The 119,896-nt window shown below is 36.9% G+C and overlaps 7 protein-coding genes across 10 annotated transcripts; 3 read left to right on the plus strand and 4 right to left on the minus strand.

The window, feature by feature from the left end:
- Nucleotides 1-375: 375 nt before the first annotated feature.
- LOC306879357 (protein Wiz-like) lies at nucleotides 376-14,066 on the minus strand. Of its 2 annotated transcripts, none has more exons than XM_079432215.1 (10): nucleotides 13,946-14,066; nucleotides 11,760-11,890; nucleotides 10,840-11,379; nucleotides 10,119-10,691; nucleotides 9,257-9,727; nucleotides 7,537-7,848; nucleotides 6,927-7,141; nucleotides 4,174-4,435; nucleotides 3,903-4,068; nucleotides 376-1,557 (listed from the first exon to the last, which is right to left on the minus strand). In XM_079432215.1, exons 2-10 carry the CDS (start codon nucleotides 11,860-11,862, stop codon nucleotides 1,389-1,391), a joined length of 2,811 nt encoding a protein of 936 aa, XP_079288341.1. In that variant the 5' UTR covers nucleotides 11,863-11,890; nucleotides 13,946-14,066; the 3' UTR covers nucleotides 376-1,388. The 2 variants fall into 2 exon arrangements, with proteins under 2 accessions (XP_079288341.1, XP_079288342.1); XM_079432216.1 differs by having other exon boundaries at nucleotides 11,760-11,884; nucleotides 13,946-14,019.
- Nucleotides 14,067-15,926: 1,860 nt separating this feature from the next.
- On the minus strand, nucleotides 15,927-24,079 carry LOC306879356 (disabled homolog 2-interacting protein-like). 2 transcript variants are annotated; one of them, XM_079432213.1, is made up of 18 exons: nucleotides 23,248-24,079; nucleotides 22,734-22,861; nucleotides 22,478-22,556; nucleotides 20,651-20,718; nucleotides 20,455-20,540; nucleotides 20,192-20,318; nucleotides 19,973-20,071; nucleotides 19,200-19,871; nucleotides 18,981-19,125; nucleotides 18,745-18,889; nucleotides 18,289-18,525; nucleotides 17,922-18,123; nucleotides 17,738-17,829; nucleotides 17,345-17,624; nucleotides 17,149-17,262; nucleotides 16,846-17,036; nucleotides 16,651-16,735; nucleotides 15,927-16,546 (listed from the first exon to the last, which is right to left on the minus strand). In XM_079432213.1, the coding sequence occupies exons 1-18, from the start codon at nucleotides 23,792-23,794 to the stop codon at nucleotides 16,457-16,459; spliced, it is 3,387 nt and encodes a 1,128-aa protein (XP_079288339.1). In that variant the 5' UTR covers nucleotides 23,795-24,079; the 3' UTR covers nucleotides 15,927-16,456. The 2 variants fall into 2 exon arrangements, with proteins under 2 accessions (XP_079288339.1, XP_079288340.1); XM_079432214.1 differs by lacking the exons at nucleotides 22,478-22,556; nucleotides 22,734-22,861; nucleotides 23,248-24,079 and adding an exon at nucleotides 21,895-22,098 and having other exon boundaries at nucleotides 16,215-16,546.
- Nucleotides 24,080-24,551: 472 nt separating this feature from the next.
- Nucleotides 24,552-28,927, minus strand: LOC306879366 (N-acetylmuramoyl-L-alanine amidase-like). The gene is made up of 5 exons (XM_079432231.1): nucleotides 28,726-28,927; nucleotides 27,051-27,896; nucleotides 26,749-26,959; nucleotides 24,974-25,271; nucleotides 24,552-24,873 (listed from the first exon to the last, which is right to left on the minus strand). The coding sequence occupies exons 1-5, from the start codon at nucleotides 28,787-28,789 to the stop codon at nucleotides 24,853-24,855; spliced, it is 1,440 nt and encodes a 479-aa protein (XP_079288357.1). The 5' UTR covers nucleotides 28,790-28,927; the 3' UTR covers nucleotides 24,552-24,852.
- Nucleotides 28,928-29,501: 574 nt separating this feature from the next.
- On the minus strand, nucleotides 29,502-64,483 carry LOC306879353 (myosin-11-like). Of its 2 annotated transcripts, XM_079432210.1 has the most exons (42): nucleotides 64,345-64,483; nucleotides 59,840-60,202; nucleotides 58,552-58,708; nucleotides 53,815-53,842; nucleotides 48,324-48,423; nucleotides 45,691-45,783; nucleotides 45,541-45,604; nucleotides 45,309-45,407; nucleotides 44,996-45,139; nucleotides 44,791-44,886; nucleotides 44,581-44,699; nucleotides 44,277-44,429; nucleotides 44,014-44,187; nucleotides 43,603-43,776; nucleotides 43,205-43,319; nucleotides 42,116-42,309; nucleotides 41,872-41,993; nucleotides 40,751-40,820; nucleotides 40,130-40,290; nucleotides 39,941-40,049; nucleotides 39,644-39,775; nucleotides 39,351-39,557; nucleotides 39,087-39,224; nucleotides 38,869-38,992; nucleotides 38,606-38,777; nucleotides 38,234-38,446; nucleotides 37,982-38,126; nucleotides 37,669-37,875; nucleotides 37,438-37,542; nucleotides 37,172-37,324; nucleotides 36,836-37,084; nucleotides 36,542-36,754; nucleotides 36,230-36,442; nucleotides 35,976-36,137; nucleotides 35,752-35,880; nucleotides 34,224-34,312; nucleotides 33,809-33,932; nucleotides 33,111-33,319; nucleotides 32,507-32,615; nucleotides 32,186-32,358; nucleotides 31,976-32,008; nucleotides 29,696-30,964 (listed from the first exon to the last, which is right to left on the minus strand). In XM_079432210.1, the coding sequence occupies exons 2-41, from the start codon at nucleotides 60,179-60,181 to the stop codon at nucleotides 31,984-31,986; spliced, it is 5,805 nt and encodes a 1,934-aa protein (XP_079288336.1). In that variant the 5' UTR covers nucleotides 60,182-60,202; nucleotides 64,345-64,483; the 3' UTR covers nucleotides 29,696-30,964; nucleotides 31,976-31,983. The 2 variants fall into 2 exon arrangements, with proteins under 2 accessions (XP_079288335.1, XP_079288336.1); XM_079432209.1 differs by lacking the exon at nucleotides 31,976-32,008 and having other exon boundaries at nucleotides 29,502-30,964.
- Nucleotides 64,484-75,086: 10,603 nt separating this feature from the next.
- On the plus strand, nucleotides 75,087-82,099 carry LOC306879039 (ubiquitin-conjugating enzyme E2 G2-like). The gene is made up of 6 exons (XM_079431724.1): nucleotides 75,087-75,258; nucleotides 75,588-75,623; nucleotides 75,746-75,791; nucleotides 78,045-78,163; nucleotides 79,721-79,861; nucleotides 81,163-82,099. The coding sequence occupies exons 1-6, from the start codon at nucleotides 75,216-75,218 to the stop codon at nucleotides 81,273-81,275; spliced, it is 498 nt and encodes a 165-aa protein (XP_079287850.1). The 5' UTR covers nucleotides 75,087-75,215; the 3' UTR covers nucleotides 81,276-82,099.
- A 4,616-nt stretch (nucleotides 82,100-86,715) lies between these two features.
- LOC306878998 (thrombospondin-type laminin G domain and EAR repeat-containing protein-like) lies at nucleotides 86,716-101,889 on the plus strand (the record flags this gene model as incomplete). Its single annotated transcript, XM_079431648.1, has 12 exons — nucleotides 86,716-86,830; nucleotides 89,845-90,065; nucleotides 92,408-92,634; nucleotides 92,935-93,025; nucleotides 93,134-93,290; nucleotides 95,103-95,234; nucleotides 95,773-96,005; nucleotides 97,310-97,499; nucleotides 97,935-98,167; nucleotides 99,676-99,854; nucleotides 99,939-100,040; nucleotides 101,736-101,889. 12 exons carry the CDS (start codon nucleotides 86,716-86,718, stop codon nucleotides 101,887-101,889), a joined length of 2,034 nt encoding a protein of 677 aa, XP_079287774.1.
- Nucleotides 101,890-102,668: 779 nt separating this feature from the next.
- Nucleotides 102,669-117,350, plus strand: LOC306878760 (ubiquitin carboxyl-terminal hydrolase 40-like). The gene is made up of 31 exons (XM_079431276.1): nucleotides 102,669-103,413; nucleotides 104,269-104,336; nucleotides 104,429-104,542; nucleotides 104,992-105,156; nucleotides 105,430-105,576; nucleotides 106,180-106,323; nucleotides 106,598-106,726; nucleotides 106,846-106,974; nucleotides 107,250-107,357; nucleotides 107,781-108,096; nucleotides 108,294-108,375; nucleotides 108,458-108,629; nucleotides 108,847-108,931; nucleotides 109,434-109,504; nucleotides 109,887-110,248; nucleotides 110,910-111,066; nucleotides 111,456-111,516; nucleotides 111,697-111,750; nucleotides 111,834-111,922; nucleotides 112,014-112,100; nucleotides 112,191-112,227; nucleotides 112,318-112,382; nucleotides 112,487-112,561; nucleotides 112,647-112,755; nucleotides 112,877-112,956; nucleotides 114,171-114,289; nucleotides 114,425-114,490; nucleotides 114,594-114,804; nucleotides 114,892-114,987; nucleotides 115,223-115,317; nucleotides 115,705-117,350. Exons 1-31 carry the CDS (start codon nucleotides 103,221-103,223, stop codon nucleotides 115,817-115,819), a joined length of 3,801 nt encoding a protein of 1,266 aa, XP_079287402.1. The 5' UTR covers nucleotides 102,669-103,220; the 3' UTR covers nucleotides 115,820-117,350.
- Nucleotides 117,351-119,896: the final 2,546 nt, after the last annotated feature.

Raw genomic sequence — 119,896 nt, forward strand, 5'->3', positions numbered from 1 at the left:
CCTCTTTTGCTCTCTGAAAGGACCCTTTATTCATCGAAGAGCTCCATAAAGGTGTCGGTCAAGTCTATATGTCCTGTAATTAACATCTCTCAGCACAGCTGTTTTACACAGACTCCCCAGTGAGGGAAGCAGACCTTACTCTTGAAACAAGAGGGTTTCATTTACACAGGAACATAGCATTAGCAGACCTCGAGTGAAAAACAGCCATGAAAGCGGAAAGGGAGAGCAGCTCTGGGAATATCACGGTCTTATTATGTCTCTGAGACACAAATCATATGCTGAATTGATTGTGTTGAGGATTCAACAGTGCTTTTTAGGATGAGGGACATGAAAATGTACTGCATTCTAGCCTATAAATGACCAACAAAGCAGAAAATAGATTCAAAGTCTTTATTTATTGGTTATCAAATGCAGGTATAAAAAGTTCTCTCAATACTGCATTTAATTATTTTGCAAGGACTACAGCTTGTCATTGACAGTTTGATCCAACTGAATTTGATTTAAAGCCCCGCAAAGCCTGAGACCAAGAGCATGGTGAAAAAAACCACATATCACATGAGAAATAATGTATATGGAAATATATATGATTTCCATATGCGTTCTGGAAAGTATTTAATATCTGCTGTTGGAGTATAACCCAGCCTTTACTCCAACCAGACACTGGCACAGTGTTTTACAAAGACAAATACATGTAATAGAATCACACTGTTGACTACTTTAACTTGTACGGTTGAAAATATAGGAAAAAAAATGCTCTTCAAAAATGTGTTCATAAAAACAAGACATATTAAAGTCTCATTTAATGCTGGAATCAATTGACAAGGCCTGCGGATAAGTAGTGCTGGTTTCTGCTTCCGCTGGAAAAATCCTGAAAATACATATTAATGCAAATCTGTAGAAATCCCTTTTATTGGATTTTTGGCATTGAAAAATCAGGTCATTCACTCAGGTGAGAAGCACTGTTTTCAAAATTCTAAGTACTATATTAAAAAGTAAGAACGATAACTTCATTTCAACGACCAAACACTGGTCTACACAATTTTGTTCATAAAACAATAAAACCGTATTTAAAACTAAACACTTCAAGTACTATTTCGATATAAAACAACTGGTTTGAAACCTTGTTAAGAAAAGAACATATTATAAACAGTGAAATACAATACAAAAGTAAAATACATTCAACTCATCCCAATCAAACCACTGGACAACACTTGACAGGAAAGAAATGCTGTGGTCAAACTCTTTCAGTAGTGTCTTATGAAAACTCATCTAAAAGTAGAAAATTTAATTTACGACAAAATCCACATCACAGTTGACAGTCAAGGTCCAGGTAATAAAGCTATAAAGTCAGTGTAGTGTAATTGCGTGATTTTGAAAAGAAAGAGCATCTAGACAGCCTGAGGGCCAATAAGCAGCGGCGCTTCGCTGTGACTGAGAGGAGGCTGCGGTGAGGGGCTTGAAGCTGAATCAGTCTTCAGCTTGAGGATGTGCTGCTGTAGATGCATGACCCAATCCTCCTGTACGGAGAGCGGCCCTTGGAAAACCTCCTCACAAAACCTATCAAAGCACACAGAGATGATCATCAACAGATCTTGTCTTTTAGTGGATATTTTTATTTATTTATGGACATTTCATTACAAAGAATGCATTTTGACAACTACTAGGGGGACATAATGCAGGACAGATTCAACATCTTTAAATGCCATGAGCATATGTGCTGCTGTAAGCTTTGTAAAAGGATATCAATTGCTTTGTTTAAAGGGGTCATGAATGGAGAAATCAAAATTCTCTAGATCATTTGATACAAGTCATTGTGCTATAAAAAACATTCTGTAAGTTTCAGAACTCAAAACTTTTTCGTCAGTCTATAAACAACTTATATTAAAGCCAAAGCGACAGGTAATAGTGTGGCTAAAAATCGCCTAAGGAGAAGATCATCAACGCCTGCTTCTACATCACTGTCTTTAGCCCTGCCTACTGATTCGCACACATGGTAGGTAAATGACAAGTGCGGCAAACGCAGGTCTACACAGAAACCAACGATTAACTTTATTTGATGAATTTTATTTTTAATGAAGAGCCAGACCGCATCAATAAGAACTTGGTCTTTTGTTCACTTCATTTTACCACTGATTTGTTTACAAACAAGGCACAATTCAACACAGGATTATCATAAAGATTAAAACTAAAAGACGATGCTATGTTGACTATATTGGATCTGACAGTAATGTCGCAAAATACAAGTGTGAGTAACCGTTTTTATTATGTGATCACTATTGCTTTGTCTGTTACTACAGATCATTTGATATGTGCTTAATATCTATGCATTTTTCATCTAAAACACAGCAGCGACCATTAATGAAGGATGTAGGCTGTCAAACATACACAACTATTAGCCAATCCAATGGGCATTTACTTTAGTTTACAATATGCCATACCTGTTCAAACAGAAAGTTCTGATGAGAGGGGTAAAAACAGGACAAAACATTTTTTTTTTTCATGTAAAAAAACTTGATAACATAAGTGGACCTCAAGAGAACAGCACAAAATAAAAAATAAAGGCAGTTCATTACCCCTTTAAAGATTTAAAGTTTTTTAGTACTAGTACTGCCCTTCAGAAGCAAAATAAGATACTTGATAGGCGTTTCCTACAAGACAAAAATATAGGTATTTAAAAAGTTGCCTTTTTGAGTCCCTCAATTGTCCTCTGTGTAAAACGATGCATCTCAAAATCATACAGTCGCTGATGAATAGGGTCCAAATATGTAAAAGATGCTGGAAAAGCAAAGAATGTGCAGAATCTGAAGGATTTTTCTGAAGAAAAGTGGGCAGTTAAACTACTCAGGTCAAACAAAGGACTCAAAAAAAAATAAATCATCCAGGTTTGGACACACAGTATATAAAGAATTAAATTATGTATACTTTTGAACATGTTTATTATACTTCTTTTAAATTGAGCTATTTTGTCTAAAGGCACAAATATAAACTGTATGATAATTTCAGCCACTGTGTAAAAAATAAAAAAAGGTAATGGCATGTTTATATCTCACAATTACGACCTTTCTTGCATTTGCAAGTTTACATATTGCAATTCTAAATTTTTCTCAGAATTGGATGTTTTAACTCACAATTCTGACTTTTTTCCTCAGAATTGTGACAAACTCGCAATTCAGACTTTTTCCTCGAAATTCTGACTTTATAACACACAGCTGCAAGTTTATATCTCACAATTCTGAGAATAATTCAGAATTGTGAAATAAAGTCACAATTAACATTTTTTTTATTCAGTGGGCTTACAAAAATGGCATATTCAGGGCAGCACAAAATAAAAATATGAAGCAATTTAAAGCTGTAAAATTTTTACAAAATGTACATAAGCATGAACACCATGAATCCATTTTCCAAAACGTGTTTTTGGCTTGTCCTGAATCACTACGGTACAGCTATAAGAAGTGTTTATATTCAGACTATTTTAGACTGGTTCGGGTAGGTACCACTATCAGGTAATCTGATAGTGTGCATGAACATAGGCAGTCGACACATTCACACTAGAAAGATTCATCCTTGTCCAGTGTCTGTGCTTTTTCTCTCAAAATGTTTTTAGTGATTAACGTGTCTGTACTCGTTTAAACTACAGTGGCAGGTATCTTTTAACCCCCTCACACAAGTACTCGTCCAAAATCAAGCGTGTACAGTGCTGATGATATACGACATGTACACTGTATGCATAAAAGTATACTTTAGGCCAAAACATTTGCAGACCCCTGACCTAGAACCATCTGAGGTGTAGATAGCAAAGTGGAAGGAGAACTGGACACGATTCAGGCTGTTTCTCACACAATTTTCAGACAGCAACACCATCAGGTTCATTGAACATAAACTGATTAGTGGTTTGAACTCACCTGCACTTAAGGGAGTACACCTTCCCTACCAGCTTTACTAGGCTGGTCTCTGGTGGTCTAGGCACCAAAGATGGAATGTTTCCAGCCCGAGAAGGCTTTGAAGGTTCTGTTTCCCCTGATACACTCTCAGAGTGAGATAAATGCTTTGGAGGACGCCGTTCACAGCCTAAAAAAAGGACAGTGATTCTCACCATGCATATTAATGTTCTTTATTGGTGAAAACTAAATTTGCAGCCTTTGCTTAAACAACATATACATATATGTCCCTTACCTCGAGGTGAACGAACGTTTAGTTCTCTGCGGGCTGTGGGGATATGGATCAGGCTGTTTGAGGATAGTTCGTATGATGAAGACCGTTTTTTGTGCGATGAGGAGTGGCTCATCCCTGCTTTGCCTTCTCTAGTCGCTTTGGAGAACTGGGATACCTGCAGCAGACCTGCAGTGTCTCGAGCTGCTGATGAAGCTTTGTGAGAACCAAGACGGACGGACTCAGAGTCTGAGGAAGGGTATGGAGTGGAGGTTCTTCTGGAGGCCTACAACAGAGGGAGACAAAGAGACACTTTGTGAACACCAATGACAATGCTGAAAATTTTGTGTACATGCAAATTTTGAAAAGCAAATACTGCAAAATAAAACAAATTAATCAGTATTTTCCACAAAAAAAAAAAAAAAAAAAATTATTTAATGTTTAGGTCACTTTGGACCCAGGGATGTATGGAGCATGATTAGTTGTCAAAAATACTTTTAGTAGAATTATTAATACTAGTTTATACTCACACACACTTTTGGGACAAAATTTTGTTGATCAATATATGTATGCCTACTGACAAATCATTGCAGCATGAAAACTTGATCTTTTTTTCATCTGCAAGTGAAAGTTTATTCAAGTAAAATAAATATGTTTAAAATAGGGCTGTGAATCGATTTTTTTTTTTTAAATCGCATGATTGTCATGAGTTAACTCATGATTAATCGCAACTTAATCGCACATATTTATTTGTTCTAAATGTACCTTAAATTAATACTTTTCATGTTTTTGATACTCTAATCAACATGGGTATGGACAAATATGGATGCTTTATGCAAATGTATGATTATTATTATTATTATTGAAACAATAGTCAACAGAGCATGAAGAGTAGACATGTTTCAAAGGTCATAGATGTTATTTCAACGAACTTGTTCATGTCTATTAGACGCATGAAAAAAAGAAATTGCAGGTTCCCATTACTTCTCTTTCTTTGCACGGAACAATTTACTGACACAAACCTGTTTACATTTTGCATGACAGGGCAGCTCACTTCTTCTGAAAATGCAAAATGTAAATTTATTATTTATTATTATTTGTTTTCCTCTGTGCCCGCATACTGTATTTTGATGAAGCTAAATTCTCAATAAAACTGTTTTCACAGATATATTTGACTGTTTCTGTTGTCAGACAACGGGATGAATATGAAATAGTGACTGAAACGTGACCCATTAAGACTAGGCTACATAACCAGCTCTCCTTTCCAAGATGTTAATCTGTACAAAAATCCTGATAATCGAGTCGTCGCCTGATAAAATCAAATAGGCCTACACATAAGATAATGACAATAGCTGTGCTGTGATTTCGGCTATACTTGCATGTAAAATTAGAGAAGCAACATAATATCTGTGCTTAACTGAAAGCGCTGTTCCTCTCCGCCCCTCGTTGAACAGAGCAGACGCACAGAGAAAGAGAGAGGTGTGTGCGCGTGCCCCCGTCCCTTGACTCCACCCCCATGTCAAAACAGTGCCACAAAGTTAGATGCGCAGAAACATGAAGCGCAAAGGGGAAAACGGTATCACAAGCTCAAACTTGACTGAAACGCAAAATAAAAGCAGCGTTGCAAATAAATTAGTAGATATGGTCACGGAAAATATGTATTGCAAAATCATTGCTTTTGCTCTGTTTCATTTATATTTTGCAATTCTTTATTTTTATTTGCAAAGAGCACATTATTTTTTCCTCAATACTTTCATTTTCTTTTGCAATACTTAAATTCTCTTGCAAATATATGCGGCATTGTTTTGACTCCGTATACCAGCGAGTCTCAGGTTTGGGCAAGCCCTAAAGATTTGTTGCTAGGCGATTTTTTTGAAGAGGGGGAAAAAAAAAAAATCGCTAAAGGGGGAAGTGGTGTGTGGCCAAGTATGGTGACCCACACTCGGAATTTGTGTTCTGCATTTAACCCATCCAAGTGTACACACAGTAGTGAACATACACCCGGAGCAGTGGGCAGCCCGGAGCAGTTGGGGGTTCGATGCCTTGCTCAAGGGTCTCACCTCAGTCGTGGTATTGAGGGTGGAGAGAGTGTTGGTTATTCACTCCCCCACCTACAATCCCTGCCGGACCTGAGACTCGAACCCACGACCTTCAGGTTACAAGTCCAACACTCTATCCATTAGGCCACGACTGCCCTAAAGGGGTCTGCAAAGTCGCTAAGTTGGCAACACTGTGCATCTCCATTTCTCCAACTATGGGCTAGGCCACGGGTCAAACAGAAAATGCGCGCTGCGTTAATCGCGCGTTAATAAAATTAGTGCCGTTAAAATTAATTTGCGGTAACGCGTTTTTAACGCATTAACTTTGACAGCACTAATTTAAAAATAACATGGCATTATCATTGAAAACACTGACTTTACACTCATAGAATTTCTTCATTTTTCAGCTGCTGATCATATACAATATGGTTTTAGTTGAAAAATATCACGCTATGACTTTTACAAAATAACCATTCTTCAGACCTGGAATGTGAAAATGGTGCACAAGTTTTAAATGCATCTATGAGGGTTAAAGTTTACATTTACCTGAGAAATAAAATTGCCTAAGATATTAAAATTAGTTTTAAGATAATATATCTAACCCTTTTTTCATGTTTTAAATGTAAATCTAACAAACTTTACTGTGGTTTATGCTTATAACAATTCAAAGCACTTTCCTAAAAAGATAAGTAAAACAAACTAGAATGATATTAAGTCAACAATTTCACCTGGACTCACCTTCTTAACAAAAGGCAAGTCCCCCCTCATGTAGCTTTTATGGAGCTCTGCTACCTTCCCCGGCTCCCTCTTCATCCAGGCCGTCAGGGTCTCAATAGGAGAGCCGATGACCTTCCAATCCACTCCCTGCTGCCTCAGGTGGGCTCTTGCATGGCTGGCTAGTGCCTTTCGATTCTCAAAATCAAAACCGCAAAGTTCACAGGTGGCATCACAGCCTATGGCAGAAATGGTAGAGATTGGAGAACACAAGATATGAAATAGACATTGCACCAACCTTCAGAATAATGTCTGGATGGAGTCAGCTTTGGTCAGTTTGCCCTTTGTGACTTAATTTGACTACGTGTAAAATAATGAGATGAACAAATAATGTTCCTCTAAAGCCTGATGTATCATATTTGCTTTTTCTGAAAAATGTATGGACAACGAAGTTGTTTCAGACCATCAAGTGTTTATCTTGACATCTTACAGTTATTTTTTTACATGTACTTTATACAATTCATTAAATTTCACAGCAAAACAACAACCCTAACCCTTGTCTTTGTGCATTTTAGGAGGTTTACTGAGAGACAATAATGCAATTAAAAAAACTAAAAATCTTGATTCAGTGTACCTGTAGACATGCTGTCTGAGGCAAGTTTTGCTTTTTCCCCTGGTGACAGAGTTAACGTCTCAGGTGAGGATGCAGTTTTTTTCCACTGCTCTGATGCAGGTTCTGATTTGATTTGGGATGCCCGTTCAGTGCCCTCCCGCCTCATGAGCTCATATAGGGCCTCTATGGGTGGGACTTTCAGGGACCACCTTGCTCCCAGCTGTCGTAAGTGACCACGTGCGTGACAGGATAGGGCTTTACGAGTATCAAACATCTCGCCGCAGTAGTCACAGCATACAAACCTTTTGGGCTCCTGCTTCTCAGGCTTAGGGGCTGTGGAAAGCAGACAGAAATCATCATAAACGGAACAAAATAAAACATTACACTTGCTGTTGAGAGTTACAGGGTTTATGCAGGTTTTATGAAGGTAAATTTAAGATGTTTTAGACCTTTTTCAGACTAAGTTAAAACAAAAAAAAGATAAAATTGAGTGGAGCACTGTGTAAAAATGGTCTTTAATTATAAATGTCTTGTATTAGAAGTATTAAACTTTAAAAATGGAACTTCTAACAGACCTAAATTACGTAAAAAAAAAAAAACTTAGGATACAAGGTCTCTGGCATGCAAGGTATCTGCTGGTGTGGTGGTTTCCCTTCTTTCTGAAGAATCACTCTCAGAGCCTTGTGGGGTTTTGATGCCAGAAAATAGACTTTATTATAACAAGACAATAAAGCCGAGGAATTCTTCTGCAGAACAACCCTCTCGATGTTTTCTGAGTTTCTCTTTATATAGTCTAGTTTCTAGGCGTGTTCAGAACATTTCATACATGTGCATATTTCCTTTTTTGGCAATATTTATACATATGTTCTTTCCCTAGAGAGAAGGGGCTCCTAGACGTGTTTAAGGAAAGAAGCCTTCTTTGTATTTCCACATATGTTTTCCATCATAAGGGTCTGAACATTTCATCCATGCGAGCCCTTAACACACAGGCATATGCTTATATTGGAAATATAGCTTAATACACAAGTGGTTAGATTCACATTAATTATACTTGGTTAATTCATATTTTGACTAATAAAAATCTTCTACACTGGCAGACTTATAACAAAGGGAAAACAGGTATCACCTGCCAACATATATCTAATATCAAAGAGAAAACTGGTTTTCCAATCCCACTGACAGATATTTGTTCTTGTTTTAATCATAAATTCACTTAATTTTATTTAGTTTCTCAGAAAAACTAAACAAGACTTAATTTCTTCATTTTGCATCTCAAGTAAATGTATCTTGATTTAAGCATGTTTAGATATTTGTTCTGAACATTTGTTTTTTGGAGTGGATGTCATGACCATATTTATGTATTGTCAAATGCCATTAAAGTTTGACACACAATGGAAAATACTGCTTTCTTGCGATCTATCTATGCTAAAATGTTGCATCTCACACATTGAGTGTCACATTAATCTATAAATAATTAAATAGATGCAAAAAGTGAACCCAAAAGTAACCAGGCAAATAGATGTAAGAAAAATGACCAATAAGAATTCTTATGCATATAGTACAATTATGTAATTATTGTAGGTTTTCACACCTTAATTTCTTTAAAAAAAATAGATAAAAAAATAAAAAATGGAGTGAAATTGAAATGTATAATCTGCAAGTTAACTGATGTTGGCTGAATTAATTGCAGGAATTTGTGTAGGAAAAAACAGAATAACAGAAGTAACAAATTTTTACGCACCGATCACAGTTGATTTAACTGTGTTGGAATCAGACTGAGGTGTTAAAGGGCTGGTGGGAGTGCTTTGTGGCTTAGGAGACTCTATGATAGAGATATCAAATTCCATAGGCTCGTCCTTTGGTTTTGGGATCACAGTCCTGGAGCCTTTCTTGGCCCTTGGAACTTTGTGAGGAACGGGAGGAGAGGAAGGCTGGGTTACGGGTTTAGGGGATGGGAGGAGAGGGGGTACAGCAGGAGCTACAGAGGGGGATACAGGTGGGGTCAGTGAGGGCGGCCCCAGGAGACTGAGAGATCCCACAGAACTACCACGTTGGGCCATGACCTCTCGCAGAGTGGCCATGGGAGACCCGTTGACGGACCACTCAGTGATGCCCAGCTGACGCAGGTGATAGCGAGCATGACTGGCCAGGCTCTGCCTCTTCTTAAACTTCTCGTGACAGAATTCACAGTTGACATCTTTAGATGACTCGCCTTTGGTATAAGAAAGAAGAAAGTATGTCAGGACACTTTTTTGTTACAGAACTGGTATATTTGATAGTTAAAGACTGACCAAAACCAAAGTTTGTTAGATTTTGGATGTAAATCATTAATTCCCCCTGTGAAGATGTTTTAGGTTAATGGCATATTAGATACCCTACTGTTCAAAAATTTGGGGTCGGTAATTTTTAAATAAAATTGTATTCATTTCATGTGTTTTCCAGGTCAGGACGTGACACTTTTAAAGTTCGCTGATGTCCTGGTTTTCCATAACCATGTTTTGCTATATATTATCATGCACACAGAGTCAACACGGTCTTTAAACATTCTTCTTCTTCATCAAAAAAAATAAAATACAAAAAAATAAACAAATTAAAATTTTCACCTGGAGAGAGTGCTTTTTTGCCAAGGGGCGAGACTCCTGAAACATCTGGCGAAATCTTCTTTTTCTTTGAGGTAGGTGCTTTCAATTCTACTTGGCCACTGAGTGGCACGTTCCCTGAAAAATCAAGTGAAATCTTCTGCTTTTTGGCTGAAGGAGAGGATTTAAACTCTACTTTGTCACTGAAGGGCAAGTTTCCTGAAATGTCCAGAGAAATCTTCTTCTTTTTGATTGGAGGGGGTGTTTGACGAATGGATGTCAGTCCTTTAAATGACAGAGGAGCAAGAGGGGGATTTTTGCTAATGGCTGATGAGGTGGAAGGAGTGGAGGAGGATGACGTGTAATCCTCAAAATCCGACCCTTCCATCCGCCCGTCACTGGCCTTTTCCTTAAAGTCCTTACTCTGTATATATTTATGGAGCATGTCTATTGGACCACATTTAGAGTTCAAATTCACACCAAACTGCCGCAGGTGGGCCCGTGCGTGGCTGGAGAGACCTTTACGGGTCTCATACCACGCTCCACATAACTCACATACATGGACATCACCCCTCACTGAGGAATTCATCATCGTTTCTGGTAACAAAATCACAAAACTCATTTGTAATTGATTGGAATGTTACAAGCAAGGATTGCTTCATCATTTTAACTAGCTTGCTTTATAGAGTACTAACAATGTGCTAGTCCAAGCACATACCAAAACATTTTTAATACTGTTACTTACCTAAATTGAGAGGGGCATCTGTTTCCTGAGGGGCCCAGAGGGGCTTGGTTGAGGCCAGTGAGAGGGAGGTAGAAGGACTGCATTCACTGAGCCTGTATTCCACATCCTTATGAAGAGGCAAGGCTGAAGATGGAGTGGACACTACAATCTTCTTTGAAGATGCTTTATGAGGCTTCCCTATAGCGAAAGGTGAAGAAGAGCGACCAGATGCTGCCGATCCTTTTACAGCAACAGGGGAAGATGAGGAAAGGGCATATTTTTTCTTTACAAGGTTGGATATTTTAATCTTCAGTTTGGGCCCAGCGTCCTTTTTGAGGTTGGGGGACTTTGTTTTGTATTTTTTAACAAGGCTGACCTGTTTTTTAAGCTTGGGTAGAGTTCCACCTCTTTCTTTCATTAGCTGGTACAGGAGGTCTATAGGAGCTCCACTACAGTCGGACACAGCCACTCCCAGCTGCCTGAGATGATACCGGGCATGACTGGAGAGACCTCGTCTGGATTCAAAACTGGTCCCACAAAAATCACAACTATGGACGCCTACTGTAAGAATGTGAGAGAAAATGCATAATATGATGACTCTTGTTTTTCCTAAAGAGAATGCATTCTGTTTTTTAGACTATAAAATGAAGGAATCACTACTCATTAAAAAAAAAAGGGTCAGTGATTTTAAAGGAATAATAAAAAGTCAGCTCCTCATGGTTTTAGAATGACATGAGGTTAAATACAGACAGCATTTTATTTTTAGGTTAAAACTTTTTTGTTTATTAGAGTTGAGGCTGGAATACACAACTTTCAAACAGATTTTAAAACACTAGGCATCACACACTTGCCAACTTTGCAAATGGTTACAGAACAAAATTGGCATCATACACTAAATGGCCGACAATCACAAGTTTATCATCTGTCTTCGGTGTACTTACAATCAGAGTCATCCATGTCTTTATCCAAGTCTGTCTCCAGACACTCTTTGGAAACGGTGGCAGTGCTTGTCTTCTTTGCTGAGTCTGGTGCGGTCTTCTCCATGGCTGGAATCTCCTCCTGGCACCTGGCACTTAGAAAAACAGCTGATAACTTTAGACAAATTTCTTCTAAGAATACCGATGAAAACTTATTTATACATTTTTATTTAAAAAAATAAATAAATATATATATATATAAAAAATGTAACTCAAATACAATATTTTTTGCATAGAGCTGTAAAATTTTAAATGTAGTGATGTCTGAAAAACATAAGTCACAAAAACAACAGTAACTAAAGATATTACTACAATAAACAGTATTATATTAGTAACATTACATTAGTAAACATCAGTGTTGGGCAGTAACTTGTTACAGTAACACTTTATTTTAAGGTGTCCATAATACAGAGTAATTACCTAGTTAAGGACTTAGTAGTAGCCGTTGTATTTACATGAAACAAAATGTACTTAATACCATGTAACTAAGTTATGCAACAGTCTGTAATTACAGTTTGTAATTATGTAGATGTAACAGGCAGCTACTGTTACACATACGTAACAGACAGAGTCTGTTATACAGCTACTTATGTAACCAAAAGATTGTTACATGTGTGTTGCAGACTTTATACAACGTAATTATAAAAGTACACAGACATAAGCAACTTAAAATAAAGTGTATCAAGATTGTACTTAAGTGTACTAGCAGCTGTGTAACAGACTCGGTTTGTTACGTATGTGTAACAGTAGCTGCCTGTTACATCTAGATAATCACAAACTGTAATTACAGGCTGTTCCATAACTTCGTTACATGGTATTAAGTACATTTTGTTTCATGTAAATACAACGGCTACTACTAAGTACTTAATTAGGTAATTACTCTGTATTATGACACCTTAAAATAAAGTGTTACCCTTGTTACTAGTAACTATAATAATATTACTTTATGCAGTAACTAGTAGTGTAACTAAGATTTCAGTAATATTACAGTTACCATCAATAAAACAGCTTAGTTAGTTATTTTTGATGCCTCAACCCCGCTGATTTAAAATCCAACAATCAAATAATTTCTAGATTTCTTCTCTTAATTTTGTGATGTCCCCAGTGCAGCAGGAACGCTTGGGATATGGAAAAGCTTACATTCAGCAGATGGAAATATTGCATTATATTGATTTTGTCAGGAAAAAAGATGATCTGAACACTGTTGTGTACGTTGTGGCTTTACTTTACTCTGGCATTGCCACCCACATCCCTCTGATCAGCATGTGGTACACTATATTACTATAATTAAAAATCTTTTTGGAAAATTAAACTGTTTCTTTCAAACTTGTATGATTTGATAAAATACATAATGAAATATAATTGTATATGGGTAAGGGAAAATTACAATTAGCTTCAAGCTACACATGACACTTAATGAGATTAATACAACACTTCTACTTGAATCAGTCACTATTGAGTGTTTGTAATAACCTCTGACTGTGATCCAATGTGGATTTTGGCCAAACAATGAAGCAGAAATATGTCGTTAGTAACATTTTAGAAGAATTTTACGTGGAAGATACAAAGTTACTTCTGTGGGACGTGAAGAAAAAATAGTAGTGTAACTAATTACTGTTGAAGCAAAGTAACAATATTACTTTTAAAACGAGTAACTTAACTGAGTAATATATTACATTCTTTGAGTAACTAGCCCAAATGTATTAGTCATCACTGTTAGTAACAATACTAAATACAAAGCTCCTCATGTTGTTTGAAAAGAATACATATTTACCTTGATTTATTAGCAACTATGTTTATTTCGGGAAATATGGCGATGTAAAGGTAATGTTTACATCTTACAAGCCATTCGTTTCTATCTCTCTGTAACATTACCTGGCTGAATTTGTACATAATTGTTTATTTTTACGAGTATCACTACTGGACGGTGATGAGAAACCAAGAACGACTTCCTATCTCGTTCCAGCCATATATTTATTACACAATGGACGCACACATGCAGCTAGCACCAGCTAATTATTTATCGCGCACTGCAAGTCGATTAAACAGGTTTGGTAGTGTGCAAAGGCATAGCACATCTGGCCTGTTCGGCTACATGTAGCTAACTACATCGAAAACAATATGTTGAAGCACAGAATGCTCAAAATTACCTTTAGGTTGAGAGGTTTCTCTTACAGCAGGGAAGGCAGGCACTTCTATCAAAACAGCACAGTCGAGCTGCAACAACCAGTCAAAATCAATCGATAGCTGATTTAGAAAACGCCACACGATGGCGAATCACAGGGGCGTGGCTGTTAGTAACTAGATTGATGTAACTGCACTTTTAACTGGAGCTTTAACATCCTTATGTTAAATTTGAAGATAAAATGTCACATAAAGAGAAAAAAAGTGTCTATGAAGGTACAGGTGAGCCCTTCCACCTCCACAGTACTTGGTAAGCAAGATTTTCTTGTATTTTTTAGTTTAGAATTTGTCATAGATGTAATATAATAAATGTAGTGATTTTTTATATATATTTTAAACAATATATTTAGCTCTGTTTGAGACACTTTTTGTGTTAATACTGTTACAATAATGTAATGTCTTTGCCCTCTGTAATGATTTACCTTTTGGGTGGCATTTCTTAGCAAACACTGAGAAATGCAATGATGCAATGATATCATATCTTGCATTTAATTTTAATTTTTTATTTTTTATTGGTATGGCCAAAAATATTATACAGATGGTAGGGTTGTTGTAAATGAGAACTGGATTAAAAAAAGGGAAAACTGGATACATTCAATGTGATTTATATTGCTGAATAGCAAAACAACCATTTTAAACCAATATTTTCTAAAAATAGAATAAATAAAATAAATAAAAATGTGTATAGTGCTCCTGTTTTCCAGAAGTGGGTTGTGTGTTTTCCAGTTTACTGTCAGTGACTTTGTGACTGCATGTTGCCATTATCTAAACCAATTTGCCACTCGTATGTGTTTGCAGTCATTAAAGCATCACGATTGTAGTTGTAGCATCATTGTAGTTTCATAAAGCGTCATGCTTGCTCGCAAAATGTCTAAATCCCTGGTATCCCTTCGGGCAGGTACTCTTCAGATTTTGGTAGCCTGAAAATTAATTTACCTAGCCCAAATAAAATAAAACTATTCAAAAGTTTGGGCTCAGAATTTTTTTTCTTTCTTTTTTAAAGATACTTTAAAAAAGTTTCAATAATACAATAAACTTTATTCAGCAAGGATGTGTTAAATGGATAAAATTGATAGTAAAGACTTCTATTGTTAGAAAATATTTCTATTTTGAATAAATGCTGTTCTTTTAAGCTTTTTATTAATCAAAGAATCAAAGAAAAAAGTAACACAGATTCCAAAAAAAATATTAAGCAGCACAACAGTTTCAACACTGATAATAAATCAGCATATTAGAAAGATTTCTGAAGGATCATGGGACACTGAAGACTGGAGTAATGATGCTGAAAATTCAGCTGTGATCACAGGAATAAATGCTATTTTATAGTATAGGTATTAAAATAGGAAACCAATATTAGAAACTGCAATAATATTTCACTATATCAATGTTTTTTCTGTATTTTTGAAATTAATACAGCCTTGATGAGCAAGAGACTCAAAGTCAAAGACTCAAAAACAAGGTCAATTATTTATCAGGTTTATAATATAGCCCTAACATAATATATTATCCAAACAAACTATTTAAACTGATAGAATAGAATAGAAACTGAAGCGAAACTTAAGCTGAGTTAAATATAAAAAACGTGAACATGAATTCTTCTATAGCTGTCTAAACATCGTTATGAAGTACAGTTTGTACAATACTCTTGTGTGTGACTGTACATGTTTCAGAGTTTTGTTACCGTTCTTTGCCCATCCTCCGCTATTTCCAGCACTTAATCAAGCCACTCTTCTTTAATACATGAGGACGTTTTATTTCACATGTCATTGCGTTTGTGTTGTCTCTCGTGTTGAGCGCACCGCAACCATTGAAGTATTCAGTTTCTACAGCGACTCATTTGGTGCACATCGTTCTCTTTTTCCTGAAAAATATATTTAAAACTTTTTTTGAAAACCATGATTTTGTATGTACTCACATGTATTAATTAGTAAGGAAGAGGTTAGTGATAGTTACTCCACATTATATTTTTAGAGTCATCAGAATAATTTTTTGTTGAAAATGTCTGGTATAAAAGTTCACAAACATACTGTAAGAAACCAACATGAATACAAAGATTACATTGTAAAGAACTACGTGCATGCATTTTAAAACACATTTGTCCTTTTCTTTATCTTTGACACACATTGTCATGGACTCTACTACTTTATTTTTTAGGTTATCCAGTGTTTTGAGTTGGCCTAGTTGCATTTACAACAATTATTACAGTTAAAATAAATAGATGATGAAGCTTGGTTTGTTTAATGCACATTTTATTTGTGAAAGTCAACAAAACGGTGATAAAAAAGTCTTATGCAGATCCATTCATTTTTAAATTCTTAATTATGTTTTTTTTTACTACAGTAATTTGGTTTTAATTGTGACGGCTAGGTAGCTATAAGCACAGTTTTATTGATGAATACAAGAAATCTGACAAAAGCTAATAGCAATGCAAAATGGCACTATGTAACACACCACACCAGTTTACTTCCTGTTTTGCATCAGGTATTGATATAAGTCTTTCTCATGCCATCAGCATTAACTGCATAGAGTTGGTGCACATCTTTCAACAATCCAGCAAACTGCTCCTCCTGTTATCAGAAACACAATGCAAGTGTTAACTTAGTCATATTGTATGTACAAGCCTGAATTAATGATGTACGTCTAAAAAAAATAGACAGAAGTGAAAACTTGCCAAAACATTCATGCGTTCTACTGCAGCCACAGCGACATTAAGCTTTCTTTCATCTTCCTCTCTCTCTTCTTCTATGACGCCCAGTCTGCACAAACAGGAAGGAGAAAGAGAAATGTTCCAAGTAGTCTTATGAGTATTTACAAGTAAACACATTTTGACTTCTTTTAATCAAAAAATTATATATATATTTTTTACCTGAAAGTTGTGCTTGCCAGCTGTTCTTCGCGGATGGCTAACAGATTACGGAGTTCCTGAACCTCTGCCTTTAGCTGTGTATTCTGTTCTTGGGTCAGGACTATGAAGTCTTCCAACCGCTTGGCCATCTCCAGCTCGCGCTCGGTTACCTGCTCCACGCCCAAACGCAGCTCTCCCAACTCTTGCGCATGCTATGAGACACCCAAATTTTGTCAACATATTTTCAAATCATACTATTGTGCTTTATTATACACTCGATGGTTCTGAAGCCAGATGCATTTAGAGTATGCAAAATTGACCGACCCTGTCTAATGTGCTTGCCTCCTCTTGCTCTTGCCCTATTTTTTGATAGGGCTCGTTGCTGTTGTTTTGTTTGATCCAGAGTACTTTTGCTCCTGGGGCTTTGGATTTTATGGCCTATGACAAACAGGAAATAAGTATTTGAAAGCACATCACTGGCAAAATGTCTAGTAAATTTTAACCAGGCTTAGTTACTCACGTTGCTTGGTGATGAAATTTCCAAACAGGGATCCTGATCTTGATTGTAGTCCTGGCACTGTGTTGGTAGCTCTTCTTTGCTTGTCTGCCTCTTTATTGGTTGCCGTTGATGCCGTGGTCTGTTGGGGACACTAAAAGCCCGCTGCACCTGCTTCCGCTGACGTTCTTTGCCTTGGTTGGATTTTGAGTCTATGGGAAGCTGCTGCATGGAGTTTTGTAATGGACTGTACTTGGGGAGATCCTTTGGAAGTAAATATATAGGCTTTGGTGTTCCATGAATGCTGTTTCCGCAAGAATGGAGACACAGGTGAGAGGAGTGTAAGTACTTTGAACAAACATTGATTTTAAAACTTGATACAGCTTCTCTTGGAGTCCACCTGGCAATTAACCTTACCTGCCAACAGGGATCCGTTGAGCTTCCTGGCCAAGGAACTCTGTGATCTGGTTTAGGATTGAAGGCAAGGGATGTAGATTGTCTATTTGGCCCTACAAAAAAAGATGCAATTTTGCCCATGAGCACATTGTTTAATTAATGAGAATCTCATAGTGGTCAGATGAGCCCTGATGTTTTATGTTACCTGTTTCATTACAGAGATAATATCGACCAGGAGATTGTGAAGGACTGCTAGACGAAGGGGCAGGTCTACATAGCCATCAAATCGAGCCATGGCAATTTCACTGTCTGGATCAGATACATTCTGTAAGAATCCTCTCATAGGCTCCCAGTGTTGTTCTAGAAACTCATTCATAAACAACATGTACTCTTCTTTTTCGCCAAACCTGGTGGATATTGAGATAAAATGGTTGTTGCTGAGAACAAACCTTACAAAACCCTAATTGCATTGGGATTTATAATCAATACACAAAACATTTTGTAGACCTGATGTAAGTTAACTGAAAGATGGAATGGTAATCAAAAAATGAAGGACTATAGACTGGACTTACAAGGTGAAGTTTGCAAGGTTTTGAATGACCTTGGCTGTCAGAGTGAGAGTACGAAGGGTGTTTGGCTCTGGATAGGCTTGGGTGAGGCCAAAGAGTGATGGACTGAGGATCGCTGGGCATAAGAATCGAAGAAACAGAGATGCTGATATGAGACGGTGTCCGATGTCTGTTTGACCTCTGTCCTCACAATCTGATACCCAGCTGGAAAAAATCTCATTCAGCTCCGCAGGGAATGAGCTGTTCATAGAAGGGAAAGAATTGATCATTTAAAAGTAATTTTCCATAGGAAAACTAATCACACCCATTAGGAGTTAAGTGGACATAGTATATCTAGTTACTATTATGGATAGTATATTACAATAATTTGTTAATATTAGATGTGTTTTCTACAGAAAATATTTGCTCTTTGTTTTCAAATATATTTTTTGGGAGTGTGTTCATTTAGGTTTATCTTACTCTTGCATGTCACTTATTCTCTTTACAACATCTGCACACGTCTCCTTCAGATGTCTCTGGTTGATTGGTAGATCAGAGGCAGAGCATTTCTGCTGGTCTACCTCACAGCTCTCTCCTCCACTATACAGTCTGGCTATGAAGTCACCTGTGGACAAAGAGGGTTAAACAGGAGGTTAGAGGTAAATATGATGACACATGCAGTTTTATAACAAGGGATGCAGTAGAATATTCCTTACCAAGTGTGTCAATGAGATACTTCTGGCCCACCAATTTCATATATTCGTCAATAGCCTTTGTGACCAGTGTATTCTCCCTGAAAATCAAAGCCTCATTTTCTCCCAAGCGCTGAACTTCTGCACTACCAAGATCAATCAAGAACTCCTGCACAATCAAAAACCATTCAGAAATCTGAAGAGCTTATGTCTTTTCCTACAGTTATTGTTGTTGCCACTCACCTTAGCTTTCCCAATGCTCTGGAGCACATGAACAAGTGCTCCTGCAAGTTCTTCTTTCTCCCGTACATTGAGAAGGGGTTCCAGGCTGCTGCACATGTCCACATAATTCACTGTGATATACTCTGCAAATTCCTTGTACCTCTCAATTGGCAGAATTTTCAGGATCTTGAATTTGGACTTGACTCGAAGTGAAGCTTGTGGGCCAACTTGGTCCTTTGCTGTACTTGTTCCTGGGGGCTTGTAGGGAACGATGGGATACCACTTCTCCTGATAGGCACGTCCTTTTATCTCTGCCAGATTAAGAGCCACACTTCCTAGAGGATGCAAAATAGAGTCATCCTTGGAATGGCGCTTCTTTTTGGGGTCTTCGTCTTTAAAGAGGTGCAGGGTGATCTGGTTGACAGGGGGCAAATTGTCAAGTTCAAAAAATTCGCCCCAGAATAGCTGGCAACCTCCTGAACCACCACCACCATGGCCTGTGCCAGCTGCTCCAGATCCTCCATCAACTGCTTGGCTGGAACGTTGGACGGACTTCCCCACTGCCCGGCTACTGGTGCGAGCAAACAACGTTCCATCAAGGTGGACCTCACAATAATATCGCTTCTTTGGGGGAAGGTCTTTTACTTCATTAACCCAAAGGCTCAGTGAGTACTCAGTGCGCTCACAGTTGTCCTGAAGGTAGATAGTATAAAACATTATCATTATTTGTAACAAGTGCACAATTAATTAAATATTTTGATTGACCTTACAGTAAGTTGAGGAATATTCAGTACCTTATTTGGATGAGCAGCACGACGCAAGTCTTCAATCCAGCGGTCTCTTTCTGCAGCTGAGCTGCACCCAAAGCAATGGTTATTCTCTGAGTTGATGACCTTTTATGAGTCAGATAAGGAATGGTCAGAAAAGAAGAGATTGGTTTGGATTATGGATTGACTTAAAGATCAGAAAATTTAAACATAGTTTGTACTTTAATATGCAAAAGCAAGGTCTACCTGAAAACAGTACTTTTCCCCTAGAATCGAGCTGTGGACTGGCCTGATGACGGTAGTCTGGTCTGTGCTAAGATCCAGGCTTTTTGCCGCACCGATTGGAATGGATAAAGATTCTTTGGAACCATACCTTGATGGAAAGTGTGAAAGACTGGTAAATGGCATATCATTTCAAGCCATCAGATGATATGTTTGTTCCAACTGACATTATTCTGTACTACAGAGTCAGATCAGTCTTTTTCTACATTATAAAAATGATCCTCCACCTTCCAGCAACACTTAGTCCTGCAGTATTGAGCTGTGTGCTGCTTTTCCGTTTATCATCATCCTTAAAGCGTCGCTTGATTAAATTCTATCATGAGAATGAGAGAAAATGATTGTTATGGGAAAATACATATATTTATGCATGCATTTTATTCAGCAACAGTTTCAGATTTCTTAGAAATACTAATGTATACGCACTTTGACACCGCCATCTTGCCCTTTTATTTTGGTACCACTCTGGGAGACCACAGGATCTGGGTTTAGCTCTAAAGAGAGAATGAGAACAGTTTCTATATTTGATGATCACTTTGATGCCACAGTATTCCTCTTTTGTCTGTAGTGAGCACTGAAGGTGGTTCATCCCATTCTTTTTTAAAACGTTCCATAATACAGTTATTGATAATTAATGCTTAAATGATCAAATGTATGTGTGCATGTATGTCTTTCTGTTTATTTCATTCTGGTGGGATAAAATACAGCAAAAAGACAACTAATCTCAATGCAATCGCAGATTCTGAAACCAAGGCAGGAAGCATAGTCATTTCCTTCTATGTGCATCAGTTCAATAATTACCAGTTTAACAGAAAATGTAACTGTGTTACTGCAGTTGAATTCTGTTAATACAGAACAGAACCGAAATCTAGGGGCTTATTTAATTTTTTATGTCAAAAATTAGCTTTTACTTGATCATCCGTGTCCCTTTATGAAGCTGGGGAGCAGACAAGCAGTACCATGCAAAGCATGTGGTTCCAATTTTTGGACTTACATGATTATGGGGTCAGACTTAGGGGTGCTTAAATAAATCACTGTACTGTAGACAAGCAGCTGTAAAAAATAGTCAAATTTGCTTGGCAGCCTTTTAATGTTCTGTTTCTGATGAAGTCTGACACTTTGCACTTTGTCATGAAGCACATGAAGTAACTAACTTGCAAAGAATGCAAAAGTGCAACATAAAAAAATTACAACGATTTGAATTGTACCAGCAAGTACTGCAACCAGAAATGAAGTAAGCATTTATTGCAAATCTGCCAAGGCCGTTGGATTTAGAATTTTATGAAAAATTACTGTCATGTTCACACTGCCCCAATAGACACTGACAAGCTGAACATGTTCACTTAGGTGAAACAAACCCTGTCAACAGATGCTGACAGGGGTAACGCACTTATGGCATTAGTCTGTGCGGTGTAAATTGGCCTGAAACTTTCCATCACAATGTACATACTGTCAAACTTCAGAAAATAGATATCTTATATGATCTTCTAAATTACCAGATCAAAAAGTGATTTTATATATATATATGGAAGCACAGAAATTGGTAAGCAATTCAGCCAACAAATAAGCTCCAGCAAATTACATTGTATTTGAAAGCATGCATTAAACTCTCCAGCAAAATGATTAGATTGAATCATTTAAGTAGGCAAAGTTAAAATTATTTTGCTTACCTAGTGCCCCTCCACATACAATCCAACGCCTGAAACCCATTATTTTGAGTAGCTCAGAAAAAGTTTATTTTTTCCCTTTCAGAACATTAGACTCACAAATGCCCTTTTTGGTTTTTTTACTTTTAATATAAGGGTCTCGCATGCTTATTTTGAGTGAACTAGACAGCACACCCCTTCAGTCTCAGTCATCCTCTGGTATGGAACACCCAGTTACGATGGTATCTTCAGACATTAAAAGGAAGCAATTTTACAAGCACACACATACATAACCACGTCAACCATTTCCTCTGTGGATATGTTATCTAGCTTCTCTTTAGTTACTGACAGGCCGTCATTGGCTAGATTGAGACAGATGATATCTCTCATCTCTTGAAGTCATCAAGTCAGGACACAGCGAGCATTAGGCCGTCACTTCATTCAGTGTACTGCAATCCCCCCAGTGAGTTAACAATAAAAGTGGATCAGAAAGTTCTGAGCACAGCTCTAGTGTCATTTGTTTGCAGATGGCGCTTGGTTAGATTTCTTGCATCTAATGCAATGATATTTTTGGCTTCAATGTAAATTCAAACTTTGTGATACTGACCAGTGTGACTTCCACTTATGTTCTGAAGGCTGAGACTGGAGAGACAACTGCTGGCCCGGTTCCGTACCCTCGTCAAAGGCTGAAATAAATTCCAAAGATAATGATATATTGGCAGCATAAGTTGACCTAAAATCAAATAGCATTTCCAAACTAAATGCACTGATGCTTCAAAGTCAATTTAATGGCATAATATCTTAATCTGCTAAGTGTAATGTCTAATTTGTTGGCATCGTTTAATGTGTGTGTTGTTCATTACCTCCTCCTCACGTGGGATAAGGATCTGTCCATCTTGAAGAAAGCAGTTGCTAATGTCCCAAACGGGAACGTCTTGTGGAGGGGCCCAGGAGAGGCGAACAGGTTCCACATTCTCAGGATCACACTTTTCTTTTCATAAAATGTGAAAGAGTTTACATGCAAAGTTTTAATTTAAAAGTCCAGAAGCTTCCAATACAAAACATATTACATGCTAGAATGATTTTGGAATCCAGTTCCAATATCATAAGGGCTTCATTAGTTAGCAGTCCCATCAACATCCAATTACATGTTTAAAAAAATCTTTCTGTGGATTCTTTACTTTGTTTATTGTTCCATCTCGCACATCCTGTAGTTGTACCCTAATTCTTTAGCGCCATTTTGTGGCATCTGCATGTACAATCTTTTGTAGGGTTAGAAAGCAAGTCTACACTCTCCAACAGTAGAGATCTTTCTAAAGGAACCTTCATAATGGTTTTAATTTATGTGTTGTAGAACATTGAATATAAAGTTCTTACCATGCTTTTCAATGGCAGTACTCTGTAGACGTTGTCTCTTGAACTTCTGTGAAACCGTTTGCAGGTACTTCCTTATTTTACCCCTCTGCGTTGTGTCCTGGACAGTGGACCCAGATGCCTGTGCACTGGAGGACCCAGATGCAGAAGAGGAGGACAGGACCGAAGATAGGAGGGACCCTGGTGGCTCTGAAAGAGCTCTGCGGAAAGGGTTTTTTCTTGAAGTTGCTGGCTTGTCTGGTTTGGATGGGCTTTCGCTCCCTCGAGTTGCAGTCGAGCACTTTTCCCCTGTGTCTTCACTCAGAGCTTTGCGCCAACTCTGCATTTTACTCCATTTGTTTGAAGACCCTTTCTCAAGCTTCTCAATAGCCCCTTGTGCCACCGTCTCAGGCTTGGCCCCTGTGTGCCACTTGTATGTGTTGAGTAACTTGCCTTCCTCTGGTTGCCGTGGGTCTTGATCAACCGGACTGTTCTGCTCAGTAGACAGATCCATGTCTTCCTCAATCTGTGGTGCTGATTGCTCAGCACTCGGATCATTGTTTGTACCCATCTTGATTCCTACTCCGTGACCCAAATTAGCACGTTTTCTGGGCGCAGTATGTATTGATGCAATGCAAAGTTTGTAGTATCTCAAAGAGTATGGATTCCTCAGCACTTACCAGTTCTAGAGGTCTTTAAATGTCTTATATTTTCAATTTCAGATGCTTCAGATTTCATCATCTGCCCTCTTCAGCTATTGGCTTGTTTGAAATGATGCAACCTTTGTGGTCCTCAGCTCTTGTAGGTATGAGGCGTTTTTTTTTTTTTTCGGTGCGTACATGTCGTCCAGTATTCAGGAAGCCAGTCAGTTTGTGGGTGGGGAAATCAGGTTAGGTATACAAGTTGAAGGAAGACTGAGAGATGACAACTAGTGCTAAATTATAGTGCTATGTTCTTTACTTTGTTATCGCTATTTATGGAAAATCTAGAGTGCATCATGTTTCATTTGATCATGTTTTGTTCTCACAGATTGTATTTGAGTTTGAACTGAATTGGTATGGTTGTGATTGGAAAAATTATTATGAGCATCGTAGCGTAACGATCAAGATTTAATTAAAAAAAAAATGAAATATGAATAGGGTTGACAGTTTAACCTAAATACCTGCTTGTTTTGTTCAGTGACGGTTAAATTTCCTGTCACAACAGCAGCACTTCCTGTCTCACTCTGGGGCATTCTACGAAAACCACTTCCTGTTGTGGTAAAGACTAAAGTAATCTTGTCAACCGTTCCTTCAAACTGTCACATACAAAACTCAACATGTAAGATTAGAGATCACCTTGTTTATTTTTGCACATGTAATTCTCATTTACACACAGTACAGTAACTTTTCAAGGTTTCATACAGACTCCTAATCAATGTACAAAGTAATGCTAATTGCCTGTTTTATGCTAATAACTTTACATTTTAAGTGGCAAACTTTTAACTTCTAAATTATATTTAAAATTAAATGTATATTTAAAATTAAGGACTTGTCATACTAATTAGTGGGTTTCATTGTTGTGGCTGCTGAAGCAGTCAAGCACCTTAAGTCATGTCATGTCAGTGACAGCAGATGTCCTCTGTGTTTCTTAAAAGGAAGAAACCGTTTCCTGTGAACAACATGGTGCATTCACAAATTAATGTGTTGGTTAGGATGACAAGTATTTCCAGCATTAAACTTTGAAATTTCTAAGTATAGCATCTACATACTTTGTAGTGTTCCCAGGTTGTTATCTCAGAATACAGTGAATCCCCTGGACATACTGTGCCTGCCACTACTTGTCTATGACCCAGAATGGTAAAATTCTCATGCAGAAATCCGTTGCTCACTCCGCATTTGACCAGATGATGGTGCACCAGCTCCATGTCTAATTGGGTGGGTAAATGAGCAGTGTAGTCCCCGATGAAAGCAACACCATACCCAACACTATTAGATCCTTTAGTATGAGCCCCTAATGACATCCAACCTCGTCCTTCGTAGATGTAGCCATCAGACCCAACAACAAAGCTTGGAGAAACAGTCAGATACACAAAATACTTACAAAGGATACTCACTGTGATCATTTGCATGCACTCTACTCAAAGAAAAAAGAAAAATATTGACAAATATGGTTGTATATGCTCTGATCAGTTCGTAGAAAAAACAGTCAATTCAACTTTTAAACATTTGACATTTTTATGCATGTAAACATTATAGCTGTTCTAAAAACAGATACTGGTTTCTAAGGCAGGAACTTAAGTAAAATGCAACCTCATAAGGGACTCTTTTAAAATCCTCTACATAAGAAGCAACTTTGTCGTCATGCTAAAAATGCTCCTCACTTAAAAAACTGGAGACTTGACTCACAATTGATTTCCTATAGAGTTTGGCATTAGCACGTTGCTATGCTAATAGTTATACACAGAAATAAGCAAAGTATTACATAGTACACAAATAGTGTAGCCTATAAAATAATCAATTTTTAATTTAGCTATTTAGCTATTACCTCAGCTGCCATTTTGTGTTTATTTTTCCACTGAGATAAAGCAAAGCTGCATCTGAGAATACATACTTCCCTACTATATAGTAGGTTAAAATGGTATGTAAAAGAGCAGTATGTCTAAATTCACAGTATTCAGAAAACATTAAGCAAAAAGTACCTGGATGAAGTGCACATCCTATTGAAATTTTACTATCACATGCAAGAGGATTTGTAAATAGCAGTGAGGCAACATACATTACATTCATGCTAAACATTAATTAAACATATTGTTTAAATGTCTACTCAGAAAGAGAAGTACCTACTCAATGAGTGTGCAGTTTGCCAGAAGTCTCAGTTTTGATTACTCATTTAAAATGAGACAATTTGCTATTATTTATTATTATTATTGCTATTATTTGCTATTTATTATTATTGCTATTATACAGTTTAGATGATTTTTTTTAATGCTGCAATAATTAAGCTGTCATATGGTCATGTTACAATGTGCCCCTCAGATGTTACAATGTATGGGGCATGTTGTCACATTTCACTTCCAGATTTTGAGGGTAAATAAAGAAAAATGTATACACTGTAATTATGACACAAAGTGTACAAGTGTGAGATTACTGTGGATAAAAAAGTATACTCTGAACCCCATGTGGAGTTACACAATTTGAGAAAGTCAAAAAGTGTTACTTTGTGCCCCACTCTCCCCTACAGTGTCCTACCTACAAGTTTACATGTAGTATATGATTTCTTTGTATACTCTGACTTTAAAAATACATTATCATGGTTAAAATATTATTTCTCAATATTGTTAAATGCTTATTTAGTTGTGTAAATAATGTTTTTCCCGCATGAAGTAACTTCATTGCAATGCATTCTGGGGCTGCTTTCTCCACTGGGAACACCTACCATTTGGAACAGCTTTCACATCAGGTTGTCCACCTTTGTAGGCAGCAAACTATAGGTTTAGGGACAGAACGTATATTTGTGACAGAATCATGCTGAAGCACATGTTACCTGTAGCCGATGTCGTACCAGCCCCGCTCCTTCTGGTGGAAATGTTGCATTTCCCTCATATTTTGGGAACACATCTGAAGGTTTCGACAGGGTTTGCTGGGAATCGCTGTGTGGTGAATATACAGAAATGGCAGGGGTGGAGACAGAGGTTTGAGAGGAACCACGGGTGGCGCTGCTTCCCACATACATCTTGGAATGATGGCAGGACACTCTGAAGGAGGGTAAGCACAGAGATTATTGGTTTAACACCAGCGTTTGAACGGACGAGTTTTATTTGACCAACTGGAAGTACCTTCACTTACCCATATAACGTAGCATAAACTCTTTAATTCCTTTTTCTATAAGACTCTCAACCCCAACGTCAGCTTTTTGTGGATGGCTATGTAGTGCATCTGTTACTTTCTCTCGAAGCAGTGATGAATTTGTGATCTTTTTAAAATTCTGTCTGCGATAGCGGCCTCTCAGATGAGTACTCAAGTCATGATCCAACTCTTCCATAGTCCCTAAGTAGTAGCTCCTCAGTAGTGTGCTTAAATTTACTTCAGAGCAGTTAACAACAGAAAGATGCTTCCCAAGTATGGCTCCATCCATTCCACCCTGGACCAGAGCATCAGTGGCCAAGGATGGCACGTCTGAAAGAGTAAAAACCATAGGAGCAGATACATTGTCCCAACAACCATCCGGGCCAAGTCGCTCAGGTGGAGTTGCATTCCCAAACTGCAGAAATGACATGCCTAAGTACTTGGCCAGCGGGAGTAGGTAGAGACCATGAGGCTGGTTCGTGGCCTCGTTAGCCCATAGCCCATATTCAAGACCTAAAAGGAGAGGAGCAAGGGCAACCGTCGTGCCATCGGGAGTCAGAACAACTCCCCTCTCTTCATGATCATCTGTTATGAAATGATGAGTGACTTTGTCCAAGAAATTTGAGAGATTGATGTTTATATTCATCTGCTCTGTGAAAAAGCTGTTATTTTCATAGTGAATATCACCTCGATTGTCAGATGATCCCACAAAGTCATGTGTGACATTGTCAGCAATTTTGCGTAGACTTGTCACTAAAGCCAGTGGACTTAGTCTTGGGTTTAAATCTTCTAACTGTGTAACAGCAGTTATAAAGTGCTCCATGTTCCTCAGATGAACTTCTGTAACTAAAATATATAATTACTCAAGACACTATAATTATGCATGTGCAATTATAATCAAGCTAAAGAGGATTTTTGGGGTAATTGAGGTACGGTCTTCATCTCTTTGATGTGACAAAAGTATATGTGACACAATAAATTTAAGTATTAAACGTATAGCATGTCTCCGCTGTCTTTTGAAATTGACATATCACATATTGGTAAGGTTGAGATGGTAGTCCAATTAAACTGTATGCATACTGGATGAAGCCGAGCAGCAATCGCAATATGTAGGTTTGTTAGTCTGACTAAAGGCTGGAATATACTACATGACTGTTTTCCAAATTTTTGCCCCAATTTACCATCTGGACATATCAGTGAGAGTTCCTGGGAGTCAGAGCCAGAATGCATATTTTGGGCAGTCAGAGTTCACAGATTTCATGGAAATATATTTGATATTTAGGAGTTGATTTTAGTATATTGTGTGCATGTTTCTGCATGAGTTCGTTCACTTCAGATTGACTTGAAATTCAGGTAGTGTGTAATTGTCAGTCACTTAATGCATCCCAGTTTTGCTCTCTAACCTTTTACAAAGTAGGCAAGTATTTGAAGCCTGTTATATTAAAAATGTGTTCAGATTTTAAAGGTTGTGTAGTATATTCCAGCCTATACCAAAAAATGTGACTTTCATTTGAACTAAAGCACTCACATGACAATAAAAAACTACATGTACATACTGTATGTTTAGGGTTATTTGCATGAAATTATACATAATTTATTGTTATTATAATAGCAAGTACATGTAAAGTGTAACAAGAACACCTTAAAATAAAGTGTTACCAACATTTGTAAATACCTGAACTCTGAATGACTATCCATATCCCAGACATGGTAATAATCCACAATGGTCTTGGTGTCATTATCAGTACTAAATGCTACGATTCAGTACTAAGTACTTAATTTGAATGCAGTTTAAGAGTATTTGTATATATGCTGAAACACTGAAGGCAGGACACTTCAGATTCTGCAATTTAGTGTCAGGTGGCATATTTCATCATGAAAAACATGTTTTTGTGTTGCATCAATGGGATTGCATGTTTTTCGAGTGTGTATGTTTGTACTCTGATGTGAGTAAAGGTCTTCCACATTATCTGAATTTAACTACAAATATTGATTTTTGGATGGCAGTGACCGACAGATCTGCCATTCTGTTTGTTATTGAAGGAAGAGTTACTGGAAATAAAGGAGGTAAAGGTCATAGTTAGAGTGGTATATAATGTACTTGTACAAAAGTTAGTTGTTGCACATGTGCATGCAGTTACCTGAAGAATGACTACAACTATCTGTATAAATAACAGCCTGCGGAGAAACACATTTTCACTGGATTTGTTGATTAGAAGAAATTCTTCCCTCTTGCGACCATGAAAAGCAAGAGCATTGAAATTAAAGTAGCAGCAAATTTTTAGATGAAAAGGCCAAAGCCGTTTTTGGAAAACTTGCTTACTGAATACTATGCAGTATGTACTGTATAGGGCATAATATGTTTTAAATAGTAAGAGAAACATTATGGACATTATTCAACAAATATAATATCTACCATGGTTTTGAGAAACACCTTTTCGCATGCTATTTGATGTGCAAGTATTGATTTTATTCCTGTTAACAAGAAAGTACATACTTAGCATTTGAACATGTTTTAGTGAGTTGAATTTAAAAGGTTACTTGAGGCTTGATTGTGTGCTGTAAGGTTAGATTTCTTACCAAACACACAATTTTAGTTTGCATTTGACATCAAAATTATTTAAAGACACAAAACCTTTTTTTTTCAGACTTTATTTCATGTGCATGTGGTTTCACCAATGTATAGATAAAAGTAGATAAAGTGAATAAATTCAATGACATCATACTCAACATACTGTAAATTGTTTGTGCCAAGTGAAATTTATGTAAAAATAAAATTTTACATATATATTTATATAATTTCAAAGTTCTTTTACAGGCATTTTCTGTCAATAGACATCTATTTGACAGAATGGATTTGAATTGCTTTCAGTGTGTCTATTTCAAATATTGAAATATTTGTAAGAAAATGAAATTAAATCCATAATATTGGTCTGTTAAAAAGTCACGTTTTATATATTACTTTTAGCAAACATTCAGACTGAGGGAACATAAAATACTAGAAAATTACAGTTTTCAAGGTACCTGACTGTATGATAAGGAAGTAACGTTTTGCAATTTTTATAATTACGTTTCTGGCACAACACACACCTTCATTGATATTTTAAATTTAGGATGCTTTCTTGAGGCTGCAGTCTACTACATCTCAATAAACACATTTACTTGCTGTCTCTAGAGTAATAAAAATGAAGTAAACACTAGTTATTAATATTGGGAAAAATCTGTCAAAGTGTCCTCCAGAATTGCTAAATTTGATCTGAAAATGCCTGAGCTGTATGCATTACAGGAATATATAGCAAATAAATGAGAACGTGCAATATATTCAGGGACAATTATGCAGTACAAAACAGTGAACAACCATTTACCTGCAGTTGAGACATAAAAATGACAATACAGATGGTCTTTTATAATTAAGACCTGAGTGAGGGAAAATACTAGGTCTTAGGAGCAACAGGTTTCATTCAGATGTTTAATAATCATTGAAGAACCTGAAAAAGGAATACCAAGTCTCATGGTGCTTTGCTGGAATATGAGCAGATCTGCAGTCGCAAAAGAAAAACTGAGGGTTGTGGTAAATGAAATAACAATAATTAAAAAAAAAGAAACTATTAAATCATGACTGGCCAAATGCCTGGTCAAACAGCAGTGCTTTGTTGCAGTCAAACAAAATATAATTATAATCTAAATAATGACCATTGTAAAAGAAAATTGTGTTTTTTGATAAAAAGTTCTTTTAAAGATAAGAATGTTTGAACAGTATGGTGGGAGGCATCTATTCGCTAGATTTGGTTCCATTGTAGTCACCCTGCATGTCCGCATCATCCTCTGCAGCATCTGAGCTGTCAATCATTCCCCGTCTGCCACCACCTGAGCGCCTCGGTGTACTGCTGAAGGATGATGGTTCGTTGCCTCGCCTGAAATGTTACAACAAATCTTAGCATAAAATCACATAGATTTCCACTGCAGGTTGCTTGGTACATTTGTGTTAGCTCCTAAATACCATGTTTTTGAAACCATTTGAAAACTAAGGAAACCTTTTTCAATCCCAAACTGTTCACAAAGCCCGGAAGAAGTTAGTGTCACTAAGTGATCTACCAATCAGCAACTGGCTTGAAAAATGCTGCATTATTAAAAGTATAGCATACTGAATAATAGTAATCACAGAGGGTTTGATTTAAATGTGCACGAAGCGATTTTTGCCAAACGATGTTGATATTTGAAAGCACCAAAACACCTACATGTGTGTTTTGGGACACGGTCCGATGCTGTGGTTTTTTTAAAAATCACTTAGTGCACCTTTAAAAGATGTTAAGAATTTCAGTTCATCATATGTGATAAAACTACAGTAATGTAACTGTCTGCTTTTGTTTGGTTGATGAATGATTGGTGTGGAGTACTCGCAGTACAAATGTGCATCTGAAAAATCATTTCTTCACCAGCGTCCTAATAAGTATGTCACCAGAATACAGCCACAAGCGTCTTTTACAGTCGAAAGTGGTATTAGACATCAGATTTGTAAGAGGTTAAAGGCAGCGTTAAAACCTCATTTGTAAACCTGTAAACAGGCTAAATGAGGTTGGTTCAGAAAATAGAACCAGGCTTTGAGAGGGAAGAGGGAAATATGGTCAAAAATATGTTGAGCCTCAGTGGAGGGACAGAAATCTCTTGATTTGTTTTTTTAAATATTGTCATCGTTTATGTTTTGAAGATATACAAAAGTCTAATGGGTTTGGAATGACGTGGGTGAGTAAATGATGACAATTTTCATAAACTAAGCTACTTATCTTACCTTATGTGCGCACTCTGCAAAACCTATGTAATATACCATATTTCACTCTCGCAGGCAGGAAATATATTTGTGGCAAGTAAAAGGAAACATTTGTGAGGAGTACATCGTCTGTGTCAACCTTTGAGCACAGAGGTACCTGCATAGTCACTGTGTGGGTTCAGGATTTCCTCTGCAACATAGACAGAGATAGACAATCTTCGGTTTGCAGTTTATTAAAGGAAGGGTTTTGGGCTGCGCTACAAGTGCTGAGAATTTGCTCAAAGCTTTGTCTAAAAGAGCAGTTACTGCCCAAAGATTTCAGGACTTTTTGGGGTGCTGAGCCACATCTTGGGAGCGATATGCATACCTGAGTTTGCTCTTGAGGGAAGTGACCTCACGGCCCATGGCATCATTGGCTTCTGTGGCCTCATCCAGCTCTCTCTGAAGCTTTCTGCGGGCCGCGGTGATTCGCTGGGACTCTTCCTCGCTCTCCTCCAACTGCCTCTTCAGCTGCTTGACACGTGCGGTTGCCTTATCCGCCTGTGAAAGAGAAGCACTTCTCAGGGCAAGCGAACACTATATTCTAGTATAGTCAATTACACTATCCTTTTCCTTTTGAATTTAGGTATGATCCTTAAACTTTATATGAAAAATATAGGAAAAGCGAAGAGAGAGTATAGCTGCTAACCTGGTCTTTATATTGTTCTGCTTGTTTTCGTTCATCTTCCACTTGGATCACCAAATCCTTCAGCTTCTTATCCTTCTGGCGAACTGCCTTTGCTGTGTTTTGCTTTTCTCTGCATTAGAAAGAAACATCAGTTACAAACAAGCAGCACCAAACAAGATAAAATGATGATATCACGTCTTCTGTGACATAAAGTCATGTTCTTAAAAAAACTTTAACTTTCAATTGGCCATCGTGAGGGTTGGTAAGCTTCTTTTTTGTAAGGTTTATTTTTTATTTTTAAATAAGTCTCTTATGCTCACCAAGGCTGCATTTATTTAATCTCTCTCTATATATATATTCACAATTTATTTATTTTCAAAGCAGCTTTAAATTATTAAAATTATTCCAAAACCACTGAGCAAGCTAAGAACAAGCACATGTACATTTATGAATGAAGGAGAGATGGATATTTTTATCTCACAAAAACTGTATTGGTTTATATTTCTTTAAAAATATGATTTGTGATATTTTTAAATTTCTGTTAACTTTTTGTGGTCCTCCTTGCCACCCCTTGGGGGGTCCACATACCCCAGTTTGAAATCCTTTGCTATAATAAAAGACATGCCTGCTCTCCTGGTCAAGTTGTTCCTCCAATTGTGCCACTTTGGCTTCAAGAGCAGTGATGGAGGACTTAAATTTGGATTTGACTTGGTTCTCCATCTCCTGGAGTTTAGCTTTCAGCTCTTTATTCTGCCTCTCCATCAACTGTCTGGCACTCTCGTTCTTTTGGGATGTGGTGCGTTCGGCCTGGAGCTCGTTGGTAAGTTGGTCAGCCTGACGGATGAAGAAAAAACTTGAGGAAATGACACGGTTTTCATACAAATTACAAAGTTCTGTCTCCGTAATGGCATTTCCATTCTCAAAGTTTTTAAATCAAAATGTATTATAATTTTCTTAATAATATGTGACCCTGAACCACAAAACCGTGTAAGGCGTACAGGTATATGTCTAGCAATAGCCAACAATACATTGTATGGGTCAAAGTGATAGATTTTTCTTTTATGCCAAAATCATTAGGATATTAAGTAAAGATCATGTTCCATGAAGATATTTTGCACATATCCTACAATAAATATATCAAAACTTAATTTTCGATTAGTAATATGTGTTGCTAATAACCGCAAAGCCAAATATTGTCCTATCCTAACAAACCATACATCAATGGAAAGCTTATTTATCCAGCTCTCATATGATGTATAAATATCAATTTTAAAAAATTGACCCTAATGACTGGTTTTGTGGTCCAGGGTCACATATATGTACCTGCTGGACACTCTTCCTCAGCTTGTCATTAAGCATCTCCATATTGCCCTGCTCCTCCTCCAGCTCTTCCTCCAGCTGTTGGATCTTCGCTTCTAGCCGTCTCTTCTCGTCAGCCAGTGCAGATCTTTGAGGTTCAGTCAAACCACATATTATTTTCAATCAGAATGTGCTTGGAGCACATTTTTCCCGTAATGTTTCGGTACACAAACTGTGCTGGTATGTCTAAAGTGAGCTATTTCACATAACTGAAATCTAGAACTACACTCTGTTCCCATACAAACAGTCACACTAAATAATGTCTACTATTAATTGTAACAGTGAACCACATACTCCAATGGAAGTCAATCTATCAGAGGATTATAATGAATTCCACAGGATTCAAATATTTCTATGACATTTTATTTGTCATACTCACTTTCCAGATGCATTGCTGGCCAACTCATCAGCCAGTTCATCTCTCTCAGCTTCAGCTTGCTTTTTAGACCTCTCAGCTGCAGCCAAGTCCTACATTTAAAGAATTTAACTTAATTCTTCAATAATAAAGGTGAGACAATCACGCAAATCAATTGCTGCAAGTTCACAATCTTTTTTGTCAACTTCACCCCTGAAACTTAATTACTTAAGATTACTGAAGATTTAAGAATTACGATTTTAAATAATGCAAGCAAATGTAAAGAATTAAAACCATTTTTAAATTCCAATTAGAATATCTTTATCAGTTTATGTTAATTTATTTTTCATAATACTTTTTAAAATGTAGTTTAATATTTGTATATATATCACTATCAAACCCCCTGTAGTTCCATCATGAACCCATAGGGGTTCTGTGAGCCCTTGCTTGGGAACCCATAATTTAGCCATTTCTTTTTTGTTAAAAACTGTTTGAGTTTTATTTTGTGGAACAGTAGTACAAAACAAAAATCAGATGTACAAATGTAAAACTCACCCCAACCCTTGGTAGACTTAAAATAAATAAATGGGATTCTTGAACTAACACCAATCTTTCTTCTTTGCAAAAAATCCAGAAAACCTGTATGTTTGTGAAGGCCATTTAGGCCATTAATATTACAACTCAGAATATTAAGGTCAGTCATGGGTATCAAACAGAATTACTGCATAATAAGACAAAATACAAGTTTGAAAATAAAACCAGTTGAGTCTACATTGAGTCTACATGTCCGTGTACCGCAGCAGTTTAAAGATGAAAACCCATGGTTTATCGAGATCTGAGGATAGCCTTGTGTACATGCGATGCGCTTGCTCCACTTCAGTCTCTTTGCCCGCCAGAGACGGGAGCCATGTCGGTAGCGATCTTTTCAAAAAGCCCATAGGGTCGTCCTTTTCAGAACCTTAAGGCAATCCAACCAGACGCAGATTGCTGCGCCTATTGCGATCCTGTAAGTCCACAACCTGTTGCTCGAGCGCGGCAACGCGTCTATCGTGATCTGCGACAACTTTCTTTTGTTCTCTCATCTCCCCTGTAAGAAGATCCAGTTTAAAGCATAGCGACTGAACAACTGACATGTGAGAAGCGAATTTGTTCCGCATCGCCGTCAACTCGGTTCTTAGAATGTCCTCAAAGTGTGTAACAGTGTTCGCCATCTTGTCCATCATATCGCTTGAGTTCGGTGACTTGGATTTCTTCTTAATCGGATAAGCCGACGGAGACAACTCCTGATGTCTACAACTGCATTCCATCAGGTAAAGCACAACCAATGAATAAAACTTAAAACAAAACGAAAAAAATCTGCAAAAAGAGGCCAAACGTACGGAGCTCTACTCAGGTTCATGAGCACGTCACGTGACTCCTTTTCATAATTTAGCCATTTCAAATAACCCAGAATTGTACTATTTTGGAAACAATACATTTATTTGAATGAACAGCCCCATACACAACTCTTTTTAGACAAATTGCCTCAGTATGTTATTCATAGTAGCCTCACCTCATGCAGCTGTAGAAGTTCAGCCTCCAGAGTCTTGGCCTTCCTCTCATTCTCTTTGGCACTGGATAAGACTTCCTCCCTAGCAGCTCGAGCATCATCAAGCTCTCTTTGGAAGTCTTTCATTTGAGCCTAAGTTATAAAAACATACTCAAATAATTACTAAATTACTTTAATTTATAATTGGAGTACAATAAATTCATCCAATCATAAAATGTAGTTTTCACCTGGAGCTTGCGGAGCTGCTTGATCGCCTCTTCTCGTCCCTTGTTAGATGTCTCAATCTGGCCCTCAAGGTCCTTTATGTCTCCCTCCAGTTTCTTCTTGGAAGCAGCTATTGCAGTCCTTTGCTTGCGCTCATCTTCGAGTTCAGTTTCCAGCTCACGCACCTGTTGTTTAAGATGTTTGTTTAAACCCATGTATACATGTATGGAAACCCATGTATGGAAGTCAAAGTCTGAGTGAAGAAGCAATACTGCACCTGTTTAACCAACTGCCTCTTCTTCTCCTCCCCTTGCTCATCTCTGCCCTGGAGATCTCGCTCAAACTGGGCCTTTAGAGCCTGCATGTTGACTTCCAGACGCAGTTTGGCATCCTCTGCAGCTTGTAATTCATCCTCCAGCTCTTCCAACTGAGTCTTCATCTCTTCTACCTGAGCCTCCAGGCCACGTTTGGACTTCTCAAGCTCATGCACCTAAAATTTTAAAATTAGAGTTTGTTTGAAATTTCTCTGACTTTAATGACCTAACAGAAGGTTTGTTTATGAGTGACATTTATTTAGAGGTTTACTTACGCTCTTTCCCACATCATCCTTGGAGCTGACCAGGTCCTCCATCTCAGCACGAAGGGTTTTATTGGCTCTTTCAAGCTCCTCACGGGCTTCTTGAGCTTCATCAAGAGCTCTAGCTAAAGACAGAGCCTTGGTTTCCTTCTCTCTGGCCTCGGCCTCTGCACGATCTCGCTCTTCTGCATATTTATTAGAGACGCTCTTCTCTTCAGCAAGCATCTGAAAGGAAATGGCAGAAGTGAAAATACGTCCACATCCAATGGCAAAACTAATTGATTCAACAGACAAATAATCAGAAACCTGATCAAACTTCTTCTGTTTTTTCTCAAGGTTGGACACCAGCTGTCTCTGGTTGTCCAAATCCATCAGCGTGTCCTCAAGTTCCTGTTGCAGTCTGTTCTTGGTCTTCTCAAGCTTGTCGTAAGCTGCTGCCTTCTCCTCAAACTGAGTATTGGTCGCCTCCAGGTCTCTCTGCAGCCGCTTCTTACCTTCTTCTAAAAGTTCTACGTTACCTGACACCTCATCCAGCTTCTTCTTGAAGTCAGCGAGCTGTGGACACAAAGGATATTCAAGATGTAAATATTGAGGCTCTAATGGAGCAAGACCACAGATTATTCATCTTATTGTTAACCGTACCTGAATGTTCAGGGTCGAAACGTGCCTCTCCACATTCCTCTTTGCTTCTGCTTCCTCCTCAAGCTGCTCCTGTAGGGCATTACGGTCGTCCTCCATTTGACGTAGTTTGGTGGAGAACTGGAGCTTTTGTCTTGTCTCTTCAGCCAGCAACTCCTGAAAATGTCAAAACGCAAGTGAGCCAACTACTCAAATCCTGTTCACGTTGCTAAATTATGCTTCTGCTTTGAAGCTATAAATCAAAGAACACCACATAACATTGCACATACCTGTGTATCTTGCACCTGAGAAGTTAAGCTAGCTACATCCTTGCTAAGTTTGATGTTCTTCCCCTCTGCTTCATTAAGAAGGTTGGTAACACTCTCTAGTTCCACCTACCAGGGCAAGAACCACATGTTAAATGCACTGTTTCCTCCAAAATGTTTAAAGTAACAAACATGTTGTAGGTTCTCCCAACAGTGACAAATATATTTAATAAAACATCCTCCACCATCACTCACAGTTATTTTAGAGACCCGATCCCCCAGCTCGGCTTTCTGCCTCTCGCTGTCATTGAAACGAGACTGCAGGTCAGCAACCTGTCCTTCCACTTTCTTCCTCTTGTGTTCCACATCCTGCTTGCTTTGAGTAAGAGAACGGATCTCCACATGAAGTTCTGATGTTTCCTTCTCCAGAGCTTGCTTGGCTTTCTCCAGGTTTGACTTCACCTAAGAAGCATTTCATACAGTATATATTTTACATTAGCACTTGGAGTTCTTCAGAAAGTTAAACATATGAACAGAAATAACATTGATATTTGTTATGGTTGCCTACCCTCTTGGACTGCTCCAGCTGCTCTGTAAGCTCCTCCAAAGCTTGGGTATGTTTCTGTCTCATCTCCTGCACCTGAGCCTCGTGGACACGGCTCTCCTCGTCCATGGCTTTCTTCAAAAGAGTCACCTCCTGCTCACGTTTGGCCCTAAAAAATATGCATCCTGACGATCAGGTCAATGGTGTCTAATAAACCCTCTCTCAATGTGTGCTATATTAAATCAATACAAGGCAGATCTTTGTATCTGCACACACCTGAGCTCCTGCTGAGTGGCTGTGGTGTCCAGTGTGTCCTCTAGCTCTGATTTGAGGGCTTCAAGCTCTTCTCCCAAGTCTCTCTTGGTTTTTTCAGCCTTATTCCGGGCAGCCCGCTCAGATTCTAGATCTTCCTGAAGATCTGAGATGTGTCCCTCCAGCTCTCTGATTTTCTTCAGTGCATTGTTTTTCTGAGCTGTCTCATCCTCCAATCTGAAACAGAAATGCAAAGAGATTACAAACGTTACTGTAGGTTTCTGTGTGAATTATGCATGAAAGTATCTTCAATTTATCTTCAAGTCATTTGTCTGTGACGGAATAATATACAAAAAAATCATGCATTTTAACATGTTAAATGAATGATCTGTATACCGTGCCAGTGCGGCCTGAAGTTCCTCCTCTTTTTTGGCAAGCTGGGCTTTCAGATCAGCAATCTGAGCTTGGAGGTCAGCAAGTTGCTCCTGAAGGTCATTTGATTCACCCTCTAACTTTCTCTTGGCTTTTTCCAGCTCCTGTCGAGTTTTTTCCTCTTTCTTCAAGCGCACTACAGATTATATAAAAAATATTATCACTTATAACTGAATTAAATGAATTAGACATTACTGTGATTGATTTCCAAACATGAATGGACAAACCCTCCAGTTCAGAGATCATTGACTCGTGCTTATTCTTCAGCTTTGTCAGGTTTTTGGATTTTTCTTCTTCTTCAGCTAGGTTTGAGCTAAAATCTGCTACCCTTTCCTCTAGAAGCTTCCTCTCCTGCAAATAGAGTACTTAAAGTTGAACACTTCAATTGCCACCAAAATATGTCATCTTAAAACAAGAAGATAAATCAAATTTGTTGAAATGAAACCTTATGCAATTTGTTGTTTTGGTCCTCCATCACTAGGATATCATCCTCTAACTTTTTGACCTTGGCTTCACAGGTAACCTTCTCCAGTTGCAACTTCTGACGAGCATCTTCTTCCTCTTCAAGATGTTCCTCAAGATCCTTAGAACATTGTTTTAGAGACAAGAGAGAGACATTGACTAAATAGAAGCATTTAAAGATATCTAAGGACTGAATTTGATCAAGTGCAAGTTGCCTGTGAATGAAAACCAATAAATTAAAACCTACTTTGATCTGATCATGCATTTTCTTCTTTTCCAGTTGTAGGGCTGCACCACGATCCTCCTCCTCATCCAACCTGGCCTCCATCTCATGCAAGATCTCCTCAAGTTCTTGTTTCTTGGTAGCTAACCTTACTCTCATTTCCTCCGCCTCTGCATAGAGCTCTGTCTCAGCCTGCAACTTCTCCTGGAGCTGGTTCCTTTCATCCATAAGCTACAGAAGAAAGGATTATATCGTATAATCAGTGTGTGATTAATTGCTATTAAACTCAAGAGGACAAAGTCAGGATTTCGTCATACCTGTGCATGTTTCTGTGAAACGTCTTTTAGCTCTGTCTCAAATTTTTGTGCAGATTCTTGGGCTCTTTGGAGCTCCTCGTCCTTCAGACTCATCTCCTCCTCTTGGCGTGTCACCTGGAGGAGAGGCTTCACCTGTGGACATTATGGAAATATGTTTAGATAAATACTAACAGAAACCCTTAACGCATTCCCAAGAAACCATTTTTTGCACCACATTCAACCAGTTACAAGAACTTTAATAAAAGATGTATAGTCACATTATTCAATAGAAATTTAGAATATAAGAAATGTTTTAACCTTGGTGAAGAGTCTCCACCACTGCCAGTTCCTGAGTTTCAGATAAGCTGCACAGTTCCTCTGGATCACCTTCATAGCGGTTAGCTGTTGCTGCCTCTTAGCAAAGGCCCTACACATAGTTTTAAATTAGAATAACTCAAATTGCATATTACTATTTTGAAAAATACTGTATTTATGAACTCTACCCACTTTCTAGCTAGGAATCCCCTGGCCTGTGCCTGGAAGGCAATGATTATGACTGTGATCTTCAGGTCACGCTCCTCTTCAAGCTGGGCCAGGACTCCTGTGCGGAAGAAGATTTTGCTCTGACCAATACGGTACAGGTTTGGGTCCAGGTCCAGGTGCTTGATCTACAAAGAGGGTCAGGTATAAGAAAGAAGATGCACATTATCCCTACACTATTTCAATCAGCTTCACTTATACATGTACTAGTCAGTGTCTCTAATTGTATAAAGGAATTATAGTTGAAAGCATGGTTCAGCACTTTAAAAAAAAAGAACCCAGTTGGTAGGATGCCACACTTAGATACAAGTTAGCAAAGTAATGAAATAATTGTGGTGGGAATACTGGGGAAATTCCATAAAGAAAAGAGGAGTAAAACGTGGTAATGAGACCATTGTTGAGACTATATGAACATATGACTTGCAAGTGATATTGTTAGATGTTTTGCAGGCATCTTGGCTTTGTTGTCTCGAGAAATAAAGTCTGATTTTGGCGTCTGGAACTTCTTGACTCAATAAATTATTTTTGAAAGAGAGAAGACGTTCTATGACATGTTCTTTAACAAGATTTAATTGGATAACATCTTACCATCAGACAGCAGGCCTGCTTGCCATCCATGAAGCCCTTTGGAATAGAACTTGGTGCCAAGATCTCATATCTGTATGTCAATGTAAAATGAAGAGAATTGCATTAAATCTGATAACCTTTACCATGCAATATATTTGGCACAACATACAGTATGTAATCACACTGAACTGCAAATTGGAGTCCAGGTAGCAATATACTTTTAGGGGTTCAAGAGCGTAGCTTTGCCTCTAGAACCACTGCTGTCAATCTAATCATTTGTTAAAAAATTTATAATATGTAAAAACAACTACATTTGTGAACTAGTCCTAGGTTTTTCATTTTCATCTAAAAAAAAAAAAAACAAACAAAAAAAAAAACGCTGCAATACAATTCTCTGGACTCTCTCAATGATTATCAAAAAATGTTGAACTTTATACTTTGGGTAGTTATAATGGGGGTCGTTTAGAAAAGGGGCCTGTCCAAATATACCCAAAAGCCTAAACAAAAACTCAAAACTTCACTAAACAAGGTGAGCACATTTTTAAACAAGCATTCAAAGTTCGGACCACAGGTGGTGCTATTACAGTTAAAAAGGCTTAAAAAAACTATATATTTCTATGGTAAATGACCTCAAACTGCAGAACATGATCACATATTCGCACATACACTAAATCTTCATATCGTACGAACAATCTCCTCATTCTGAACAACTGCCTGTAGGACCACTGCTGTCAATCAAATTGTTCTTTAAATATTTGACATTAAACTCCTCCAATCCAACCATAGGTGGCACTATAACAGTCATAAACATTGAAAATCATCACATTTCTATGATAAATTACCTGGACTTGCCAAAAATACTTTTTAAAATAATTGATTTAGGTGGTTACAGGCTTGCTAAATAATATAAATAATATATGTATTTTTTCATATGTGCTTGAATGCCTTAAAGTGCTTAAACCCTGATAATCGCTGCCTGCAGCTATATTTTACTTTTTAAATTCTGTGAATCTTGCAATGTCATTCTCGAGAATTTATACTGTTTTTACATTGGATATGCAGTTAGTCAATAAGACAATAAGTCAATAAGACAGTTGTCTCACTAAATGAAAAAGCTGATCTAAAATAATAAAGCTACCCACCGCTGTCTGAACTCTTGGAAGACAATTCTGTTGGGGAATCCTTGGCGGCAGATACGAATACCCTCCAGCACACCATTACATCTCAACTGCTCGAGCACCAGGTGGGCATCCAGCTTTCCTGCCTAGAGGTGAAAAAAGTACCTTTAACATGGACATTTAAAGATATACATCTAGTATGAATATGTACCCTATGCCCAAACATCATTGGTACCACCAGGTAACATGGTATGCAGCAGTGACATACCCGTTTCTCATGGTTAGGGATAATGCAACGAACAAAGTTTGGCTGTGTGTTGTGCAGTGTGGTCATTAGTTTGGCCAAGGATTCTTTGTAAAGCTGGCCCACAGTACGGAACATGCCCTTCTTGGTCTTAGACGCACCAGGTGCGAAACTGTCTGACATCTTGGCAATGGTTTCCAATCCAACAACACGGTCAGCTGAGAAATAAAAAATACAGATGTCAGCCATTATTCTTATCTCAATTACACTTAGTGATATTGTGCTTTGATTAGCCAAAACAAAAAAGGTGGGAAGATGTAGATCATGGTTTTTTTTTTTTTTTTTACACCAATTATGAACATTCAGTGGTCACAATTGTCTGGGTTGCAACAATTTTGTAAGTAGTTGTTAGCATAGGTGCCGATTTAGGTTTCAAACCCCCAATTTATTTATTTTTTATATATAAAACACATTTCAGGGCTGTTTCCATGACTAAATAATAACTGGGCTAAGTTATCATACACATACATTATCATTATATCATTCTCATTACTCAGTAATTAATTATACTGGGTGTTAGTTTTTGTTCCCCCTCTATACTCCATTGGATGGCATGTTTGAGGAATTTACTACACAAAATATCTTGCGAAGTGAAACGCATGGACTGCAAATACATTATTTAGTAACCAAATAATGCACACATTATTTCTATAAGGGTTGCACTTCACTAAATAAAATGATTTAATAGATACCTGTTTACAATAAGCACTTATTCGCGCGTACACAGGAGGACGTTTGAGGGCGCACACCCGTAATATCTGAGGGAGCGCAGAGCCATCATCACTATGTAGGGTATATGAGAGAGCATTTATGCTGGCACCCTCTCGTATTACAATAATGCAATCTTTTGACATTTGCCAAAAATAATGCCAAAAACTGCCTCAAATGAACTATGAAAACGAGAATAAAGTCGTACAAGCTGCAATCCATTTCTTATTGGTTAAAATGAACAGAGACTATCTCATGTTTTTCCGTGGGTGCTATGGGATCGGCGCCTATGGTTGTTAGAGAGTAGTGTATGGAAAATAAGAATTATGTATTGCTGATACTGACCATCCTTCCACAGGTCTTGCATAAATGGATTGGAGGAATTATTCAGCAGTGCTGTAACATTGTCATTTAAGGGGTCCATGTTCTTGGTTAGCCATGCTGTGGCATTGTAGTCCACCTAATTGAGAAAAGGGTAGGTTTGGGGCATGATATTTAATACAAAGTGAAAATTTCACTAGGAATGAACTGTGCATGTATGCATTTTTCAAAATTCTCCACAAAATTCATACTGGACATTATTATCACAGCACAATTCCCTACAGTATCTTGCAGGCGAGTTGTGAGTACTGAATATGTCGAGGAGGAGTCTGTATTCCTTGGGTTATTACTGTCTAGATCACAATATTCTCCACATGTACAGTAAATCAATAAATAAATCTTTCCTTCAAGTCAGAACTCACCCGTCCAGCATAGTGAAACACAGAGAATTCTGTCTTGTCCTTCAGTTGCTTAGGTTTAGCAAACTTAGTATGATTAACATGAGTGTTGCAAAGTTTCTCCACGAAGGAGACATCTGTTGCCTTTGGAAACCAACACTCTTCATCCAACAGAGCCAGGATGCCTGGAGGATTGTTCTGTGGAGGAGTTTCAGTAAGATGAGGGACATTAACTTATGTAGCAATAAGACATCATTACTTCAATATAAGTCTTCCATCAAAAGTGTGCCTGTTATACAGCAATTACAATAAATTAATTGAATAAAAAGACATTGGTCACCTTACAGCTTTCTGCTGGAAGCAGTTGATTTAGTTTAAAACGGCAAAGAACAAGAATCATTCTGTTCCTACGTATCTACACACAATCAAACTTACCGGCCTTTCAATAAGCTCGATGCAAGGTTGCAAATCCAGCCCGAAGTCAATAAAGTTCCATTCGATGCCTTCACGCTGGTACTCCTCCTGCTCCAGGATGAACATGGTGTGGTTGAACAGCTGCTGAAGCTTCTCGTTGGTGTAGTTGATGCAGAGCTGCTCAAAAGAATTGTCCTGAAGGAGAGAAACAGTATATGCCATTAACCTTAACACTTCAGGTTTTTTTAACCAAATTGAATTATTTTCTTTCAGGTTTTCCAAACCTCGAAGATCTCAAAGCCAGCAATGTCCAAGATCCCCAGGAATGAGGCACCCTGACGTTTTGTCTTGTCTAGTGCCTTATTAACTCTTAGAAGGATCCAACGGAACAAACGTTCATACATGGCTTTGGCTAAAGCTTCAATGGCAAAATCAGCCTGTAAGGGGAAAAGTATTGTATAGGTAATAATGTACGTTCTTCCATAATGACACTCACTCAGGGTTTTTTTCAGTTTCATCACAGATCTGAGAAACATTACACCCATTCCACATCTTTACACTCGCAGCACAAGTATACACTCTCTTCACCTGTTCTTTGGTTTGGGCCTTCTGCACAACCTCACGACCCACTTTAATACGTGGCGTCAGAATGGCTCTTGTGAAGTCTGTCACATTAATGCCTTGGAGATGGCAAACTTTCTGGGCAGCTGAGAATGAGACACACATTTCAGCGGTCATTTATTGTTTTATAGTAGCCTGAGAAGTCTTTCACTTGGCATTTTCCCCAATGTTTCTGACCTGTGTTGTCTGGCATGGTTGCCTGTTCCTGGTTCCTCTCTTTCTTGAACTCAATGTTACCCAATTGAAGCACAGTTGAGACAACTTTGAGGATATCTGACAAAAATAAATGCAATTTCTCAGGATTATCTTACTAAACTTCAAATAAGTAGAAAATGTCTTATGTCGTAAGGACACCATGTGTATATTTCATTGTGTTTAATACCCGTTCTTTCTTCAACAGTGAAGCCCATGATACCCATGGCCTCCATGGTTTCTTCATACATTTCATCATCCTGGTTGGCTGGAATCTGGACATGGCCAGCCGAGAGGAAACGATAGTTGTTGAAGTTTTCAAGCAAAAGCTCCTCTGCCAGTAGAGAATAAAAATCAAATGACATATCCCAGCAACAGTACAGTTTATGCAAGAATATCACTGCATTTATAAATCTCAGTCTGTCTGTCATTAGGTAAATATCCAATGAAAAACTGTCACCATATGCCAATATGTTTTCACTTATTGAAGTGTCTCCACCTACCGCGTAATTTGTCATTTACGCCAGCTACCATGTAGTAGAAGATGTGGAAAGCTCTTTCAGTTTTTGCTTGTCTGATACAACGAGATTTCTCCAACAGATCTGAAGTGATTTGGACATTAAGGTGAAACTTTGCACAGATAAAAGGTTTCAACTGATATTCTAATTTTTTAATAATTCAAGATGTGAGATTGATCTGCATCTTTATTTGGCTTATATAAGTCATCAAGGATACAGGTCTCTATGTTGGCTCCAACTATGAAACCTGTCACATCAAAGTTAATGCGGATGAATTTGCCCTGTAAAGAAATGATTTTGAAACCATTAATTAATTACAGTCTGATCGGGGTAAAAATCTGCTATCATACAGCATTTGCAAACTTACAAATCGGGAGGAGTTGTCATTCTTGATGGTCTTGGCATTACCAAAGGCCTCTAGAATTGGATTGGCCTGCAGTAGTTGCTTTTCCAGCTCACCCTACAGTACCAGGGTTAGAAAGCAATGAGAATCATTCCATAGAAAACAAATCAAGGAAGAAAAAGGGAGAATGGGACATGCTAGAAGACTGGAATAAGAAATTAAAAAATCAGAAGTCAACTAACAAAAGGCCCTCCTTTAGAGTATACAATGCAACTTTTTAATTATAAATGTATGTCAGAACAAAATTGGGAAATGTAATACATTTAACCACAAATTATTTCTCCATTTAGATGGGCATGATCCCCTTAGATCAAAAGAATGCTGTTCTATTTGCTGCCAAATCTTATGCAATGAGAAGCCCAGCCAAGCATGTCCACCTTATACAAGGATATCAAGAGGATTGGTTGAGGTCATACTAAGCATGTAGAGAAAGGACATATTAATGGGGTTCATGAAATGGATCTCAGTAATAGATCTTTAAGCAGTCACTTAAGAACATAAAAGTTACTCAGTGGGATGAAACACAGAGTCCTTAGAGAGCATAATGCTGCCTTTGCATCACAAAGCCTCTGGTGTCATTTGACCACATAATTAGATTCTCGTTTTTAGACTTAAACGAGGCAGAAAAAGGTTTCAACCGTAACACAAACTTTCAATTACTTTCTTACAGAGCATCAAAAAAGAAAATATCTAGAAAATGAAGATATCTACCAGAGATAGCTTGCCGCTGAGAAGGAAAGAAGATCGCTGATAGCTTCATACACTGACAAAGAAAAATAAAGTAAACTAGAAAAGAAGGAGAAGAAGTGACATTTAGAATGATGGAGACAGAGAGACTGTTGACAGAGAGATTGTTGGGAAGAAAGAGGACAGAGTTGGTAGATTGTATCAACATTCATAAAGCACTTGGCTGAATCTGACAGCTTCTCTCAGTGGTCTCAGGGCAAAGCATATCAGCTAACAGATGACAACTTCATTGGTCCATGGAGTGCCAGACAGAGTATGTGAGTGGTGTTGAATGGAAGAGGAATGTGTTGCAGAGTTGCATTATTTTTCAACTCAAATCATTAGTGTTTTCTCTTGTGCTCCACAGCTAATAGAACAAGTTAATAACCCATCGTGCAACAACATGTCAGCAAGAAAATAATGTGTTTTAAACGATTTTGATGAATTTTTGAAAATTGTTTAGTAAAAATTCATGACGAATGGTGAACAGTGGACTAAGGGGGCGTGTACACAATATTGTTTTCAACTAAACCCGTAAAACTTTTTATGCGTTTTGGCAGTTCGTTTTGGGGGCCTAAAAAATGAAAATAACTGTCGATTCACTCCACTCACATACTCTGATGTTCTCTCTCACTCGCATACAATTCACCTTATTTAAGTTTCACTGAAAGAAAAAAATCACTAATAATTTCAACCTTGAATTTTTCAGAGCCCAAATAAATATATTATTCTTACATGACAAAAAGGATATCAGAAGAAGTGTTTAGTAAATTCCAAAGTAGTGCATTCAAGTGTAACGAAACTACTTTAGGAACCAAGAACATAACTACTATGGGCATCCCTTTTAAGCTCATATGCATGGCAGTTATGCATAAAATGTCCTAAAACCAGTTATAATGTGTGCATATATTTTGGTTTCCTTGCATATCTCATGTATCGTACCTTGTAAGTACACATTAGCACAGATCTACACTGAGGTGGCATTTATACTCCTAATGCACACACATATGAGCTTGACAGATGATGCGCATTAACCTGTGGTAGATTAATAAGTGATCAAGGAAAAATGAGGAAGGATATAAGATCAACAATTCAAAAGGCTATACGTTGGCATGCACACACACTGTGCTCAGACAGATTGTTTCAATGCCAGGCATCCGCTCTGGCAAAGAAAAAGTTAACCACATCTCAGATGGGGGAATGGCACACACGTGATCTAACGGCATAATCTTGATTTCATTATTTTTTATAATCATGCGAACACTGAAGCTCTTTGGCACATTGTCTACAGTCATTTGAACAGTAGCCATACGGGTGGTTTGTTTAGAGGGTCCCTCCATGTAAGACTTGTCTAATGTCACTCTCAGTGAGAAACTCAAGCATGCAAACTCTCAAACCCACACAAGAAGGAGTTTTGCACAATCCTTTCTACTCACATAGGCAAACTGTTGTCCTGTATGTTGCTATTTGAGGAAATTCATTAAGGAAATTGTCATTAGATAAGTATAAACTGCATTCACTGGTTTTCCTTTAGCATTTGTGGAAGTCTTGATTTCCTTGAGATACAAATGGCTCAGCAGCATATAATCAAAACATATTTCGGTATCAGGCAAAATAAGAGCCAGTACAAGAGCCAGCATAATCTAGTGATAAATGGGATATGATATCAAACATTAAAGACTGAAAGGAGTGTTCTTATCTGTTCACAGTTTGACCTTAATTATGAAAGGATTCAGAATGTCAGGATCTGATTTAAAAGAATGGGGTCAAAGCAAGGGCAAATACTGATGACTAAACCCATAAGAACTGGCTTGAGAAGAAGACAGAGGTTATCAAACAGAGAAAGAGATTTTCAGACTGTTTGTACTTACAGCGCTTGTGTCTTTCTTGCCTTTGTGGGACGAGGCCACTAGAGCCAAATACTGGATGACTTTCTTGGTGTTTTCTGTCTTCCCAGCACCTGATTCACCACTAGGAAGAAAACAACAGTGAATGACAAAACTGTGTTCTTTCATTCAATAATACCTATGATTGAAATACCAGTTTTTGCAAGGCATCAAAAGAACAGTATTACAGTTTTAAGTGAGATTAGGTTTTAGGTTTTGGTTCTGTGTTGAAGAAATGGCACATTAATCTGTGCATATGTCATAAAAATCAGTACGTCTTGACTCTTGACACTAACTGGCACTATATTTGCTGTGTAAAGAAGGTCATGTATATTTTCAGCTTGTCCACCATATTTATGACTGTCAGCAGGGGAAAAGTAATGTGCATGAATACAAAACACATAAACAAAGATACCAAGAAAATTATAAATCATTAGGAGGAAATTAGTTTGAAATAACTGTAACTCTAAAGGCCATTGCACACTGAGTACGAAATTTTTGTGTGCGTTTTTCCGTTTTTGTCGTATTCCTCATCCTTTCCTATCAAAATGCATGCTACGGATGCGAAAATGCAGAAAATCTAACCTTATCCGAATTTTTTTATGACGGATGAAAGTTGAGGAGGCCGTTTGTAAACATGATTGACACAACGTGAGGTCGTATTTATTTTTTTATGTAAAAATTTCGGACTCAGTGTGTAATGACCTAAACACTAAAATGTTTTTGACATCTATTATGTTCTCCAAGGCTGCTTGGAGAACAGTTGTCTGTTTTTTTAAATGTAATTTATTCCTGAGATGCAAAGCTGAATTTTCAGCATCGTTACTCCAGTCTTCAGTGTCACATGGTTCTTCACAAATCATTCTAATATGCTAATTTGCTGCTAAAGAAATGTTTCTTATAATTAAAGTTGACAACATTTTTGTGGAAATTGTGATATATTTTAGGATTCTTTGATGAATGGAAAGTTCAAAAGAATGGTATTTATTTTAAATATATTTTTTGTAACAATTGAAGTCTTTACTGTTACTTTTGATACATTTTTTGGATTATCATCTATAATTTACCTTGTTACGAGGGGTTACAGTGCACTATTGCCTTGTATGATGGTAAAGGGATGACTGAACCTTCATTCTGACATGCTAACATTTCCATATTAGGAAAACTGAGTCTGGGATCCACAGGCCTTGCTGCAGCCCAAGGGCTGGTTCTTTGGCAGGAGCAGGATGCCCTCAGATCAGTTCACTCAACACATATAAAGCATTTTATGGAGCACTTTATACTGTATTGTTTGTAGAGCCACAGTTTTTGACCATTTATAATACAGTATAGTAAAATTCATGATGGTTATGGTTACTGTAGCCAAATGTGATTGAAGTACATACGCCGCATTGGATAAGAGGTATGGGAAAACGTGTGGATTTTTCATAGAGGCCTCAGATCAGTGGTTTTTAACAATCCATGTGTTTTTAACAGTTTAACAGTCTGTTTTTTAATAATACTCTTTGGGTGGTCATTCCCAATCTCCCAAAAACTCTTTGAGACAGCCAAAAAAAAAGTGTCTCCATGAGAGCGTTGGGCCAAGTGGAAACATCCTGATGTCATTAGAGAATTCTGTGCCCTAGCAACAGTTGCCCTAGAGCAGTTTAAATGGCTTCCATTTCCTATTCCACACTCAGAGGAAGTTTGCAGATCTATCTTTTATCTATGGGTGCCTCCCACACTGACACCTCGAATCAACACCATTTTATTTTAACATCCTCATATTTCACAGCTGTTTTATTATCACCCAGATGTAAAACAATGATATCGCCCGTGAACATCAGTTTATGTCTTTTCAGTAGAGCAACAGCTATTTTTGCATGTGTTTTTTGTTTTTTTCAGGACAGGCCATGTTTTGCTGTGGGGCCTGCACAGATGCAAGCCAAATGCCCAGTAATGACTCAAAAACAAGCATAAATGAAGCCAACATGCTTGATCTGGATTTAGAATAAGGACAGGGGGCACATTTCCTGTGAGTAGGCCGACTCTGAGGAGACATGACCCATGGGGTTCATCTGCCTTGTTCCCACTGCTGAGGACTTTTTGAAAAACATGTACTAGTAGAGGGACTCTATTAGTTAAAATTATGTCTACTGATCATGATGTGGTTGCTGCCACATTTTAATTGTTAAATACTAAATTAGAAAGGGCTTAATGTGTTTATCATTAGTCTAAATTTGTCAAAACTGTTTACTTTTTTCAGGAATGTAAACAGTAACCACTGACATGGATGACATGCTATTAAAGGGGTCATATGATGCGATTTCAAGTTTTCCTTTCTCTTTGGAGTGTTTCAAGCTGTTCATGCATAGATATGATCCCTGAAGTTGCAAAGACTAAAGTCTCAAAACCAAAGAGATATTCTTTATAAAAGTTAAGACACACCGCCCAAATGTACATGCAATGAAAAGAAGGCAGAACTATTATTTTCACTGTGGTATTGTTGCTGCCGCCGCCACCATGTCGTGGAGACGCTGTGTTTCATTGTGAAAGCGAAAGATCTTTGTTTGGGCTTCCAAAAGAGGACACAACTAGAAATCAGTGGTTAAGTTGTATTTATAACACTGTTCCAGAACAGTTCAATCCAAATATTGGAGTGTGTGTAGCGCATTTTACGGAGGACTATTTCCTGAACCTGGGAGTAGCCTGTTAGCTGTGCACAAAGGCTGTTTCTATAAAGTGGGGCAATTCCAACTTTGCAAGGACAGTTTGGCGCTTCTGACTCACAGCCTGTAAGTATGTTTTCTTATTTAAAGTGTAGAGTAGTGCTTGTTGTTTGTCGTTTCTCCGATCACAAATGCAGACACGGTAATGGTTACGCGGCGCGATGCAACGCAACATGTAAAAAGACAGTATAAGTCATTATAATCAGTAATTATGTCTCCACTGGATGCAAAAAATGCCTCGTTTATAATGGGTTTTATTGTTTTTGTGTCATCGTGCCGTACACAGCATCACAATATGGTGAAGGGCGTAACATTTCCGTCTCACGATTGAGTTATTCGGCCAATAACAACGCACTGGATATCTGGCCAATCAGAGCACGCCTCGCTTCTCGGAACGATGAGCTTTGTAAAAAGCAACGCGTTTCAGAAAGGCGGAGCAACAATAAAGTGCAGTATGTGGAAAATAATGTGTTTTTTTTAACCTTAAACCACATAAACACATTACATTACACCAAATACACAAAATAATGTTATTTTTTAGCAACGTCATATGACCCCTTTAACGACTGTCAGGTGACATTGAATAACATCATATGGCTTCATCTGCCTTCTACAATGTGATTAAAATGCTGTGTGTTTAAAGAAAATGAAGAAAAAAACATTTCAAATGCCTTTTTATTTGTTTGTTCATTGTTTTGTAACAGTGTTGGGAGTAACGCTTTACAATGCATTACAGTAACGGATTACTTTTTTGATGTAACGCAGTAGTGTAAGGCATTACTAATCAATTTTCAGTAATATTTTACTCGGTACATGTTCAGTAACGCTTGCGTTACAACACACTTTTAGCCCAAATTTTTATTTTTTAAATTAATGTCCCAAGGGCCGGTCCTCAGGCCTGTTTTAGGCTTCTCCTTATCTTTATATTTAGACATCCATCAATTATTGATGAAAAAAAATTTGCCACGCTGCTGGAAATAACATGAGTCGGTGTTTAGTGTCCCGCAGCAGCACCGAGCCGTCAGCACAGCTGAAGAGTTCTGCGTTCAAATACACGCAATAAAGCAAAAGCCCCAGCAAAAGTAATTACCATGAATGTGTCCGGGGGAAATAGTAAGGATTCGCCATCTCCTCGTTAGACGCGCCTTTAGGGAGAAGTGCATCTTCACGGATAACGATTATATTAAAGGGTTTTTGTTTTCGTTTTTACTTATTTCGTTAAGTAGTAATTTAAAGCTTTCTATAGATATATTTATCATGTCTGAGGCATGTATTCGCTGACTTTCGGTTCATTTTTGTGAAGCGCTCCTGTTCAAGATAAAAGCACAACGTTTTGTTGAAATTGTGAGTGCACACATATAAAATTAGACCCTTTACAGTTAGGAATGATGCATTACTCTTACCTTTATGAGCAAAAAATTACGGCGTAAGTTGTTTCAATTGAAAAAAAATTGCAATTGATTGCGCTGGTGCCTCCATGTCCTGCGCTTTAGCTTCCACTCTCCGCACAAACTACTGGATGCAGCGCACATTTATCTAAGTTTAACGTTTAAACATTGTGATATGCTTGAACTGTTTTAGTATAGCTATAGATTTTATTTTAGGCAAGTTATGATGATTTGAGAAGGCTAAATTGATCAAGCATAAGCTTTGATCAGCCTGCCGGTCTGCCGCTGGCTGCTTGGTCGTTACGGAACGAACTATAAACACTTTGTCATTAGGGCAGGGCTCTAGTACATTTAGTCATTTTAGAATGTTAAGTTCTACTTCTGTAGATATTTTGGTGAAAGTAACTCAAAAGTAATACAGGAGTCATGTAACGCATTACAATTCTGAGACAGTAATATTGTAAGGTAAGGAATTACTTTTAAATAACAGTAACAAGTAATCTGTAATGTATTACAGTTTGGAAGTAGCTTGCACAACACTGTTTGTAAAGCACCTTCTGAATTAAGGCTTTATACAAGACACTGATGTTACACAAATTTTACATTCTCAAGGTAATTCAAAACAGGTTTGCCAGGTATTCTATTTAATCAATCAAGTTTAGATTTATCTATCTATATCTATTTGTAATCGTGTTTTAGCCATATCCCTTATGAAAATTATGGTTTATTATAGTAAAAGTGTAGTAACCATGGTTTTTTTTGGCATATTGATTACCATTTTATTCAGTTTTACTTCAAATTCCATTTCATTTGTGGTTACCATTGTTTAACTACAGTATCCATGTTTGTTGTTGTTGTTGTTGTTGATGTTTTATTTTGTAGTAAAACCATGGTTAATTTTCCTAAGGGATAAGATATTTCAACTGTAATTATGACAAAGGTTGTTGTTTTCACACTTTTTTTTAATTATTAAAAGAAACCAGGAGTATTTATATATTTTATTAACCATGATTCATTTTGTGATTCCAGAAATTTCAAGAACTATATGTTCTTCAAATAGAACAATATAATAAGTTGTTGAGGGGGAGAAATATGATTGTGGTTTATGTATATGACATGTGATTTATGTTATGAAATGAGGTTTGATTTTATGTATTTTTTTATTTATGTATTTTACAAAGTTAAACACTTTTAAGTCATTCTGCAGCCCACTGGAAGTCCTGGTTGTGACCTGGAAGCACTTTAATAATACTAATAAGTTTAATTTATATAGTGCCTTCCCATAACTCAAGGACACTATACAACTTAGATACAGCATGGATATTTGAAATTTAGACTAGTTATTTCAGTGATGCAAATAAAACAATGAAAAAAACTTACGTGCAAAGAACAGACTGGTCCTCTCGATCTGTAGAAAGAAATTATAGACATTACACGGCCCAAGGAAACTGTCAGGCTGGTGCTCATGGAAACTGCAAGAGAGTATGCCGTGTCATTTTTGAACATCATGAAATACATTATGGCTGCTTTTAAGCCTAAGGGGGAAAAGTTCTTGAGTAACTAAATTGGTCTATGATGAATACCATTGTTATTACAGCATCCAAAAATGCACATAATCTAATAATCTTTGATTTTCAGTGCAGCAATTTGATTTGTTGAAAAATAAATTGACTCCATTCTTCTCTTGGGAGATGCAACACAACTCTTGCTGAGTTCAGCAATGGGACAATCATTGATTCATGCTGCTAAAATTAGAAAACCTTCTCAGATGCTCCATTTAAGGTTTTTTTATCCTAACCGTACACAAATGATTGTTCAGAAAGCATAATCGAAATTAAAAACCATATATTACTGGATAATTTATTAAAGACTTGATTAAGTCAAACAAAATATGATCATTTCTGAACAATTCTAAGTCAATGAATTTATACTTCAAATTCAAAAAGGCTAGAGCTTGGTTCTTATCTATGATCCTGGAGGCTGGGCGAACGCCCAACCTGCTAATCAGCTGAATGTGATCTCGCTGGTTCTGCTCAAGCACTATAGAACGTCTTCTGTTGTAAACACAATGAATGACTATTGCTCATTTTGGATATGACTTAAGCTGGGCAGGTTTCCACATACAACATGAAATCTGTTCCCTTGTTTCTTCCTAATTAAGGCACAAATCGAGGCATTCAGAACACAGAAAACCACATCTAAACACACCAATGGGGAAACTGCACCTCAGCCAGACAGTCTGATGAAAAGCAAGATGCGCAGGTATTGTTTTATCCCAGCTAGTAAAAAGTTATATACAACAATGAATCTATAGATTCAAATCCAACACATTTATTATCATAAATTAGTGATACACAGGTTCAAACGGTAAACACGGTATGAATAAAAAAAAAAAAGTGGCTAAGCAATGTAGACAGCGTCGTGAATTGAACCTTTGCAAAAACCCATCCTCCTTAGTTACTGTTGCTATGCCCGACAAAGTCAAGCCTCTCTCACACTACACATCATGTTCTCACTTAGTGAAAAATACACGGTGCAAAGAGGGAACTGACAACACACCATCAGACAAGACAGAGCAGGTTACTTCTGGTATGAAACAAGGTCTCAGCTTTTTTTTTTTTTAAAGAAATTCAATACCGTTTTGTGGCTCTTTAATGTGTTGTGACAGTTTGCTGTAGTGCCTCAGTTTAAGCAGCACACGTGAACCGATCGTCTTTTCATATTTACTTAAAGCACAAAATAAACATGAATGAACATTATAAAGTGTTTTATTTCAACCGCAGAAAGATGTCAATACACGCAATTTCTCAAATTTAAGTCCACCGAAGTTAATCTACTCTCCTGCCTGATTTGTTTGTCGGGCAAGATGGCGGATTCGGTGTTATGATTGGTCAGTTCGCCTGTTAATCAAGCTCTTTGCGAACGGCCAATTGAGAGAAGATTTTAGAATAGTTACAGAACTATTATTAACACACAACTAATTATTTAAGTTAACTGCACAAATAAACCAAATGTAAATGCCCATTAATGGAAGCCAGAGACGCTGAACACCGACTGCAAACTAACACCTGTGTTAGCTGTCTATAGCTGGCCGCACACTAGACAATTTTAAGGCCGATTTGCACCCCTGAACGAGGCTTGGCCCAATTCGAGGCTTGTCGCAAATAATTTTTTGTCCTTTTATACAATTTTTGGTTTATTTAACTGCTCCCGTTCGAGACGGAGCGTCACCGAACTCAAGTAAATATCACCCATCTTCTTTTTTATACTTTGTTTTTCACTGTAAAACAGAAAGCATGGCAGGAAAGCCAGCTGACAACGTAATTTGTTCTCAATTAGTTTTTCTTCTCTAGCCGCGTTTGATCTCGCGAGTCTCAGTGAGATCTCGTGTCACTGTGAAATCGTTCTTACAATCATCAAGTGTGCGATCTCGCGGTCTGGTCGAATCGTCTAGTGTGTGCTGTCAGAGGATTATAAGGCTAAAAATCAGTTGAAATAGGTGATTGTCTTCAGAAACATTTTTTTGTTATTCTGGTTGAAAGTCTCTTCACATCCTGATAGCAATCATTAAGTTAAGGGGTCTAAATGTATTTATCTGTATTTATATATTCTGTGGAAGGTGTAGGACCAAGAAATGTTCGTCCAATCAAAATGCCCGGTCCGAGCATTTTAATTGGCTTTCCTACCTGCCTGTCAACGTATGTATTTGCATATCTCTGCGCACCCAGTTCGCGCAGACAGGATACGTCATCAGCGCATTCACGCACGCTGTGCAGACAATCTTCCTTCCTGGTATTGTAGTACTTTTACTAACTGTGCTATTAAGTTTTCTCACCAATGAATGACACATTATGTTGCCCAGCGGTTCCCAATTCCAGTCCTCGCGCCCCCTGCTCTGCATATTTTGCATGTCTCACGCTTAGTTAACACACCTGATTCAGATAACCAGCTCGTCAGAAGAGAGCTATGTGCATGAACTGTTTTCCGATTGGCATGCTCCCTATACAGTGTTCATTGCTCCCTACTCCCTGAGAAGGAGAAATCTGTTGAATTTTATTTAACTTCCGAACATTCATTCACGGATTTGCGCTGCGCAGCGTCTTCACACACAGACGAAACTTACTAGAGAAGTGTGAAGTGTGACATAATATACCTCTGTAAATAAACACAGTTTAAATTCACATCTCACACACTTTAATGCCCTTTGTATGGAACATATACGCTTTGAACTGGAATCATGGCGAAATATCTGGTGATGTCCCCTTCGCAGGCAGCACTTCGCATTTATAACTTATAACATCCGTCAGACGTAATAAGATATACATATATATATAATTGGGAACCGTTGATGTAGCCTATTGTAGTAATTTAATGTTGTCTCTGGTATTCTCTGGCTGACTCTCTGTGGTCACTAAAAAATCCCATGGCACTTCTCGTAAAGAGTAGGGGTGTAACTGTCCTGGCCAAATTCCCTCCACTGGCCCTTATCAATCATGGCCTCCTAGTAATCCCCATCCACTTGATTGGCTCTATGACTCTCTCTCCTCTCCACCTGTAGCTGGTGTGTGGTGAGCGTACTGGCGCCGTTGTGCTGTGGCTGCCGTCGCATCATCCAAGTGGATGCTGCACACTGGTGGTGGTTGAGGAGAGACCCCTACATGATTGTAAAGCGCTTTGGGTGTACGGCAATACACAATAAATGCGCTATATAAATGCATCATTCATTCATTCATTCATTCATTCTGCTCTTTGAGTGTATGTGCGTTCAGGGGGCGAGGCTTTGGACGGCGATTGCAGGGAGGGTGGGACGTTCGCTTTCAGTGCTTTCAGGCTAAAGTTAGAATTTTCCGAGATCTCCTATAGCACCTTTAAGATTTGAAAATCGTCTAGTGTGCGGCCAGCTTCAGGCAAACTGCCGCTGATGTGAGCCCGACGAGAGCCGACATGTGGAACACACCAAACAAACTAGCCCGACAGACACTCGCCGACGGCCGACCATTGGCTTCGTGTTTCCTGGCTTTAATGGCACAGTCAGGGGCAAACCATGAAATCTACAGAACACTTAAAAAACTACCATAAATAAACTAAAAACAATTTCATTCCTTTCTATTCCAGGCTACACCACTCGGTCAAGCATGTGAACCTTGCCTGGACTTCAAAGAGAGATCAGTGTAAGCCTGAGCAGGAATGTGAATACTGACGCTCATGGCTGATCATGCTGGATTTTTACTCGTCATCAGCTGCAACAGGATATAGCTATTGTAGGAATCCGTCAAAACATGTTAAAGATGTCTTGTCATGTGGTCTTTAGGTGCTATAACTGGACTAATTTTGTGCTACGAACAAGAAACTGTTATCATCAGTCCTCATACAGCAGGAAATGAGTCATTGACATTGTGCAACGATCTGCATGAATTTAGAGGGTTTGAGTATGATTGTTCGGCCCTTGTCTAATGTAAACGGTTTAATGAGAAGTGAACTTAGCATAATTACTCTTGGGGAACAGCGTGACAATGCATCTTCCTACTTCTGCTTTTTGAAAGCAATTTTCTGCAAGTTTCACATAAGATAACAGTTTCTGAGATATTCCACTGCAAACATTGCAAAGAGGTTTTGTTCTCTTTTCTCTTATCTCATCTGACTCCAGTTCATTAAGCTGAAGTATTAACAAGTTCATTAGCAACACAACAACTTCATTGAGGTGTAAAACATCTTGCGATTCTTCTTCTTTTCCTTTAGCACCTCATTTCACTTTATAATACAGCTTCAAACTCCTGTGGGTAACAGGAGCTTTTTAAAATAGTTTGAAAGTTTAAAAGTGTTAAAATGGCATTAGATGTGTGACCTGCTGGCACATGTGTGCATGCATTCCTCACACCACTGACTGACCAGGAAATATGAGCTGTCATACTTCATTTCAACAAACAAGAATGACATTCAAAGAGCGCACTGGTATATGGAGATCCTACACTGTTCTGTTGCCAATTAGTAAAATAAAAATGCCTTTGGGATGCATTTGAGTTTGAAGTTCCAAAGACAATGGCTATTGTGAAATCCAAACATTGAGATCTTGTAAAGAGAAGAGAATGTGTCAGTGTCCAGCAGACCAGGCCTCACCTTGCATCATGTTCCTGTAAGCGTTGTCCGTGATGGAGTAGATATGGGGAGGAACCTCGTGGCGCTTTTTGCCTTTGTACATTTCAATGATCTTCTCAGAGTAGATTGGCAGCATTTTATAGGGGTTCACCACCACACAAAACAGCCCGGAGTATGTCTGAAAAAGATAACATCTTGGTTTTCCACTGTATATGAAGTTTTATGAATCCATCAAGTAAAGAACAACAAGGAGACATGGCAGCACAGTAACGAGCTGTACAATGTGTCATAAAATATACATTTAAGGAAGTTTGGTTTGAGTCTGTATATTATAACTCAAAATATTTGAAATCTGAAGTGATGCATATTCCATATGGAAGACTCCTGTTCCTCAAAGGAAAGATTTTGTTAACTAATGGTTTGTTACCAGAGTGCAAACATAGTTTGGAGGCCTGTGGAAGTTATATAACCCCTCACCCTTGGGAAATGTATAGTGCCTCTTTCTTAAGCTTTAGCACTTGTAAATCATGATTGCCATTTTAACAGTGCATTTTTCCGTTTGCATTGGTTTGGCCACGAGTTATTAATAAATGTTATACATTTGCTGATAATAATATGTTATGCACTATGTTATGCAATAGCGATGTCAACAGAGGGTCAATGACAAATAAGAGTGACCAAGATAAAGAATAAGAAAAGTAACATGAAATATGTAAAGTTCTCAATAACGCACTTTCAATTTATGTTAGTTTCATTTGATTTTGAAAAATATTTATACCATTTTCAACAAAAGTTTAAGTTTAATGACTTCTAAAAATGTCATGGTGTAATCAAGTAAAGCATAACATATTTTTCTTACAATTTGTATACATGTGATAGTACAAAAAATAAAACCTTTATTATTACTATTATTATTGTTGTTATTTTACAAATCAAATTATTAATTATTAAATATCATCATATACATTTTTTTGCACCACACATTTTTAAATGGACATTTTTTAATAGTCTTTTTCTTATATTAAATGACTAATAACAAAACTGCTTCTGCTTGTATTTTTTTACTTTAGGGTTTATTTACAAGTATTTCTTCCTTTCAGTCAGTCTTTTATGATATCTGCCCAGTTGTATCACCTAAAAAATATGCTCATCATCATAGAAGAGATGATGCATTTTTGAAGAAATCAAGAGTTTCTGACCAAAAATGAGTCACATGTCATTAAGCCTAATTCAGCTGTGCATACTTGTTATAATTTATTAAGCATTCATTTATTTAAAATATAATTTAAATGCACTATGGCATACTCACATAGATGAGTCCAGAGAAGTATCTTTCCCGCAGGTTGTGGAGAACAGATGCTTCATTCAGGCAGGTGAGTTCTGCCATATCCTCCACCTTGCTGAACTTGGGTGGGTTCATCTTCTGGATGTCATCCTTGTTGACTGTGATTTTCTTTCCATTGTCCACCAGCTCCACCAGTGCCTCATCACCACGTTCCTCTTTGATGCTGGCCGACTCAAAACCATGTTTTTCAGATGGGACCCATACCAGCTTTTTGGCTGACCAATCTGCCTGGGCGACAGGGCTGTTAATGAAGTCTCTGTCCGTGTAAAGGAATTTCTCATCCTCACTCAGGGTCTTTTTCGTCATCTTGGTGCTGGGTTACGACAACTAGAATTGAAGAGAAAAAATAGATTTTTAAACAATGTTTTTTGTAAGCAAACTGTATGACCCTACAGCAATAACATCATTTTAAACATTATTGGCCACAATATTGGATCTGTGCAATAGACTTAATTAAATACAGATTGCTAAAGGTGGAAAACTATTCAAGGCAGAGCTGTAACACCGTTGACTTTGAGGTCACCCCAAACAATCAGGAATGGCCAAACTGACCCTAAAATATTTGGTATTTGACAAAAAATTTAAAAGTTACATTTTTATTTTATTTATATATATATATATATATATATATATATATATATTTCTGATGGTTAAATTGTTGCCCACAATACTCTTAAAGGGGCTTTACTGTTCACAGAAACCGGGTGTGAATTTCAACATATTAGCCACACAAATAAGACTGAATTGATGAACATTTTAAAATAAAAATATTATTTGCAAACATTTCAACTCATCTCATTATTTCTCTTAATCCATTTAAACCCTTTACTTACTTAATTCCTTTAAAAAAAGTCCATTACCATTGGGGTCTTAAACATACATACACACACACACACACACACACACACACACATTGGGGTTTCCCACAATGTTCAAGGCCTATCAATGGAATATGCAACATTAACCAATATCATCATTCATGGATGAAGTTTGGTTCTGGTTGGATTTCACTAACACTACAGTGTAGCTTTTGCAGAGTTCGTCCAATCAAACCAAAATGTTCCTTAACAAACATTGCAGAGGTCACGGGGGCACCACTATTATCACCTATTTAGATGAAAGTGTGAGAAAAATGCTTGGGAAATGTTATAAGTAATGATTAAACAACCACTCAGTTTGGCCAAAAATGGTTTGAAACATCCCGATGGGTTAAACATATATAATCATGTGATAATCTCCACAGCAAATGCTGTTTTTCCTGTTTCTTTTGGAGCTCAGCTGTGGTCCCGTGCTGTGATGACCATATAAGGCTGCCTCCGAGTCAGTGGACGCTCTGTCGACCTAAACAGCAGAAGCAAATGAACTCCCAAACAAAGCCCTTATAGGGAATAGTATGCCTCCAGCAGGATTCGCAGTTTACTGCAAAATGATAACATTAGGCAGGGACAGTCAGAGGCTGGAGGGGGTCTGATTTTCCTGCCACTTTCCCCCACCCTTCTCTTCCTATGGTGGGCTGATATAGGCAAGTTTACACAAGTATTTTCAAGTACAGTAGAGTTGACAAACAGCAGGTGCAGCTTTGGAGTTCATGCAACCATAGAACTTTAAAAGCAATTTGGGGAAACAATTCCAAAGCTATGCCTTAGATATCCATTGTTAGTGCATTTACATTGTATGGTCTAACGGCTCTGTGAAAACAAGAAAACATTTTTCCCAACTACTTACTTTCTAACATGAGTTCATTTAAAAAATAAAAAAAAAACTTATCTGCAATATGAAATTTTTATTCTAAAATTGTATCCAGCAGGCAGGACAGGCTGTTTGCTAGCAATTTACCTCTTTCACCTAAAGCAGAAATTTGCATAATATCTAAAACCAATATGTTGCACTTGCTCATCTGACCATGGCGAATAACTAAAACTTCTTATTGTTGTCTGGTTTAATATCTCATCTTTTTTATTTCTTCAGAGTCCGTGTTGTGAAAAGAAGATTAGATTAATTTAACATGCTGACAAATTCTGAAAGTATAAAATATTGAGCGTTTCTAAAAGGTCAGGAATCTGCATTATTTTGTCTACATTTTTGACAAGAAACGCCTATCGAAAACACAACGGATGGAAAATGGTCATTTAAATGGCCCATAATCATTTGGGGCGAGACAAACAAACAACGTTTTTCTACGATAAGCTTATTTAATTAACTGAAGGAATTTCCTGTGTCCTGTATGTAGATTCACAGCACTTTCTTTGGGAAGTCCTTTCATTTCAGCACTTGAAGATCATTGAGCTTTCACCGAGGTTTTTATGGATCAGCCGTTTCACTCCAAAAGTCCTGTCCAAAATCCAACCTAAAAAGTTGAGGCTATGCTTTATTTCAAAGAATTTCTGCTTTTTTAACATGACAGAAGTAAAAGGTAGCACGAATGCGCCTTGGCCTGAGTTCAATTGGGCCTAAAGCCCAGAAGATCATGTGACCATGTGTTGTGTGGATGGATTTTTGTGACCCCTGGTCCTGTGAAAGATTTTCTCCTCTCTTCTCTACTCCTCCTTATCCTTTTTCTCATTCAAACCATATGGTTTACTTTTTCTCATGAGCAGCTGTGTCATTTCAGTTTCTTCTATTAACAGTTTTATTGAGATGGAGGCTCATAGAAGGTCAGCAGCTCAAGCTTTAAAGCTATTACAATGACAATATATAGTCTACTGAATATAATGTTTCATAGATCAGCCTCATTAAACATCATTTTGCCATTAATGGCCATTTCTTTCACCAAAACATGTTCAATTTGTGATATTAGTGGATTAAACTGTTAGACATTAGTCCAGCTACTGACTTTAAGAAATAAGAGTTCCAGCAGGAGTCTGTCTGGTGATGCAAAACTGTGTTAACTCATTAGAGGAACAATCAGGCAAGCAGCCTAAAGATAGACCACAAGTGTGCTGTAGTCAAAAACACAGATACACTAATTCACTACTGAAGCTGCAACTAAACTGCTAAAAACTTGCGAGGTCTACTAATCTTACCAATCTTCCTTTTTCTACCAAGCCTGATTAAAACAATAACTTCTGCCTCATGCACACATCTTTTACCTTCACTACGAAAAATATCCTGAAAAAGCTGCCAGGAATTTCTCCAAAGTATTAAAATAGATTTACACAGTTAATTCACACATGGAAATTCAGTTATTTGGCCTATTTATTCACTTGCATGCAGTTCTAAACAACACAAAGATCTTGCATTGTAAAATTGAGAAACTGAGTTGTATGGGCCAGTATTCTTTTGAAGCTTCGCAGCTTAGTTACTTTATTTTTATTAAAAAGTTGCCAGATTATTCTCGATTAAACTGCACAGGAAAGAAAAGGTCAAAAAGGTTTAGAAGGACATGAGGTTAAGTTTTTCAGCTGTATGACTGCAGACTACATCTTAAGAATGTTTATGCTATCAAGGATAAATGGATAAATGACAACATACTATGTGCTGAATTTTGTAACTACTTCCCCTACATTTTACTTCATCTTGATATTTTTTCTAGACTTTATTCTTTTTTTATATTATTTTATATCTATTTATTCTTTTTCTAGACACTATTGTCTACGCTTAGTTGTCTGTGCATGTCATCAATGGGAAACGAGAGGACAGTCAGTTGACACTGTCTGCTGTTCACCACAACGTTCAGCAGAAACTGCATTTGACAACCATATTTGGAGAACAGGAAACTCTTTGGTTTGTCAGGCTCACTGCTTCTCTCATTCTGCGCACTTTCCTCAACCATTTCCTATGACAGACTCAGCTTTAGTCAAGCTTTTGCCTTAAAGGGCAGATGGAAAGACATGCTTTTTATCTTAACATCTCATGAGATACTCTATGATGATGCTTTGACTAGAAGGTCAGAGATGCCTGATTTGTTGAAAGCCTTTGCTCTTTGCAACAAAGTTGTCATTTAATTCTGTTAATTAAACAAAAAATAATCCTGTCATAATTTACTCATCCTCATCCAAACTCACAGAAGTTCTTTCTCCAGTGGAGCACAGATGACAGAATGTCAGTCACCATTCACTTTTACTGTATGGAAAACAGATGCAATGAAAGTGAATGGTGACTGAGACTGTAAGTCACTTTATTTGTATATGATTCACATAAGAAATTCAAACATTTGGAATAACATGAGGGTAAGTAGGCTAAATGTTTACAGAATGTCCATATCACTTTTAAAAAAAAAAAAATAACTGTCAAAAACATCTTTCAAATCAACGGAATGACAGCTTCAGGTTTCAATATTCAGTGAAATATAGTTTTTCTCACGCAGCTCTGCACTCAAGCTATTTTTTTGCACACATGACACTGAATAATCAACTTACTGGCATACATTCACAACGATTTACATAGCTGAAAACCTCCGTGAGCCTCGCATGCACAACTGAAAGAATAGAATGTAATACTTAAAAATAATAATAATAATATATACTCACAAGGCTGACGAAAACTTGCCGCGATTTGGAAAGTTAGGGTTTGGAGAGTCCCGTGACACTGAGGTACTCCAAAGACGAACAGTCCAAATTAGACAGAAAAGCATGAGAACATCATTTAAACGGAGATGCGGATCAGTGGGCGGGGCCGAGCAGTCGATCTGCGATGTGATTGGTCAGTGAGTTTTGACAGCTCAGGTGAACAACAGTCTCCTCGCGAGCATCCTTTGTGAAACACTTAAATATTGCAGGAATACTACTAATTACAGAGAGTGCTGCGTTTTCAGAAGACGGTTATGATAAAAGTGGAAAATGAAAGTGGACAGGAATTTATTACTGCATAGTTCCTCTCATATTTCATAATCGTTAGTTTTTGCTTAAAGGGTCAGCTGATAGTAGCCACTGAGTTCCATAAAGAGCTCATTTGACTTGCTTTGGCTTATTTCATATCTAACATTTTATTTTTTCTTAAGGCTGTCTAATATAAACACACATCTTCATAATTTGATGCAATCACAGTTTTATTTAGATATTTACACTTAAAAAATTATTCTTTAAGGTAAGTGGTCGCAAACAATTTATTTTAGCTACATTTAATTAAAAAAATATATAAGTTAGTCAATTAAACTTGTTTATTTAAATGTAGCTAAAATAAATTGAAATATTTTTTTTAGTAAATTCAATGAATCATTTTTTCAGTGTACCTAGATTTTTTCCCCCGTTTTCTTCACACACTGAGTGTCATATTTCAAACATGTTCTTCATACTGTTGAAAAAATAATTACGTAAAGTTGTAGGAAATGAAGCGATAACTGAGGGAATTAATTTAACATGATTTAATCATATTTATACAATATTTTGAAATGATTTATGATTATTCCACTTCTTATTTACATTATCAAGTTTTAAATATGCAGTCATTTATGCTTTAATGGTGTATTTTCATACTGTTTTAGTAGCAGAACATCGCTGAATCTGCAATGTGGAAAAATGTCAGATTTAAAGGGATAATTCAATCAAAAATGAAAATTGTGTCATTATTTTTACATGCCCATGTCATTTCAAAACTGTGACTGTATTTTTCTTGCGTGAAACACAGAAGGAGATGTTTTGCAGTGTGTTCACTCTGACTGCTCTCTTACATACAGTGAAAGTGAACGAGGATATCAAGGAATACACAAGGAATCCTTAATATACAGAACAGAGGAAAGAAACAGAAAGAGCCCAAGCAAGAAAAGGGAGATCCCCTAGACTACATGCCATACACTACATCTGGACGAGGCGAATCCCCTGAGATCCTTTTGGGGACCCTTATCGTTACGCACATCACATTCCGACCCCTCCATTCTCACAACATGCTCCTGCTATCTAATGGAAGTTCCTATATAAGGACAACCTCCGAATGCATCCCGTAAATCAAGTCTGTAATGTTTCCAGGGAACAGGACCGTGGCTGGTATGTTCTGAGGCCTTGCTGCGGTCCAAAAGAGAGATGGGGAGAAATCAAAGCCTGCAGGGAAAGAAGCACCTCTGTCACTGGTCAGCATCAAGCTCTCCTGGATGTGCGAAGGGAATGAAGGGAGGTAGAGAGAGTGTCTTGGAGACGGATGGAGGATGGGGGTGTATAGTGAGAGTGAAAGTGAGAGGTTGCGAGAGAGAAGCAGAGATGCACAACTCTACTGGGTCTCTGTTGTGCCATATAAGGACAATGGGGTCTGCCTGGAATCTCGGCTGTATTCTGTGTTTACAAGGGAACACTGAAAGACTTGGACCGAGTGACTAAATATGGTGCAACAGCAGTGTCATTGTTAAGACAAATAGGCATTCATTGGGATATCTTTTGACTGTTTACTCACCAACAATATACTTTGGAGTCTGCAGACTCTCATTCCGGCAAAGACTAACACCAATTAAGGAATGTGAGGTACTGCACCTGCGCATGCTGTATGGTGCTGTAAAAACAGGAACATAAATGTTTTTTTAATAGTTTGCTACTTCGTAGAGAATTTTGTAGTTTGTATAGTCAGAGACACTAATACTGAATACAGTTGACAGGCTGTACATCAAATATTGTCTGAACTTGTGATCATAATAAAAAAAGATGACGTTATATTTTTTACTAAAATGTCTCGCAAATAAGCAGTGCACCTTTTTATGAATGAATGAATGAATGATGCATTTATATAGCGCTTTATTGTGTATAGCTGTACACCCAAAGCGCTTTACAATCATGTGGGGGGGGTCTCTCCTCAACCACCACCAGTGTGCAGCATCCACTTGGATGATGCGACGGCAGCCACAGCACAACGGCGCCAGTGCGCTCCCCACACACCAGCTACAGGTGGAGAGGAGAGAGAGTCATAGAGCCAATCAAGTGTATGGGAATTATTAGGAGGCCATGATAGAGGCCAGTGGAGGGAATTTGGCCAGGACACCGGGGTTACACCCCTACTCTTTACGAGAAGTGCCATGGGATTTTTAATGACCACAGAGAGTCAGGACCTCGGTTTAACGTCTCATCCGAAAGACGGTGCTTTTTGACAGTACTTATTTGACAGTCACTATACCGGGCATTAGGACCCACACAGACCACAGGGTGAGCACCCCCTGCTGGCCTCACTAACACCTCTACCAACAGCAACCTAGTTTTCACCGGAGGTCTCCCATCCAGGTACTGACCAGGCTCAACCCTGCTTAGCTTCAGTGGGCAACCAGTCTTGGGCTGCAGGGTGATATGGCTGTGGCTATCATCATTTTTATCATCATGCATTCAATTTTTTTTTATAATATTACATAAAAACAGTAAAAGCTTGTTAATAGGTAACTGTAAATGACCTTATACACTGTAAAAAATTCAAAGATGTTAATAATGACAAGAAAATTGAATTTCAGTCTTTGCACTTAAAAATTTCTTTGTAATAATTTCAGAAATTTACTAGCAATTTCTGAGTGAAAACTGTTTTAGAATAAATCCTAGACCAATTTCTGTCAGTTTATACAGCGAAGAACTGTAAATGGCTTAACATCACATTATATGTAATTTTACTACACAATTCTGTCAAATTTATGTTTTTTGCAAGTGAAAACTGAATGAAAGTGATTAAATGACAAAACTGAATCATAAAAATAGTCCATGTGACTTGTGCAACTTAAAATGAAAGTCTTATGGACTTTTTTTTATTATTTGACTTTCAATGCACAGAAAAGTGCAGTGACAATAGTCTGGTAAACATCTCCTTCAAAAAGCATTATGCACTTTTTATTATAAATATGATGGCATCATAATATTTCTTCCTTTCGTTGACAACAAAAGGAGATATTTTGAGAAGTCCAAGCTGTTTTTTCCATACAATGAAAGTAATTAAATGACAAAATTGTTCCTTAAAAACAGTCTATGTGACGTATGCACTATACTCCTATTGTTCTAAAAACTTACTGAAAAGTTTACTGTGTCGATAATTTCAGATGTGCACATATTCGACTTTGGTTGTTAAGAGATGCACAAGAAATAATGGTTGGCATCATTAACGTTAAACCCGGTGTGATGTCTTGAATGTGTCATATTTGAATATTTTTGAACATAAAGGACATTTGAAAACTATGGTAAAGGGGAAGATTATCATTGAAACATAACAATGCTCACTGCTCACAAAGATATTGTACGTCTTGAAACACAATGCCCAAGTCATAAGGACCACTTGTAAGGTGTGTGTGTGTTTCAAATCCAGACACCACTGGCTTTCACTGTATGGAAAAGTCATGACTCCTGACACGGCAGTAAGTAAAAATGGCAGAATTTTTAGTTCTAGGTGAACAGTTCTTTATTTTCAGCTAGTGAAAAACAATACAATGTAGGAAAGGAATAATACTCCTATCTGGACCCAAGTTTGGCTTCAAAGCATACTGAAGTCTTATGTCTTAATACTTAGTTTTACTCTTAGTGGAAGAGCAGTATTTCAGGAATTAGTCCTGACAGTGTGTCTGAAGGAGAACGGAAGGAGGGAACGGGAAATATGTGCTAGATTAAAGTTGAGTGAAGCACAGGCTGTTCACATAGTCTCCTGAGACTCATCCAAAAACTCATTTGGACTGAAGCCATTCAGAGTAACTGGAGCATTAAGATTTGCCTACATTAGTAAGAGAACGTCATCACCTTACTAGACAAAATCTCATTACAAGGTGCATATGAATCCACTTACAGTGTCAAAAGCACAGCAATTATGCTGTGGCTTTACTTAGCCATGGACATGCAAAAACAGGAACTTACATGTATACTGAGTTAAAACATTACTAAAGAAGAACAAAATGTTTGTTATCTATCATTTATCTATGTGCACATTCAGTTCTCATAAAAATCCTGAATACATGCATAAGTACACACTATTTTAGAGGGTCATATGTGTTCGGATATATTTGTCCTCTGTGGAACGTGGTTCCAGCTTAGCAGCAGGAGAGCAAGTAAATATTTGTCCGCTCATATTTATTCAAAATGTTTCACATGATCTATCTGCTGATGATAACCTTTTACTGAAAGAAAATGTACCCTGACAATGCTCTGGGAAAACTTCAACATCAACCTTTCAACAAACTGCTTTATTTCCTTTGATGTGTGATAATATTCAGTGCGAAAAGCTAAACAAATCAAGTGAAGTATTGAGTGAGTATGAAGTGACTTACCTTTTAAGGAAAAGTAGGAAATTTGAAGAACTTGGCAATGGATGATGTTTACAGTGTTTGTTAGCTTTGCTGCTTTAAGGTGAAAGAAAGCCAAACATATAACAACACAACTGAGATTCATAATGAGAAGCACTTAAGAAATTCAAGAGAGAATGATTAACCCTCATGTCCTGTTCAAAAACAGGTGACTTCCTGTATGGTCCGGGTCAAATTGACCCGTATTCGATTCAATGTAATTCCACAAAAATTACGACATGTAAAAAAACATACAATCAAGTAAAATCAATAAACTTTTAATATCAGTACTTTTCTCACATTTCAAAGAATGAATATCTGAATTTATGATTTATAAAAATGTTTTTAACCACTATTTTTGACTGCCATTCCCCCAGACCTGTGAGATGTTTGCAATTGCACATTTGCAACAATAATATCTTGGTCTAAACCTAAAGTCATCTTGACAAATGATATATCATTTGAAAGGATTCGGACTCTAGTTTTCATATTTGGTGATGGTTTTTCAAAGAAATAACAGAGTAATAGATAAATAGCGATAGATTCTCCATTTGTGATATGGTGCCAAACACACTTGTATTCTATATGTATGTTTTTATGTGTTTTAGAGATAGAATTCAAAGCAAATATTAAAATCACTGCCCAAACTATTTTTGAATAGGATGTCTACTTCATAAATATTAAAAACATTATGGAAATATATAGTTAAGAACACTCAAACAATAATTGGAAATCAAGAGTCCCTGTATATCATCTAGTGGAAAAGGTTGGTACTGCATCCACAAAATCGTACTTAAAAGTGAATTTTTTTGAGATATCAACCTAAAATTTGGCACAAAACTTGTTCAGATGATTGGCTTTGATTTGCTTGAAGATTTGGTGGTAAACATGTTTTGTAAAATTGCTATTTTATATCAAATATAAAAATATATTTTACATTTTCATACATTTAAACTTCTATAACTGTTTTTTACGTCTACAATAACCTGTGATGTTTCACCTTTAAGTGCTCAAGCCTGTGCTCTGAAGTATTCAAGTTTTATAACAATTTTAGCCAGAATAGTCATTTTTATGTCTATGCTCAAAAACTGTGACTTACAGTTAAAAGGCTAACCAATTTTGTTTTCACAAACTTTGAAAATAAAAAGTTGTTAAACTCATCAAGACACTGACACTAGGAGGCACTTCAGGAGTAGAGTTGAGGAGCTCTGAAATACAACAAAGGAATTTATTATTTTGTGTGTATTTCAGATACTTTTGAATGGATGTCTATGCGGGTCAAATTGACCCGGGAACAGTACGAACGTAACAATTATTATTTTTTTGGACATGTCAAAACACATCAGCATGTCGAAACTTTGCATGCATGTTCATGACCCTAAATGAGAAAAAGTCACAAAATTTCAAGAAAAACAACATAGGTTTAATAGTATTTCAGATAGATTGAAAAAAGAAATGATAGCTCATTTTTGCCACTTTGGCTGACAAAATGTATTTTCTGTATTGAAATGAGTGGGGAAAAGCTACTTTTTTTTGCTTCATAGGATAGTAAAAAACTAAAATAAAATATAGCCAAGAAAGGTTATTATTTTGGGTCTGTAGAGTTGCCTTAGAGCATTAAAATAGGCGGGTCAAATTGACCCGGAAGAGTACGAACGTAACAAAAACATTTTTTGGACATGTCAAAACACATCAGCATGTTGAATCTTTGCATGCATGTTCATGACCCTAAATGAGGAAAAGTCACAAAATTTCAAGAAAAACAACATAGGTTTAATAGTATTCCAGATAGATAAAAAAAAAAAAAAAAGATAGCTCATTTTTTACCACTTTGGCTGACAAAATATTTTTTCTGTGTTGAAATGAGTGGGGAAAAGCTACGTTTTTTTGCTTCATAGGATATTAAAAACTAAAATAACAAAATAAAACCCGAGAAATATTATTAATTTGGGTTTTTAGAGTTGCCTTAGAGCAGGGGTGCCCAAACCTGTTCCTGGCGATCGACTGTCCGGCAAAGTTTAGCTCCAACTCTAATCAAACACACCTGCCTTTAATTTTCATGCAATCCTGAAGACCTTAATTAGTTGCTTCAGGTGTGTTTGATTAGCGTTGGAGCTGAACTTTGCCGGACAGTCGATTGCCAGGAACAGGGTTGGGCACCCCTGCTTTAGAGCATTAAAATATGCGGGTCAAATTGACCCGGGAACAGTACTAACGTAACAAATTAACACATCAGCATGTTGAAACTTTGCATGCATGTTCATGACCCTAAATGAGTAAAAGTCACAAAATTTAAAGAAAAAAAAAACAGAAGTTAACTGATATTTCCGACAACTCAAAAATCTAAACGGGTCAAATTGACCCGGAATAGTACATGAGGGTTAAAATTCAAATTCAAATTTATTTATAAAGCACTTTAAAACAACCGTAGTTTACCAAAGTTCTGTACACAGTCACGTTGACCCAATCACACAATAGATAAACACATCATCAGAAAAACACAGTCAAAAAAACATTAGAAGCATGGGAAAAAAGATAGGTCTTTAAGAGACGTTTAAACTCTGAAGAAGCTGTTCTGATAGACAAAGGCAAGTTGTTCCATAGCTTGGGGCCAGCAACAGCAAAGGCTCTATCACCCCTACATTTCAATCTAGTTCTAGTAACCAAAAGCAGTTGCTTAGTCTGTGACCTAAGCGATCTAGCTGGATTGTGTACAACAATCAACTCAGAAAGATACGAAGGAGCAAGGTTGTTCAGAATTTTGTACACAAATAGCAGAATTTTAAATTGAATACGACAGCTAACCGGTAACCAGTGCAATGAACGCAAGATAGGTGTGATGTGATTACTTCTGCGACTGCCTGTGAGCAAATGAGCAGCCGCATTTTGAACCAGTTGTAAACCATGAATTTCTCATTAGGCCTAAACAGAATAATTTGAGTTTTATCGTCATTCAAATGCAGAAAATCATTAGTGAGCCATGCTTTCAATTCATGGAGACAAGCTGTAAGTTGGTGTAAAGCAGACTTGTCATTGCGCTTAAATGGTATGTAAAGCTGAGTATCATCGGCATAGCAATGATATTTCCTAAAGCTTGAACCAATGGGTAACATGTACAGTGAGAACAATAACGGCGCCAAAGTTAACATTAAACATGTCTTGTTCTTCTGTATAAAGTGCTTTCTAACAGACAATTCATTAGACAGTTCAAGGTTTGAAGTGAGAACAGCTTAAGTAAGAAACAATAGTTCAAATGTCATTTCTAGACAGGCTGGCTTTGGCAAGATGATATGAAAGTGAAAGAATGTTCAAAATTCAAAGTTCAAGGACCAGAAAGGCTCATTTTAAAAGCTAGCCAAGGCTTGTTTTGGAAATGTTGTCATTTAAGATGAACAATCAAAGCATTTATTTTAAGATTAGCATAACATATTCAATTCAGACTGCAGAAATTACCACAATTTACATGCTTTGTCATTGTTGACGTTAAAAATAAAATAAAATAGGTGTGCAAAAAAATAAGGCTGCTGTTATTTTACAGCAAATGTAAATTTAATATTGCGTATAACAGCTTTTAAAAGAAGATGATACAAACATCAGATTCAAAATCAGTTAACTGGATGTCAAATCAAATTTAATATATGAGGAATATGAATATGTTGTAAAATGCTGTATTGTTTGCACAGCTAAGAAGCTAAACTGTACAATCACAATGGTTTTATTCATAAAACTATTACTAAGTACAAAAACCAACATTAAAAAGTTCAAATATAATACAACCAGAGTAGCTGGACAGAATATTTTGGCCTCTTTAATGGCAAATTGTTTTAGTTATGATCATATGACTTCCTCTTGTGTGTTGGTTCCTGATGATTGCAGAGCTGGAAACACAACAGAAACAGCTGAATGGGATAAAACACTTTTCAGGTTTTTGAAACAACAAATTACACATGTTAATCTTTTCATTAAATCAATATGTAAAAGCAAAGTCAAACTCAAGCCCTCTCTTACCTCAGTTTTATGACTCTGCATTACGATGGCCGTGAGGTTGTTGTGAAGGCACTGTTGCTGAGCCTCTTAGGAAGAGTTTTCCTTTGCAGCTTTGATGGAGCAATCCATAAAACAATGGCCTAAAACAGCAAGACAGAGCAATACAAAAAGCATAAAGGAATGGTTAAACAAAAATAAGCTTCTTGGACATTCTTCCAAATATCTCTTTTTATGTTTGACATTAGAAAAATACTCAGAGATTAGTAAACGATGACAGATTTTTGTTTTGTTTTGGTCGAATTGTTCCTTTAATATGCAATGAACGGAGGTTAAGATAATGAGCAAGAAACTCATCCATGTAGTAGTTACATCTAGACTCAACTATTGGAGTAGTGTTTTGGCCGACCTACCAAAGAGCTCTATCAAACACTTACAATGAGTTACGAATGCAGTAGAAAGAATGCTTCTTTGTATTAGACCGAGGAATCCCATTCAGCACTTAAATCACTTCACTGTCTACTTGTGTCTCACACAACGGATTTAAGACCCTCTTATGACATTTTTAATGTTTTTATGATATTGCATCAACATTCCTTGCTGGATGTAGTTAAAATGAGGCTGAACGTAACAAGTCAGCTTTAAATCACTTAAGGACCCAAGCTGTGGATCTCTCAGACTCAAATTAGCACTTTGAGAAAGGATCACATAATAGCACTCTTGTTTAGCAGTACTTTTCCATAATTTAATTTTTCCTCTTTCCAGCTCATTTTTATGCATTTTATTGTCTTACTAATTTTTAATTTCTACTTAATCTCTATTTTATTCTTTTTCTTGTATTTTCCTCCCTATGCATGTGTGTGTGTTTGTTTCGGTTTATTTGTCACAGCTGAACAATTTTTAAATCCTTCTAATTAATTTGACCTGCCAACATTTTTACTGGTCCCACCACCAAATATTAAAAAAATTTTTGGCAGGATTTTTTTTAATATAAAATAAAATTTACATGAAAAATAAAATAAAATATTATAATAACAATAAAGAGTTTATACTGTTATGTTTATAAGATTACTCTGTTACAGCTATACAATACTTGAAAAATCTATCAAATAAAAAAATGATATTGCTAAATATTTTTATGCATGGACTATCTGAATTACACATCATATTATATTCATTTTATGATATAATATAATATAATAATTGTTAGTATCTGGTTGTTAGTTCAGTATTAACAGGACACTGACTCCCTCACGGTGACCCTGTACCATATTTATTGCTGTGCCTTGTACATACATGTTCAGTGTCTTCTATTATGAACTTTGTAAACACTATTTAACAAGGTGCTCGAATCTTTAACTTGAATCTTCTGCGACATTGAGCGCATCAACTCTGTGATGGTTGCCATTGAAACAGAATTGCACTTCTAAGACGCATCCGCTAGAGCGCACTCATACTGCGTATTTAAACAGGCTAAAGCTTAGCCATTCCACTCTAGTACGAAACCAAATAGCAATTTATTCAATATATATTGCGCAATTCCTTTTTTCATCTGCTTTAAAGAATAACTAAAATAATAATAATTGATATTTGGATTTTTTTAAAGCGAAATAAACCGAACAATAATAATTATGAATAAAAAATAAAACTCTGTTAAATTGTTAAACACAAACGCAATACATTCAAGCAGCGTAGCCTACATAAAGAGAGAAAAAAATATTAAATAAATATATATACATATACATATTTAAAAAAAAATAATTACTAAATAAGTACAAATGTTAAATAAACGATTAATATTAAATCAATATATTTAATCAATATACACAAATTCAAACAGCATGCATAAAGAGAGAAGAGGGAAATAGAAGTAAATAAATACATAGTTTAAAAATAAAAACAAAATGATTACAAATGATAAATATTAAATATAAATACAGTCAATATATATTGCGCAATATATTCATTTTCTTCAGCTGCTTAACTAAATATCAGTTTCAGTGTAAAAAAAAAAAGAAAGAAAAAAAAGGAAAAAACAAAGGACCACGTGACGTCATGCGGATTGCGTAAGTAAACTTCGAGTGGGAAATCTTCTGCACGAGAAATTCTTTGCTCGCTTTTGTCCCGGAAGAACACGATTTCTCATCGTGTCAGTTACCCTTCGTGTCAAAACAACTTGTTTCTAGACCAGGCTGGAAAATGGCTGGAACAGCTTTAAAACGACTCATGGCTGAATACAAACGTAAGTCATGTCATTGATTACACTAATGCTTGTGAAGGGTGGGTTTTGGTTGCAACAGTTTGGCAGCTGTAGATACTTCCAGAACTTCAGCAACATATGCTGACAGCGTGAATCATTAAAATTATTTCAGCTAATAATTGAACAGATGTAACCTCAAACACACTGAAACTGACCGTGTGATTCATAATTCATATTCATACTTCATTAATGTACTCTAGTGCTGCCACTGCTGGACTGCAAGTGTGTGATAATAGCCTTTTCATAGATATATTTCCTGTTGAACATAATGATATGGATAGAGTTAGCTCAACGCATCTCTTTCTTTCCAGAACTAACCCTCAACCCTCCAGAGGGGATTGTAGCAGGTAAGAATTAGGGCACTTACTGACCTGCTCCATTGACCTGCTTTTACAGGAGAATCTTAATAACATTTGTATCTGTATAATAGATTAACAGATTTATTTTTATAATAATTGCTTCCCTACAGGGCCTGCAAATGAAGAAAATTTCTTTGAATGGGAGGCTCTGATTATGTAAGTATTATCCATAGACTAAAGAAGACTATTTTGTTTAGGGTTTTTTCCCCTTTTTTGATTGATTCCACCACAAGATTTATTAAATGTACGACTGAATAAATAAATACAGTAATTTGATCTCATAATTGAGATTTTTTTTCTTGCAAAAAGTCTGAATTTTGAGTTTATATCATGCATTTCTAACTTCATTTCATTGCAGAATTCTGTTTTTTGTTTTATTTTATTTTATTTATTTTAATTTATTTATTTTTGATTTTTTTCAGCCACAGAATAATAAAAGAAAATCACAATTCTGACTTTTTCCTCAGAATTGCACGTTTAAAACTCACAATTCTGAATTTATGTCTCACAATTCTGACTTTTTTAGGTAATTGTGACTTTTTGTCATCTTTATATCTTAAGTTCTGAGGTTGTGTCTCATAATTCTGACTTTCTCTCAAAATTCGCTATTGCTTTTTTTTTAATCCACAAAAAAATAAAAAATCCAATGATTTTAACTTGAATTTTTTTAGTTTATATTTCAGTTCTCATAATTATGATATATAGTGTCAGAATTGCAACAAAAAATTCGGTGAAAAATGTAAAGTGTATAAATAAGGTAGTTGCAATTTTGTTTATAATTTTTTTTTGTTATGTGGCAGAAACAAGCTTTCATAAAATAGAGCTCAGTGTGGGTGAGAAAATATGTTTCTTTATGTTAAAATTTATTCAGTTCAAACAGCTTTTCTCTGCCATGTCTGGTGTGACTCAGCAGAGAAGGTAACAGTAAAACTTTTATTATTATAATTATTATTCAGTGTAGTTTATCTGTGCACAGATTGGACACAGATAATACATTGTTAAAAAAATAAAAATATATATATACAAACGTGCATTTAAAATGCATTTGAACTATTTCTGAGCAAAAATATGAGTAGTCCCAAATGCTACATGATGCTGTGGGCTTGCTAGGTTGCTGCTATGTAGTTGCTTGGGTGTTGTAGGTTATGTATTGTCCCGTATGTAAAGAGCCCACTCAAGGTTTCTGTGATATTTAGTTTAAGTCTGTGAGTTTTTATTTTGTTGTTTGCCAGGGGAAAATGCCTTATTATTTAGGCAAGTAATTGCACTTAAGTGGTTTCCGAGTTTCTTGCATTTTCTTTTTGTATTTTTTAATCTGCAAATTCAACTGTGAAATGACACCAAAATGAACAGATTTACCTGATTTAAGTAAAAATATTACCTGTAAAGTGACAAAACATGCATGTTATGCTATCCTATACATATTCTAGGCTTAGAATGGAATACAACACCCTTTTTTATTTAAAAAGAGACTTATTTTTTACAGGGGTGTTTTTGATGTCACGTTTTACAATTCTGGAAATCGTTTTTGCCCGGAGCCTCTTTTCATTCACAGCATGCACAGCTGTTCGTTCACTAGCATTTGTCCAGAGAGGGGACACTAAGTGATGATAACTGATTTTGATTTTGACTCTCCTCCGGTAAACCAAACTAGTGGTTTGATCAGTGGTTTTGACCGATAAGTTTTTAAGTGAAACCGAGTGCCAAGCTAAATAAGGAACAGTGTCCCTAGCAACCCCCTGACAGCTGTTCCCTAGATACGGAAGTGTGTTTGTTTGATGCGCTGCTCATCGTGATGACCGATCAATATCTGCCCATAGAAACAGTATTTGATAGACAGTTGGATATGGTAAGTAAACAGAAAGAGATTTGCATGTTAAATGGGCCTTTGAGAATGATTCCATGAAGTTCTGCCACTGCTTTTTGAGTGTTAGTTGTTACGCCGAAGGCGGTAAATAGTTTAACTTGCCTCATATTTCAGTGATTCTCAAAAATGGACATTATCCAAAAGATGCAGTTTGACTGAAGTTTGTGTATACATCCAGGTATATACTTTGAGCTTCCCCTGCAACCCCCTTGTAGGTTCATCTAATTCCCGATGCTAAAGATTTTATTATATTCTGAAAAACTGATTGGAGTGAATCATTATGTAAGTCTTTCATGTACTTTAAGAAGGTTGTAATAAAACTACTAAATGCTTAGGATTTGTGGTTAATACAGCAATAGCTTATCCAGACATCCACTTATAGCCCCTTCTTAGGGGGATTGTGGGTCACTACTGGAATGCTTTGTTAATTTGTTTCTTTATTTGCCCCTTGCTGCAGCACAGAGATTCATTACAAGGCATAAAATGATTTAATATGTTGTATGCTAATGTTTTTGGTATTTTTCCTTGTTTTCTTGTTTTAGGGGACCAGAGGACACATGTTTTGAGGGCGGTGTGTTCCCTGCCATCCTCAGTTTCCCTTCAGACTACCCTCTCAGCCCTCCCAAGATGAAGTTCATCTGTGACATGTTTCATCCGAACAGTGAGTACTACACACATTCAGCATTCACACGGTGTATGTGAGCTTTTTTTATACAGCGCGTTTCACACACAATGGTAGTTCAAAGTGCTTTAAATAATGAAAATCAATCTATCTATCTATCTATCTATCTATCTATCTATCTATCTATCTATCTATCTATCTATCTATCTATCTATCTATCTATCTATCTATCTATACTACCAAAAAATTAGAGATTTATACAAAATTTTTAATAACTACATTCAGCAAGGATGCATTAAATTGATTGAAAGTGCCAGTGAAGACCTTTTTTTTTTTTTTTTTTTTTTTTTTTAACAAAGGTTTATTTGAAATAAATGCTGGTCTTTTTTAGCTTTCTATTTATCAGTGAATTCTAAAAAAAATGTATCAGTTTCCACAGTGTTTTCAACATTGATAATAAAAATGTTTCCTGATCACCAAATCAGCATATTAGAATGATTTCTGAAGGATCATGTGACACTGAAGACTGGAGTAATGATGAATAACACATTACATATTAAAATATATGATAGAAAACATTTCAATTTTAATATTATATCACAATATTACTGATGTTTTTTAATTTTGTATTTTAGTGGTAGGGCCACAAACATGCAATCACAGATCTTTCATGTAATATATTGTATAAGCTTTCCTTGCTTGCATATATTTAGGATATTTAACTATCACTGTGCAGTCGAAACTATCCGCTTTATGATTAGCAGTGTTAGAAGAGCCTCCAGGAGCAGGAACACTTTTCTAATGCATTTATAGTCCTTAGAGCGTAGACTAAGAATCGGAGTCCTAAAATGTCTTTATGATCGGGGCATTTCTTCTGGTCCCACTGGTGGATGTGTGGACACAGCGTTCAGGGAAGTGGGCCCAGATAAAGGTCTTCCTGCAGGCCACAGATAGCAGCAGCCCAGCCTACAGCCCTCTGATGGTGCCGTGGCTCTGGAGGCGGTTATCAGAGCTGGACTGCTCAGATTCTGATCACTGTCTTCAGCTGTGGAGAGAATGAGGAGATAACATCAGCCGTGATACCATGCGGGGGTGGATTCATTCAGCCCTGATCCAGGGTTAATAAACTTGTGTCCCTTACACTTACTCTTCCAAAGTATCACTTGATTGCTTTGTGCGTCTTTAGAAGGGAAACCAGTCACGGGTCAGTGCTCATGGAACTAACGCTTTAATTAATTAATTGATTTAGCAGATTAATCACTGTTCTTTTGGTCCTTTAAGGATCCTAACATCTGTTCGTAATTGCTGATCCAACTATTTTTAATCCAATCCGTTTTTAGCTAATTGGGAGAGTAGTTCATTCTGTGGGATGAAATGCAGTAAACTGAACAAGCCAGTTCGTTCCCAACCTCAACATAAAAGAGGGTCGTGTACAAAATGCTGATATTATCAAATTGAAAGTTTATTCAAACTTTATTTAGTCAACTGGCAATGAAGACTTTAAAGATGTCTAGATGATAAATGACAAAGGAAAAATGAACAGAACTGAACTATTGCAGAAGTTTATAAACATTGTTTATGGTGTGTTTTCTGCAGTCTACCCAGACGGCCGTGTGTGTATCTCAATCCTGCACGCTCCTGGTGATGACCCCATGGGCTATGAGAGCAGTGCTGAGAGATGGAGTCCGGTGCAGAGCGTGGAGAAGATCCTGCTGTCTGTGGTCAGCATGCTTGCTGGTTAGTCACCATTCACTCAATCATCAGTGAACGATCACAATATGTGCTGTATTGTTCCTACTTGCCTAAAAGTGGTTCCTGAAATCAACAAGCCTTAATATTGCTTTGCGGTGTTGGGATTTGTTTAATATTGATTTTCTCTCTGGAATGGGAAACATGCAGTCAGACAATCTATTTCTGTTTTCAAAGTTTGGGGTCGGTAAGATTTTTTTATAAAAATAAATGAATACTTGTATTTAGCAAGTATAGTCTGTGTATATACGCTTTATAAGGTATTGAGTGTTTCCCGACGCTTCAGTTCAGTTTGCAATGAATGCAGCTCAAGCATCACTTATTCAACATCATAATATCTTACAAGAAAGTATTCTCGCAGTTTTATTCATTTGACCACTACTAGAACCGGTGTAACAGTTAGTTTCTGGAAGCATCTTTTGCGATCACGAATGCAATTCCATTCATAGCGGCTTTGCACTTGGCTCTTATTAATCATTATATATATTTTTGTATTCACTTATAATGCTATGTTTTAATATACATGCTGCTAACTTGGAAATTTTAAGATATGCGAGCAAAAATGCTCCTGACAGTTCGGCAGTATGACACGAGCAAGAGTGCAGTTTTTGTTTTGTTTCTGTGTTCGAATCCAAATCTGAGTTGTCTTGGGTGAATTACCGATTCACTAAACCATTCATAAAAACAGTCATTTGATTCGCTCCTGAAGGATTCAGCCGTTTTGAAAGAATCGTTTGAATGACTCAGTGATTCAATCACAAACTTCTGCCACCTGCTGTTTTAAGTGTCCCATGTAAAAGTAGGCATATTACATTATTTCCCAACATATTTCTATATTCAGAATTTAAAACAAACTCATAACATTATTTATGCAATTATAAATACAGTCTAAATGTATAAATGCCACATCTAAATGTCACTTCATGCAGCTTCTGTGCAGTGCTAGGATGAGTTTTGTTTAGTGAGTTGTAAATGTGAAAAAACGGTTTCCATTATTTCTTTTTTGAATTTCCTGAGAATCCACCTCATGTGAGTGTAAAATTATTATTATATATATTTTTTTGCAATATGGGCATTTTTGCAAATTTGACGCGTTTCCATTAGGCGTATTTTCAATTCGCAGTTTCATTTTGCACAATTTAAAGTGTAATGGAAACACGCTTAGTGAGAATATTTTGAGAATTAGTGTGGTGGTAAATCCTAGATTGTAAATGTTTTAATACCTTTTATAATTTACATCCTATTATTGCCTGTCCTTAAATAATTGTAAATATCATCTGCTTCAACAGAGCCCAATGATGAGAGCGGAGCAAACGTGGACGCCTCGAAGATGTGGCGCGATGACAGAGAGCAGTTCAACCAACTAGCTAAGCAGATCGTGCGCACATCTCTGGGCCTCTGACTCTCATGTGTACAGACACACTCTCACACTCCAGGACAGTGAGGATTGACGTTTACAAAGAAGAGTGTCTGTGCTGAGTGTTGTAGTGTACTACCCCCTACCTCCACCAGTGTGAGCACTTTATTCCCATCCAGGCTTTCATACTCTCTTCCCAGTCCTCCCCTCTCCTGTAATTGGGTGGATGCTTTGGACAAATGGCTTTTGATGAAGAAGGCAAAGCGTTATACATTCACCGGGCAGTGTTCTAAAAGAGAGCCAAGCATCATTTACTGAATAAGTACACGAAACAGTTATTCAGAGCCATTTTTGGCTGTTGGTTTGTCTGTCATGCCTGTTACCGGTCCATAGTTAAGCAATGGAATGCAGCTTTGCTGACAGTATGCTGATGCATGCTTTAATGCCTCATTCTAATAAAATGCATCGTGAGGCAGTGACCGAGGCTATCACATCCACTTACAGATTATATTAATGATCTTTTAGGAATAAGGAAAAAGATCATGTCTATGGATGCAAATTTAATAAATGTTCTAATTAAATACATTTGATTACATTTAATATGAAAATGTCTTGGAAATTTGTTAATGCACAGACAATAGGTCAGTGGTTTTCTTCAATTTCATTTCTTTTACGGAGGTTTTTAGATTCAGTAGTAGCAAGCTGGAATCGTCCAGCCTTCGGCAGAAAGACAGATCAAAATAATTGTTTGATTTACACCGTCATTACTTTAATTAAAATATCTTTCAATTCTGTATTTGACTTTTTGCTTTTCTTCTGTTCTCAAGGATTGTAAAGCCAATAAAATCAATAAATGTTTGTGATTTATGAACCCCTTCAGTTATTTTTATATTAATGTGCACAAATCTGTAATTACTTCCTGTACACTTTTGATGTTGCTCCAGCGCACATGGAGAAAAAGAGTTATAAACAGAAGGCAAATGTCAATTATGTGGGGGAAAAAAATAGCAGTGTTGATCAGTGTTGGGGAAAGTTACTTTTAAAAGAAATGCATTACAATATTGCGTTATTCCCTAAAAAGTAACTAATTATGTTACTTAGCTACGTTTTATGGAAAGTAATGCGTTACGTTACTTTTGCGTTGCTTTGACGAGGGAGCTGACTTTGAGAGAAAAGCAAGCAATTTTAATGCAAAAAGAAAAGAGGAAGTCAGTTAGAGCTCTAGCAAAAACAAAGGGCATGGAGAAATCAAGAGTTTGGAAACCACCAGCGACACCAGCAACCAACAACGACCTGATCGGCTGAGAAAACAACAGTAGTTGATGACAGACAAATCATAAAAGCTGTGAAAATGAATCCTAAAAGACGTCTGTAAAATCACCAACAACTTCCAGAAAGCTGGGGTGATGCTCTGACAATTTACTGTCCTCAGGAGACTTTGACACAGAATTACAGATGCTACACAGCAAGATGCAAACCTCTGACCAGCACCAAAAATAGAAAGGAAAGATTAGAGTTTGCAATAAAGCACAAAGGTGAGCCAGAAGAGTTTTGGAACTGTGTTTATGGACCGATGAGACAAAGATGAACTTTTATCTGTGATGAGAAATCAAAAATGTGGAGAAAAAAGGGAATTGCAATGATCCCAAGCATACAGCCTCATCTGTAAAGCATGGTGGAGGTGTTGTCATGGCAGAGGCATGCATGGCTGTCTCTGGAACAGGCCCTCTCAACTTTACTGATGACTTAATGTATGATGACAGTAGCAGAATGAATTTGGAAGGGTACAAAACCATCTTGCCTACCAATATTCAAGAAAATGCCACCAGATTCATTCATCTTTCCACACTGAGGACAACCGAGGGACTCATTTGCAACTATTACAGAAGGTTCAAACCTTCAAACTGATGCTCCAGAAGGAAAAGCCATGCATTAAGAACTTTTAAACAGAATGAAGATGAGTAGTTGCACATGAGTCCCTCAGTTGTCCTCGGTGTGGAAAGATGAATCTCAAAATCATACAGTCATTGCTGGAAAGGGTTCAAATACAGAGGATTTTTCTGAAGAACAGCAGGCAGTTTAACTGTTCAGGACAAACAAGGGACTCATGAACAACTATCACTAAACAAAAAAACAAAACAAAAAAACACAGCTTTGGTTCGTTCAGGTAACAGCACAGTATTAAGAATCAAGTGTATGTAAACTTTTCAACGGGGTTATTTTTATAAATTCAACTATTATTTTCTCTTGTGGACTATATGTAAACATTTTTTATGTGAAATATATTATTCAGGTCAGTACTAAATAAACAATAACATGCATTTTGCATGATCCCTCTTATTTTGGTAAAATAATTAACATTTTGCAGATTCTGAAAGGTGTGTGTAAAGTTTTGACTTCAACTGTATCTATCTTTCAAAACTTCTTGTCAAATATTGTCAAATATTAAATATTGGAGGGAAACAATGTAGCCATTAAAAATGTAAAAGTAAAACATATTTTTCAAATTTTTTTTTTGTCAAATGTTGGGGGGGGGGGGGGCACTCTGGCCATCAAAAAAGTAAAATTAACTTAAATCTTTGTCAAATATTGTCAATGTGGTGTCAATTTGGCCATACAAAATTTAAGATATAACTTTTAAAACGGTTAAATATTAAACATCAATGTCAAATACTGTCAAATATCAAACTGGGGACAATTTGGTCATATCTTATTATTGGTGGAGAGTTGTCCCCCTCAGTGTTTGCCCTGCTTCTTTTCTTTCTCTTCCTAAATAGTGATCAAAACTATGAAGTAACACAAGCTGAAGTATGAAAACATATGCACTTAAACACGGTTTTGTGATGAAGGGCTGCCTCTGAAGTCTGTTATGGACTTTCCTCTAATGGGATTAAAATTTCATTAGCCTATCTTCTATAAATATGCAGGTTAGGAAAGCAGGATTCTGTCCGGAGTTCATGAACTGGCAGCACAGCGCTTTAATATCCACTACATACTACAAGTGAACTGTTTGTCAAAGGCCGTTCTGCTGCTCACAAAGGAATTTCAATTGCTGTGTTCCTCCCCTTTTAACATCCCTAATGTTCCTTCTTTTCTGCCAGCTTTGATGTGAAAAATACTTTAAGTGACAAAGGTGAAGTGGGGTCAGGTGAACTGCATGCTGGTCTTTAGCCTCAGATGTTGTTTAGATTAGCTCACAAACTATTAGCAAACCTGCTATTGTGAGAAATCATGCATGCTTTGTCTTGAGTGGTCTGCTGTACTTTAAAGATTGCTAAGCCAAGCATCACTATTAATATTGCTCACATTTACAGGTAAGGATGAACTATGTCGAAGAACCCTAGCTGTAATACCTGCCTCACTAATTAGTCAAACTCACATCATTTAGCCATTAGTGGGCTGTGCATCCCATAAAGTACCAGAAGAGGGAGAGACAGAGATATCTGGGAGGTAACAGACATGAATGATACCTCAAATCAAGCAGCTTGTTGAGAAGAGGCGCCTTTAAATTATTATTAATGTGATCTGGACACTTCACAGTGGATAGTAAAACCAAACTATTTTACATTTTGACTTCCTGTTCCTGTTGCCACTGCCACATGGTTTGGAGATCAGTCAAGTTTGAACCTTTAAATCATTAATCTCAATTCTTAATTTACAATTCATAGTTAAAAAAAAAAGAAAAAAGTAATTTAATTGTAATCTATTGCAAACTTCATTTTGAATTTTTAATCCTTAATCACAAATATTTAATTTCAATCTCAAACTCTAAATTTAATTTGCAATAAGTCATGGCATCATCTTTAGCTATCCCTGCTTGCACTTCAAATTGAATTTGTAAATTTAAATTGTACAAAATGCATATGTTCAAAAAAAAAATAAAGCATGAAAGTCAACTTCTAAAGCCCCTAAACCAACTATAATGGAGCTTAAGCAAATTGTATGAAAAGTTAATATGAATTCACACCAATTTGCCAAAACATAAAACAGCTACAACTAATGTGATCACCTAGCAACCATCCAGAACACCGTTGCAACTGCGGATCAATGTCCTATAATTCACTCATAACACTTAGCAGCAGGTGCCATTTATATATATATATATATATATATATATATATATATATACATAACTAATGCTAACATTACAAAAACATTATTAGAACATTTTTGTTTGCTGGGGAGCTGCTTATATCTGAAATGAACTTGTTTCATAATTGATCAACTTTGCATATTGAACTTAAATGACTTGAGCTGAGCTGACTCACGCGCTAGCTGAATTGAGCTATTGACTTTTAAGAGCTGCTTTGCCGCACAGTTTGAATTTGTCTCATATTTGATGAAGTTTGCATAACTGATTCTGTTATTTTTCCTGTTTATTAGGTGAAGCAGCTTTGAAACAATCTGTATTGTATAAAGCGCCACATAAAGGTGACCTGATTTAAAAGTAATACTTGAACGTAATTAGGTTTGCACTTACAAATTATGGCCAATTAATCCAAAATGTGTTATAAATATGTTAAATATGTTAATATACAATGTTGTATTAACTTGCTTAAAAAGATTGAACAATTAATATAAAGAAAGCAGTTGTTTGCTGTGTAACAAACTTTTTTTTGCAATGTACACCTATATGTTGGGAAGGAGAGTTTTGAGTGCAGATCAGCATAGGTCAACAAGAAAAAAAAAATACAAAGTGAGACTGAGAACCAGATCAGGGCACAGAGAGGGACTCCACCCAGAGGCAGAAAATAAAACAGAAAGAGAGAGAGAGAAAGAGAGGGAGGGAGGAGGGTTATGAAGCTATGAAATACGGAGATTAGGACCACAGGAAATCTCTCTCTCTCTCTGTCTGCCTTTCTCTCAGCCTCTGTACCTCCTTCTGAGCCCCTCCTCTCGTGTTGACATGGTTTCATTTGAATGTCTCTCTAAATTCACCGCTTTTGCCCCTTGAGCTCTCAGTTGTAGTTGTGATCTGCTAACATGCTCCTCTGACCCTGCAGGTGACAGGTGAATTAGCTGCTGCTTTGTGGACGTCTCTGCGCACCTGAGCAAAAGGGAAGAAGAGAGGAAAAGCACAGGCTTGTGGATGTTCAGGACTTTCAGAGTATTTTGGCTCTGACTTGTTTGACCTGCTTGTTAATGATTAGCATTTAAGTGGATGAGGAAGGATTTTCTTGGGAAGAAAACTGGAATTTTCATTTAGTTTGTATTGTGTATTGAAACATTACACAGTGCTTGCTATTCACATATATTTGTGATTTTTTTTTTAAGAAATCACTTTGTTAAGTAGCTAATGGCTCATTGGTGATTCTTTTGTTAAAATTAAACAATGAGGGGCAGACTCTATTCTGGACAGTTCAAGGAACAAAGAATACAGGACATAAAGGCATCTTGACCAGCAGACAACTTTCTGAATTTCTCCATTTTTGTGGCCAATCAAAAGTTTTTAAGGACATTTTTTTTATTGACACATCAACATCTAATGGAAGGACAGCATAACTTGGTGCCATCATCATGGCTACTTTCACTGCAGTTGTTTCTGCTGCTTCTGCCACTGACGGAGAGTGTGACCGTAGTGCCATGGAAACCCTGTACAGGTGAGATACCACACATAACCCTTCTTATTTGCTCTCTAATTACCAGTATTTTCAATGAATAATATGTATATGACAACAAACTGTTAATCTTTAAAGCACTGGTACTACAATCTGTTTATCTCTCTATCAACAGACACTAAGAAAAAGTGACTTTCTTTGTTATAAAATTCTTCAGATTAGATCAGGTTCAGATTGTAAAGATCTTGAATGAAACTGTAAATCCTCAATCTGAGTATGGATTGTGTGTATAGAAAGATAGTTCTTTAACTATGGATACTAATTACCTTCATGTCATTCACAGCGGTGAAAATTATTATGGAAACTGTATTTTAAATATTTGTAAATAAAAATTTCAGACTCTTTTGTTTGAAAACTATGAGATTACTTTAATAGCTAGAATTTTATTTATACTAATCACACCCAATTAGATGATATTTTTACACTCTTCACATAATTACTAAATTACAGGTCAGATTTTTTTTTCACACACCTTGTGTCTCATATTTCTTTCGAGAATCTATTTCTCTGATACGTTTGTGCCCTTGGTAGCCAGTTTTTAACCTTTATAGGACAAAAGTTGTTTGTTATGGTGGAAATGACACTGCAGGACAGTCACAATTTCATTTTCAGACAATAAAAATCTAATTCGTCATTGATCATGTGTCATGCGGACCACCACAATGTCACTTAAAGGGATAGTTCACCCAAAAATAAAATACTGTCACCCTGAAGTTTTATCCAAACTGAACATAAAAGAAGATATTTTGAAGAATGCCAGTAACCAAACAGTTGCTGGTCCCCACTGACTTCCATAGTATGGAAAACAAAATACTGGAAATCAATAGGGAACAGAAACTGTTGACTTGCCAACATTCATCAAAATATCTTTTGTGTTTGGAACGAATTGAGTAAATGATGACAGAAATTAATTTTTCGGGTGTACTATCCCTTTAATAGAAGAAATGAATGCTTTCTAATTTGTGAAATCTCTGCCACACTAATGTTTTCACTATGAGAGAGGGGCAGCTTCACAGGACTGGTGGTGTATCCATGTTGTCATGCTGATTCACGGCTTGGTCTCTACAATGGAAAAATGTAAAACTCTTCCCAAACCCGGCGACATCCCTGGGGCTTAAATTCTCCTATTTTCATACCACGAAGGCAATTACATTAGATACCAATGGAAAAGAAATGAGAAAATGAAAAATGCTAATATGAAAAAGAGTTTACCAGAAGATTATCAAAGTAAATTCCTTAAGTGGTATTTTAAAATATTGCTTTTGTATGTCAGAGCAAACCATCTAAATGGTCCATAATTAGGGCAATGAGCTCAGCTGAAGGACTGTTATTACAATAGAAGCTGTAAATACCACAATAATGTGGACGAACCAAAGAATGTTGAGAATGTTTAGGGAATTGCAGTCCTGTCACCGAACATCTATAGATGACATCTCTTTGTCATCAGTGTGTGTTCTCATTTGAAGCATCCTACACATTTATTTATAGTTTGGAAAACAGATACGAGAGCATCAGTTTAAACTTATGCTGTCATTAAATGTACACTTACTTCACTTTACCATATTTTAGATTAACATTGTGTATACTTTTGAGGAAAACAATGGTCATATGAAGTCATAGACTTCGGGTGCTAATAATTGTTTTTTTTTAATAAGATTTTTATTTTTGGCAGTTTTGCCTTTAGTGTGATAGGACAAAGCTGACAGGAAGTGGGAGAGAGAGAGGGGGGGCAGGATCATGAAAGGTCCTCGAGTCGGGATTCGAACTCGGAACACTCGAAGCGCAATGGCGGTGCACGTTGGTGCAATGCCCACAAGGCTATCGGTGCCGAAAATTACATGTTTTTAAACCATGCCATTGTATATTGGCAATAATTTCAATTTCTGGGTTTTGTAAATTCTGTGATCCTGCAGCTGATAAATATTCTGTCTCCCCCTCTTTCCTCTGTATATTTTGCATGGAAGGCAATTAGCATATTTTGGGAGATAAACTACATCAAGAGCTATTCCCATCCGCAGATGCAAAAATACATTGGCCACCAAAATTATTCAGATTCATAAGCCACATGAATGGATATCATAGCCTTGCTGCAGCTTAAACTAATCGCCGTGCCAAGGTCATTGGAAAACAAGAAGTAATAAAATGTGTAGGCCTACCTTAAATGCAATGTAAGTCACTCTGGATAAAAACGCCTGCCAAACACATAAATGTAAATAGCGTTACATAAAGTATCAAATCTAATGCTATTTATTTGAGAGAATAATGGCACATGCATGCCATTTCACAAATAAATTTATTTTCTTGTATTAAAACATACAACTATGTTCAAAATGAACACAAAAATAATTTGGACACCAGTGTTGGGGAAAGTTACTTTTAAAAGTAATGCATTACAATATTGCGTTACTCCCTAAAAAGTAAGTAACTACTTTTTATGGAAAGTAATGTGTTATGTTACTTTTGCGTTACTTTTTAAATATGAACAGGGCTTGATTGTTTTTAATCTTTTTAAACATCTGTACAGTAGAACGCAGGAGAAGAAGGTTTAACACTCTTGAGCAATAAAAAACAATGAAGCACAATTGTTAGTTTATCTAAAGTCATTTTTGCTTATTAGTATGGTTGAACTGGATGATCAAAGGTCAGCAGCAAAGATATTGGTTAATAAAATGGGATTAGACCACAAGGAAAATAATGTCCTAGCAAAGCTGATTGTTTGATGGCATCACAAGAACACGCATAGTCCAGAATCCTTGACAAGAAACTACTGTATTCCGAGCTGTCTTTTTCATCATTTTGAGGGCCCTTGAATGAATGAATGAATCCTATTGACATTTAATTTAGGCTAAGATGTATTTGTGGTACACTCTAAAAAAAAAAAAGTACAAAACTGTCATTAACTAACATTTGGGCGGAACCCTTTCGAAAGTTACTAATATGTACACATTATGTAATGAAGTGTAGTTTGGTACAAATATATATAATTCTCTCTCCAGATCTCCATCCAGTGGACCTGTTGTCTCGGGTGCTGCCCCTTAAGGGAGAGGCCTTGTCTGGGGTCCGTATGGTGCAAGAGGGAGGCGCTCGTGGGGTCCAGTTCTTCAGTCCTACGCAGGCACTCACTTTTCCATCCTCTCAGCTCTTCATTAACTGCCCTCTCTTTCCTGCAGAATTCTCCATAGTGGCCACTGTAAAAGTGTCTCCCGCCAGAATGAAGGTATGCTTATAATGACAAAGGGTTAGACGCTTGTGTCCAGTTCAACTTAATTATTAAATAAGTCTCAAAATTTGTAAATATTTTAGTTGAGAAAATATATTTTTCTCCAAACTCAAGCAGGGTGCATTGTATGCACTCTGGTGTATTGTAGTCATGTGATCATTTCACTAGGACTTAAATTTTCCCTGATCTTTTGAGATAGGGCATGCAGCAAAAAAAATGAAAAAAAATGAAAAAATTATATATATATATATATATATATATATATATATATATATATATATATATATAAATTATTTTTGTATTTTTTGCCACATGAAAGATATTTTGGTAGATGCTTATTTAAACTAAATATATTTTCAGTTTCAAAAGTATATTTCATTGAGCCTCACTGTTTACGACATACAGTGCTGCTTGAAAGTTTGTGAACCCTTTAGAATTTTCTATATTTCTGCATAAATATGAAAAATCCAAAGAGAACCGAATAAAACAATTGAGAGAAAAAATATTTTCTTTGTAATTTATTTATTGAGAAAAATGATCCAGTTTTACATATCTGTGCATTGCAAAAGTATGTGAATCCTTGCTTTCAGTATCTGGTGTGACCCCCTTTTGCTGCAATAACTGAAGGTAAAGTTTCTTGTAAATGCTGATCAGTCCTGTACAATAACATGTAGGAGTTTTAGCCCATTCCTTAGTGCAGAACCACTTAAACTCTGTGATGTTGGTGGGTTTCCTCCCATGAATTGCTTGCTTAGGTCCTTCCACAACATTTTAATTGGATTAAGGTCTGGACTTTGACTCAGTCATTCCAAAACATTAACTTTGTTCTTCTTTAACCATTCTTTGGTTGAATGACTTGTGTACTTGGGGTTGCTGTCTTGCTGCATGACCCACGTTCTCAGGAGACGGTGTTCTTAAACAGATGTCCTGATGTTTTCCTTTAGAATTTGCTGGTATAATTCAGAATTCATTGTTCCATCAATGATGGTAGGCTGTCCTGGCCAAGATGCAGCAAAACAGGCCCAAGCCATGATACCACCACCATGTTTCCAGATGGGATAAGATTCTTAAGCTGGAATGCAGTGTGTTCTTTCTCCGAACATAATAGCTTCTCATTTAAACAAATAAGTTCTATTTTGGTTTCATCCATCCATTAAACCTTTCTCCAATAGTCCTCTGGCTTGTCCACATGATCTTTAGCAATCAATTTTCTTTTTGGAGAACAGTGGCTTTCTTCTTGCAACTGTGCCATGCACACCATGGTTGCTCGGTGTTCTCCTGATGGTGGGTTCATGAACATTAACATTAGCCAATGTGAGAAAGGCCTTTAGTTGCTTAGAAGTTACCCTGGGAACTTTTGCAACCTCGCAGACTATTACACGTTCTGCTTTGGAGTGATCTTTGTTGGTCGACCACTTCTCGGGAAGGCAACGGTGGTCTTGAATTTCCTCCATTTGTACACAATCTGTCTGACTGTGGATTTGTGGAGTCCAAACTCTTTAGAGATGGTTTTGTAATCTTTTCTAGCCTGATGAGCAACATCAACTCTTTTTCCGAGGTCCTCTGTAATCTCCTTTGTTCGTGACACGATTCACTTCCACAAACATGATCAGACTTTGACAGATCCCTGTTCTTTGAATAAAACAGGTCACGTACTGACATTTGATAGTCATTGCACTGACTGAAAACAACTCTGCACAGATGGACTCTAATTTCACCTTTAAATTAACTGCTAATCCAAGAGATTCACATCCTTTACCAATGCACAGATATGTAACACTGGATAATATTTCTCAAAAAATAAATGACAAAGAAAATATTTTTCTCTCACTTGTTTGATTCGGTTCTCTTTGTCTACTTTCAGGACCTATATGAAAATACGATGATGTTTTAGGTCATATTTATGCAGAAATATAGAAAATTCTAAAGGGTTCACAAACTTTCAAGCAGCACTGTATAGGTAGCATGTATTTTAAATATATTTTGGTGAGGGAAAAAAAATATATATTTTTTTTGTCATATGGGTCTTCAAAATATCTTCTTTTATATTCCATAATGAAAGTCAATGGGAACCACATTTTCTTTTTGATTATCAACAATTTTTTAAATATCTTTTATGTTCATCAGAAGACAGAAAATCATGCAAGTTTAAAATGGCACGAGGGGGAGTAAATGATAACAGAATTTTCATTTTTGGGAGAACAATTTCTTTAAAACTTAATTTTATTGATAAAAAAATATCACATCAATGATATTGTGAATGAGCCAAATGAAAGACAACATAAACCTGACTATCTTTCCCGTGTCTCTGAATTGAATCGGTGCTTGCTGTTTTTCAGAAGAATGAGTACTTGTTCGCTGTAGTGAAGGAGGATGTCGATCAACTCCTGCTTGGCATGCGTTTCTCTAAAGAGAAAGTTCATCTCATCTATCAGGGCTCAATGGGGAGGGAGCGTCTCAGCTTTAAAAGAATCCGCCTGTCGGACAACCACTGGCACAGCATGGTGTTAGCCGTCAGCGGTCACCATGCCACCCTCACCCTGGACTGCGGCATCCCACTGGAACTGTGAGTCTGTGACGGTAGTGGAAAGACCCCACAATATATAGAAATATAAATGACCTCAGAGCTAAATTTAGTTTTCTGCTTACAATTTCTTGGCCAAAATGTGCACATACTCTTGCACTCTTGAATTCTTGAACAATTACATACAAATTAAATGCAAATTTAATTGTATTACATAGTAGTATTAAAAATTGTGAAAGCAGGATCTTTCCAAACCACAAAAAATTGATTCAGAAACAAAGTATATTGCTGCAGTTCAAAGTTGAAATCTGTGAGTAATGTACTTTCCCTGATGGGTTTCAGGGTCCATAAACAGCCATTTCCCTCTGATCTCAGCACTGATGGCTCTAGATTCCACATTGGAAGTCGAAGGAAGTGGAAAGGCCTGTTCTCTGTAAGCGTTGGATTCTGATATTTATATTTAATTTGCTTTATTTAAAATATATTTGCATACACACAAACATACTTGTTGGTAAGATGTTGATCTGTCTTCTTTCTTAAGGGTTTACTGCGGCAGCTCGTTCTTTTGTCCGGATCAGACGCAACGCCACGTGTTTGTCCCTCTTTCAAACCATCATTGGTTGAGCTTTCTATCCCTACAATCCTGTCAAATTTGCCAGTGAAATCCCAAATAAATGACGTCCTGCTTCCTCCATATGGTAAAACTAAAATATTTCAATTCAAATGATGTTAAGGTTAAATATAAAAATCCTAAAATAACAACAAAAATAAATAAATAAATATTATATACACATACATACATACAGATAATTAAATCACATAATTTAAAAAAATTAAATGAATACAAATAAAAAAATGTCATTTCCAACTAGAAGACGATTCAATTTTCAACAATTACTGTATATAAGGGGTGTCCCCGAATAAGGATTTTCATAGTCGAATCGGAATTTTCGATTCTTGCCGATAGTCGACTGATAGTCGAATCATATGTTTGGGGGCGGGGCTAAATACATTACCAAGAGTCAAGTCAGACATTCGACAGTCCTAATTGTTTGGGGGCGGGGCTAAATACATTACCAAGAGTCAAGTCAGACATTCGACAGTCATAATTAGGCTACTGACGTTAACACACAGGGAAAATGTGTATCGGACGCCTCGCAGGTACAAAAATAATGTTTTATGTTTTGATTAAATGATAGCATTAAACATAATTTTTTTACACAATTTTTTTTTTACAATAGTGCTCTCATTATAACATATGTATATGACAGAAGTTATTGTTCTGCATTTCTGTTTTGAGCTGCGCGCGCTGAAGATGACCAGTAGAATGAAGCATCTTATAGCAGATTTTTAATCATTGGGATTTAACTCATAATTTATCTCAATACGCTTCATTATTTATACAACATAACGTTAATACACGATTTATAGGCTATCTGCACAAAATGTCCCGAATGTATGAACGTGTCTATGCGGCTCTGAATGAACTCCGTTAGTGAACACCTTGTTCTTCATGCAACAACGTGCAGAAACACGGCAACTAAACTCTAAAAACTCACAGCATTTAATTATGATAGTGTTCTCATTTTAATTTGATGTATATGACAGTCCCAGTCATATATTCTGCATTGTTGTTTGTTCTGCTCGTGCTGCGCGCTGAAGATCGCCATAGTACTAAGTTACAAAGCTTTACTGCAGCCCAACTCAACCAAATGCATCTTATACTAGATAAATAATATATAGGCTTCACGATATATATAAACTGGCTGAAATGTTTTGAAATCACTTGTACCCTACCTGATCGAAAAAAAAATCCAGTCTTTCACTCTGCCTGTGTCAATTTGAGTCTTGAATTGAGCTGGTTAAACATATCAACCAAGCCAATGCTCACACTGAGTTACACTGAACCATTACAAAGAAATTATTGCATCTCATGACTGGAGCCATAGACAACGTTTTGAAGAAAAGAACAGATATGTGGTGTGAAAGACCACACCGATGGCATATCGCCCGTGGTCGGATTGAATTATGGTCCCAAACTAAACATCTGACACTTGTTTTGCTCTGAAAAGGAAAACAGAGGTTCTGCTGCTTGCAGTGAGAGCTGTCAGTGATTGAGTGGGTGTGGGTTTACGCTGGCACACATCTCGGGCATGACAAACAATGCTGTGTTTATATCACTTGTATTGACTATTTAAATTAGCTAATGGCAGCTTTGATCTAGATTACATGCCTTGGTTAATACTTTAACACCCTCACAGCCTGAGCTGACTAGACAGATTGTTTCGCTTGTGATGAAACGCTGAAACACTTGAATTTTTCCATATTCTTTTGATGAGGTATATCCATTACAAATAGTCATCCAATTTCATTAACATATCAAAAAATATATTTTATTAATCCATTAATCACAGATTTAATCAAATACAATATATTTTCATGTCATTCAAAAAGAATATTACTTTAAACATATTTGCTCTGTATGTTTGCATTCTCATTTCAATCTTCAGAGACGGAGGTCCGTGTGACTCTGGGGTCTAAACCAGCATGCACTGCGGCAGAGCAGGGACAACTCTGGTTTGACACTCTTAAAAGAGGTCTTTTCCTATGTGATGGTGCATACTGGCACTCTATGCTGCAAGGTAGGAAACTAAAGATCATTTTTTTATTATCATTATTTTAGATGTAAAACAAACGGTCTAATTTTAACTTTATGAATATGACCTGTCAAGTCAATTTCATGGGTATAGTGTAATATACTTATTGAACACACACACACACGCACACACATATATATATATATATATATATATATACACACACACATACATATTTACTGCATCTATACATAAAGCTCTATGATAGAGTTTTTGTAAAAGTCTAAATCACACAACAGAGATTTGAGTTTGCCATTTTAATTTAGAAAATCAAGTTACATTTACATTTAACATGCAATATTCATACAAGTCTCATATCTTATAATTATTCACTACCATAAGCATAATGGATCAGTTCCTTTACCAAAAATACTGTGATAGTGGTGATGATATCAGAGGGTAATACAATGGTATTTTATGATTACCATGAAAAAACCCTGGGGATGCTTTTTTGACACCTTTTTGTTTGTGTTATGTCAGCTGAAGTGTTCAGCAGATCTATTTAATGCTATTCAATCTACAGAGAAAGACAGACTAGACTATGTAGATGATTACCAGGATCTCTACACCACCTCAGAGACGCTGGACATTGAGCTCTTCCAGATTCCCTCAGTTGGGCTGTTTGCTGCTATGGCTCATCGGGCCAACAAACCAGGTTCTGGCATCTACCGCTGGAACCACGGCCACTTCCAGCTCTACCAGAACATCAGCACCTTTAAGGCCCAGGCATGCAAGCAATTCACTATAGGGAGGAAGGTGAGAAAAGACAATAATGTTGTCTTTCAAACTTTCAAATGGCACAGCTGTCAGCGAATAGCGAGTTTAGACATATTAATCATTTCAATTTAATCAGATTTTTACAATTCTTTTAAAACCAAAGTGTCTAATATTTCATTGTACTGATTTTGATTTGGCAGGTTTTACAGGAAAAAAATATTGAATTTGAATTTCAGCATTTCGGTAGTTTCTTTAAAATCTTTGGACAGTTATATCACCTAGCCATTTTTTTTATTCATTTATAATAATAGTGTCTTATTAAAAAAACTTGATAGAACTGAAAAAAAAACGATGTGGAAAATATGGCTACTAAAATATCACATTAACGTCTAAGAAATTGAAACTGTAAAAAGGTAAAAACAAAAATTAAACCAAAGACAAACAACAAGTACAAAAATATCAACATTAATTTTTAATAAGCGATTGAAACCGTAAAGGATGTGTATTCTAGTCACATTTTTCACTCTTATCTCACATTTATCATCATTAATTTCAACTAAGAAATGGACACTAAAATGTTTGTTGAAGTCAAAGTCTTAAAAGAAAATAATAAAGAAAATAAATAAAATACATGAATTAAAAAAAAACAATGAGGGTCACATCAATGACATAGAAACGCATTAAACAGAGGACCTGAATTTGCAGTTAAACAGGCAAAGGTTGTACAGTGCAGCTGTAGAGAGCAGTGACTGGCACTTCATTAGAAAAGAATTACTGGCAGAAAAGGCCTGAGGTGAAATGTTAAGAGAGACTTACAGTCAGGAATGAGGTAAGGGTAAGAACTGAGACTGGGTTTAGAGATACACTAGACGTGGTTCAGTACCATATAACTTTAAATCACTAGTGTAGTCAATCACAGAAATTAATTTAAAGTCTGACGCTTTCCCTTCCTCGAATGAATCATTTATACACATCTGTCTGTCTGCAGTGGAATTGTTTAGTCTTAATTATATCACACAGATCTAGAATTATAAAGAATAGAAAGTAATAAAAGTTCTTTGTTGAAACCTGCAGCCCCTTAAGACTATTATCATCATCATTATATCACCGAGTTTGAATTTGTATCAGTTGAAACATCATTAAACTTTTCGCCTGAGTGAAATTATGACTCATACTAGGCTATATAGTGCAGTATATCTACCACCTGATCTTCACACTGTTCTAAATTTAGCGCGCTGGATTCATGATAGCCAAATGACGGGCTGACTGATAGTAAGTGTAACTTTATCTCTGTTTGTCTGTATCAGGCTCATTTATCACTGTGTGTGTTGTATGTGTGCCAGATGTTCTTGGCCGTGTCGAACTCCATGGGCCCAGCGGATGGAGAGCGAGAGCTGTCTGTGATCTATAGGTGGTGTAATAAGAGGCTGAAGTTTGTGCGTTATCAGACCCTGGAGACGCACAGCGCTCGTGACTGGGAGGCCTTTCATATTAATAATGAAGCTTTTTTAGCTGTGGCTAATCACAGAACAGGTTGGTCCAACAATGGTGTACTGCGGCCGAAACAAGTGATTCCTTGGTGCCTAACTAGGCTTATACATAACTGCCCTAAAATACTGCTAAATGCTTCTCAGTTCACCCCACACCATAAACATTCACTGAAAAAAATGTAAATTCATACACAGCATCATGTCTTTCCAAAACCCACATAACTTCCTTTCATCTGTGTATCACAAAATATTTGATATTTGAAGATACATTTGCCATACAATAAAAGAATATTGTATAGAAGCCTGTTCCATCACAGAATAAAAAATATAAATGTAATTGTGGCTTTTTATCTCACAATTCTTAATCCCCCCCATTCAATAGATGGTATCAGCATTTCATTTTGTTAAAATAGGTGCCATTAGTTACATTTATTATCATTTCAAAACCCTTACATTATGTTCCTGTCATACCTTTCAGAGAATGGTAATCACAACATTGATAGCGTTGTTTATAAGTGGAACCCAGGCACGAAGACATTTGAGGTGAACCAAACCATCTCGACATCAGGAGCTTATGACTGGGAGTTTTTTACCGTAGGGCCCTACCACTTCCTAGCAGTGGCCAATGCATTTGACGGCACCTCCACCCAAACAGATTCATCCATCTACATCTGGCTTGGTGGAGCCTTTCAGGTTTTTCAGACTATAAGGGTGAGTTTAGACAGCATTTCATTTCAAAATGCCTGTGATGGAGAATGCCAAGGTTCTGGAACTTTCTGATAGCTTAAAATCAAATGGATCATTCTGAAACTTGATGATCATTTAGAACTTGTATACTTTGAATGGAAACACTGGTGTACATGAGGTACATTTCAATCCTGAGTTGCACATTAAGAAATATATTACAGGTAAATGAAGTGGAAAACCATGACATGCACATGGAAAGAGATGGACTCATGTAGGTGTTTCCCAGTAGCAACGTTTTTTTTTATTATTTACCTGACACCTGTTCTCACAGAATCACCTTGGGGCATCTGTAGTATAGCTGGGGTTGTTTAAGTATTGGGTGAACAGAAGATTTAACCGCCGTAAAAGACCCTGAACCGCTACTGAAGTGATTTATTGCTTGAAATCCTGTTGTCACAAACTTCTCATTCTTCACCGCAAATTATTTTACCAAATATATAATATATTTTTACTTAATCAAAAGGAAAAGTTAGATATAGAAAATGTCTGTTCATGTGTACTGGGCTTAGAAAGGGGATTTCTGATAAATGACACTTTAAGGAACACATCTTTTTTTCCATTATGCCTAGGAAACCTTAGGCACACGTTGTTGGAGCTACACTTTTTTTTTTTTTTTTATACAATTGTATGGTAAAACTCCAAAATCAAAAAAAATTGCCAAGCCTTAAAATTAATAAAAGTAGTCTAAACAATTTGATGTTCAAATTGATAATATAAGTCACCATCCATTTTCTATGAATGGAAAACTGCAGCTTGGAAAAATCTTTTTTGTTTCACAGAGAAAATAAAATTGGGGTAATAATAACAGAAATTCTTTGGAGAACTATGCCTAACAATTGGTTGAATAGAACATTTTATTGAATATAAAAAATACTATTTTTTGTTAAATTAGCAGTCGGAAGTCAGATGAAAAATTAATGCCAAGGTCCATAAAAATGTTAACATTTTTCAATCATTGTTGAATTTTCTCTAAATCACTTATCTAAAGTACATGTCAACAGACTTAACAAGGCAGACTCACCGCTTGTGATGTTGTCAGCCATTTCAGAAGGGAATTTCCCCGTGTGCACATGTGTTTTACAGGCGGGAAGAAAAAGAACCAGAAGAGTTTTGTGTTAACAGCAAGTGTTTAGATGATGTTACACTATAATTAAAATCTTGAGAACTTACCATGTAACGAAATCAAAGTCATACATCACAGTGATATGATATGGATCTCATGAAGTTGTGAATGCAGTCAGTGTCAATTCAGCAAGACTGCGTTTCCCATAAATGTGTCATACAACTATCTTAACCAAGTATAGAAATACTTCTGAGGTTTAACTTCTACTTATCAGAAATAGTGAATGCAGGCTTTTACCTTGAACTTTAATACAATTTAAAGGCAATGATAAAAGCCATGGCAGCATAAATGCTTTTGAAAACGTATTGTTACCAAATGTATTTTTCTTTCTCAACCTATATGTCTCTAGACATTTGGGGCTACAGACTGGGAGATGTTTCAGATTGGAAACAGAGTCTTCTTAGCTCTTGCTAATGGACACATGCTGTGTGAGAGCGGACCAAGCCTCTATACCATCAACTCAACTATATATGAACTTGATATGACAACCAAGATGTTCCTCAAGTTCCAAGACATTGTAACATACAGGTATAGTCTGCACTATAGATGTTTTTTATGGGTTTGAGAATAAATTATCCACATCTTTTGACTTGATTTCCTCTTGTATGACAGTGCGGTGGACTGGGAATTCTTTTCAGTTGGAGATGAGCATTTCTTAGTCGTAGCCAACTCTTATGATGGATCGTCTTACTCTTTGAGCAGTGTTATATACAGGTAATGATTGAAAGCTCAAACATTATACACAGATCATAACTCATGACTTATAGGGGTCATATGATGTTGCTAAAAAGAACATTATTTTGTGTATTTGGTGTAATGCAATGTGTTTATGTGGTTTAAGGTAAAAAAAAAAAAACACATTATTTTCCACATACTGTACATTATTGTTGTTCCTCTATGCTCCACCTTTCTGAAACGCGATTTTTAAAAAGCTCATCGTTCTGAGAAGCGAGGTGTGCTCTGATTGGCCAGCTATCCAGTGCGTTGTGATTGGCCAAATACCTCAAGTGCGTGTGACGGAAAATTTACGCCCCTTACCGTATTGTGATGCCGTGTCCTGGAGACAAAAACGAGACAAAAACAATAAAAACCCATTATAAGAGAGGCATTTGTTGCATCCAGTGGGGACATAATTACTGATTATAATGACTCATATGGTCTTTTTATGCATTGCGTTGCGTTGCATTGCGTCGCGTAAACATTACCATGTCTGCATTTGTGATCGGAGAAACGACAAACAACAAGCGCAACTCTACACAGCTCAAAACTTGCATTAGAATAGTTAGTGGCAAATTCTTTAAATATGAAAACATACTTACAGGCTGTGAGTCAGAAGCGCCAGACTGTCCTTGCAAAGTTGGAATTGCCCCACTTTATAGAAACGGCCTTTGTGCACAGCTAACAGGCTACTCCCAGGTTCAGGAAATAGTCCTCCTAAAAATGCGATGCACACACTCCAATATTTGGGTTGAACTGTTCTGGAACAGTGTTGTAAATACAACTTAACCACTGATTTCTTGTGTCCTCTTTTGGAAGCCCAAACAAAGTACTTTCGCTTTCACAATGAAACACAGCGTCTCTAGGACATGGCGCCAGCGGCAGCAACAATACCACAGCGAGAATAAAAATCACTCCCTCTTTCTTTGCGTATACATTTGGGCGGTGTTATGCAAATCTTCACACACAGTGATGTAGACATGTGGGGGCGTGTTTAAATGAGCAGTTTTAGGAGGGCGTGGACAAGTCTTAACTTTTATAAAGAATATCTCTTTGGTTTTGAGATTTTAGTCTTTGCAACTTCAGGGATCTTATCTATGCATGAACAGCTTGTAACACTCCAAAGAGAAAGGAAAACTTGAAATCGCATCATATGACCCCTTTAAGAGATAAGTAAACCTATAAATTTCACTTAGGTGTTCATGTTATTGCTTTATAAGACAACAATTTTCTGATATACAACAGCTATGCCTATAGCCATGACAAGACTAGGATCTGTAAATGATTTTCAATAGTTATTTTCTCAAATATTATCATAATATGGAAGCCCATTTACACTTGGAATAAAAAATAACTTCTTTTTTTTTTGCTCACAGTATACATATCACAATTTAAAAACAACAATTCTCAAAAAATAAATAAGACAAAATAAAAATAAATAAATCTCACAATTCTGGCCTTTCCCCTCGTAATTCTAAAAAAATGTCAAAAAATAAATATCCAGCCAGAATAGCAAGAAGAAAAAAAAAGAAAGAATGAGAGATAAAAAGTGACCTTTTTATTTTTGTATTGTGTGAAGGAAATGGGCTTCTATAGGATATGATAACAGTATATCGGTGCTATGAACTATAAATTAATATTGAAGCAAATGAAGATAGATTTCTTTTCAGTATTATTGTTTTTGTCTCACAGATGGCAGGGATATGAGGGCTTTGTTCCTGTCCATCGGTTACCCACTATTGGATGCAGTGACTGGGAGTTCTTTACCTCAGCTGAGGGTTCATACCTGATGTACTCCAGTGCCAAAACACCTCTCTCCAAAGTTTTCAAGCTGAGGATCCACTGAGGGCACAAACAATTGCTCAATTTTTGCTTATTATTTTATCATATGCCACGGAAGTTGATATAACTGAATTGTTCTCTTCTTCTCTTGACTTATGAACCACTAACACTTTGATGAGAAGCTCTTTAGTGGCTGAGAGGTCAATCAAGCTGACAGTGGTGGATTATGGAGTTTAATACTTCTTGAAAACTACCTCATCTGTGTAAAAAGGACTGTCAAGATGCAAGATAAACTTTCAGTGGTGAATCTCACAAATGTGTCCTTAAATCACTGTTAAAATGACATTAAAAAGACTTCTGTTTCAAGAAGTTAACATCTGCACATTGGACATCCTGTGAATCAAGAAAGTGAAATGAGGGCACAGAATATTTAGCTTTTATTTCCAACATAGGCCTACATTTTCCATAAATAGGGTACAATCATTTGTGGAAAGTGCATACAATGTTTAATTAATATTATATTAGGAATGTAAAATAATGTAATAAATAATATTATTTATATGTAAAAATGTATTTTACCTCTTGTTCTTCACACTACAATAAATTGATCTTACTTTATAGCTGTTTTATCAGTGTTCATGTTTCACAGATTTAAATATGAACATTTATGTGTGTAATACATTAATTTTGTATAGGCCGTTTGTGTATATTATATAAATATGTAATCTTTAAACTACAGAACCCATAAAGCCAAGGTACAGCCAGTTGAAGGAAATATGTAGTTCTTCTAAGCTAAACAAGATTACTTGCACGAACGAGGGCCGTTAACATGGAGAACTACACGTACCACAATGCACAGCGGCTTGACGTGTCATCAAGCAAACATGGCTGCGTCCTAAAAACATTAATGGTTTTCTACTCAGATTTCAATTCTTCCATTATTACTACTAACAAACTGGTCGATTCGAATGAAAGAGTCGAGTTTAAAACGATTATTTACGTTAGCGGTCTAATAAAACGAAAGTAATACAGCAGCTGTCAACGATAATTGTTCTTTTAAACAATATGGAAGCAGTGCAGTCACCTCTCAGATGTCCACGTTGCGTTTTAAGGACTGAGATTTACTCACGACACCTGTGATTCATCCAGAGGAACGTCACGACACTTAAACGGGGCAAAAAGAGCATTCGGTTCTACTTTTGGTTTGGAAAAGCGATGTTTAGTCCTGTAAAATCATCGTATTCCAGGGTGAGCCCATTGACTGTTAATCGGGAGCTGGGGAAGACCAAGATGAGATAGCAAAAGGTGAAACACTTCTCTTTCACAGTAAACGAAACTCGGTTCAGTAAAGAACAGGAGGTTTCCAAAACTAAGCTTTACAAGGCAGCTGCGGTCATGTTTGGAGATCTGTTTGAGGAGGACGGGGATGGCTTTTCCTCTTCTACACCTGGCACAGGTGTGAGGGGGAGAGAGAGTGAGCCTCCACCACCCCGAGGGAAAATCAATCTTTGCGGGATCAAGAATCAGGGTGGCACCTGTTACCTCAACTCGCTGATCCAGACTCTGCTGTTCACACCAGAGTTTAGGGGTAAGACGGGCTGCAAATAAATCAGATATTTTATTACTATTTAAATAATTAGTATGTCTAAAATTAACATTTCGTTATTATTTACTTAACAGCATTCTGGCCTCTCTGATTCATAATGAAGCTTCGAATTTTATTAATATCTTGTTTCGAATCAATTATTAGGAGCTAGTGAAATTTCGATGGTTTATCTGCTGATCCCGTGTCTAAAATGGATTTAGCAGTTCTTCGTTGGGTTTTATAATTTAAGATCAGTTTTAATGACAAACATAGGTGTGTGTAGTGGAAAAAGTGGTGACGTTCATGGACAAAAAAACACACAAAACAAACTAAAAATTGTTGAAAGAACACAAGTTACACGTGCATGTTTTTGATATTTAGTGATTTTTTACTTTACACTTTCATGATAACATTTGCAGTTGGTTTGTAAAATGTTATGTTTGGGTTCAATGACTCACTTATTCTTTGCTATTTACTTTTCTGTAAGTTTGAAGCTTGACAGCCCAAGTCCTCATTCACTTTATATTGATGGAGTGGCCAAGATACTTATAAAAAACAAAGCCATACAGCAGTGATCCTCAAATCTGGCTCGCAAGATCCACTTTCCTGCAGAGTTTAGCTCCAACCCTGATCAAACTCACCTACCTGTTTTTTTCTACTGATCCTGAAGACATTGATTAGCATGCTCAGGTGTGTTTGGTTAGGGTTAGAGCTAAACTCTGCAGGAAAGTGGATCTTGCGAGCCAGATTTGAGGATCACTGCTGTACAGGGTTGAAACAACATGAGAATGACAGAATTATCTTTTTGGGGTGAATTAATTTGTTTATGGAGTTATGACATAAAATCATCTCTTGCAGAGGAGCTGTTCCATCTCGGACCGGATGAATTAGGATGTCTGGCTGACAAAGACAAACCAGAGGCAAAGGTGTGTATGAATGTGTGTAAGTGGGAGATTACGCTTTATACGTTTTTATAAGGATCAGATGGATAGATGTTTCCGGGTCTGTGTGTTCTCAGGTCCGTGTGATTCCTCTGGAGCTTCAGAGACTGTTTTGTCATCTGCTGCTGGTGGATGAACTAACAGCCTCCACGACAGACCTGACTGACAGTTTTGGGTGGACGAACAATGAGGTACAAAGACTTTGTGATCTGTACTTACTGTCCATGTTGCAGGTTTAGATTTTCATCTAACAAAGAAAACTGCAAAGACAGTCCCTCGGTAATAATAAATAATAATACGTTTTATTCATATAGCGCCTTTCCAGAGCTCAAGGACACTTTGCAGTAACATCAGAAATGTGAGGAAAACATCAAACAGTAATACGGGGAAAAAAAAGAATCTGGGGTTAAGTGGTTTCCCAGGGTCACATGGGTCACTTTGGATAATAGCATCTATGATGTAACTGAATTATCTTGCTTTAGGCAAAATGAGCAACCGTTCAAATAGAAATGAGTGCTTTACTCTGGTTTGAGACCAAACAGTGGCTTGTAAATCACACAAAGTGTCTGGTTAAAGTTCAGCTAAAATGATCAAGCAGCTTGTTCAAATCTTTGGTCTTCTGTTTTGATTTTGTCTTTAGGAAATGGGTCAGCAGGATGTGCAGGAGCTGAACCGGATCCTGTTCAGTGCTCTGGAGAGCTCTTTAGTAGGCACTTCAGGCAGCAGTCTCATACACCGGCTGTACCACGGGACGCTTGTCAACCAGATCACCTGCAAGGAGTGCGGTAATATTAGTGAGAGACAGGTCAGAAAAGAGAATGTGCCCTTTTTTTCCCTTTACTTATGTTTGCTTCCAGCAGTCCAACTGTGACAACTTTAAAAATAACCAGCACAAAAACAGAGCAAATTTATTATTTATGATACACTGTTCAAAAGTTTGGGTCTTTGTTTATTTCTTTTTTTTTTTTTTTTTTGGGAAATTAAGAATTTTATTAGCAAGGACACATTCATTAAAGACATTTATAATGTTACAATATATTTATATGTGAAATAAATGCTTCTATTTCTGTTCTCTCAGGAGGACTTTCTGGACCTGACTGTGTCAGTGCGTGGTGTGAGTGGGCTAGAGGAGGCGCTGTGGAACATGTTTGTGGAGGAGGAGATGTTTGAGGGTAATAATCTGTACCGCTGCAGCAGATGTGATCAGCTGGTTAGGGCCGCTAAGGTCAGTCACCTCTCAGAACTCAAACTCTTTTTATCTGAGGTAATACTGTTCATTTGTCCTTCGAGTCCTTACACAATGGAGAATTTTTGCAAAATGAGGTATTCAACTGTTTAGAAGTTTAAGGTCTGTAATAATTTTTCATGTTTTTGAGTTGTCTTTTATGCTCACCAAGGCTGCTTTTAATTAATTTGATTGTAAAAACAGTAACATTGTAAATTATTGATTCAATTTAAAATAACTGTTTTCTATTTTAATATATTTTAATATGTAATGTGTTCCAGTGATGCAAAGCTGAATTTTCAGCATCATTACTCCAGTCTTCAGTGTCACATGATCCTTCAGAAATCATTCTAATATGCTGATTTGGCGTTGACATTTTGTTTTATCACAGTTGAAAACAGTCGTGCTTAATATTTTTATGAAATCCATGACCCATTTTTTCAGGATTCTATAGATGGTTTTATAGATCAAGGAAATTTGATTCCACATGTAATATGATCCCTATTAACATGTGAATGGCACTAAATCATTACTCTAGATACACATTCAGATGAGTCAGCTGTAGTTGGTTATAAACCTGCCTAATTTGGTCTTTCGTTGCAGTCTGCTAAACTGAGAAAACTTCCACCATTCCTGACCATTTCTTTGTTGAGGTTCAACTTTGACTTTGCCAAGTGTGAGCGCTACAAAGAGACCGGGAGCTACGTTTTTCCTCATACATTCAACCTCAGACCATTTTGTGAGCAGGTACCAAAGCTGGATCACACTCAAATATATTTTCCAAACTCTCCAGCCAAGTGAGATAAGTCTGTGTTATTGGTGGAGATACTGCACTGAACAGTGTATGATATCTGGTTGTGTATTGTAGAATCCACTGCAAGCTCAGAGTTACCATCCTGTTAGCAGCTGTTGAGAACATTTAGATTTAGAAACTAGAAACACAGCTCTAGATGGAGAGCTATAATGACCACAGCAACTCAATTTCAAAGCAAGGGTTTAACAAATGCTGTGTTTCTAACAGAACAACTGGCCAGACTCAGAGTATTCGTACGAGCTCTTCTCTGTTATTATACATAAAGGAGGCTGTTATGGAGGTCATTATCATGTCTACATCAAAGACATCGATCAGCTCGGCCACTGGGAGGCACCGGTCAGTCTGTTGTTTTTTTTATTGCAGTCTCTGTGTATGGTTCAATATTAACCAGTCCAATCCAAAAGTGACAAGTAACCACTATTTGTGATTTAAAAAAAAAAAAATTATCTTCTCAGGAGGAAGAGGTAAAAGTGAAGGTGAAAACCCGGAGACAAGAGGACAAAGTTGGGGAAAGAAAGAAAGACAGTGAAAATTCTGTTGACACAGAGGATCCACTCTCTGTTCTTACTGACATTCTGGCTCAGGTACGCCATTACACCATAAAGCTCTACAGCTATGCAAGACTGTAAGTAGATGTTTGAAATATTAACACTTTTTGATTTGTAGCAGTTATTTAATGTATACAATGATGAAATTCCATCTGAATCAAGAAACTGTCGTTTTATTCACATCACAGCACAATAAAGGGAAATTATGAGCATATTCTGTGTTTTGAAAGGCTGGACAACTGTAATCAATGTTTCTTAAAGTTTGTGGTCATACAATTTCACATGCTGATTTTCACTTGTTTTTTTGTCAGGAGGAGTCAAAATGTGTGCTTGTAGACCAGTTGGGCCAAAAGCTGATGAATAAAACGGGCACGCCATGGAGCAAAAAATATAAAAAACAGTATGGCACCATCAGCAAGGTTGGGGTTCTGAAGTTGTATACTATTCTTCACACAGATACAGTAATAGACTAATGTTCAAAAGTTTGGGGCCAAGAAGGTTGTTAATTTTTATTTTTTATTTTTTTAACTTAAATGTTTTTCTGTCTATTCGTATTTCATAATATTACTTTATTTTTCATCCAAAAAAATGTTGCCTTGTTTAACATAAGAGACTTTCAAAAACATAAAAAAAAAAACTTACGGATCCTAAATTTTTGAATTTATTAATTGTTTATCCACAGTGACTTATTAGAATAGTAAAATTAGTAGAATATATTAGTAATTTATGATACAGGCCAATAACAGCAGTGCTGAAATATACCATTTTTCTTTTATGGTTGAAATGCTAGAATAGTGTAACTGAAGGAAAGTATTCGTACTGACCATTTTGTCATCCATCAGTTTCTTCAGAACCACCCTGAAGTGTTTATGCTGGTCTCCAATGGAACCTGTGTAGCTCTGAAAGTCGCTGGTCCTGCAACAACAGAACCCAGTCCAACAGAGCCAGTCAGTTCAACTTCAGCCAATAACAGCCCAGAGAACACTGAGCCGGAAACAACAGGAGACACTGAAGGCCCTGACGGATGTCAGTGGTTTGACCTGAATGACTCCACTGTGACGGCCATTACGGAGAAGGACATAGAGAAGCAGTTTCAGGGAAAAGAGAGTGCCTACATGCTCTTTTACAGGAAGACAAGTATGAAAAGACCTCCAGAAGGTATGTATGTGCAGAGCACAGGGTCCAGCCATCAATGGCCATTTTTTACCACATGTGAAACAAAAGCTAATTTTATTGCTTTTTAGTGCTTGGCAAGTGTTCATTTTGGACTCTGTGTGTGCATCTGTGGTGCAAATCCATTTTAATACTGAAATGTTATTATACAAAAGGCTATTTTTGTGTATCTTTTTAAACAGCCATTGGAAACCCTGCGTACAAAGTGCCTCCTCACCTGGTGGAGATGGTACTAGAGGAGAATGCAAGACTTCAGCAGAGAAGGTGGTTTTATATACACTCATACACACTCACACGCTCAGCATTGGGTATTTTATGCAATGTTAAAACCATCTGTCTCTTGTAGAGCTGAGTTTGATGCCAGCAGCAACAGCATTGAAGTGCGGCTGCATTTGGCCCCTCATTACCACTATCAAAATGGAGCCCTGCACCCCATATCTCCAGATGAAGACTCCATCATCACAATCACTTTTGACCGCAGAAAGACTGTGGGAGACCTGCGAATGGCCATCTACCAGGTGACATCACTAAACTATTTCTAGTCCTCCTTCCTTAGCTGTGCTCACACATGCTGCAATTTCTCAGTAACAGTACGACCTAATGTAATTCATTTTCAGTGATAGTCGATGGTCATTTCTGGCTACATGAGCAAAAACATTTTTAATGGAGATGGTTTAGATTAGATCTGACAGAATATGTTGAGTTTTCTCTGACCTTTTGACCTTGGTTTCATAGATGCAAGATCTTTGGGAAGGAGACATGGCATTGACATTGGCTAAGAATGTGCCAGCTGGGTTACATTTGTATGATACACTGACAGGTGAACAAACATAATTTTTGCACTTTTTGTAAAAAATTTATACATTTATTCAGCAAGGACAAAAGTGGCAGTGTCATATCATCTACTTCAAATAAATGCTGTTCTTTTGAACTTTCTATTCAACAAAAAAAATCCTGAAAAAATGCATCACACAAATATGAAGCAGCACAACAATTTTTGGCTTTGATGATAATAAGAAAGCAGCAAATCATCACATTAGAATGATTTCTGAAGCATCATGTGACACTAAAGACTGGAGTAATGGCTGATAAATTCAGCGTTGCAATTACAGGAATAAATAGTTTTAAAATCTATTCAAATAGAAATGCTTATTTTAAACATTTACATTTTTTGTTACTGTGTTTTATATTAAAATGCCTTGGTGAACATAAGTGTCTTCTTTAAAAACATTATAAAATCTTACCGACTCCAAGTGTACATGATTATTTTTTGTTAACAACTGTTCAAGTGTACACGATTCTGGTCTCTTGTGTTGTTTCAGATGACCAGATATCCCTGTATAGTGCAAGAGTGTCTAATGGCTCTGATCTCTTTGTGTGGAATGGAAGAGAGGTGAGCTCCTACTTCATCAGTGGTCTCATAGATTCATTATGAAATTGACAATATCCCTTTTCTACTAAATTGTCGGAGCTCTATTTGTGCTCATTTGAGGCATCTGTGAAACTCTTTCAGAACATGTTTCCACTGACGCCCACAAATAAACATGGCGCCTCACAATGAACATACAAACATCCAAAGTCATTTAACTTGTTACCTTTTTTCAGCGCATAATGCTTTTTTCAGAATCGCCATTTCTTCTGTGTGATGTATCAAGACAGATTAAGCACTGGCTTTGACAATGGCACCTCGTTGTTGGAAAAGAGATATATGTTGATTGCAATTTAAAATCGTTAAACCCAAATTGATATTTTCCTGTTCCCTCTCTTTCTTTCAGGTCAGTGGTGTGGCGGTGAAAACTGGCATCGAATGGGAGCCTGTTTTGCTGACTTTGCTGCGTCCCTCTGTGGAGGAGCTGGGATGTGGGGATGGGTCAGGGGTGGAAGACACTGATGGATCTGGTCTGGTGCGTTCCATGAAGGGCTTTGCTGGTGGGGCCACTCTGGGTACAGTGCTCGAGGCTCTAGGGCCTCAAGAGGCCTTTCTTTGCCAGGAGCAGAGCCGTCCAGGGGCCAATGGGGGCGGAGCGAGTGGTTGGAGGGTTTTTCCACCTCAGGACATGCAGAGGACACTGAGAGAGCTGTCTCTGAAGGACGGAGACGCCCTGCTGCTACTGCAGCCAGAGGAACTAGACAGCAGGTAAAGGAAGCCCTTGATACCATTTTTTTGAACACAGCAAAAATTCATATTAAACGCACTCAATTTAAGTTAGTTCACCAAAAAATTTAAATTCTGTCATCATTTACTAATCCTTATGTCGTTCATCAAATAGATTTTTGAAACAGAAATGAAGATATTTATGAATTTGTAAAGAAATTGGTAACACTTTATTTTAAGGTGTGCTTGTTACGTTACATGTACTTACTATTATAATAGCAATAAATTATGCATAATAACATGCAAGTAACCCTAAGCTAAACCCTAATCCTACCCATATTGTAATTATATGTAGTTAATTAATATTACTCAGTACTTAAATGTATAATTACACTGTAACAAGGACCCCTTAAAATAAAGTATAACCAAGATTTTGTTTTATTATTGAAACAATTTTCAGTAGCAGGTCTGCATTTATACTGCATATTTCACACATTTTTGAAACAAGGTGTCTGTTTTAAAATTGCTTAAGACCTTATGCAATTACATTAATAAAAGTTATGAAAATGTTTGTCTTGTTATTGTAATGAGATTTAAATGCTGTAATGTGATGCTTTTAAAAGTAACATTTCACAACACTGATACTAGAGAAGTAAATGTATACCGTAAATACTGATATAATAGGAACCATGATTTTCTACAGTATCTTCAGCCTCAGCGGTGACATGGTCACTGTGACAACGCCCTCAGACTGCCGCTGGCTGCAGGTGGAGTTTTGCCCACAGAGTGGAATGAAGGAGGAAGAGGAGGAGGAGGAGCAAGGGAAGAAAAGGAGTAAAGTCTCAGCTTCAGGGAACATGGTCAGAATGAAAACATGCATGGACACACACTGTGTTATTTTGGTATTATTTATATAATATTATAGTATGTTTTGAAATGGTTTCATTTTTTATAGATTAAATTTTAATTTAGGTTTTAGTAATTTGTGCTTTATTAGTTTTTTTTTTTTTTTTACATTTAGCTTTTTTATTTTTAATTGTTTAAATTTTAGTATGTAAACTTTATTAAAACATTCTATTTCACGACTAATCTTAAGTTTATCATATAATATTTATATATTTTATTTCAGCTTTGTTTCAGTTAATGAAAATTAATTTGAATACTTTATTTTAGTTGACAGTAATACTGTGTTGTGCACAGCTCTGGTTGTAGTACAGGTGTCCTGATTTGCTGTGTGTGACTCTTGCAGCTGCTGGCGGAGGTGAAGGAAAAGGCTCTTGAGGAACTTCGCTTACAGGATGAGCTCAGTGGTAATAACACTATATAATAATACTCAGTAATATACAATAATGCTTATTAACAATGAAAAAACTCAATACCTTCTCATAGCCTTTTTATTGATACATTATTTTGTTTCAACTTTTTATACGTTTTTCTCTGTATCAGCATTGCCTAGATCAGTATCTAATTTATTTTTATTCTGCGTTTAGGTGTTGAATGTTGTCTGAGGCAGATGGATAGAACTGGAAAACTTTCACCTCCAGGTATCTTCTCAAAACAGTCATCAGCACCCCTAATGTGATCCCTCTAAAGGTTTACATGCTAAACGGGTTTCTGTGTGTTCTAGTTCATGAGCATTTGAGTGTTCGGGATGCAGGGATCAGGTTGATGACTTCACTCTACCTGTGTCCCGGACCAGTGCCAACAGCAACACAGGTGTGTTCATACAATTTGCGCACGTGTGAATGTGATGCAGAATGCATATCACAACTTTTCTGTAATGAGAAAATATCTTTTCTCCATGCAGTTGTTCTTGTACTTCAGTGTTGGTCTAGTGCCCTCAGTTGGTCAGGAGCTAGAGATTATTGTAGAGGAGTCTCTAACCGTCAAAGAGGTGAACTCTCTGGATTTTGTATGAAATTGAGCTGTTCTGAAAAAAAAGAAAAGCTGTTTAAAAATGCTCTTAAAATTCCTCTTATTCCAGTGCCTTAAGGAAATGTTGCAGATGGCGAAACTTGATGGTAAAATCGTTCAAATGTTTGCTTTTTAATGGCATATTTAACTTGTCTAGATTTCTCAGATTTATTAATGAAACGTGTTTCTCTCTCTAGGTGAGTCATGGCACTTGAGGATAGTGGACTGGTGTGAGGAAATTGGAGAGCCACTTATGGATGAGGTATTTTACGTAAAAATCTCTAAAAAAGAATCATAATCCACTAATCTCTTTCTCAATTTGCTATGATTTAAAATATTTGACTACTTTTTGCTCTTGTCTCCCAGAATGCATCTCTGAAAGAAGCAAAGGTCATTCATGGGGACACACTGGTGCTGGTGGAGGGGCGGCTGCCTCCAAAGGTGCGTTTTCAGTTTTGGATGATTTCTTATGTAAGAAGGAAATAAACTTTTCAAACAGATTTCTTTCATCTTATCTCAATTTTAGGGTTACCTCAAACTGTCTGTGAAGATGTACATAGACGCAATTGACAGCTCCAGCGTTCCAGAGCTGAACCACACAGCAGAGTGCCTGAGCATTGAGGGGCTCACCACAGGTTCGACTTTTAGCACATTTTCTAAAAACCAAGTGAGATTTGTTGTTTTTGTCAGATCATGACTGCTTGGGCAATATCTCTGGTTTGTGCTTGTTTATATGTGTGTGTCCTGGTGTTTCAGAGGGGTCTGGATCAGAGATGAGATTCATTGGTCATGTGGAGATATCAGAGGAGGCTTCACTTGATGATCTCAAGACTCAGGTTGGCAATCACTACTCACAGCCTTAATGATGGCAACTGATAATGATAACTTAAAGGTGAAGTGTGTAATTGCAGAAATGTTTCCCAACACTTTTCCTCCACGTAATCCTAACAGCCCTTCCAAACAGAATATATACAAAATACCTGTCACAGGTCCTGATTTTGTGTGATAATCACCATTGTGCATGGTTATACTATAACAATAGATGACACAAAATATACAAACAATGCAGTCGAAGTGTACAAAGTTTACAACGTTTGCCTTTTTTTTTTCTTTTTTTTTTTTTAAATCTATCTATATTGTATTTGTTATTTACTGACTTAAATTTCTTTGATAAATGGTCAGATGATTCCAGAATCCAAATGTATCTCTTATCTTTTTTTTTTCTTCTTTTATTTTAAAGGCAAAAGTAGCTAAATGTGTTGGGCAGTTTCTACATATACACGTTTCTTATTTTATTTTATTTTATTTTTAATTTGTGGGGCAGTCGTGGCCTAATGGATAGTGTGTTGGACTTGTAACCTGAAGGTCGTGGGTTTGAGTCTCAGGTCCGGCAGGGATTGTAGGTGGGGGGAGAGAATAACGATGATATTAAACTGGAACAAGAGAAAATATTTTAAAATAAAAAAATTCACCTTTTATGGGTACAATTGTTACCCATCACTCATTTAACAATTAAACGATTGAAAGAAAAGGTTGAGAAGCTAGGGAAGATGGAAGTACTGTACACTACCATTCAAAGATTTGAGGTCAGTGTGATTTATTGATTTATTTATATATGTATTGGAAAGAAATATACTTTTATTTAGCAAGGATTTCTATTTAAAAATGCTGTTCTTTTCTGTTTTCTATTCCGCATGACTGTTTTCAACATTGATAACAGTAAGAAAGCACTAAATCAGCATATTTTAATGATTTCAGAAGGATCATATGACTGAAGACTGGAGTAATGATGCTGAAAATTCAGCTTTGCATTACAAGAATAAATTGAAAACAGACATTTTCTTTAAAATTGTAATAAATCACAATTTTTTTTTTATTTTTTTTTTTTATATCAAACAAATGACCTTGGTGACCATAAGAGACCACTTTCAAAAACCCCAAACTTTTGAGCAGTGTATGCTTGTGGCTGCAGTGTAACACTGCGAGTAAAATGAGCAAATAACACTGCACCCACCATCCCTTGAGAAAAGACACATTTGTGTTTTTGTAGATGATGACTCTGCCGGCACTTCAGGATGTGTGTGTGCCCAGTCCTGCGTTTCTGCGTGTATGGCTGCTAGAGGGCAAGACACTGTCCAGGATACTCAGAGGAAACCAGCAGACACTCAGGTTGCTAGCTTTGGATTTCCTTCATGCTCATGAATGGTGCTGTAATGGAAACACTGAACACTGGTGATGGTGGAAAAAGCTTGTGAAACTTTTCATTGTACTGTATGTGGGGTTGAAGTCCTTCTTTTCCTTTAGGAAGCTAAAGCTGGGGAATGGGGCGGAGTTGTGTGTTCAGAGGCTGATGAAAGAGGAGGACCTGGGGTGAGACTTTCTGAGAGCAATACAGATATTGAGGCGATTGATCAAATCCAAGGAAGATTGAAACTGAAAAGCACTGATCATTCTTTTCTCTTTATCTCTACAGCCTGAAGAATTTATTGCTGAGGGTTCAGATTGGGGTGCCAGGAGAGAAGGCGTATTATCCTTCTGAGGAGTTCTTGTGGGACGCAGGGCGGGACGGCACCCCCAGGGGCCTGTACGCTGCTCTGGCCTCCCTGTACGGTCTCACTCCTGACAACCTGCTCCTGGCTAAACACCTGCCTGACAAACACACCTGGATGCCCATTTCCAACTGGGTGAGAAGAGGGAGTTAAAATAGGATTACAGTATGTTTTTTGGTGAGAGTTGAGTATACTTGAATAATCACTTCTGAATAATCCCAGACACAGCAGGTTTCAAAAAAGAAGAAGAAGAGGAAAGCTGAGAGTCTCCAGGCTGCTCCCTTCTACCTGAAAGATGGAGATATTATAGGTGTCAAGGTAAATTTAATCAAAAGTCTGTTTAAATACTGTTATTGTAGAAACCGTGTCTAAAATGTGTCTAATCTGCTGTTGGTCAGGTAAATAGATAACCCGTCCCCAAATGTTTGTACCCTTTTTGAGTTAAGTTACTAACAGAAAATAATTACTTTATAGATATTTAACAGTGGAATATCACATTGCTGGGGGGTTTCAGTAATGCCTTACTCTGTCCCTTTTTTTGTTTTGTGTGTAGAATCTGCTAATAGACAATAATAAAGAATTCACTACTCTGGAAGATGAGATTGGTCTGCAGAGACACAAGGAGGAGGCAGCAAATCACAACACAAGGTGCATCTTCTGTTTTGTTTTGTCACTCTCCAAGATTACAAGATATTGGTTCGTCAGTGTTTGCTGATTTCATTTGATTAAATATGTAGTAAAAAATGCTGTAACGTGGTCTTTGTCAGTAATCTATTTTTTAAGTTAGTATATTTATTCAGCTAGGATGCATTAAATTAATTTATAGTCATTTATGTTTCACCAATATGCTGTTCTACTTTTTGAACTGCCTGACAAAAAAGTATCAAGCATTCCACAAAAGTGGGCACAAATATTTTCAACATTGTGTGTATTTTTGATCAAATAAATGCAGTCTTGGTGAGCATGAGATTCTTTTTCAAAAATATTAAAAAGTCTTGCTAACCCCATTTTTTTAAACTTTATGTTGTTCACTAGGGGGCGTCCTGCCACTGGAGAATGTTCACAAGATGTTGGGTCCAAGAAGTCGGGCCCAACTAAAAACCGGAAACCAGAGGTGGCCTTATCAATCAATGTGGGAGTGTTCAGGTAACCCACCCTGCGAACAGCCACTTTAAAGCTGCCTGTTGGTCTTCAAAACCTTCACTAAGGCCACTATGGTGCCATGGCAGAGTCTGCCCCACTGAGTCACAGCAAGAAAGCCAAAACGAAGACTTTGTGATAATATGATTCTTTGGGCAGTGGGATGCTGATCCATAACTTAATTTTAAGTGGAAATATCTTCAATCACTGAAATTTCTTGAAGTTTGCACACTTTCATTGCCCTTTTATATGCAATTCATTCCTGGAGCAAATATTTGTACCCTACAAGACTAAGAGATCAGTTTCAGCCTATGCCAATGGATTTATCCTGCCTCACTTCTGAGAGTTTGCAGTTTTTTGTTTTTTTTTACAAGGAAGGGTTTGATGGTAATGATGTGTAAGGTTACAACTTTTCTTCAATTTTTGTTTTCAACAAAATCACAATACTGTATGGAAGATGTTTTACTCAGATAATACCATATGTGCAATTCTTTATCATTTATAATACTCAAAAATAAAATTCTGTGATTATAAACTCACCCCCATATGATCCCAGACTGTAATTTAGGCTGCTATTCATGTCAGTCATAATATTTCTGTTTGTCCAGTACAAAAGTCATCATTACTTGTCATTAATGGCACTATGTTTTTTAGAGACTGAATGTGATCATTTTTAGGTCAAGGTGAAAACACTGAACTATCAGTAAATATGTATGTTTCTCACAAAGCTTGGATTATTAATCACTGGTCATATGGATATTTTTGGTGTGTAAAATTTCTGCTTTTTTTCCCCCTTTTTTATGTTCTACATGAAGGTGATTGTGAATGATGACGATTTTCATTTTTGAATTTTTCATTGTCAAACATGATTAAAAAATAACTTGTTCTCTGCCACCTTTATAACCAAAATGAATTGATTTCTCAGAACATGGTGGTTGATTCAATGAGTCTTGATGGTGCTGGCCTCATGTCATATATTCTAGTGTTTCAGTATCTTTTCCATTTGAGGTTGAAAAATGTATGTTTATGCCTCTTCCCCCTCTCCCACTGCAGGAAATCAGCTGTGTGTGCTGAAATAGTGCAACGAGAGAGAAACAAATGCTGTTCTGTAACCCCCAAAAAACGTATTTTACAGCCTTTTTAATGAAAAGTCCACAAGACTATAATACTGCAGTTTCTTGTTATTCTAATGGCACAACCAAGCGAGAAGAAAATACTCTCCTGAATCAGAGACATGCAAATCAGGGATGGATATCCATATTAGTTTTCTTGCTTTTTTTCTCTCTGTTGAGGAGAAAATAAAGACACTGATTTGAACTGGAATGGTTTTGAGCACAAAGCAAGTATTTTAAGAAACGGTTTTATGTATGAATTGCATGTATAGATAAATATTGTTTGCCTTGTTTCCAATAAAAAAAGTAATGTTTCGTAGTACTGTAAATGATAAGTAGTATGTGGGTACATCTATGAGGGTTTTTTTTTTTTTTTTTGCATTCATATTTTCTTTTCATTAAAAATAAATCAAATTTTGTTTTGAAATCAAAGGTCTCTGTTATGCTTTTTAAGTGGTTGCACAAATTTCCTATATAATCTGTGACTCTATGCACTGACTTCTGCATAACACTGTCCAACAGCTTAAAATACTTTTGAGTGGCAAATTAAAACCACTAAGGATTTTCACAGCATTATGTAACATGCAATACATTTTTTTCCTTTTCTTTCATTCTTTCCTTTTTTTTTTGGTTCGTGCAACAAACAAATTAATGAATGATCGACCAAAAACAAGTGTACTGTCCATGAAGTATGGGTAAAATAAGGGCAGAAGAGATAATGCTGTAAGATACACTAAAAATGCTGGGTTAAATACAACCCAGTGCTGGGTAAATATTGGACAGAACACATGCTGGGTTGTTTTCAACCACAAATTGGGTTAAATGTTTAACCCAACCTTCTGGGCAGTAACCCAACTGCTAGGTCTGCTAGATAAAAATCCATATTTTACCCAGCATTTTTTTTTTTAGAGTGAAGGGATATGTAAATGCATTCATTGCCTATAGGTGACCGGAAAGAGTATTTGAAGACTTTTACTGTCGGGTTTAATTATATGATTTGACCATTTTCCTCGTGTGTGGAACGTGGCCTCGACTGTTCTGGTTCAAATACAAGTCATTCAAAACCAGTGTTGCCTACTAATTTTCAGGGAAAGTTACTAAAGGCAGCACAGTTTGTTGCTAAAAGATATGATGTTGTTGCGCAATGACATCATCATGTACTCACAACGCAAAACTGCATAAAAACGCAATCATATCACTCAAATCTCTGCCAAAATTACTGTATGATTATGAATTTGATTTGAAATATTTAGTAAAGCTAAAAATAAGTATAATGTAAATAATATATTTACTTTTAAATACAACATTGAATTATTGAGAATGTACACATTTTTGAACAATTCTATATTTTTATTTACTAGTAAAACTATACACATTCTGAACAATGATATTTTTAAGCAGTGTATTGTTAGTATGCTACACTTTAAGAAAAGTCTGTAAAATAGGGCACACTGCTGTGTTCATTTTAAGGAAATTTCTGTATTGATTTTTCTTGTCTTTTTGTTTTCTTGCCTGAATTTACAATTATGCATTGTATTTTGTGTTTTCAGGTTACATCTTAATGGGTAATGTCCTGGCAGAAAATTACCAGTACCTTTTCATTTTGTAATCTACATGCAATTTTGCCAATGTAGCAATTTTGTTAGATTTTTAGCAACTGTGACTCAAATGATAAAAAGGCAAACATTTTCCCTCTAAATCACACAAAAAGAGCAAATCAAAGGTGTCTAGCAGTACACACATCACGCAGTAGTGTCCTTCTAGCACTCATGACGTCTTTTGCTCGGTCTGAAACATCACATCTGAGCTGCAAAAGTTTTGTTGTATAATACGATCTAAGACAAAATAGTTTAACAGGATGCAAACACTACATGACCTACTCATCAGTGAACTTCATCAGCCCTCCTGCTGTACAGATATGCAGAGATCTTTGGGTTTTGACGATTTTAATTTGTGTCATGATGATAATTGAACTTTCATTTTGATATAGATCCAGTACTGAATGTGTTATTGACAAAAAAGATACACCACAGCTAAAAGTTTGGACACACCTGCATATAATTATTATTATTATTATTTGTTTTATAGTAATAAGTCCTTAAGTTAGGAAATAACACAAACTGATGTGATGGTTACATATTGACTGAAAACATCCACGATAAAACATAGCAAAGATATATAAACTTCATTGACTTTACCTTTGGATCTGTGTCAACCAACAGATAATTCTCCATAAGGCTTACTCTTCTATTTATACAAAAACTAAACAAGTAATGATATAAAAATGTAACTATAGTTGTTTAAGCTACGCAATATCAAGTTCATTATCGCAGATGAATCGCCTTCGATAATGAACGTTATTGTGTCAGTGAACTACGCCTCTGTGTATTGAATTCTGCTCCATTTGAAAGCTGGTGATGGAGATTTATATCTAATCACGGAACTGGCTTTACTGACGAGATGCACATGATCATCGTGTTCGATATATCGCCCAGTCCTACTTTTAAGTATAACAGTAGTAAACTCTGAGTACACAACTAGTTTACATCAAAGTTTTTAGCTAGTACTGCAACTATACTAAAAGTGAACTTAGAGGTATAGAGTTTGCTAATTAAATCCTTGTAGTAGCAGTTTTAGTACACTTTGAAGTATAGTCTCAGTAAACTACTAGTTTTGTAGTTTTATACTGCAACTCGTAAATATTTAAGATCTTTTCAAGGATTGCACAGAAAAATTCTTACGAAATTCTCTGAAGTTTTCTCAAGACATTTCTTAAGTTCTTTAGAACTTAGATTTCTGTGGAGAGCAGTGATTTACAGGGGAAACATCTGAAGAATGTACAATGGAAAGAAACTGCAAACCTGAAATACAAGCATATAGTTATGTCAGAGCTCTTTTCTTATTCCCTGGAACTTGTCAACTCATTAAGGTCAAGGTGTGCCTATGTGCCTAAGGTCTATCTATCTATCTATCTA

Source organism: Barbus barbus (genome assembly GCF_936440315.1).
Source record: "Barbus barbus genome assembly, chromosome: 13".
Lineage (NCBI taxonomy): Eukaryota > Metazoa > Chordata > Actinopteri > Cypriniformes > Cyprinidae > Barbus > Barbus barbus.

What these genes read in the sequence shown, in the direction of transcription:
- LOC306879357 (XM_079432215.1), bottom strand. Translation starts at nt 11,862, where the DNA reads ATGGAGAAGACCGCACCAGACTCAGCAAAGAAGACAAGCACTGCCACC. An exon ending in AGTTAAATCAACTGTGATCG is followed by an intron (nt 7,849 to 9,256) that starts GTGCGTAAAAAT and finishes TGCTTTCCACAG; the next exon opens with CCCCTAAGCCTGAGAAGCAG. An exon ending in CTCAGACAGCATGTCTACAG is followed by an intron (nt 7,142 to 7,536) that starts GTACACTGAATC and finishes TTTCTGCCATAG; the next exon opens with GCTGTGATGCCACCTGTGAA.
- LOC306879356 (XM_079432213.1), bottom strand. Translation starts at nt 23,794, where the DNA reads ATGGGTACAAACAATGATCCGAGTGCTGAGCAATCAGCACCACAGATT. An exon ending in GGGAAAAGTACTGTTTTCAG is followed by an intron (nt 20,072 to 20,191) that starts GTAGACCTTGCT and finishes GACTCATAAAAG; the next exon opens with GTCATCAACTCAGAGAATAA. An exon ending in AACCTTGCAAACTTCACCTT is followed by an intron (nt 18,124 to 18,288) that starts GTAAGTCCAGTC and finishes AATATCCACCAG; the next exon opens with GTTTGGCGAAAAAGAAGAGT.
- LOC306879366 (XM_079432231.1), bottom strand. Translation starts at nt 28,789, where the DNA reads ATGACACCAAGACCATTGTGGATTATTACCATGTCTGGGATATGGATA. An exon ending in GATAGTCATTCAGAGTTCAG is followed by an intron (nt 27,897 to 28,725) that starts GTATTTACAAAT and finishes TATATATTTTAG; the next exon opens with TTACAGAAGTTCATCTGAGG. An exon ending in TGGTACGACATCGGCTACAG is followed by an intron (nt 25,272 to 26,748) that starts GTAACATGTGCT and finishes TGTTTCTCCAAG; the next exon opens with CTTTGTTGTTGGGTCTGATG.
- LOC306879353 (XM_079432209.1), bottom strand. Translation starts at nt 60,181, where the DNA reads ATGACGAAAAAGACCCTGAGTGAGGATGAGAAATTCCTTTACACGGAC. An exon ending in GCCACTCAGCAGGAGCTCAG is followed by an intron (nt 38,127 to 38,233) that starts GTGTGTGCAGAT and finishes CATATTTTTTAG; the next exon opens with GGCCAAACGTGAGCAGGAGG. An exon ending in CAACTTGACCAGGAGAGCAG is followed by an intron (nt 32,616 to 33,110) that starts GCATGTCTTTTA and finishes TTTCTAATGCAG; the next exon opens with AGAAAAGCAAAACACAGCAA.
- LOC306879039 (XM_079431724.1), top strand. Translation starts at nt 75,216, where the DNA reads ATGGCTGGAACAGCTTTAAAACGACTCATGGCTGAATACAAAC. An exon ending in GAATGGGAGGCTCTGATTAT is followed by an intron (nt 75,792 to 78,044) that starts GTAAGTATTATC and finishes TTCTTGTTTTAG; the next exon opens with GGGACCAGAGGACACATGTT. An exon ending in TGTGGTCAGCATGCTTGCTG is followed by an intron (nt 79,862 to 81,162) that starts GTTAGTCACCAT and finishes CTGCTTCAACAG; the next exon opens with AGCCCAATGATGAGAGCGGA.
- LOC306878760 (XM_079431276.1), top strand. Translation starts at nt 103,221, where the DNA reads ATGTTTGGAGATCTGTTTGAGGAGGACGGGGATGGCTTTTCCTCTTCT. An exon ending in TTACTGACATTCTGGCTCAG is followed by an intron (nt 106,975 to 107,249) that starts GTACGCCATTAC and finishes TTTTTTTGTCAG; the next exon opens with GAGGAGTCAAAATGTGTGCT. An exon ending in CATTGAGGGGCTCACCACAG is followed by an intron (nt 112,756 to 112,876) that starts GTTCGACTTTTA and finishes CTGGTGTTTCAG; the next exon opens with AGGGGTCTGGATCAGAGATG.